The sequence below is a fragment of the Mytilus galloprovincialis genome, chromosome 5 (genome assembly GCF_965363235.1).
Source record: "Mytilus galloprovincialis chromosome 5, xbMytGall1.hap1.1, whole genome shotgun sequence".
In the NCBI taxonomy this organism is placed as follows: Eukaryota; Metazoa; Mollusca; class Bivalvia; order Mytilida; family Mytilidae; genus Mytilus; species Mytilus galloprovincialis.
Genome location: NC_134842.1, coordinates 12,603,120 through 12,747,298, shown reverse-complemented (window position 1 = coordinate 12,747,298; position 144,179 = coordinate 12,603,120). Strand labels below are relative to the sequence as shown.

Below are 144,179 nucleotides of genomic sequence, written 5' to 3'. Positions count from 1 at the left end.
AATTAAATTCATACAAAGTATCTGATCATTCAGTGAAATAGTTAAAGTCATACCTCTCTTATTGACCACAAGAAATGTGCTCAGGTAAAACAGCTTCAGATTCTGATTTTATTAAATATGGGGTTTCTCAAGGATCTTTTTTAGGTCCCCTACTGTTCGTTTTATTCATAAATGATTTGACTTTATAGGCATCAAATTCAGTAATTGACATGTATGCTGATGATACAACACTGCATATTCATGGTATAAACAAGGAAAAGATAGAGAGAAAACTAAACCATGATGCCAACACTATAACGAAATGGTGTTTAAACATTTAAATGGTATTAAATCCTTTGAAAACAACGTATATGCTGGTTGGAACGGATAAAAAACGAGCTTTGATAGGTCATAAAATAAATATAGCTATACAAGATAGCCCAATAACATATGTTGAAACACAAAAGCTTGTAGGTATATATATTGACAAAAGTTTAGACTGGAAATTCAAATGGATCATGTATGTTAAAGCATAAGTTGTCGTATTACACTGTTATCCAGAATTAAGAAATATCTAGATATTAGTAGTAGAAAATGCTTATATTCTGCCCATATTATATTGTTTTTGCTCAATATGGGGAAATTGTAAAGCAGATGGAATTCAAAGAATTGTTAAGATGCAGAAAAGAGCTGCAAGATTTATACTGGATGCACCAATACTAACACCTACTGTTAATTTATTTAAAGAGATACAATGGTTAAATTTCAAATCTAGGATCTCTCATCATAAATTGATTCTTGTTCATAAAATTCGCAATAATAAAATAATAATTACCTTAAAGAACTATGTTGTCCAATTATAAACCTACACAGCAGAAATTTAAGATCTTCTGTAAATAATAATCTAGCTGTAATGAGGCCTAATAAAATTCGCTGAAAAAACATTCACATTTAGCTCCTAAATACTTTGGAATAAACTACCAAATGAAATAAAACTATGTGACAATGTTGGTATTTCAAAAGAAATGTGTAGATTTTTTTTTAAATATAGATGATATTTAACAACTCTCTAACCCTATCATGTATTTTTAATGTTTGTGTATAAACATTCAAACTCATAAATCGAAAATAAATTGACAACGCCTTGGCTAAAAAAAGAAAAAGACAAACAGACAAACAAAGGTACACAAAACACAACATAGAAAAATAAAGACTAAGCAACACGAACCCCACCAAAAACTTGGTGTGATCTCAGGTGCTCCGGAAGGGTAAGCAGATCCTGCTCTACATGTGGCACCCGTCGTGTTGCTCATGTTAGTACAAACCCGGTAATAATAGTTATCAAAGGTACCAGGATTATAATTTAGTACGCCAGACGCGCGTTTCGTCTACACAAGACTCATCAGTGACGCTCATATCAAAATATTTATAAATCCACACAAGTACAAAGTTGAAGAGCATTAGAATCCAAAATTCCAAAAAGTTGTGCCAAATAATGCTACGGTAATCTATGCCTGGGATAAGAAAATCCTTAGTTTTTCCAAAAATTCAAAGTTTTGTAAACAGGAAATTTATAAAAATGACCACATTATTGATATTCATGTCAACACCGAAGTGTTGACTACTGGGCTGGTGATTAATAAGTCTAATTCGGTAGGTCAAATTCGTGAAATGGGAACGGGATTGTAGTTACGGCACAAGGAACATATCCGCTATCATCTGTGAAACGGATATTCCATAACGGTCAACCAACTCGTGCTGGAGTCCATAAAATTTACGAAGGGATGATTTCAGCTTCACCATTTGGAACTCTTGGTTTAATAGCCTACTTGTGAGCTGCAACCCTCTATCAAGGAAATCATGATAGGAAATACAAGCCCGGGAATATCGTATCCATTGGGAGATACATACTCCGTATTCAGGTGCTGCTGGAATGTTGCTACATAGAAATGGAAAGTTCACAATTGGGAAGCCGAAATCATCTCTTTTGTCTTAAAGTTTTGTTTTCAACCGACCCTCATTGTCAATTTCTAGATGTAAGTCGAGATATGAGGCAGACTTAACTGTATCTTTGTATCCTTTATCTCTAGTTCGATGGGATAGATGCGTTCAACACAGTCATCAAATTTTAAATTATTTAGTGAGAGAACATCATCTATATCAAGGATGGGGTCGATTACTTTAAAATGTAATCGATTAAATTACAATTACTTTGCTAATAAAATGTAATCGATTACATTGCAATTACACCCTTTTTCTAATGTAATCGATTACATTCGATTACTTTTCTTTAAAGTAATCATGATTACTTTAGATTACTTATGATTACATTGTATATTGCAATATCAAAGTTTTTTTTATAACTTTTTATCCTCACAAAAAAGCCAATTTTGGTGATTTTTTAAAAGCCTTAATTTATTCAAAAATTATTTTTTAAAAAGAATTAATAGACAAGTACAGTGTAACAAGTGTAATTTGATAAAAATAGCCATAGACAAGTGTACATGTCCTTTCTCTATGTAAAAGATATAACTTTATTTTTTCTACAAATTTTTAACCAACTATCTAATTAACAAAAAAGCTGAACAAATAAGGAAAAAATAATTAAGTATGGTTTTATTGTCTGTTGGGACCTAATTGACACATCCATTAATGTTTTTACAGATGTTAATCACTACTTCCATTTTTTTTACAAACAATAGGTGAGCTCGGGTATTAAAATTTTATTGTCTTAATAACAATATCAATAAAGTTAGAAATGGTTGATTGTCATTATTTGTTTAAAAATTTTTAATACTTGATCTGATTAATAATTAATAGAATTATTGTCAGGTGAAAACACAAAACAGCTTTGTGACTTAGGAAAGTATATACATTTCTCAACAGTTTTATGTAATAAAAGATATTTTGTATTGATGAAACATCTGACGTCACCTATTGTTTACTATGCATATTGTTTGTAATATTATACCATATGTTTACACTGTACATGTACTTGTTTATACTGATGATTGTCAATAAATGAAATCTGGTTTTAACTTCCATTTTGAATTAAGTGGGCTCATATATTTATGTCGACAATCAAAGTCAAATTGGAACTAAATGTTTTCTGCATTTTAATTTCAATGTAGTTATGTTAAAGTATTGGGTAAACTTATATGAAATTGGAGTTTATATCAGATTTTTCAAGCAAGGAAAAAAAATGCTTTCAAGGCATAGTCTTGTATCATAAGAGCTCAATCTCACAATGAAATATTGGAGAGTCAATTTCCTTTAGTAAACTCTTAACAAAATAAAACGCTTGGTTATATAATTTTTTTTATATAGATGATACAATTTATCACATGAAACAAGGTCCCATCATTGTGAATACTAGTTTCATGATTTTTCATTCAAGCTTTACATTTTCTTATTTTCATCTTGTCTATCAAAAACTTTTTCATATATATACAAGATTTGTAATTAGCAAGTAATCATATGAATGTAATCTTAAAGTAATCTAAAATTAATCATGATTACACCTGTTTTTTTGCAATGTTATCGATTACATTACGATTACTTGTAATCAGAAATGGCATGATTACTGATTACATATGATTACACTGAAAAATGTAATCGATTACAGCTGATTACGATTACTTATTACGATTACCCCATGCCATACTGCTAACTTATTTTCTTTTTTATGCCCCACCTACGATAGTAGAGGGGCATTATGTTTTCTGGTCTGTGCCTCTCTTCGTTCGTCCGTTCGTCCGTTCGTCCGTCCGTTCGTCCGTCTGTTCGTCCGTTCGTCCGTCCGTTCGTCCGTTCGTCCGTTCGTCCGTCTGTGCGTCCGTTCGCTTCAGGTTAAAGTTTTTGGTCAAGGTAATTTTTGAAGAAGTTGAAGTTCAATCAACTTGAAACTTAGTACACATGTTCCCCATGATATGATCTTTCTAATTTCAATGCCAAAATATATTTTTGACCCCAATTTCATGGTCCACTGAACATAGAAAATGATAGTGCGAAGTTCAGGTTAAAGTTTTTGGTCAAGGTAGTTTTTGATGAAGTTAAAGTTATATCAACATGAAACTTAGTACACATGTTCCCTATGATATGATCTTTCTAATTTTAATTCCAAATTAAAGTTTTGACCCCAATTGCACGATCCACTGAACATAGAAAATGATTGTGCGAGTGGGGCATCCGTGTACTATGGACACATTCTTGTTCTTAAGAAGTTTCTGTATGAAGCGAGCCTCATAAGAATTAAGGAACAAGTCGACAAGAAGAGGGGCACAATTTGTTCCCATGGGAAGGCCGATAGGTTGTTGAAAAACACGTCCTCCAAACGTAACAAATATGCTGTCTATCAAGAAATCAAGCATCTTGATAATGTCAGTTTCAGAGAATTTTTGTTTAAATCAGAGTTATTTTTTACAAAGTAGGATTTATCTCTCCCTAAGACAAGACACTTGTATCTACGTTGGCCATTCTTTTTTTTTTATGAAACAAAGCAATACCAACACTTTCAATTTGTCATTTAGTTTGGAATGGGGAATTGTAGGGACACTTATGTAGTTTAGGTATCCAATACAAAGATGGAAGATTCAGTTCTTTGGTTGAAATTCCAAAGGAACATAGAACAGACCTATCATTTTACAGGATTTCCTCTTTAGTAAGTGTTGTGGGGGTATATGTTGAGTTTCCGAATGAATTGTCCATACCTAATTCATTTACCAAGCAGTTTATGTAATTTGATTTATACAAAAAAACGATGTTGTTTGGTGCTTTATCTGCGGATACAACAACATATTTGGCATAGAGGAAGGACAAGTGTTTTGCAATACTAGTATTTGGGTCCCTAAATGAAGTCTTTATCTTATCTTTAAGACAACGAGCTGAAGTTTGTTCTATACTTAGACGTCATAAATAATGACAAAAACGATTTGAAGCATAGACAAAATGAGTATCATCAGAATACTTCAATGTACTTTTATTATTAAAAATTCTTGAGAGACAAGTTTTATGTGATAAAAATATTAATCAGGCACCATGTATTTAAAATCGGCGAAAGTTGACTTAGTTGTAAAGTCGTTTAATACATTTTGCACTAAACATTCAATTGCTTTTAATTGACAACACTGAATGAGCTCTAAACAAGAGAGTATATGTTCAAAAGGTTATCAAACTATTTTATTATAATATGATACCAATAACGGAAGAAAATGAACTTTAAAATATTTTTAGATCCATATTCTCCAATATTAGCAGACAATTTTTTCTATTATCGACGTGACTGTTATGTTGTTCTGTAGATATGATATATCATGTAATGATCCATTAAAGTCTAAACGAGTATCTTGTAATTTTGATGTTATCGGAATTATTGAACCAATGCATGCATATATACTAAACTTAGTTATGTATGCACTTTTTTTTTATATCTATCGGTCGTCCCACTGTCTGTATCACTCTGCTCAGCTTTTAATAAAATTGCATATCACGGCTTTGTGGCGTCAAATACATTGACCTGGCCTTAATAACTTTGACCCAAAAATATCATCGACGTCATAATGAATGAACCAAATTTGATAAGTTCGACCCGAACTTAGCACGTCATCATCTGGTTTACTGGTATAACAAAGAAAACACTTTTTGAACTCGTTCGCTGAACTCACTCGACAAAAAACTTCATATTGTGACTTGCAGCTGATATTTTACAATTATCAATATGCAGACAACCTGCATGATAATCGGTTCATATGACGAATCTATAACATATTATCGACAAATAATATTTAATTAAGTGATTGTTGATCGCAAGCTAATTAACTTTTTTGCCGAAGTTTACCGGATCGTGACATTGATGAACAATCTACACTGAGCACGTAGAGCACGTGATAATGAAGTGAATTGATAGAACCATAATTTGTTTTCCATATTTTCCTTGCATTCTTATTTCTTAATTTAAACTTTTCCTTAACAGTTGTTAAATAATTTTTTGTATTAAATATGTTCTTCAAGAATCTGTTATTACTATTTACCCTCCAGTGCACGTTTGTTTACATTCTTTCGTCACGATTTCCCTTTCACACATGCGCTGTGCGGTGGCCGAAGTTCTAACGAGAGGTCTCGTAGTTAAGATCACAGCATACGGGAAAATATCGGCGAATTAGTGTACGGGAAGACAATAATTCAATAGCGGTATATTTATGAAGATTTTGATAATATAAGGGACTTTTTTTTAAATGAAAGTTCACGTACACTTGTTTTATAGTAAAACAGCCATTCACGTATATAAAATATATTCATTTCTTTTTTAATTTAAAGTTTCATATGACTTAAATATTAGAAGATAAAACTAAAAGTTAACGACAACTGTCTATGATATATGAGAATGTTGCAAACTTATTGTTACAGCAATTACATAATCATGTGACCAGAAAAAAATATACTGAACTCAGCCCGATATCAAAACAAACATTCATTTGGACAAATGGTGACTTTTAGAATAATGGGCCAATAGACCCGCCTTACGTACCAACACTGTGGTAGTAACAAAAAAAAACATATGATGTAGATTCCGTGCGAATAACACCGGTTGCTTGATTTATTTTCAATTTTGCTGTCTCAAAGGTTTGGTTTGAAGAAACTTGGTTCTGGGAATAACTCTTTCATCACTGTGAAATACATTTTGTTTACTATAAGGTATTAAATGATTAGACATTTGACGATACCAGTTGACTGCCATTGTCCGAAGCGACAATACTTGCTGTCGTATGATGTCGATCTCAGTCCCTATATTTGGTATTTAATACACGGTAGCACTCCACAGTTAGAAAATAAAATTAAAAATGAGCCACAAAATGTTTTATCATCTCCTATTCCTGGATTTCTTATACATTAACCTAACTGTTTGTGTTGTACATGTGCATATGTATGTAATCAGTATATTCCATAGATTTGATTTTCAAAAGTTAAAAGAGTGAAAATAAATTCCTTTTATGTGTATCCATGGCAACATTCTGCATTTATTTACCAAAAAATATTGCAAAAAGGGGGGTGGACATATGGGTGAAAGGAAAGTGGCAGTGGTAAATTATTTTATTTCTTATTACTTCCTTAACTAATATGTTAATTGACCGGTCGTGTATGTTTATATGGGACCAATGCTTATCGAGAAAAATACCATTATTGCGTAGTATCTGCGAATCTATTGATGTGTCAAATACACTTGTTAATGTCAAAAACTGTCACAGTCAAAATAAGTTTACATATGTTCTGTATATTAATTTTTTTTCTTTCCTCATATGAAAGATAGACCGTTAGGATAAACTGCCACTGAACGTTAAGCAAACACTCAATCAATATTTAGTGCAAACGATACAGAGAAGATCTTTTCACATTATTTTTCCATTGTAACTGTGACAAATTTGTATACAAATGTACATGTGATATGCAATCTCGAAATAGTCAAAGGAAAATAGACCTTCTTCCTTTCCATTTTGTGCGATTTGATATACCATGTTTTAATCAGTACTATAACGTGACCAAGGGGAGGAACGACAACGACACAGACGGACGGACATAGCCATACTATGACTCAACAATATATCCTGTGGTAAATCCCATGAACATTATAAACTAAATAATACGATATATATTTACAAGTTTATTCACCAATGTACATTACTTCAGACTTATTGACAAATTAACTACAAAGTTTAAACATATAAACTTTGAATACAGGTCCTCCATAATCTTAACTGATTCAAGTTTTCAAGTAAATCACATCTTACAGTATCACAGATGACACACAATCTGCTAGTATCTTTATTAACTGACCTTTATCAGAAAGTTTAATTACTTTCACTCAAAACTTAAACAATATGCATAACTAATTTTATTTCATATCGGTTGAGAATAAGATTCTCTTATTGGATAAAAAGGGGTCACATGGCATTCATTATTCTTCAGTAATAAATTCCATCGGTCATTAACAGAAAAAACGGACCAGAATACCGGTCGTTAACGAACTTTTACATGATAATGACCGGTGGGGCGTGGTTTCCGTCTGATATTGACCGTTGGGGCGTGGTTTCCGTCTGATAATGACCGCTAGGGCGTGATTTCTCTGTTAATGACCGGTGGAGCGTGGTTTCTCTGTTTAGAGAGATTTACCTTTTATGAAACATGTTCCTGATTTTAATATTATATTTAAGTTGTTGAATTGTTTATTTATATGTTTTCGTTAAATATAAAATTAAAGATAACTTGATTAATATTCATATACTGAAAAATTGCACTAAAATGAATGGCAGTATTACTACGACTGGTCTTCACTCTTTGTCCTACAACTACTCGAGTTTGCTTTAGGCATTTTGAATTTAGGAGAATTTTCCAAAACATGGTTTCTCAATGAAATATACATAATAGTTCTTGAAAAACTGGTCATTATCGTGATATATGGACTGCCCGTAGGACAGTGGTATTGACTGCGACAGCGATAATGACCTCGCCTTTGGCTCAGTCATTATCACTATCTTAGTCAATACCACTGTCCTGTGGGCAGTCCATATATCACGATAATGACCAGTTTTTCAGGAACTATTATATAATTATTACCCTACACCCCTTGACATCGTTACTTGTCTTAATTACATCTGACAGCTTAATTTTAACTGCAGATAATAAAACTAGCCATTTGTCAAATAAACCTTGCGTCATTAATTTTCTCTGTACACAAATAAACAGTTATGAAGCCAAATTCTCAGAGCAAATTCTCAGAGGTCAATATTTACAAAACATGAAAATATTACAGTACGCCAACCATTGCTTGCAAAAAAAAAAAAAAAAATAGGGGTCACAGGCTTATTTTTTTTATGCATGTGCACATAAAGTAACTTATCTATAAATTCTACCAATGCTTATAAAAATATTAAGATGTGATATGATTTCTTATGCAAATTTTCCGCTCCACCAGAGACCAAATAACGTAAATTAACTATAGGTCACCGTACAAACTTGAACAATAGACTATATATACCTAGTCTATTATGGTTCAGTTTTAGGGAACGTATCTTCAGAAGATTCCGATAGTTTTGCAAAAATCCTGATAATAGCAGTATATACTTGAAAATTAAAAGGACACTTCACAAAGTTCGTGCGTCACACGCGCTTTTCTTGATTTACATTAATCAGGGACGATCAAACTCGAAAATTTCGCTTTCAGTTGGACGCATGACATGTATAACATGTTGTTTTCATTTTTAACATCGCCGTTGATAAAATTTAAAAAGAATTGAGAAACATGATTCAAACCTCCTCAGGCGAAGTTGACCTTTGGTGAATTTGGCTATTTCTTAAAGCCCCGTTTGCTCATGTGGCTCTTGACGGGTTTAGGTATTCAAACAGTCTTGTTTTTTTTTTATTTGAGCGTTCCAGATAAAGGTAAATCCAGAATAACCTAATGAATAAACGTTACTTATGTCAATATCCAAATGCAATTGATTTTGAATATTTCTATTCTCCACTCAGTTCCGTAGAAACTATTTAGATTTTATTAAAGATGCTATCAAATATTATATTTTCATGAATTGAAAAAAATACATAAAAGTAACTTCATACTGTTTATTGACTTAAATCTAATTCATGTACATGCATATTTATATAGTTTGTTTGTTTAACATGATAATAATCGGGTTTATATCTTGAATCACGTGAATAGAATAGATAGAAAACTAGTGTCGTGTAAATAGGTTAGTAAGACTATACATTGTATTGCGTTAGGATAAATAAACTAGAGGCTCTAAAGAGCCTGTGTCGCTCACCTTGGTGTATGTGAATATAAAACAAAGAACACATGACAAAATTGTGTTTTGGTAATGGTGACGTGTTTGTAGATCTTACTTTACTAAACATTCTTGCTGCTTACAATTATATCTATCTATAACGAACTTGGCCAAGTAGTTTCAGTGGAAAATGTTAGTGAAAATTTACAAATTTTATGAAAATTGTTAGAAATTGACTATAAAGGGCAATAACTCCTAAAGGGGTCAGCTGACCATTTTGGTCATGTTGACTTATTTGTAAATCCTACTTTGCTCAACATTATTTCTGTTTACAGTTTATCTCTATCTATAATAATATTCAAGATAATAACCAAAAACAGCAAAATTTCCTTAAAATTACCAATTCAGGGGCAGGGGATTCATCTGAAAATCTCAGGGCAGATACATCTTGACCTGATAAACAATTTTACATCGTGTCAAATTTGCTCGAAATGCTTTGGTTTTTGAGTTATAAGCCAAAAACTGCATTTTACCCCTATATTCTATTTTTAGCCATGGCGGCCATCTTGGTCGGTTGGCCGGGTCACGTCACACATTTTTTAAAACTTGATACCCCAGTGATGATTGTGGCCATGTTTGGTTAAATTTGGCCCAGTAGTTTCAGAGGAAAAGATTTTTCTAAAAGATTACTAAGATTTACGAAAAATGGTAAAAAAATTGACAATAAAGGGCAATAACTCCTAAAGGGGTCAGCTGACCATTTTGGTCATGTTGACTTATTTGTAAATCTTACTTTGCTGAACATTATTGCTGTAAACAGTTTATTTCTATCTAATTAACAATTTTACCCATGTCAGATTTGCTCTAAATGCTTTGGTTTTTGAGTTATAAGCCAAAACTGCATTTTACCCATATGTTCTATTTTTAGCCATGGCGGCCATCTTGGTTGGTTGGCTGGGTCACGCCACACATTTTTTGAACTAGATACCCCAATGATGATTGTGGCCAAGTTTGGTTAAATTTGGCCCAGTAGTTTCAGAGGAGAAGATTTTTGTAAAATTTAACAACGACGACGGACGACGCCGAACGCCGGACGCAAAGTGATGGGAAAAGATCACTTGGCCCTTCGGGCCAGGTGAGCTAAAAAGGGGGCGAGGAGAACACAATTTTTAAGTTAACCAGTTTTTTAACATTAGACATATACAATATAAGAATATTGATTTTGTATTTACATTTTGTCACAGATCAAATTAATACGTTCAGTGTATGTTCACTTGTGTTAATATGTCCTTTGATTGAGTTAAGCCATTTTAATTGATATTTTATAATGTGTCTTTCTATGTTGTGATGTCGCACTATTGTTTCAGATAAGGGTGAAGGTTGATACCTATTAAAATCGTTTAAACCCGCTGCATTTGTTTGCACCTGTCCTAAGTCAGGAATCTAATGTTCAATAGTTGTCGTTTGTTGATGTGGTTCATAAGTGGTTTTTTTATATAGATTAGACCGTTGGTTTTCCCGTTCGAATGGTTTGACACTAGTCACTTTTGGGCCCTTTATAGCTTGCTGTTCGGTGTGAGCCAAGGCTTCGTGTTGAAGACCGTACTTTGACCTATAATGGTTTACTTTTAAAAATTGAGACTTGGATGGACAATTGTCTCATTGGCACTCATACCACATCACTTTATATCTACCTCTTGCCTTTAAAGATAAGGTGCACAGGTTTCCCTCTCCTTTAAAGATAAGGTGAATATATTTTTCCTCTCCTTTAAAGATAAGGTGTATATGTTTTTCTTAGTTTTTTTACCTCTTCTTAAAAGATAAGGTGTATATGTTCTCCCTCTCATTGAAAGATAAGGTGTATATGCTTTCCATCTCCTTTGAATATGAGGTGTATATGTTTTCCCTCTTCCCTAAAGATAAAGTGTATAATATGATTACCCTCTCCTTTATAATTAAGGTAAATATAAGGTGTAAATGTTTTTCTTTTGTTTTTCCCTCTACTTTTAAGATGAAGTGTATATGTTTTCCCTCTCTCGTAAAGATAAGAAAGATAAGGTGTATATGTTTTCCCTATCCTTTAAAGATAAGGTGTATATGTTTGCCCTCTTCTTTAAAGATAATGTGTATTTGATTTCCCTATCCTTTAAAGATAATGTGTATATGATTTCCCTCTCCTTTAAAGATAATGTGTATATGATTTCCCTCTCCTTTATAGATAATGTGTATATGATTTCCCTCTCCTTTAAAGATAATGTGTATATGATTTCCCTATCCTTTAAAGATAATGTGTATATGATTTCCCTCTCCTTTATAGATAATGTGTATATGATTTCCCTCTCCTTTAAAGATAATGTGTATATGATTTCCCTATCCTTTAAAGATAATGTGTATATGATTTCCCTCTCCTTTATAGATAATGTGTATATGATTTCCCTCTCCTTTATAGATAATGTGTATATGATTTCCCTCTTCTTTATAGATAATGTGTATATGATTTCCCTCTCCTTTAAAGATAATGTGTATATGATTTCCCTATCCTTTATAGATAATGTGTATATGTTATCCCTCTCCTTTAAAGATAATGTGTATATGATTTCCCTCTCCTTTAAAGATAATGTGTATATGATTTCCCTCTCCTTTAAAGATAATGTGTATATGATTTCCCTATCCTTTATAGATAATGTGTATATGATTTCCCTATCCTTTATAGATAATGTGTATATGATTTCCCTATCCTTTAAAGATAATGTGTATATGTTTTCCCTATCCTTTATAGATAATGTGTATATGATTTCCCTATCCTTTATAGATAAGGTGTATATGATTTCCCTCTCCTTTAAAGATAATGTGTATATGATTTTCCTATCCTTTAAAGAGAATGTGTATATGTTTTCCCTCTCCTTTAAAGATAATGTGTATATGATTTCCCTCTCCTTCATAGATAATGTGTATATGATTTCCCTTTCCTTTATAGATAATGTGTATATGATTTCCCTATCCTTTAAAGATAATGTGTATATGTTTGCCCTCTCCTTTATAGATAATGTGTATATGATTTCCCTATCCTTTAAAGATAATGTGTATATGATTTCCCTCTTCTTTAAAGATAATGTGTATATGTTTTCCCTATCCTTTAAAGATAATGTGTATATGATTTCCCTATCCTTTAAAGATAATGTGTATATGATTTCCCTATCCTTTATAGATAAGGCTTTATAGATAATGTGTATTATATGTTTTTCTTTTGGTTCTTTCCCTCACCTTTAAAGATAAGGTTTATATGTATTACTTTCACCCCGTATAACCCCGATACAAATGAATCCGGACGTTGACGCGTTCGAAGCGATAATCATGACAACATTTGGGATGACAACAATTTCGAATGCCTCCCTAAACTTATACGAGTATATATAAATATGTCAATGTGCATGATAGTTTATTTATTCAATTATACAGTTATTGTAAGTTTTAGATGTTGCATAGAACGTTTGATAAAACTGCTCGATGCAAAACGCACAGACATGGTGTAATTTCATACGTTTAATGAGATAAACAATGCTGAATATCTTTTCGTACATACACATTTGCGTATTAATACCTTAGGCAATAATAAATAACTATACGTTGCATTACTGCGTGCCTTCAAATGTTCCGTAGAACTAAGAATAGACGCAATATCATACTAAATAAGTTTTCTCTTACTGTATTGTTCCACCAAATGTGTCGCGTTCGTTGTGCGTTTTTAAATAATCACTGTACAGTTCGTTGACAAAAGCTGCCACAAATCACTTTCTTGTCAAGGTATTCGAGATGGTGTCGGCGACTCTATTTCTATATTTTATTGTAAATTTTTATATCTGTTAACTTAGTCAAATTAATTGAACTTAAAATTACAGTCATACAAAGCCAAAAATTCAATGTTTAACCAACCTACACCAGATAGGAATGTTTTTATTGAAAATTGGGACTTCAATGTTATTCCAGATGAAATGAACAGTTAATAAATATATTCCAGAGAAAGTATAGTTCAGTCAATAAAACTTTAATGGCTTACTTTTTCCAATTTAACTTAAAGGCTCTTCCAAATACCGCTGTTTGTCCACATTCGCCTAGACGAAAGCAGACATAGGATCTCGTTGAACTTACTGTGCCGAATGACTTACATGGCATTCCATTGCTTTATTTTAGTTTTTTGTTTTACATCTTAAGCTATGTAGATGTGGTGTGATAGCTAGTGAGGCAGCTTTCCACCTAAGTTTAAATGAAGTGGGTGTATTTATAAAACAATTATTATAGTCCCGGGCAATGCACACCATTTCACAATGAGGAAAACCTATACCATATAGTCTGCTAAAAAAGGACCCGATATAAAAAAAAAAAAACATGTAGAATAATAAAACGAGGAAACTAACATATATATTGATAACTTAAAAACTATGTTACGTATTAAAGAATAAGAATATGACAGATCTATATAACCAATGTACTGCAGGCTCCTGACGTTGAACCGTCACATACAAAAAATGCGGCGGGATTAAACAAGTGAGCCCCAACCCTCTCCTTAACACGGGACACTCGCGTAACAGCACAACATGATAAAAAAAAACTGTACAGTTGCAATTAGCTCAACTCAAAATGTCGGTACAAGGCACAAAAACCATATACATTAAACATCGACAAAGGAGTAATTAAATAACTGATAGGTATTTCAAAGCGAATAACAACTATAGGAGGTAAATCATGTACCTAAAGTTTAAGAAGATGAAGTATATATCCAACGGTTTTAGGTAAAGACGTAATAAAACGCATGAACTTGTGCAATGCCAAATAATTATAAGTAAACAGTATCAAGAGAAAGTACGATCTTATGAGTTCTCACAAGTATGCTTATATTGTAAAAATGTTAAGTGATGTTTTAATTTAACAGGTACAGCAAAACGTTCTACATTGTAGCCAAATTTTATTTTTTTAAATTTTATCTTATGAAAGAATTTGGTAAAGGGTGACTGGGATATATACTATTAGATATGGTCACTTTGGTCTTTTTTTCCGACCGGCAGTAAAACATGACCGAAGTTGGCCACCCGTTTAGTTGTGTGGGATGTAAAAGTACTCAGTCACGTCCAGTCCGAATGGGAATATTAGATGCAATGTCTCGTGTAGAGAGAACACTGTGCGAACCCTTGCAAAAACTTTATGAGAGGTCCATAAATGGCCTGTTGACAGGCAACATTTGTGTCCTTATTCAATATACCTCATTTAATCCAGTGGCAATCCAAACTTCTCTGGCTTAATTTCGGAGGGCCTCCATCCAGGACCTACATGTAATAAGTGTTGCTAATTTGTGATTATCCTGAACACGCATGACATATTTGCAAGTGAACGTTAAGCAATCAACAATCAGCCATTACGTACGCGTGTCATTAACAAATAATGGGGTGCAAAAATTGGTCAGTACCAACTGTGAATCGTTTCGTTTTTTATTGATAACTTTTAAGACATGAAAGAAGAAACAAAGCATATGACTAAGGTCAGGTTGATGATTGATGCTTTGCTCAACCGCATAATTTATGACGCCAAGGGTAACTGGGGAATATAAATATTGTCCCTTAGACTGTCTTCTCCAGAATAGGTCAAAATTGAATGAAATGCATATGGGTTGGTTGACATCAAGGAGCTAATAGTAACCATAATTACGAATCGTTTAGTTTTTGCCATCACAGTAGAAACACAGAAGAAAACAAACCAGTTGAATATCAAAAATTATCTCTTAATCTTTACATCTTCACATTAAAGAAACTGTATTACTATTGGTGGCTATAAGTTGCGTTGTCATTGTATACACATATTCTGTAGCCTTAATGTAACTCTATTGTAATCTATGACCCACTAGGACTCGCCTCTGATATTCAGACCAAAAGTCTATAATCCATTGACTGTTTTTTATTGCTGTATATATTATAAGAAGATATGGTATTGAAACAACTCTTCGCAAAAGACCAAACGACACAAAATGAACAACTATAGGTCAGCATACGGCCTCCAACAATGATCAAAGCCCATACCATATAGCCAGCTATAAAACACACCGAACTGACAAGTGAAAAACAATTCATACGAGAAAACTAACGGCCTAATTTATGCACAAAATAGTGAATAAGAAATATATGTAACTACTGAATTACACGCTCCTGGTTTTAGACAGGCACATACAGAATATGACGGGATTAAACATGTTAGCGGGCACCCAACCCACCCCCTAACCGTATATTGACTGTCACGTAAACACTTTCAAAAATTGTATCCAATTAGAAATCGGACGTGTGTATCTGTCTGCTTAGCCATATATGCATCTGTCGAGTTATTGTATTTTCAATTTTGAATGTGTTTTTATTGATAGATGCTTTTGTGTTCTCTTAAATTGTTTCTTTTAAAATTGTAACACGATGATGACTGTTGTACCCATATTTAGACTATTTTATTTACTATGTATGTTAAGTTCACGCATCATTGTAAATATAACAGAAATTGATGGGACTGCCGTACAAAGTGAGAGGTTTAGCGCTATAAAACCAGGTTTAATCCACCATTTTTTACATTTGAAAATGCCTGTATCAAGTCAGAAATATGAGAGTTGTTGTCCATTCGTTTTTTATGTGTTTTGTCATTTGATTTTCCCATGTGTTTAGGGACTTTTAGATTTGATTTTCCGCTCTGAGTTCAGTAATTTTGTGATTTTACTTATTGCTACCAGTTTACACTTTCGTATACATAAGGATTTTTTTAACATGCGCAAAATACCTCTAAGAGTGTTCCAACAATACAACGGTTATAATGGGTTGCTGTCTGCATGAAATGTTGGTAGATTATTTTTTTCTAACATTCATATTGATTATAATCATACCAAAGTATGATATAATAGATGCAAAATTCATTGACAAACGCAATATTGTGTCAACGAAGCGTACAGTACAAAAAGGTGTAATGACAACGAAGCGTACACAACATGAAAACAAAGACACTTTAAAACGTGTATTATTCTTTTTCTAGACACAACATAAAGATACGATATTTTTTTAAAGGTTTCTTCTCTTTCCTTTAAAGATAAGGTGTATATGTTTATTTTGGTTTTTCCCTCTCCTTTAAAGAGAACATGTATACGTTTTCTCTCTCCTTTTAAGATGGGATGTATATGTTTCCTGAAATAATGAAGGATTTGAATTGATTAAGAATGAAATAAATATTGCGCCATAATTGATCTGAAATTAAAGATCAGTCATTTTGAACGATTAAGTTACAAATACAACTTAAATCTCAGACGCATTATATTATTATGACGTGACAACTGTACACTCTATATATATCCTGCTTGGACACGTTGAGCTAGGTTTTGAAAATCATTTCTAACGAGATAGTGCATTCCATAGTTATTATACCTGGAGACATTACTTTGACTGTTGGCCGACCAGTATATGTCCTTATTTATAAATGCGACATGCTTGGTTGATATGAAGCAAGTGTTAACTTAATTGTTTTGGGGTTTCCCAACCCAATCAAGGCTCGACCCTACGATCTTCCGTACTCGAGGAAGCACACTACTGGGAATCCTAATTGAAACTTTAAAGAGGGTTTTCTGATATCAAAAGTCATAGTTTTCATTAATCATCATCCTCATCTGTCATTGATATGTAAACACTGTACTAGTGTTTGTGTACAATTTAAAAAAATGTGTATAAAGGACAACAAATGTTTTCCGTTACTGGAAAATCGAAATGATCGACATTACTAATCAAATGCAGTTTGTAAAAAATAAAAATTAAGATGTGTTATGATTGCAAGTGGGACACTTTTCCACCAGAGACCACATGACGTGAACAAAGTACTGTTTATGACTAAAAATTAACAAGTGGGCCATTAAGTAAATTAGGTAAATTCAATTAATGAAATCAATTCAACAGGATAGCCATTTCAAAACCCTTTCTTTATAGGTTAGATAATACTTGGTCATGTTTTATGAATTTTTAAAGCCGGAGGCGTAGCCGAGGGTTTTAAATGTTCATAAAACATGACCAAGTATTGTCTGACCAATTTAGAACATATTCACACCTTCGAGTGACATAACAAAATTAGTCTCTCATTGTAATAATCCAATTTTGATATTAGCTCACTTTAAATATTAACATGGTTAGTAAAATGGGTGTTTCATTTCTAATGGATATTTCTATTAATGGAATGAAAGAGCAATGACATAGTTTTGTGGTAACACAAAAGATAAATTATTCAAAAATGGAGATGTTTTCTTCTTCAGGTACAATTTAATCTTATATATCTAGAATCCCTTCATTTTAAAAAAGCACACAATGTTATCAATGTATATAAATCATCTTTTCTTAAATTGTATAATTTTTAATAATGAAAAAACTTCATCAATGAATTTTAATTTACAATTATTTCAACATCAGATGCTTGTTTTATTTATTGATGAGTATATTGTTTTTTTTTTCAAAAACTTTCTTTTATTTCTTATAAACAGTCATTGATTCTTAAAACATTGATTTTAAGGTCTCGTATACAAATTAGATTAAATACTACATGCATTTTACCCACTCCTTTTCCCCCTTTTCAACTTTTTTGTTTATGGGGGGACTATATATGTACCATTAAATATTATTTACAATGTTAAAATCTCTACTTAAAATGCTTTTATAGTTTTATAGTTATATTTGATTTCATTTATTGTGCAATGTATATTATATAATCTGTATATAACTTTGTAGACAAGTATGTGACACTTTAATACAATAAATTATTATTATTATAATAATTAGACAAACAAAACGATTTTGTTTTGCTCTTTTCCTCTGGAAATTGCCTTGGGGAATTGTACTTCGTTAGAGCAGTTTTAAGAGTTCACTTGGGCGTATGACATTTGCTCCGATTTTTAAAATTTTCATTCTTTCATTTGCGCCGATTTCATTTTTTCATTTGCGCCGATTTTTTATTTGCTCCTAATTGGATTTACAGGTAAGTTAATACTTGTACATGTACTATACCGTGCAGGTGTATTGGTAAAATCTGTTTATAAACATAGGTTTTAGTTAATTTTGATTCATATTGTTCTGAACTTTGCTGTAATTGATGGACATATTGCACACTGCAACGAGCCGAGGAGTCAATTTTTTTAACCATCGGCGGCCACACACATAAGTACGTTAGCAAGACAAAGAAAAGATGGATTACGTTATTGACAATTACAACAAATATAGAAGAGACGAAATCACATGAAAGGAACATATTAGATATGTTGCCTATAAATACTCAGCAAGAACAGATTTATGATTTTAATGTCTTCCGTTTTTATGGATTTGAATGCTGTAAATAGATTTTAAAAAGTCATTTTAGTATACACCAGAGTGTTTTTATCTAAGGGTTTTACTTCTTGATTTTAAGGTAGCAATCCACAGTTAGAAAATAAAATTAAAAATGAGCCACAAAATGTTTTATCATCTCCTATTCCTGGATTTCTAATACATTAACCTAACTGTTTGTGTTGTACATGTGCATATGTATGTAATCAGTATAGTCTATAGATTTGATTTTCAAAAGTTAAAAGAGTGAAAATTATTTCCTTTTATGTGTATCCATGGCAACATTCTGCATTTATTTACCATAAAATATTGCAAAAAGGGGGGTGGACATGTCACATATCCCCCCAAAATTTGGATAAAACTAGAATTTCAATGCCTTTGAGTGATACCTTTTTAGAAACTGTTTTCATAAATCTTCCTAATGATCAAATAAAAAATGGGGGTCTTTCGCCTCAATTTTCGTAAATTCCAATCACAAAGTTCGTGCGATAAAAAGTTGGAAAAAAACATTACAATAATTGCCGAACCAATGTATGGTAGGGACATGCAAATACGGACTGTCATACAGAAAACAGCCTATATTACATACATTACATAATCTTGATGTTCATATAAACCCAATACAAAGGCTATTTTAATACTCAGCTATCCAAAAATGAATTTTATTGCACACTAGCTTTCATATTTAAGGTGAAATTTTCCCCCTCCTGCCTCAATTTTTATTATATTTTCTATGTTCTACTAGCTGTTACGATGAAAATGGTACCTTAGTTTTTAAAATTGGTTCAGTAATAAAGATTTTATGAAGGTTAGCAGTTGATGTTGAAACGCGACAAAAAGTGATTTAAAAAATAAATGCTGGATCATAGTGAAAAACTTTAAGTCTGTCTCATTTTTGGGTAAATTTCTAAAACTTTTCCCATTATCTTATTTAAAATCATAAAATTACCTTAAAAGAGGACAAATTGTACAATTTTTAGGTATTTGAAAGCACTTATAGGTCAATTTTGCTGTAAATAGCATACCTAACCTTGGTTTAGAAGCTCTCAAGCAGGGTATAAATTCCTAGCAGTACTGGCATCATTAAATTCAATAAATGCCAAATTATAATATAAAATCCTGCTAAAAATGTTTATTTGACTTATTCGCATTCAAAAATATAAAGCGATACATTCTGAGGATATCATATAAAGCGCAATCTTTGGTTACATTGGCGAAGCTAATGGTGTACAAATTTAAGACCGCAACATGTCTAAGTGTCAAAATGTGTATATTTGGTTGCTAAGGACAGTAAACAATAAAATAAACATAAATTGCATTCCTAGCAGATTTTTTACCTTCAGAACTAAATAAAGGCAACAGTAGTATACCGCTGTTCAAAACTCATAAATCCATGGACAAAAAACAAAATCGGGATAACAAACTAAAACCGAGGGAAACGCATTAAATATAAGAGGAGAACAACGACATAACACTAAAATGTAACACATATAGACAAAATCCCACGAGAATAACAAATATAACATATATATATAACATCAAAACCAAATACATGAATTTGGGATAGACAAGTACCGTGACACGTCTTATCGCAATGTGAATTTACACTCAAAAATAAGAGAAAACAAACGACACAACGTTATAATGTAATACACACAGAAACGAACTATAATATAACAATGACCATATTCCTGACTTGGTACAGGGCATTTTTAAAGGAAAAAATGGTGGGTTGAACCTGGTTTTGTGGCATGCCAAACCTCGCACTTTTATGGCCATATGAAATATAACATCAAAATGACAACACAGGACTACAATATAAATAAATTGGAGAACACAATTGACAAAGAATCACACGAACAACAGCCAAAAAAAGGCAACAAGTTCAAAATTTTAATACGCCAGAAGTGTATTTTGTCCACACAAGACCTATGTGTGACGCACAGATACAAAAGTTTGAAAGCCGAAACGAGTACAAAGTTGAACAGCATCGAGGACCAAAAGATCAAAAAGGTTGTGCCAAAAACGGCAAGGGTTTTCTGTTAAGTTACCAGAAAATCCCTATAATTTAGAGTAATTTATACTTTTGCAAACAGTAAATTTAATAAAATGAATATTCAAAAGATGTACATGATAAAGCTGAAGTATTAACTAATTACAGGAAACAACTGAAATACATTTACATAACCAGACATTTGAAACACAAAAGTAGACACATCCGAATACGTTTAAACCTCTACGCCAAGTGACGTCCTATTTGAAACTGAAAAATGACGAAAAAATGACGTCATTTGAATTAGTAAAACAGAGCATCAAAAAATGAAAAATGACGTCACATAAGAATGAATAAGATAGAATTAGGATTAATTTAAGATTATATATTTGAACTAAATACTGATATTGCATTTAATAACAAAGCACATTTTAATTCTTATTAATATAAAACTGAGGTAGCAATTAACTATATTATAAAACTATGTCAGGTTTGTTATGAATCTAACTTCAAACGTAAAATATCGTACTGATTACTTTGAACGAAATCAAATCTGATAAATGAAGGCGGTGATTAATTTTCTTTACCATAACACATAAATATAATAGAAAAGACGTCAACACATTTGACAAAATCCGATGAGAATTACAAATATAACATTAAACATTTAAACTAAATACATGAATTTGGGATGGATAAGTACCGTACCACGTCTTATAGTAATGCGAGTTCACACTCGGCAAAACAGTCACAATCGGGAATAAATCACGTTTGGTAATTAAAAGATTAGACGACATTATGACAAAACACAATCTACCATGTGGTAAAAATGTCCTTAGCTAGTTTGGTCAACGAAACATCGTATGGATCCACCAAATCGTGATGGTGTCCATAAAATTTACGGAGTGTCAATTTTAATCTGTCCTCCTCATAACTTTGTTGGAGCAGTTTCTGCGTAAGGAGCACACTCCTGTATATGAAGTCCGTATAGTGTGAACAAGCACGTGAATAACGTATCAATTGTGATATGTAAACACCATACGAAGGGGCAGAGGGTATGTTACTGCTGAGAAATGGGAAATTGATAATTGGGAAGTTGAAATCGTCCCGTTTATCATAGATTTTCGTGTGAAGTCGTCCATCTACGTCAATATTGAGGAAAAGATCAAGGTATGAAGCAGTCCTTCTAGTATCAGTGGTATCCTTAATTTCAAGTTCACTTGGATATATGAGATGCAAGTATTGGCTAAAATATGGGTTATTCAATGATAGAACATCATCAATATATCGGAAAGTAAAATTAAAGAATTTCGCAAGGTGCTTTTTCTTTTTGTCTTTTAGAAGGTTCTGAATGAATTCTGCTTCATACGAGTACAAAAACAAATCAGCCAGCAGGGGTGCACAATTAGTACCCATTGGAATACCGACTGTCTGTTGAAATATAAATCCTCCAAACTCAACAAATATATTGTCGATCAAAAAGTCCAGCATTTTGATATTATCATCTTCTGTATATTTTCTGGGAGATTCAGTGTGATTTTTCACAAAATATGAATTATTGTAACCCAAAACAAGAAATTTGTATCTACGATTTCCATTTTTATAGAAAAAGCTCTGTTTTATGAGATGGTGTAGTCGATCTTTCAACTGAGCATGGGGAATAGTAGTATATAGCGTAGAAAAATCAAAAGTTTTTATGTTGCTGCAAAATTGCAAAGATTGTGATTGAAGGTTAAGCAGTAGATCTTTCGAATTTTTGAGAATCCACATCTGGTTAACACCACTGGTAGAATATATCTCCTCACAATATTTTTGAAGCCCATCTTTAACTGTCGAAAGAATAGTAGTCAGTACTTTAGAAAGATGTTTGGTTGAACATTTTGAAGACCCAGCTATGTATCGTTCTTTATATGGAGTTTTGTGTAATTTGGGTATCCAGTATAATGAAGGCAAGTTTTCTTCGTTTTCTTTGATGTTGATACCAAAAGAAAGAAGGACAGATTTATGATTTTGTAAAATTTCGTCCTTGGTAAATGATGTTAAAGAATATGTAGGATTACCAGTAGTTTTATCAATTCCAAGCTCTGTAGTGAGACATTGCAAATAATGTTTTTTACATATGAAGACAATATTATTGGAGGCTTTATCTGCTGGAACAACGACATATTTGTCATGCAAAGAGGATAAAGCATCCACAACCTCCGGATTCTTGAAAGGGTTAGAAACTTTAGTACTCATATTACATCGTAGTTTTTGTATGCGCCTCTGAATGCATGATCGAATAGCTTTGATCCATTCAGACAAAGTGTCCAGTTCTGGTTCGTCTGGTTCGCGCTTTACCCATTTTCTTGCATAGTCCTCAACTGCATCCATCAGTAACTTGAAATTCTTTTTCCAGTTGATGGGCTGGGGGATTCTATATTTTGGTCCCTTGGCTAACAACTCTCTTAGTTGTTCATTGGTAACGATGCCAAGGTCTCCAGTAATAATATGACCAGCTGGACTGTAATTGTATTGTGACGATGCACATGAGCAATCCGGAGGCTTGGATTTTGTATCTTTGAGGTTAAAAGCCTCTAAAACTCTCTTGTGGTTGAAAATCTTGGATGCAATAGACTTGGTGTAAGTATAAGAAATAACAGGTGTAGCTTTATTTTTGAAGTAATCAGGTATAGTTTTTTGTACAGATTTTTGATGGAAAATATTGCTAATATTTATAGCATCTAAACCTTTATTGGCGAATTCTACCTTAAAAAAATTACGTTTTTCCTCACTATTGGATGTAGTCGATACGGGTTTGAATAGTCTATGGTTAGCAATGTCCATGATAATTGCAACTAATCTATACAAAACAGAACGAGAATCAGTAACGGAAGTATTTTGGGCATCTTGAAATAGTAAAGAAAGTTTTGACAATGGAATGGAGTATAATTTAGTTCTAATATGATGAATTCCTAAAGGTTTTTGAACAGACGTTAATAGACTATCAATTGTCACGGTGTGTACAGCAGGTGGTATATATTTTCTGTGACCATGACTTCTATTTCGTCGAGCAGAAGTATTAAACAATTGTAATGTATTAAATAAACTAAAACAAGAACATAAAAGACTAAAGATTTATGGTAAATTTTATGTTTCAAATGTCTGGTTATGTAAATGTATTTCAGTTGTTTCCTGTAGTTAGTTAATACTTCAGCTTTATCATGTTCATCTTTTGAATATTCATTTTATTAAATTTACTGTTTGCAAAAGTATAAATTACTCTAAATTATAGGGATTTTCTGGTAACTTAACAGAAAACCCTTGCCGTTTTTGGCACAACCTTTTTGATCTTTTGGTCCTCGATGCTGTTCAACTTTGTACTCGTTTCGGCTTTCATACTTTTGTATCTGTGCGTCACACATAGGTCTTGTGTGGACAAAATACACTTCTGGCGTATTAAAAAATTTTGAACTTGTTGCCTTTTGTTGGCTGTTTTTTCGTGTGATTCTTTGTCAATTGTGTTCTCCAATTTATTTATATTGTAGTCCTGTGTTGTCATTTTGATGTTATATTTCACATGGCCATAAAAGTGCGAGGTTTGGCATGCCACAAAACCAGGTTCAACCCACCATTTTTTCCTTTAAAAATGCCCTGTACCAAGTCAGGAATATGGTCATTGTTATATTATAGTTCGTTTCTGTGTGTGTTACATTATAACGTTGTGTCGTTTGTTTTCTCTTATTTTTGAGTGTAAATTCACATTGCGATAAGACGTGTCACGGTACTTGTCTATCCCAAATTCATGTATTTGGTTTTGATGTTATATATATATGTTATATTTGTTATTCTCGTGGGATTTTGTCTATATGTGTTACATTTTAGTGTTATGTCGTTGTTCTCCTCTTGTATTTAATGCGTTTCCCTCGGTTTTGGTTTGTTATCCCGATTTTGTTTTTTGTCCATGGATTTATGAGTTTTGAACAGCGGTATACTACTGTTGCCTTTATTTATCTTAAAAAGTGCATTTCTGTGCTTTCTGATGTGCCATAAGGTAGCACTCCACAGTTAGAAAATAAAATTAAAAATGAGCCACAAAATGTTTTATCATCTCCTATTCCTGGATTTCTAATACATTAACCTAACTGTTTGTGTTGTACATGTGCATATGTATGTAATCAGTATAGTCCATAGATTTGATTTTCAAAAGTTAAAAGAGTGAAAATTAATTCCTTTTATGTGTATCCATGGCAACATTCTGCATTTATTTACCATAAAATATTGCAAAAAGGGGGGTGGACATGTCACATATCCCCCCCAAATTTGGATCAAACTAGAATTTCAATGCCTTTGAGTGATACCTTTTTAGAAACTGTTTTCATAAATCTTCCTAATGATCAAATAAAAAATGGGGGTCTTTCGCCTCATTTTTTTCGTAAATTCCAATCACAAAGTTCGTGCGATAAAAAGTAAGAAAAAAACATTACAATAATTGCCGGACCAATGTATGGTAGGGACATGCAAATACGGACTGTCATACAGAAAACAGCCTATATTACATACATTACATAATCTTGATGTTCATATAAACCCAATACAAAGGCTATTTTAATACTCAGCTATCCAAAAATGAATTTTATTGCACACTAGCTTTCATATTTAAGGTGAAATTTTCCCCCTCCTGCCTCAATTTTTATTATATTTTCTATGTTCTACTAGCTGTTACGATGAAAATGGTACCTTAGTTTTTAAAATTGGTTCAGTAATAAAGATTTTATGAAGGTTAGCAGTTGATGTTGAAACGCGACAAAAAGTGATTTAAAAAATAAATGCTGGATCATAGTGAAAAACTTTAAGTCTGTCTCATTTTTGGGTAAATTTCTAAAAATTTTCCCATTATCTTATTTAAAATCATAAAATTACCTTAAAAGAGGACAAATTGTACAATTTTTAGGTATTTGAAAGCACTTATAGGTCAATTTTGCTGTAAATAGCATACCTAACCTTGGTTTAGAAGCTCTCAAGCAGGGTATAAATTTCTAGCAGTACTGGCATCATTAAATTCAATAAATGCCAAATTATAATATAAAATCCTGCTAAAAATGTTTATTTGACTTATTCGCATTCAAAAATATAAAGCGATACATTCTGAGGATATCATATAAAGCGCAATCTTTGGTTACATTGGCGAAGCTAATGGTGTACAAATTTAAGACCGCAACATGTCTAAGTGTCAAAATGTGTATATTTGGTTGCTAAGGACAGTAAACAATAAAATAAACATAAATTGCATTCCTAGCAGATTTTTTACCTTCAGAACTAAAACAAGAACATAAAAGACTAAAGATTTATGGTAAATTTTATCTTAAAAAGTGCATTTCTGTGCTTTCTGATGTGCCATAAGGTAGCACTCCACAGTTAGAAAATAAAATTAAAAATGAGCCACAAAATGTTTTATCATCTCCTATTCCTGGATTTCTAATACATTAACCTAACTGTTTGTGTTGTACATGTGCATATGTATGTAATCAGTATAGTCCATAGATTTGATTTTCAAAAGTTAAAAGAGTGAAAATTAATTCCTTTTATGTGTATCCATGGCAACATTCTGCATTTATTTACCATAAAATATTGCAAAAAGGGGGGTGGACATGTCACATATCCCCCCAAAATTTGGATCAAACTAGAATTTCAATGCCTTTGAGTGATACCTTTTTAGAAACTGTTTTCATAAATCTTCCTAATGATCAAATAAAAAATGGGGGTCTTTCGCCTCATTTTTTTCGTAAATTCCAATCACAAAGTTCGTGCGATAAAAAGTAAGAAAAAAACATTACAATAATTGCCGGACCAATGTATGGTAGGGACATGCAAATACGGACTGTCATACAGAAAACAGCCTATATTACATACATTACATAATCTTGATGTTCATATAAACCCAATACAAAGGCTATTTTAATACTCAGCTATCCAAAAATGAATTTTATTGCACACTAGCTTTCATATTTAAGGTGAAATTTTCCCCCTCCTGCCTCAATTTTTATTATATTTTCTATGTTCTACTAGCTGTTACGATGAAAATGGTACCTTAGTTTTTAAAATTGGTTCAGTAATAAAGATTTTATGAAGGTTAGCAGTTGATGTTGAAACGCGACAAAAAGTGATTTAAAAAATAAATGCTGGATCATAGTGAAAAACTTTAAGTCTGTCTCCTTTTTGGGTAAATTTCTAAAAATTTTCCCATTATCTTATTTAAAATCATAAAATTACCTTAAAAGAGGACAAATTGTACAATTTTTAGGTATTTGAAAGCACTTATAGGTCAATTTTGCTGTAAATAGCATACCTAACCTTGGTTTAGAAGCTCTCAAGCAGGGTATAAATTTCTAGCAGTACTGGCATCATTAAATTCAATAAATGCCAAATTATAATATAAAATCCTGCTAAAAATGTTTATTTGACTTATTCGCATTCAAAAATATAAAGCGATACATTCTGAGGATATCATATAAAGCGCAATCTTTGGTTACATTGGCGAAGCTAATGGTGTACAAATTTAAGACCGCAACATGTCTAAGTGTTAAAATGTGTATATTTGGTTGCTAAGGACAGTAAACAATAAAATAAACATAAATTGCATTCCTAGCAGATTTTTTACCTTCAGAACTAAAACAAGAACATAAAAGACTAAAGATTTATGGTAAATTGTATCTTAAAAAGTGCATTTCTGTGCTTTCTGATGTGCCATAAGGTAGCACTCCACAGTTAGAAAATAAAATAAAAAATGAGCCACAAAATGTTTTATCATCTCCTATTCCTGGATTTCTAATACATTAACCTAACTGTTTGTGTTGTACATGTGCATATGTATGTAATCAGTATAGTCCATAGATTTGATTTTCAAAAGTTAAAAGAGTGAAAATTAATTCCTTTTATGTGTATCCATGGCAACATTCTGCATTTATTTACCATAAAATATTGCAAAAAGGGGGGTGGACATGTCACATATCCCCCCAAAATTTGGATCAAACTAGAATTTCAATGCCTTTGAGTGATACCTTTTTAGAAACTGTTTTCATAAATCTTCCTAATGATCAAATAAAAAATGGGGGTCTTTCGCCTCATTTTTTTCGTAAATTCCAATCACAAAGTTCGTGCGATAAAAAGTAAGAAAAAAACATTACAATAATTGCCGGACCAATGTATGGTAGGGACATGCAAATACGGACTGTCATACAGAAAACAGCCTATATTACATACATTACATAATCTTGATGTTCATATGAACCCAATACAAAGGCTATTTTAATACTCAGCTATCCAAAAATGAATTTTATTGCACACTAGCTTTCATATTTGAAAAATCCACAGGGGCCAAAATGCGAAACTACACACCTAACTGTGGAGTGCTACCTAAAGTATGTAAATATAGTGTACAACTTGATGACGGAAGAGGTCTATAATGATAAATATAACAAAAAAACATGACTTGGATGGAGAGTTGTCTCATTTGCACTCATACCACATCTTCTTATATCTATTCACCTGTAATTAACCTGTAATTTACCTGTAAAAAAATCGGCGCAAATGAAAACAAAAATCGGCGCAAATGAAAGAAAAAATCGGCGCAAATGAAATGCAGATCGCCGCAAATGCAAAACGCCGGTTCACTTTTATGATTAGTCTACAATGAAAAATCAGTCATGTATAGCCTTTTATAGTGCACGGAAAGCCATGTATTATGAGAAATAGAAGGTTACCATTGGACGAGAATGGGTGCGTATGTTCTTAAATATGTAATGAAGACATGTTTTTTTTATTTTTAGATTATTATATATTTTTACAGGTAACTGGGTCAAATAAAGGAATTGGATTTGGTATTGTTCGGGCACTATGCCAGAAATTTAACGGAGACGTGTTCCTAACTTCTAGAGATGAAAGAAGGGGACGAGATGCTGTTCATGAGTTGGAGAAAGAAGGGTTATCACCAAAGTTGCACCAATTAGATGTAACAGACAAAAAAAGCATTAACATAATTAAAAACTTTCTTGAGAAAACTTACGGTGGCTTAGATATACTCGTAAACAATGCAGGAATAATGATACCATTTCATACAAAGGAGGAAGGCAACCAAGTCATCGAAACGAACTATGTAAGCGTTGTCAACATTTCGGAAGCCCTTTTTCCTCTCCTTAGACCAAATGCTAGAGTCGTCAATGTTTCAAGTAGATTGGGGAACTTTACAGCTTTTAATATGAAAGAAGAGACAAAAATGAAGTTTGCCAGTCAAAATCTTACAGTGAAAGAACTTACTAGTCTTGTATGGGAATACTACAATCTTTTTGATTGTCCTAACTTTAATCCCAAATTATATATTGGACAGTTTGCGTATGGCGTATCCAAATTGGGACTCAACCGGTTGACGAGTATATTACAGCGTAATGTGTCCGCCGACCAGAGACAAATTTTGGTCAATTCATGTTGTCCTGGGTATGTAGACACAGACATGTCCGATCATAAAGGCCCCCTGACGGTAGATCAAGGAGTTGACACTCCAGTCTATCTTGCACTTCTGCCAGCAGACGAGAAATCCATAGCAGGTGAAATGGTTTGTGAAAGGGTGGTAGTAAAGTGGGATGAACGGAACTTACAGCCTAATCCACTGATAAAGTCTATGGTGCCTTCAATGAAAAGTTTATCATGACTGCATCCTATGCCAAATGTCAATACAGTACCGCAGGCAATAATAAACCAGCATTACTACTGAATATAATTCAACAGCATGAAACTTTAGCTACAAAACGATTAAATGATTATAACGAATAAAAAAATGAACTTATTATAAAAAAAATAAATTAAAAAAAAATTTGTCTTTAAATAAATGATTAAAAGAAAATATTGTTTAATCTATACAACAAATGCTTTTACAAAAAAGTTTTTGCTTTCTGTCGAGTAATGTGTGAATGTCTCGAAAAAGAAAATATGATTAAAAATTAAAAACCAATTGTTCAGAGAACAATTGAAGGTCTTTCCTTCAAAACAATGTATTTTGATATGAAAAGTTGTGAAACTAAGTTTAAAATGTCATTTCAATCGTCAAATGATAGCTCCTAGTAAGCTGATTCCAAAAATATATTGTTTCCATACATTTTTTTTAAATAAGGGAGATAATTTGTTATTTCCGGTTTGAAAAATGTTACTTCCGATTATATTTGAATATTTACTTGACACTGATTCCAAAAAATATCTGGTTCTATATACTTTTATATTAAAAAGTACAAAAAATAGCTATTTCCGGTTTACAAAAGGTCACTTCCGGTTGTTTTTTACAAGGTTAAATGGTTCAGGAACATATATATTAGATATACTGTTCCCAGAATGGTTTGATATCTTTTTCTAAAAGTTGTATATCTTTATCATGTATACATATAGAATAAAAGCAAAGGTCAAAATCTAGAACGTCAAATTAAGCTATGACCTTGAGATCAGTTTCAAGGTCATAAACCAAGGACCTCAAATCAAAAGACCATAGGTCTTTATAATATTTAGTTAGTGAGTTATATCACCAAACGCGTATTTTTAAATACAAGAGGGGAGAAAACTCCCTTTTACATTCAACGTACGCTTGCAATCAAAATTTACATCTTACGACATGTCGCAACTAACAATTTAGTAAAAATAATTTGTTGATATCTTATACAGTCTTTGGATATAAGTGAAAATAAGCCAAATTCAAATATTAGAATATGACCTTGACCTTTGACCTTGACCTAATTTTCATTTTTTGGGACCAAGGACCTCAAATCAAAAGATCCTAGGTCTCTATCACTTATAATTTATAAGATAGAAATTCATATCACTTATATCAGATGCATAAGGGGAAATAACTCTCATATGGAGCGGTCATATCGCTTCGGTCAAAATAGGACAAATCATGCGAAGGATATAACGAGCAATTTTGTAAAATAAATTTGTCATAATCTTTTACGGTTGCGAAGGAGATGCGCTAACAAGGAAAACAGTGTTTGGGGAGATAACTCCTACAAAGAAAAGTATTCGTTTACGCAGGGTAAATTTCAAAAGTGCATAAACTGTTCGATATCATATACCAAATATCTAAGCGACATATTGCGAAACAAATGTTTATCGCAAGAACAAAATTAGGCGGAAGAAAAAAAAAAATAAATAATCAGAAGAAAAACAATAGGTCTTTCCACAGAAAAGTGGAAAGACCTAAATATAGTTAAAAGAACACGTCATACATTTCATGCGTTCAAAGCGCTTATCTGGATTCACCTTCATCAGGAACGCTCAAAGCCGAATATTTGAAAGGCATGGATATAAGAACCGAAACATCGAAGAGCTATCTCACCAAATTGACACGATTGATTACAAAACCATATAAAAAATATCACGGTTAGTATTTATATTGTTTTTATCTATCTACTGAATCCAGCTGATCGTTATATTAACATAGTTGAAACAGTTGTCCCCAAAATAGCCCTTAATGATAACTATTCAGTATGTATGACGAGGAAAATTAACCAAAAAGATATGCATTGGACTTACGACATAAACAAACAAGATATCGATGTTTTAAAAACTTTGATGAAAACAAGTTTTTGGAAGATTTAAATAAAACAAATTTTACACAAATAGAACGCATTATTGATGTTCAATCTGCCATGGATATGTGGTATCAATTATGTTTGTCAGTAATTAACAAACATGCGCCCATTAAAGTGAACAGAATAAAACATGCAAGGCAACCAGATTGGCTTACAGATGAGGTGAAAGAAGCTCAGAAAAAAAAAATTGTTTACCAAAGCAAAGGAGACTGGGATAACTTCCGGTATTGGCGCAATAAATGTACAAATTTGATAGAAAAAACTAAACAGTTCTATTTCAAGCAGGCAATAGAAAATAAAAAAAAAAACTTAAAGAAATCTGGGCTTTACTGAAAGATTTAAAATCTAAAGTTTAAAATGAAATTCCATCTACCGTGACTTTCAGCAATAAGAATAGTTATCAAAAATACCAGGATTACAATTTAATACGCCAGACCCGCGTTTCATCTACATAAGACTCATCAGTGACGCCCATATCAAAATATTTAAAAAGCCAAACAATTACAAAGTTGAAGAGCATTGAGGACCAAAAATTCCAAAAAGTTGTGCCTAAAACGGGTAAGGTAATCTATGACTGGTATAAGAAAATCCAAATTTTATGGAAAACCCAAAGTTTTGTAAACAGAAAATTTATAAAAATGACCACATTTTTGATATTCATGTCAAGTGTTGACTACTGGGCTTGTAATACCCTTGGGGACGACACGTTCACCATCAGTGCCATCGACCCAGTGGTGTAAATAGTTATCAAAGGTACCAGGATTATAATTTAGTACGCCAGACGCGCGTTTTGTCTACTTAAGACTCATCAAATATGATAATATACAAGATAAAGTATACAAATTTAACTCATACTTTATAACAATAGTTGTTTTACAACTAATAAAGCCTTTCAAGCAAATACATTAAAGATAAAATGCCCCGTATGTTAAATTCAAGATTCCATTCATCAAAACGAATTACTTTCTAAACTAGAAACGTCCAAAGCAACTGGCCTAGATGATGTTGGCTTATTTTTCCCTAAGATATCAGCAGACGCTTTAGCAAACATACCAGAAAACTACAGGCCTTAATAATATCAATAGCTCTTACTATATCTAAAGTATTTGAAATACATGTTGATCTTTATCTGTCAAAATATAAAGTTTCTACTAGTATTAAAAAGTGTTAAGATGTAGTATAATTGATCAAAGTAATGAAGTACTGAACATCGGATGACCGCACGTGCAGGTGGGCCCAAGCACTTGTTTAAAAAAAATAAGAATCACAACTCTATTCCTGAAAGTTAGGTTTAGGTACATAGATATATTATTTTGAGACAAGTTTGTGTGTGAATGATGAATAAACGACAGGGAATTCAACCTCATCGTAATGAGTATTATATTGTAGTGATATAATCATTTGTTATCAGTATACCCTGTGTTTTTTGTTATATATATTATATCAATATTTGTATAACAGTTATATATTTTTCATCAATTTGTATATCATTTTATTCATTTTATGCGTTTGAGCTTTTGATTTTGCAATTTGATTAGGGATTTTCCTTTTTGAATATTCCTCGGAGTTCAGTATTTTTGTGATTTTACCGTTTTCCATAAAACAAAACAAAAGGAAAGTGATGTACAAACAATGTCTAAAAAAAATTTAAATATATAATTTTGACAGTTTATATTCGGACAACAATAATTTTCAACAGCTTTTATTTATTTAATTTTTTGAGTGAAACAGATAAAGATATCAACCTTCGACATTGAATATTTAAAAAAGGTTTCTTTGTATAGCTCTTCAATATCAAGGATGGAATCTAATTTCTCAAGTCATTTTTTACTAACTGTCTACTTGATTCAAGGACTTAACATTATCGTCCTAAATAACAGGAAAATTATACTATTTTTATAAACCAGGACGAGTTTTAGAAAGTTAGGGGGAAAGACCCCAAACATCAATACAAAAAAAAACTCTCAGTAACGTTATATTGCCTGTTTAAAGTTACAGCAACACCAACCTCTCATAATACGATTTCCGTAAAATATCGTAATATGACTTTTATGACATCCTTTGCACATAACTATTTGCAAGTACTAGAATATATTATTTGCAAGTACTAGAATATATCTTTTATATAATAGTAGGGTGGTCTCTAGATATGCTAATAATGTAAATAAAAATTTCAGCTATTAAGAAATGTTTTGTTGGCAAACTAAGACCGAGAGAAACACAATAATTATAAGAGAAAAACAGTGGAACTACAGAAACAATGAACTACAACCAAAGCAAACGCCATCATACATGTATAGAAATCGACTGCAGGTAATAACCTACTTCCATATTCCTGACTTGATACAGGACATTTTAAGGAAAAAAATGGTAGATTGCACCTGGTTCATTGCTTTAGCCTTACCTCAATCCGCTAATATGACAATGTTACAGTGACATCACTACTGAGCAGGAATTAATACAGAACAAACAAACGCAAAGCCACTCAGCACAGAATAATACATACATAAATGATATAACTGTACATTACAACAGTTTACGCAGTTAATGTTCAGGTCTTTATGTTTTTGAAGTACACTAATATTACTATATGAAAATACCATCAATAACAAAATATTCTTAGCTTGAAAATGCGTTTCCTTGAGAAAAAAATCATCTGAAAAGTTACACCAAAGGCTATTTGAAATTTCCTGATGCTTTGTCAAAGAGGGACACATATTCGCATTTACACATCTATTTAAAACCAAATAACTGCAGCTTTAAATAATATTTATCAAATCAATTTCATTATAGATAAATAGCAGACATTGCAAAGGTGTACAGAACTGATATTTAGGGCAATCAGTCATAGAATTACTAAGAAATTCTTCTTTGAAATTATTTTTTCATTCAGGAAATTGGCTGAAAATCGTTGTCTGTTTTTCAGTCCTTTACGGTAGGTTCTTACATGTAATTTTGTCTTCGTCATTAAAATTGTGTATAAAAAAATCCTGTGCAGATAGACTAGTAAATACGGAATTGAATTAGCGCCACACAACTTTTTTCTTCCTATGTTTGCGTTTTAACGCAAACCTTGGTGAAATAACGCAAGCCTTTCCGTTGTAACGCAAACCTTTGCGGAATAACGCAAACCTTTGCGGAAAACGCAAACCTTTGCGTTTTATCACAACCATTTGTGTTTATCTTATTTCTTATTCAAGATTCAAAAGAAACTGCAGTTATTAATGGAGGAGGCTGGTTTTTTTTTTTTTTTAATTTATTACCTTTTTAGTCATTGTAAAGTAAAATGCTTGAATATTTAGAACATATATTGGACTAATAATGAGCAGAACAATAGATATAAGAAGATGTGGTATGAGTGTCTTCAACATGGAGCATTGGCTCACACCGAACAGCAAACTATAAAGGCCTCCAAATTGATTACCTTGATACTACTAGTATACATATTACAAAGAGTAAATTGAAGTTATACCAAAGAAAATACAAAATCTACCCTGCTAAATATATACAGCTATAACCGAATATAAATATACTTCCAATGTAAGCTCTCGTTTGCGGACTGTGTAAAATTGGTTAGATTCAAACAAGCTACCCTTTGGCAATAAATATATAGAATGGAGATGTTTTATTAATAAAAAAAAATATTATTCGAAAACCACAATCGAATAAAACAAATAAACAACAACTCAGCACATTATAATCATTGTTTACCAGACCAACACGTATATGCAAGTAACAAACCAATGCCCGAAAGTGGAATATCTAAATACCGAAATAAGTCGTCTTCAATAGCGAACATGCCAAATATTCAACCGAACTTACAAAATATTGAATACCGATACACGTCGTATAGCAATGCAAATTAACACTTGGCAAAACAGTAATACTAGTCTTCAGAAATAGGTCACGTTCCGTACTAATCAGACCATACGATGTAGATGGTAAACATAATCTAAGACGGGATAATAGTGTCGTTAATATAAACACGATGTGGTATGAGTGTCAAAGAGACAACTCCCTATCCAAGTCGAAAATATCTAAAAAGTTCACAATATATATACGTTAAAAGTACGGTCGTCAACACGCAGCCTTGTTTCACATCAAACACCGAACAACAGTCTACTGACTGCGGACAGTAGCATAAAAATACAGAGAGTTTAAACATTGTAACAGGCGCCAACCTTCACCCTTACTTTTTTAAAATGTCAACAATTAATTCCTAATATAAAAAAGAAGATGTGGTATGATTGCCAATTAGACAACTATCCACAAAAAACCAAAACGACGCAGACATTAATAACTATAGGTCACCGTACGGCCTTCAACAATGAGCAAAGCCCATACTGCATAGTCAGCTATAAAAGGCCCCGATAAGACAATGTAAAACAATTCAAAAGAGAAAACTAACGGCCTTATTTATGTAAAAAAATGAACGAAAAACAAATATGTAACACATAAACAAACGACAACCACTGAATTACAGGCTCCTGACTTGGGACAGGCACATACATAAATAATGTGGTGGGGTTAAACATGTTAGCGGGATCCCAACCCTCCCCTAACCTGGCACAGTGATATAACAGTACAACATAAGAACGAACTATAAAAATCAGTTGAAAATGGCTAAACTCATCAGATGGACAAAAATACAAGTGGACGTGGCCGGGTAATTATAAATCCCGACACAAAAAGACACAATGAACAGATCTGAGAGTATTCGCAGTTATCTGACTGCTACTTCAAAGCCACTAACAACTAATAAAAAAATCATGCATCTAAGACTAAACTATCAATCCGTACACATCCAACATCCAATAGATTTAGTATAAAGACGTCATAAACAGCCAGAGAAAAATATGACCTTCTGCAATGCCAAGTAACAGGTATCGACAGATTGTAGATCCATGAATATGTATATGTGTATGTCTATAACATACTAGTAATATTTAGTTTAGCTTTGAACTATTTGTTAGTAACTTCTAGTTCTCTCTGATCACTGTCTTTTTTTGTTGAGAGGCATGCGATTCCCTGCCAAGTCCGGTCTGTGTATTTTGTATCAAGCTGAACACTTTTCAATGGATTTCTATAATGCGTTCTTATGATGTACTGGTAGACCATAGTTCCATGTGCGGGGATGCTTGTAAAAATGATTTATGCATTGCAAGTGCATGGTGGACACTGTTTTTAATAACGTTTTCTAATAGATCGGATTTAAGAAGGTATTCATATTTTCCTGCGTTTGTTTTAAAACATCCATTTTTGCATATCGTAAGAATGGTTGAAAAGTATCTACGCATGAAAGAGGTAAAATAACTAATCTCAAAGGAAAATTCAAAACGAAAAGTATTTTATCAAATGGCAAAACCACTAACATACATGACATATTCTTGAATAGAGTAAACTCATAAGCATTATCTTAATTGAAAAATCGTTGATCAAACCAGATTTGATAGCTTGATAAATCTCTCACTTGTATGAAAGTAAAATAACTTGATTTATACGGGATCATAACGTTCCAACAGTTCGTGTCTTCAAAGTGATCCTGAAGCCTGCAAAAAGTATCTCTCCATAAAAGACAAAACGAATGTGTTGTACAAAAAATGTATGAAACTATTTCTAAATATATAAATTTGACAGTTTATATTCGAACAAATATGATTTTCACCAGCTTTAGTAAAGTTTACAATATTTTGAGTGAAACAGATAAAGATATCAGCCCGTCGACTTTGAATATGTAAGTCAAGGTTTTTATGTATAGCTCTCAATATCAAGTATGATATCGTCTGTCTGAAGTACTTTTTTTTATGGGTAACAGGAAAATTGTACTATTTTTATAAAACCAGGACGAGTTTTAAAAAGTTAGTGGGAAAACCCCAAAACATCAATACAAAAAAAAAAACCTCAGTAACGTTATATTGCCTGTTTAAAGTTACAGTAACACCAACCTCTCATAATACGATTTCTGAAATATATCGTAATATGACTTTTAGAACATCCTTTGCAAATAACTATTTGCAAGTACTAGAATATATTTTACAAAATTGTCAATAATCCTACATGTCTCAATTTGAAATTGATAAGAAAGCGACTACAATATATTTAGTGGGGTTGTCGTTTTATATGTTTTTAACGTTAATAAACGGCTACTGGGAAATATTTTGTTGGCAAACAATGCCTACGTATTTAAAGAACATTTTACTATTAATAATAACCACAATAAACCTATTTCTCGTATCAAACATAAACTAAAAGAACTAGAGAAGGAATTTGTTTTTGTCCCGGCCGATAAAGCTGCTAATAATATTATTATTGTTTGACGTAAATTTTACATTGAGGTTCTGAAAAAAGAAATCACCAATTCACCAACATTCCAACTGACTCCATTTTCAGAAATCGACATCTGTAACAAACATAAACTTTTAGCTACCGCTTTACAAGCAGAACCAAATACAATGAAAGTCCCAACTATGTATTGGCTTCCGAAGCTACACAAAACACCTTACAAATATAGATTTATTTCGTCTTCAAGCCATTGTTCCACTACTAAATTGTCTATTGTTCTTACCAGCACACTTGGTACAATCAAACACCTGATAATAAATTGTTCAAATAAGGCCTTCGAAAATAGTGGAATTAATTACTTTTGGAGTGTCAAGAACTCGTTGGAAGTACTTAATAAATTGCATGCTTATATTGGTGATTTTGAATCTGTTCAAAGCTTTGATTTGTGTACCCTGTATACCACATTGCCTTACATTCTCAATAAGAAAAAAATCACAAACCTAATTAAATGGACATTTAAAAAGTCAGAATTTGAATATATATGTTCAAACTCTTTTAGGTCATTTTTTAGTAGCAATAAACAAAACAAAAAAACTATGAAAATTGGACATGCTATGATACTATATATGCCCTTGAACTTTTGCTAGATAACATTTTTGTTCGCTTTGGGGATTCCGTATATCGTCAGGTTATCGGAATTCCAATGGGGACTAACTGTGCACCACTTATTGCGGACCTGTTTTTGTATTGCTATGAGTTACAATTTATGACAAAAATAAGCAAAGACCCATCGAAACAACATCTGATAAACAAATTTAATAATACTTTTAGATATTTGGATGATATTTTGGCTCTCAATAATGACGACTTCAGTATGTATACTAAAGAAATTTATCCCGTTGAACTTACTTTAAATAAAGCTAATACTAACAATGACCACTGCCATTTCCTCGATCTTGATATCTATATCACTAACGGAAAACTGAATACTAAAATTTATGATAAAAGAGATGATTTTTCATTTCCTATCGCTAATTATCCATTTTTAGATGGTGACGGTCCCTTGTCACCATCTTATGGTGTTTATATATCTCAACTTGTACGATTCGCTCGTGTATGTAACAATGTTTTAGATTTTAACGTGAAAAATGTATGTATTACTGAAAAATTATTACAACAGGGTCTTCGATATCACAAACTAGTCAAAACATGTATTAAAGTTTATCATCGGTATAAGGACATCACTCGTAAATATAGATCAACATTCACACTTCTTATACGTTCAGGTATTTAACTTCCAATTTTTTATGAAAATATTCTTTATAAAGCACAAAGGTGTCAGTATTCACCTCAGAAACTAACAAAACCTTTGAATAGACTTATTAAGAAGGGATATAGTTACGATACTGTTGTCAGGTCATTAACGATTGCATATTTTGGCGTTAATATTGATTCACTTATAGGGTCTTTGCATCGGAACTAAACACATTTATTCAAAAACCAGTTGTTGGCATGACACGGGTTATGTTCTTCTCATGTATGTTATGATGGTATGATACTAAACCCCTAACGGGAAGGATTGTGCCTGATGTTCATATGATGAAATCATAATCTTTCAGTCAGTTTAATTGAAGTTTGGAGCTGGCATGTCAGTAAACTGCTAGTAGTCTGTTGTTATTTATCTATTATTGTCATTTTGTTTATTTTCTTTGGTTACATTTTCTGACATCAGACTCGGACTGAATTTTAATGTTCGTTTTGATATGCGTTTACTTCTCTACATTGACTAGAGGTATAGGGGGTTGAGATCTCACAAGCATGTTTAACCCCGCCGCATTTTTTCGCCTGTCCCAAGTCAGGAGCCTCTGGCCTTTGTTAGTCTTGTATTATTTTAATTTTAGTTTCTTGTGTACAATTTGGAAATTAGTATGGCGTTCATTATCACTAAACTAGTATATATTTGTTTAGGGGCCAGCTGAAGGACGCCTCCGGGTGCGGGAATTTCTCGTTACATTGAAGACCTGTTGGTGACCTTCTGCTGTTGTTTTTTCTATGGTCGGGTTGTTGTCTCTTTGACACATTCCCTATTTCCATTCTCAATTTTATTACTGTTTATTTAATTTCAAACAAATTTTCAGAATTGTTTTGATTTTTAAGGACGTATGTCATGAGGCAGCCTCGATATATATATATATTCAGAGTACTCTTTTTTATTTGCTATCAACTATTGCTACGGGTATGGACCGCCATATTCAAATAAATGGTTGAAATGTGATGTAAAAAGGGTAATAGGCTTTATTTGATTAAGCAAAATAAATTCCTGCCAAAAACTAAGACCGAGGGAAACACGTCAATTATGAGAAGAAAACAACGAAACAACACAAACACTGAACTACAACCAAATCAAACGCCAACATACATAGAGATTGACTGTAGATAACAACCACCATATTCCTGACTTGATACAGGTCATTTTAAGAAAAAAATGGTGGGTTGCACATTGTTTATAGCTAGCCAAACTTCCGGCTTATATGGCAATGTTATAAATACGGCTAAAATGACAACACTACGGAGCAGGAATACAGTATAAAAAAATGCAAGACAACTCATCACAGAGAAATACATATCTATATGATATATAGTATAAAACAAAATTGAGAATGGAAATGGGGTATGTGTCAAAGCGACAACAACCCGACCATAGAGCAGACAACAGCCGAAAGCAACCAATGGGTCTTCAATGTAGCGAGAAAAGCGTCCTTCAGCTGGCCCCTAAACAAATATGCAAACTAGTTCAGTGATAATGGACGTTATGCTAAACTCCGGATTGTACACAAGAAACTAAAATTAAAGTAGTACATCATAACATGTAAAACGTAGAATAACAACAGACACATCCCTTGCATGTAATACAGCACATCAGGATACCCAAAACAAAATATAAAATGCGCGTAAATGAATGGATCAGTGCAAAATTATGATGTATTTGTTTTTGACGTTTATATTACTACCGGTAATTAATTAATAATAAAAATATAGATCTGTTTGATTTACACGTACAAGAAATCAAATTGGGATTGAGTTTGTAAACGTGTTATTTGATGTTTTTTCTAACCATAAAAATAATATACAGACGAATCACGAGTAACTCAACTATACTTACAAATAAAAAAGACATGACATAAGTGAAATGTGCGGAAAATAAAAAATGCAAACCACAAAAAAACAACCCAATCAGACAGCACAATCTGACAGCAATTCAGCACATAATGATCTATCAGACCAACACGTATATGAAAGTAATAAAGAAATGCCCGAAAAGTGGATATATAAAAACCAAATCAAATCGGCTCAAATAGGGAACATAAAAAAATATCCAACCGGACTTTAGAAAAAACAAGAAACATAACAAATAAATACATAAATGTTGAAAAAATAAATACCGAGACACGTCGTTTAGCTACGCAATTTCACAATTGGCAAAACAGTTATATTCAGGAATAGGTCACGTTCGGTACTAATCAAACCAGTAGATGGAAAACCACAAGCTAAGACGTGATAACAATATCGTTGTATGAGTGTCAATGAGACAATCTCAATTCAATTCACAATATATAAAAAGTTCACAATTATAGGTGGAAGTACGGACGTCAACACGGAGCCTTGGTTCACACCAAACAGAAAACTATACAGGAGCCTGTAATTCAGTGGTTGTCGTTTGTTTATCTGTTACATATTTGTTTTTCGTTCAATATTTGTAATTACATTAGGCCGTTAGTTTTCTCGTTTGAATTGTTTTTCATTTTCATTTCGGGGCCTTTTATAGCTAACTATGCGGTATGGGCTTTGCTCATTGTTGAAGGCCGTACGGTGACCTATATTTGTTAATTTCTGTGTTATTTAGATATCTTGGGGTGTTGTCTCCTTGACAATCATACCCCATCTTCTTCTTTTCTTTTTTACAGATATACAGACCAACATAATTAATATAAAACAATTAAAGCACGAAAACCAACGGTCTAATTTATGTATAAAAAATAGAAACACACTTACAACCGAAAGCCACTGGACAACAATAAAGTCATTAGTTGTATTTAGCTTTGAACTAGCTGTTGAAATATGATTTAACCATTCAGATTCTTTATGTACCAGTCATAGGTCAGAAACATGTCAGTTTAGTGGTTCCTGTCTGTCGAAAATTGTTTCATTCTTTATTAGGCTGTTGATTTTTTCCATTAAATTTCTTCATATATTTCGAGTCGGTGCATTTTAGAGTCCACTGTACAGTATATGTTTTTTCATTGTTGAAAGCCGAACGGTTGCTTATGATTCCGTAAATGTAATCCAATTGAACTTTTGTCGATAGCTGACTCAATGGGAATCACCTCGTGGCATTGTGGGTTTTTGTGCTATTTAGAATACGGTGCGTCATCACAGTTTCAATTGAAGAAGCATGCAATATATGAATTCATATATGACGTACGAAAACATATGATCGGACTATACTACATCTACTTTTTTATGACACTATTATCCACACCTTAACATCCAAAGATAAGTAAACGACTATAAACATTGAGAGAATTTGCCAAAGTTTAGAATATTCGAATCATTTGCATCAAGCTAATGATTGATGGTTGATTGTTAAACTTTCAAATGCATAATTATCATTTGCAAAGTAATTTAACATATATCAAGTTTATATATAGTAGTACTACGATTAATTCTAAGTTATATCTATAACTGGTAATGTGAACGTAACACTAGTTTACCCAACAACAACAAATCATGCTTGTTCAACGTCAGTTTATCGGAATATTTTAATTATGGATCTAATCCAGTTATCTTGTCCGTACGTTGAGTATCTTTTGTTCGATAGCACACCTTGACTGTGCAGTATAAAGGAAGATCAATATTAAGCACGATTGTGCAGATTTTTCTTGTATACAAAAAAGGCTTTGCGAAAGAATATCTTAACAAATTTTTTATAGCTCCCAAATGTTATCAATGTAAAATCAAAATCGGTGTTCTGTTTTAAAAATATTGGCCCCTGTGATGCTATATATTTGGATGCTTAAATAAGTGAAATAATCAAGAATATTTGTTTTTATACAAAAACGATGATGAACAAATGTTATGCACATGATCATATGTCATAACATTTATTTAACAGTATTCAATAAATTGTAAACTGCAAATCAAATGAATACTTTATGATTAATAATTACTGAAGGAAAAATCTTCATTCATTCAATCACAGCTATGTGTACATTTGAGTGAATACAAGCCGTTCGTTATATATAACTGAATCATATTATATCAAATTATAACATGACATTTTTCATATCAGCTAAAGCAAGGTTTAATATTCACCGAGGAATGATATGCGTTACGGTCGTGGAGTATCTACCATCTCTATATTTGATTTAGCATTATGTTTATTATAAACAAAGGATGATTCGTTTCAGTAAGGGAAGATGATAATGTCATATACACGATGAGCCAAGCCTCGGTTTGAGGAGTAGCAAAAAAAGATTAACTTGGTAAGCAAAAATTAGCCAAGTACTTTCTCTACGTTGAATTTGTTTTTGAATTATTACGTTACTTATATATTGAAAAATAAGTACCTTACACATCTATGCATACTAGGAAACAGCTAGCGTGAAATGCACATCAACGTTACATGAATGCTAAATGAAACATAGACATCTTGTGTGTTGCCCAGTTGTCAACATTTCGGTATTGACATGAATATCAAAAATGTGGTCATTTACAAAACTTTGAATTTTTCGAAAAACTAAGGATTTTCTTACCCTAGGCATAGATTACCATAGCCGTATTTGGCACAACTTTTTGGAATTTCGGATCCTCATTGCTCTTCAACTTTGTACTTGTTTGGCTTTATAAATATTTTGATATGAACGTCACTGGTGAGTCTTATGTAGACGAAACGCGCGTCTTGCGTACTTAATTATAATCCTGGTACCTTTGATAACTATTGATTACTATTTCTGTTCCTCAATAGTATTGATCTCCTAACTATTTACAAAGATATACTCTATTTATATATACATGTATTTTTTTCATATTGCATTCTTTCATGATATTTATCTAAATGATCCTAATGTATATACATGGAAGTTGCAAAATGTATTTCACAGTTTTATCTCCAAATGTTAATAACACTGAATTCCTACGTCTTCATGATGTCCACAATTATGCGTTCCCCATCCACTATGTGTACAGCTTCGTAATGAAGATTCATATCCCTTGCATGCCAAATCATCTAAAAATATAGTGCCACTTCCTGATCCAGCAGTATAAGATGTCCCTGCTCGACTAGAAACGAAACATATTAAATAATCATAACATAAACGTCATTGATAATACACGGAATAAGTAATGACAAGGCAAAACAAATGCAGCTTTAAAACATATCACTGATAGCATGAGTTAGTAATTAATGATAATTTTTTATTCGGAGTTATGGGATGTCAAATGGTATTTAATTTGAAAAACAAAAATATTGAAATATTGAACAGGAACATTCTCATGTTCAATTTTCAATTTTATCATGACTGCATGAGATTATAATTAAGCCGTTATCTTCGTTTTCTTCGTTTGTTTAATCAAATAATTCACGTAAAATCCTTATTTGAAATGGAATTTAACTCAAATAAGTAGTTACGTATTTATTGTCTTGAAGTAGCATCACAAGATCATATACAAAGCTGAAATTATGTAGTATTGCTCAAAGTCAGATAAAATGAAAAGAGAGTATGCAATAGATCGTTGAAAAATATGGAGATAAATTTGCCATAAACACTAAATATGAATGTGGTATAATTTTCACTCAAACAACTATTTTCAAACTAAGTGATAAACGCGTTAACAATAACAAGATACTGTTCAACCGACAACAAAAGCCAAAATCATCCCATGAAGTAAGCCATAGATATATTTATGCATAAAGGCATTTGCCGCAAACCGGTTGAAAGTTTTTAAGGAAGGATGTAATAAAAATAATTCGTCACATTCTTAATTACAAATCATTGAATAAATGTCATAGACAGGAAATCATTGAGAAAAAAGTCCGAATAAATGATAAGAATACTTGTTCTGATTTATAGATTGCAATGAATTACCGTGATTTCGTAATGAAATTTAAAAACCCATACTTTTATATTTGAAAGAAACTTAATATTATCCTTTGACGTCATATACCAATAGGAACTGTCATGACGTTGTCCATGACTGCATCAGAGTAAAAGGAAGAAACAGATATAGTTTTTTGTATTTTCTGCCTTTCATGCATTAAAAAAAACATTGTCAATGTATAAAACAGGTTGACTGATAATACAAAAAAGTGTCTTGTTATTAAATCTAATGCCCCTTTGGATTTAGCAAGACTTGAATGGTGACATCAGCAGGTTGTGTGATGACTGTCTAGCAATATATATTTTATTTCTAAAAATAGCACTGGCATACCTGAAACCGAGATTAAAACATGCAACTTTTGCATCGTTTGCATCAAAGGCATCGTCACAAACTGTGCCCCATCGGCTGTTATAGTACACTTCTAATCTACCACGTTTTTTGGATCCCACAATACGTACTGTAAATGAAAAACACGATTCACAGTCCCAATGCACATGAAAGCTTTTCAAGATTTATGATGCCTTTTCTAAAGATGGTTTCAACCAGCAATTAATTCTTGCATTAACAATAAATTGAATATGTCAGTTTTCTGAAGTGGTAGAAATAAATAAAGTAAAAGAAATATTCTAGATCGTCCAAGAACGGTTACTTTTCATCAGGCCATTTGAAGAATTGTGATTAAATTAATTCGGAAAATCTGTAAATTTTAACCTCTTGGCGGCACAAAAAAACTGAATGCATAATTGTAAGCGCATTTTCTATCTTCGGAAATATCTATACCAAGTCAAGAATATGGCAGTTGTTTTTCATTCTTTTGATGTATTTGAGCTTGTGACTTTGCCATTTGATAAGGATTTTCCGTTTTGAGTTTTTATTGAAGTTTAATATTTTTGTATTATCCATTTGCTAATAGTTATTGTTTGAATCAAAGGGAAAACGTTGTAACAGATAACAATGTGTTCCGGAATCCGATACATTTTGTTTAAGTTCTTTAATCAACTATACTAAAAATGTGTACTATTATTAAAAGGCAAATAACACATTACTTTTGCATATATCTAAATTATATCCACCGGGGCACAGGCACCACGCAGTCAAACCATTGTGAACACAAGGACCATATGAGCACGACTTATAATAGCACGGTGTCCCTGAAAATCAATATATATAATACACTTAAATCATATCAAAGGACTATAGATAGATCATTTTATTGTATTTTCCTGCAAAGCAGTTTTGCTAGGTCAAAAGGGTAAACAGTTATTTGAAAAGAAACTAAACAGAAACTGTCGAAAAACCAGTTTTATTTACTTTCTTGTACAAATCGAAATATCCGAGTCAAATTCTATTTTTTCAATGTTCGAGTCGTCCAAAATTGCCAAAATTTGCTTAGATTATTCATGAAAAACACATTTTTGTGCATTAAAAGAAATCTATGAGACAGAATTTTGAAATAAAATATTGGAAGATAGTTTTTATTATATGTTTTTCGAAAATAAAACGAAAAAATGGTGTAACCGAACTTGTTTTCTTCCTACAAGTAAAAAATGAAAACAATTCCTATATGTTCAGTATATATTTTATACTAAAAGAGTTATCTCCCCTTAAATAGCTTATTTGAAAAATTAATTCTAAAAGCACAAGTATTTTTTAAAACATTTTCGATAATGCAATCAATAAAAAAGTGTTCTTTATATAAATAAACAGTGTCATCAATAAATTGCAAATCAGTCTCCAAATTTGCAGATTTGGTCAAAGAACTAGACCGATTTTTCAAATGGCGGTATACCCCTGAACCACCTTAAGCGGTTTTCCAACTAATTACTAAAATGTTTTCCTATATTGTGATATAACATTGTTATACTATCCCAGGTTAAGTGGAACATTGAGCACTTTCAAACATGTTTAACCCCGTCAAACGACGTATGTGACTGTAGTTCAATAGTTCTTGCTGGTTCATGTCTGTCCTATTTGTTTTTCGTAAATTGTTTATTGATAAATTATTCCGTTTGAGTTATATCAGTGAAGTTGTCTCATATTTGTTATATCACGGCATTTTATAGCTGATTATGCGGATGAGGTTTTCTTCGAATTGTTGCTTACAATTACTTACATGCACTCATGCGAATTATGTTTGAAAATTATCATATTTGTGATCACAATACATCTCCTTTTATTTTATAACGACACAGTTGCTGTTCATTTACTTTAGATAAACTGTCAAACAGTGGGTTTGAAATTTGTATCATGCATTTATAAAACATACACTACCGTGCCAAAAGTGAAGATAATTTAATGACGTCATGTTGAATGCGGGTTGGAAGTAACAACTTCTAAAGCCGTTTTCTCTGTAAATAAGTGGAACTTTATGCACAATATGAAAGTTTTGACGAAGGTCATTGACCTGGTACGTCACCTGAAGTTTGAAATCGTCTGCTTTATTTACATTTCGTATAGTTTTGAGAATGGCCCCAAAACTCAAGGAACTGTCATTGTCTGAGAAAAATGCCACTGCAGCATTACATAAGGCTGGTATGAAAGGACCTGACATTGCACGACAAACAAGACATCCACCTCCAACAATTTATAGGGTTTCGAACCGTTTCAAAGGTCCGGGGAGTTTAGAAAACGAGGAGAGAAGGAGGGCCAAATCTGCTAACACCGCGGGATATTCGCAAACTTTTCACCGCTGTCAAATCGGACAGAAAACGTCCACTGCTGTTTTTAATGAATCTAGGGAAGAACCAGTATCTAAGCGTACTGTTCACAGAAAATTGTATGAGGAAGGGTTAAAAAAACGTGTTGTAAAAAAATCCATCAGAATTCGTGCTGCAAATGTCAAAAAGGCTGGCATGGTGTAAATTGGTCAGGCACAAAAATGTGGAAGATTATTTGAAAAGGGTCATATATAGTGATGAATGAAAGGTGGAAATTGGAATGGATAATCCTGTTTTAGTCTGGAGACGGCCTGGTGAGGAGTGGCCTCCTCCTTGCTTAAATCCTGGCCGTGGGTCACGACTGAGTCTGATGATCTGGGGTTGCATTACCTATAAATGTATTGGTACTATTACTGTTGCAACTGGTAATACAAATGCTTTAAAGTATATTGAGATTGTTGACAATTTTGTTTGGCCTGTTATTGCTTGTCATTTCCCTGCTGACAATTACATATATCAAGATGACAATGCCCCGGTTCATAGGGCCAAAATTGTGAAGGATTACTTGGAACAAAATTAACTTCATGGTATGGAATGGCCAGCACAAAGTCAAAACCTTAATATTATTGAAATTATGTGGCGTAAAATTAAAATTGCACTGCAAAAACAGGCACATAACATCGATACAAAGACTCAAATGGAGACATCAATTCGTGACATATGGACAAATATATCCTTAGAATTCATAAGAAAACTTTATAATTCAATTCCAAGACGTTTGAGGGTACTAATAACATGAATAAGGGCAAAAGGAAACATCACAAAGTATTAGGTGAGTTCAGATCATTTTATTAATATAATTACAAAGGTTGAACTGTGACAGATACTTGACAACTGTATGTGGCGGCCATCTTGGAATTAGCTTCACTTTTGGCACAAGTCTTTAATTTGTCTAAAATACAAATTTACTTACTTTCACAGCGTGTTCCGCCCGTTCCTGGAGGACATCTACACGAGAACCTACCATTGCTTGTTGCTGTACATGTTCCACCATTGACGCAAGGGCTCGACATACATGGTGTCACTTAATTGACAATATAATGATTATAATCTTATTGACATATGCAACTATATCAAAAAGAAGATATGAAATGATTACAAATGTTACAATTATTCTTAAGATGTTAAAGTAATCAACAATGGATGACAGTACGACCTTGAGTAATGAGCAGAGCTCATATCACGTAGCAAGTTATAAAAGTCACCGAGATAACAAATATAACTTAATTCGAATAACAGACGAGTTACGCTTTTACGAAAATAAAAACGTCAAACAATTATTATATCTCTTAAATCCCGACGAAAAAGATTAAAAAAAAAGTAGAATTGTTTTTAAAAGAGAACTATATATTTCGGGAATATTAAACACAAACCTTTTGTGTCTACACTATTGTCAACAACAAACTTTTAAAGTTCAAATGCTATTGTTTATCAATATATTAAATGTGGTTCCTATAAGAGAGGCAAACAATACCAAGTACATATTCATAGGTCGAAAATCGAAGATATTGTCAAACCAATAAGAAAACAAAATATATATAAAGACGGATAACAGTTTTCATAACACAACTTTAAAAACTAAAGAATTTTGGATGAATTCGGATAATCCAGAAGGGCTAGGAGTAAACATTCTTTCAATAAGCTACATTGAGCTTTGCCGGACACTAAGTCTAAACGTCACAATCGGTATTTATACTTATCATATGTTTAGTTCAAAATACAGCAATTTTGTATATCTAATAAAGGTTTTTTTTCCAGTCTGAAACACCTATCCTGTATCGCATAACCCGTATCGCATAGCAAAACCCGTCTCGCATACCTGGCATGACGTCACAATTCGAATGATGTCAACGTTTGACCTATAGCGTTCAGTTGCTGTATTTCCTGGCATAGGAAAAAAATGAGTTTTCACTAAAAAATGTCCTATCATTTCTACTTAAATCGGTATTTTTTCCAAAAAATAATACCCATGGTCTTTAACATATATTGAGAATGTAATAAGATTATAGGGGGCATTACGATGTGGATATTAAGTAAATAAGTATGTCTTTAAAAAAACCTAAGTCAGCTGGAAAAATACAGGAACATCATAATAGAATTGAGAATGGTAATGGGAAATGTGTCAAAGAGACAACAACCCAACCATAGAGCAGACAATAGCTGATGTCCACCAATGCTAGCTTATAATTTTAGACGATTTAAAAAAATGGATATCCCATGAATCTGATTCTATTAAAATATTTGATAAACAGAATAATACATGGCAAAATCCGTATCGCATGCTGTATCACCACTCGACCAATATCTGCATTCGGGACCTTCACCCTCGGGACTGATATTGGTTTCTCGTTGTGATACAGTATGCGATACGGATTTTGCCATGTATTATTCTATATATATATCAGACTACTATACTGCTATCCAACGATAAAAGAACGTGAAAACTTTCGTTAATGAGTTGAGAAGAATGCCACATCAAATTGGTTAATCATATAAGGCTAAAATACAGTTTTAAAACATAATTCAGTGACAAATTTAATGAATCTACCGTATCAATCATGCTAATTCTGGAGCACTGATTACTTGTTCCATTATTTACTCGAAGAAGTGTAAATCAGAAAAACGGTATCGATCCTGTGGTAGACATTTATTGTAGCAGTTCAATTTGATAGATTCATCGACATAAAAAAGTGGGTTACGATGTTTGTAGCAACGTCGAAATTGATTAAATTATACTTCAAAGAGTGGGATCTTATTTGACAATTTTTCGGACTATACAGGGTTTGTTTTCATGAACATATTAAAAACGTATATTTTTATATCATTTGAAGTGAAAAGAAGTAGATAACCTTCACAATATGAACCGGAGTATCCACTTCCACATCGACATCGACATGTTGATCCAGTTTTACTTTTTGTTCCTCCATTTCTACATGTTAATCTGCTGCATACATCAACTATCAATTACAATATATTATAAAGAATTATTTGTAAATCAGAACTTTTGTATATAACTAATTTAAACTGAAGTTAATTTATAAATACTATGATGTAAATATCATTTTTACGGTTGAAGAAAGAAATTTCATCAAACGTCGAGATATAAAAAGCCACAAATAAAGGCAACAGTAGTATACCGCTGTTCAAAACTCATAAATCCATAGACAAAAAACAAAATCGGGGTAACAAACTAAAACTGCGGGAAACGCATTAAATGTAAGAGGAGAACAACGACACAACTTAAAATGTAACACACACACACACACAGAAATATTCCTTTCTTTTGGAAATGTACTGATGCTGATCATGAGTCTCTAAAATACATTCGACATTTATTTGGAATACGTTTGTTGTGTTGTCTTTTTTATGATATAAATTAGAAATGCCTTAAAAGTAATTTTGGACGGTAGATCATTTTATTAAGTTATCATCATGTGTTCTTCTTAAACTGATAAAACACGTCAACATTTCAGTGAGTTGAAAAACAAATGCTAATGAAAAAAGCTTCACTACATGATAGTTATAATACCTTCGCATTGTTTGCCTGAATATCCCGACTGACATACACATGCAAAAGTCTCATCAGCGCTAAAGCATTGTCCTGCATTTCTACACGGACTACTAGCACATGGTGTAACTGAAACAGACAAGATAAAAGAAAACAGTACAATGCATTAAGGTCCTATTTCTGTTTATTCCATCGAAGATAAATTATTATATATTTTAAGACGAAGATCACCAAAATCGTTACTTGTCTTAAAGTTTAGATTATTGGAGCCGAAAAAGGCAACAGTATTATATTGCTGTTCAATAGTCATAATTCAATAGAGAAACACCAATCCGCATATCAAACTAAAACAGAGGGGAATATATCAACAGTTAAATTTCTCAAACATAAAATAGTTTATTTAGTTTTAGGCATGTACAAGCATATACACAATGATATAGTAGACTTTGTTAATAGGCGTAAAGGCAAAATCGAACATAGACCCTTACCTTGACGTAATACCACACCGATTAGATGTAGCTATTGATTCATTTATTAACCGTCTTATACCATGCATTAGCATGCATTTTCTTACCTTTCCGGAACACCTGAGATCACCCCTAGTTTTTGGTGGGGTTCGTGTGGTTTATTCTTTAGTTTTCTATGTTGTGTCATGTGTACTATTGTTTGTCTGTTTGTCCTTTTCATTTTTAGCCATGGGTTGTCAGTTTAAATTCGATTTATGAGTTTGAATGTCCCGCTGTCATCTTTCGTCCCTCTTTCAATTGATGACATACCTCTGGCATCGGTTATTTTTGCCATAAAATTTTTGTATATAAACAATATTTTATAATGAATTACCATCACATGTTTTCCCAGAATATCCAGTACGGCAACTGCAAGCGAAGTTACTATTTGCCACAGAGCAGCTACCGTTGTGTAAACAAGGATTGCTCGAACATGGTGTTACTAAAATATAAAAGCTCACTTTGAGGATTTCTAATGCCAAAATCAATGTAAGGTCAATTTTGTCTGAGGAATCCTCAATTTTTAAATACCTTCTAAATAAATAACCTGAAACTTTGGTTATCAAATATTATTTTCTAAACAAAATAAAGACAGAATAAATTTACCGGAAATATTTTATTCAGATTTCTCATATAGTTTGTAAAAGAATATATGTTAAGAATGTTTATTTTTCTATACATTCAAAATCCCGTGACGTCCTTAAAGTATGTTCCACTTTGTAATCAATAGTTGTTAGAAATTGTTCAAACAGAACACACATACAAACAAAAACATACAAAAAAAACCCAACATCACTAACTAACAAAACAAAATCACAGAGAGCTGAATAAACTTAAATTTAAAAGCAGCCACTAAATCCTGCGTTTAGTCCATTACCTTCACAAAACGATCCAGAAAATCCATCTCGACATGTACACTGGCATGTTGTACCCGAAACAATTTTCGTTCCTCCGTTTTTACAAGTCAAACCATCACAAGGATCAACTGGGAAAGATATTAAGAAAACCATGAAGGTATCAGTAAACTAACGATGCACTAGTATAACAAATCGATTAAGAATAGAAAATAAAAGTTAAATTGAAATTTTATGCAACTGTCATTAAAGTGTGAGGTTTAGCTAGCTATACAACTAGGTTTATACCATCATTTACACATGCGAAAATGTCTGTACTAGTTAGGAATATAACAGTTGTTATCCATTTGTTTGATGTATATGAGCTTTTGATTTTGTCATTTGATTAGGGACTTTTTATTTTGAATATTCCGGTACATTTTTTTTAGTTATTTTACTTTTAATTCAATAATTGAAATAATTGCACGATCTTCTGAAGGAGTGATAACAGATACATACACAGGTTTAGCGGCTAGTTTATGTATGCATCCACAACAATATATCGATGTCACAACAAAACATAATAAATAGTGAGATGCGACAACATATTTCGTATCGGTCAGACAATTGTTGATATGATGGTTAAGATTATGTGGTGTCTCAAATCTTAACTTTGTTTCAAATGTAATATTCAAATGCTATGAGACTGGACAGAGGAAATACAACTGCTGATAAATTCAAAGTTGACGAATAGAAAGTTTAAACTATCCCATTCGTCATATATTATAGTTTTCAGTCGTCAATTTATGTCAATTTCAAAGAAAGATCAAGATTAGGAACATAACTTTGCAAGTAATAGTATTTGAATGTACGGTGAATTAGTTTTCTTTTTGATGATTTTGTATTATTTTACATATCGTTGCCATTTATATTATAAAGGCACAAAAGATTAAACGAACGAACAGTAAGATTCAACGCAGATACGCTAAATGCTTATGACCTTCTTGTTGGATATGTGAGGTGTGCTTCCACATCAAATACAGGCAATTTAACACATAGAGAACGATTCCTTACTAAACCAATCAACTTATCATTCTAAATTCGGAATTCAGTCAGAAAAAAACTGTAGGTTTCTTTCTTTGGTGACATGAATGGTATATTTGTTAAAATATAACTTTGCAAATTGTATGAAACATAATCATTATATCAATTCAATTCAAAAGTATTTCTTTGTTTAACGAGTTTCAATTGCCGAATATATTGGTCAATTATATATGATTGGAAGAACGATTTTTAAATATTCAGGCCTTGAACATCTCTAACGTGACATTAATCGCAAAATATGCATCTATTGTAGTACATGCTGAACCGTTAATGTTAATCAGTTATAATTTAAAATTAGTTACAAATTCAGATATAATTACGAATCTTTCCGTCGTAACTTATAATTCAGGACAGAATACACCAATTTATAAATCTTTTTATATATCATTATGATTATACCAATATTTACTAATAAAACGTCGTTCAAAAATAATTCAACGAACTTGAACTACTTCGTGTAAAGTGTAGCAAATATCCCCCCTTTTTTTTACCTTTCTCATGGGTTGGCTCATATACACTGTCACTGATTACTTTAATGATTATTTAAAATAATTTTCATTATTGTACCTTCACATCGTATCCCAGAATATCCTGTTGGACAAACACATGCATAGGTTCCATTTGCATTTACACAATTTCCAGAATTTTCACAAGGACTACTGCTACATGATGTCACTGAAGCCAAGTCGAAAAACAGATAAGTAATACGATTTCTACATTTAATTCAGATGCATGTTTTGGCTGATACATATTTCTTGTGATATTTATTCTGTTATCAAATTTGCATTAATGCTATCCCTCAAATCATCAAATTATTTTATAGGTTTTAGTTATAAACGTTTAAATGAACAATAACGGTATTCAAATTACGTTAATTTGTTCCGAAATTGAACTTACTGGATAATGCTTATGTAATGGGCAATTGCCTACTCTCATTTGCCATCATAACATTTGCATTTATATCACGAAAAGCAAAAAGCTGAATTTATATGTTAATTCCTTGAAACCGTTATCATGAGACTCTTTGACTTTTAATCTTAAATTTAATTATGTCTACTGTCTGCTTTCAGAATTTTTATATTTTTGTTTAACTTACCTTCACACAATATGCCAGAAAATCCATCTGAACAATTACAACTAAATCGGTCTCCTGATACAGAACAAATGCCCCCATGTAAACAAGGCTGGCTACTACAAGGCGTTTCTGTAAAGAAACATGAATAAAAAAAAAAAAAAATCTTTTTTAAGCTAAAAAGATACAGTTAATTGGAATTTGCATATGACGTTTATATAGTATCAATTTTATAAGTCATCAATGTTAATATTGATATTATATTTTTTGTATGGTGATGCAGCAAAAAGTAAAATCTCAAAAATACTGAACTCAGAGGAAAATCGAATCAGAAAGTCCCTGATTTGTTGTAACGAAATCCGCTATTAATGATTTACGAGAAGTACATAGAATACGTTCATAGAAATAAATGTCACCACGTGTATAGCGAACGAGTTGTTAGAACTAAACACCATAAGATAGTCCAGACTTGGTATAAAATCATATTTTTGGTTTCAAAAATGTCTCTGTCGTAACTGATCTAAAAGTCAATACAACAATTTAGTCAATATACTGTGGATTGTATTCTGGAAATATAATTGTAATTGAGTAAAGTTCAAATTTTGTTTATTTCCTGCCATGATCGAAGAAAATGCATATAATTTATATAGTGATTGTGTGTTACTCAGAATAAGAAAAAATCTCTAGGAAAAAATAAAAAACGTCTCAGTGAATTAAATTGTAATTTGAACTTAATTTCTTAATCATTTAATGCCTCTCTGTTTGAAAGATAAAACAAACTATGTTCTTATGGTTCCAAATTGCTATAGTTCTTGTCATCTATCATTTTGAGCGTTGCTATCTATCTATCATTATCACCAAGTGGCCAATACTTTTTACTGCTTCACCAAGATGAATATCATCATTGAGATTAAGAGATAATCAATTGGGAAAGATAATAACACTTGAAATCCACTGTTTGTTCCATCTTTAGTTGTATGTAGTGTTTTGCGACCTGTAATGTCTTAGCCTTAAGACTTGGTATGAAAGGAAATATTGTTATATTCGATATAAAAACAAATAAAACTATAAAAAGTTAACATAGCAGTAAGTCATTGTTGGTACCATTTACTTGTTATTTGGACGTTACATTGAAAAAAAGCAACGCGACGTTGTTCATAATTTAAGCCTTATGTGGTTTTGTTATCGAGCATCGTAATGAATTGTTGCATAACTGAACATCTGCCGCAGTAAAGAAAATTTGTTTCGTTTATGCTTTTCCCTTTGTTTGTCCATATTCCATATTCTGCTATTCAAATATGTTGTACTCTACCATATCTTAAGAGACTGTTGTTGTTAAGATTCATTTGTGGTATAGTAATATATGTACTAGCAATGCTATGGATTTGTAAAATTATTTTTACTGTCGACATGTTTAACAAACTAATAAAAATATGTCTAAAAGAGGGACGAAAGATACCAAAGGGACAGAAATTAAACTGACAACGCCAAGGCTAAAAATGAAAAAGACAAACAGGCAAACAATAGTGCATATGTCAAAACATAAAAAACTAAAGAATAAACAAAACGAACCCCAATTGCAAATGTCATACACACCTTTAACCATATATATATTTTGATATTGTTTTTTCTGTTAAAGTACCTTCACAATGTTTGCCAGAATATCCTTTGGAACAAAGACATGTATAGCTTTCGTTAGTTTTTAAACATAACCCCGAATTTACACATGGATTACTGCTGCATGGTGTCACTAAAAAGACATAAAAAAGAAAATTGTAAATCAAATGGATAAAGTTTTAACGTCAGATTTTTTTTTCAAATCAGAGCACGCAAACAATATATCGAGGACGATAGATATAATTCATAATGTTTCAACTAATCATCCGGGTTTGCAGACAATACTCATTATCTATGACAACTGTCACGTTTAGAGAGAGAGATCTTGCTCCCCTTGATTACATTAGGTCATGAATTATAAGGAAAATCTTATTGACGTAAAGTCTAATGTTATGATGTATGTCTTTGTGTAGCAGAGTGATTTTTATGATCATTTTATATATTGTAAAAATCAGCTTTTTAATTATTATATTTATTATAAAGCTTAAGTACATATTTTGAATACTGTATATTTAGTTTAAATTATTACTTGCAGAACCTTACTTTTATGTATTAATATTCACGCTATTTTCTATGAATATTCATTAGGGATTTACTTGAATCATTGTATTTGATTGGCTGTTTATATTTCGCGGTCAAGTTTAATTTCCGTTGTTTTGTACCTGTACATTTCCACGGGACGATAGCCATGACAGTCCATTGAATTTGTATTTGTTTATATTGACCACATAGTTTACCTGTAAACCTTATATATTTTGGACAACATTATTATAGAATACTGTAAGTTACTTCTTTATCATTATTTATATTTTTCACGTAAATGATATTCTAGTAAAGTTTCTATTCTGTTTTGTAACGTTCATATCGCATGTATGTAACACAAGTACACGAGATGTACAAGAGAGTATTTTATCACGCTATAAGTATATGATTTTATAATCTACGGTTTATTTGCCATTTGTATTGTTAATTTGCGTACATTACTATTTGATTATTGTCATGAATAGTCTATATTTTATAAATGACGGCTTATTAAGTGAAAGACGGAACAGTGTTTCCATTTATATAAAGTTATAGTTTTGTAGTAAATAGTTTTTATCAAGTACAAATATGAACGAGTAAAGAATATTTGTTACGTTGTATATTTTTATAATTAGAGTCCGAGTATTTATGTTCGTATGTCAGTTTCAGGACTCCATGTAATGTAATTATATAGAACACATAATTGTGTGATGTGTATATGATGTGCCGTTGACCTTATCAGTACAACTCACTCCACAAGTGGTAAGAGTATATTTATTTATAGTTTAGCATTGTTTATATTGTATTGTAAACATGAGTTACCTCCCGTCAGTTTGGAGCTTTTAATAAATCAATAATATTAACATCATAGGTCTTTATGATTATCATATTTGCAACTTTATGATTGTTGTATGATATTATGTAGTTAATTATTATACGTATGATATATTTTAATGAAGTCATTATTGATAAATGTAGATGTAACATTTATTATATACCGTTTGTAAGGCAAACTAGTATTGCATACAAATACACAGATACACGTAAACTACATACCACATTCCGATTTAGTGTATAGTCAAAGGTCAATCTTGTTGTAAAAGTACACGTGACACCCGATGTCAATTTCATAGAATGTAAACATTGATCATTTTCTACTTGCATTACATTTTACTTGCTATAGTTACATAGTTAATAGTTAACTATACTATTTATTACAATTCTGTATTATATAATCTGTGATATTTTGTAAAAATATACATTTATGTTGTATGAAATAGCTTGTTATTTATATATGTTGTATTGCTATTTCAGACTTGTTATTTATATACTGGTACAATAAATCATCAGAACCTTAAGCTCTCGTTGGTGTTATTCCTTGACATTGAAAACCACCAACTACGTTTGTAACGTAGCACATTTTGGTCTTACAGAAAGCAGAATATATTTGAATTTACTCAACCACTATCATTCCTAATATGAAATTAGACGTACAGATTATTCATCCATGTTTTCGAATTATTTTGCGTTGATATTGATTTGTTTTGTATGAACATTGAAACAGCATAACAAACTTTACAAATGTTCAATTGCCATTATAGGGTTAAACATTTCTTTTTGGTGTGTAGGTAACGCATGCACTTGCAGGAAGATACAGGTGAAATGATTCAGGTAAACGTCATGAACTGTATGCAACAAAACATTTTTCAAATAGTTTTCTCTTCAAAGGTCTAATCATTTGTAGTTTTGGTGTTAAGATTGATGTTAAATCAATCTAATTGGAAGGTTAGTTATGATAGTTTATAACCAATCCAAACAAATTACTAAAACAAACATTATGTACCTGAATCATAGACTAAAATACCATTCAGAATATATCCAACATAGTGGAAAGATGTTAATAACAGTCAAAGAAAAGTTTGAACTTGTGCAATGGCAACCTATTTGTCTCGACATATTATTATAGTACCATGGATGTGCATATATATATATACCAATAAGATTTAATATGGTTTTAATTTACTGATAACAAAGTTAAAGTAGTTTTACCCGTTCAAAGAAAAATTCAAAGATATAAGTTCTAAATTGGTTACACCATTTTAAAATAAGAAAATCACCGTAAAAACTAGGATGTGCTATTCAGTTTGGAATATTTTTTTTTTACAGCCAAAGGAGTAAGGGCCGATTTTGGCCTCAAATTTCAGATTCATCTGATGAAATATATGGACACTTTTTAAACACTTAGGTGCCTATTTCATTTGATTCAATAAGTTTATTTGAAAGATTTGAGTGATTTAGTCATTAAAAACGCTCCAATTCAAGCTCAAATATGTAACCTGTGTCAAATATGCCAAAAAATGTCACTTTTCAGATGGTTTTGGTCAAAAATGAAAAAGTGGCCGCATCTGTGTTCATCCTCAATCTTTTTATATTTTATGAATCATCATCAAATAAAACTTAAATTTCAATATCAAGACTAAACACAAATGCGGCCACTTTCATTTTAGAAGGAAACCGTCTAAAATGTAACTAAAATGCTGAAATTGTGAAGATTTCAGTAATTTATCATGACTTAATGATGCTAGTACCCGATATACATGATAAAGATGCATTGTATTGTCAAAAATAGCCCATAGCTATGCAGCAGAAGCATGCTACTTTCCAATAAATAACTAAAAGTTTACATTTTAACAGTTTTGTAAAACTGCTATATTTTGGGGCCAAAAAGGGGTCTCATTGGACCTTATCCTTTGCAAACCATAAGTGTATTCAGATATTTGTTTTTTTTTTAGATTTTCATGACTTTTACTGTATTCACATATGGATCATAAGTATACATATACATTTAAAAATACTACTTTACTTACAAACATATACATAGCTCCCATAAACATAATACATATGTTTTAATAATTTGATCGTAAAATTGTTGAAACAGCGTGTATACCTTCACAATGTCTTCCAGAATATCCCATCGGACAAAAACATCCATAGCCACTATGTACATTGACACATGATCCGGAATTAGCACAAGGATTACTACTACATGGTGTCACTGGATAAGAAACAAATAAGAGTAAACCATTCAAATGAAAAGATAATGATTGTAGTTATTATTTGGTTATTCAGTGACAAATTCACAAGGATGTTTTGCCAACTCTTGTATATCGAGTAATCTGTCATTACAGCAAATAAAAGTGCAATAAAGATATACTTTAGAAATTGTTATTTTTGTTCTTTTTAGCATTTCGATATGAATTTACTTGATTTGTCATAACAAAATTATGACATATTATCGATGGTTTTTTAATTGAGAAGATGCTTCTTAGCTACAATATCATTGATAGTGCAGAGAAACACTCTAGAGTTTGATAGACCATTGATTATCTATTGATCACTAGGTTTTTGGAATCTTAGTTTTAAAGAGGAGAATGATATGAAAAATTATCACAAAACAGCGATAATGTTAGATATGCATAGTTTTATTTGCTTGCAAGAACAGTCTTTACTTTACTTTAATTTATAATCTATGAAAACGAAATATCAACGTAAGCTAACAAATCGCTTCTTACAATAAATGAATTGTAAAATAGGAAGATATGTTTGTTTGATAATTGATAAATACTGAACGTATTCTCAATGGACGTCTTTTCCTCTTCCGTATATTTTGGTTACTTACCTTCACATATTTTGCCGGAATATCCATTTGAACAATTGCAAGTGAAGTTGTTTCCTGATAAAGAGCAAATACCCTCATGCAAACAAGGATGGACACTGCAAGGGGTTACTACAAGTAAGATTAAAACCAAATTGCAGGCTTATATCTTGTTTATATATTTAGAAAAATGCAGGTCCGGTGAATGTCTCGTTGCATCCTATTTTGCTTTTTATCCTTAATATGACATTATATTAACTGGTTCAAATTCCGTAATTAAATGAACTGATATACAACTAATTCTCACAAGTTCGAGCTTTCTAAAAAGATGAGGACTGCTTCCGTCTATCCGAATTTAAGGTAATATGTGTGCTCGTGGTTGTTGGTTTAGTATTGGAAATGAGATAGTTTTATAGATATTGATTGATATACATTGGATTTATTTTAAGAGTGTGCGTTATACAATCATGCTTTTGAACTAATTGTTCACTTTTCTTGTTGAAAAGTAAAACATTTACAACAAGACACGACTTTGAATGTGTGCTTCTCTGGAGGTGTGCCTAGAATAGCAGAAGTTATAAATCTCATTGTTTAGAAACAGAAATGATTCATATTGCAGATTAACAAAGCAACTAAACACGTATTAATACTTGATATTTCAATATTGAATTTAAGTGTGCTATTTATGTACAGTAAAACGAACATGTATTATGAGAGTTGATCGGAACTGTTATACACACAGTTAATTTTTTGGCATTTGATGTCTTATCCGTAGACGAGATCTGTGTAATTCTTTATCTCTTTTAAGCCAATAGCTGTTGCTGTATCCCAGTTGCATTTTAAGCAACCAATCAGAATCTATTTGTGATAAGTAATTTATGTCAAGGTTGGTGTACATGTCGACTGAAACTAATGCGACGCAATATGTTTGCAAGGATTATCGATGCATGTATTGGTTATAGTTTTTATTTAATATTTCAGAAGTGCACGCTCCTTTTAGAAGTTTATGTGACTCATTTAGTTTTTACATTTTTTCCAATTCCAATTTAACATACGTAGCCTACTGTAATGGTATCAGAGCTTTCAGCATTTAACTTTCCAATTATATGAAATTAAAATAAAATGGTAGCAGCTATATGAGCACACAAATGAACAATACCTTCACAAAATGATCCAGAGAAACCTTTTACACATGTACATAGACAGGCTGATCCGGATACATGTTTTGTTCCTTGATTTTGACAACTAAAACTGTCACATGGATCAACTGTGATATTAATTCAAATATAAACAATAATAAGGATGATAAATCTTATATGCGATAGTAATTCCGTATTAAAGTTGTTCAGAATTTAAGGAAAGCAATTGCAATTAACTGTTTTTTTAAACGTTGACACACATAACAAATCTTATAACTGCGGTCGTTTTAGTTTCATTGAAAAAGAGTCCCTTTTTTTCAGTGGATGAAATACTATATTTAATTACAAATCGACCCAATGAAAAGCTATGCTATTGTAAATTGCTCGTTATGTGGTAAGCCGGATTTGTTTTTGTCTCAATCGATTTATGACTTTAGAACAACGATATACTACTGTTGCCTTAATTTATGTACTTTATACGCTATAAATTATGGGTCAACGACTGAAACGGTCGTTATTTGTATATTGTCTGCAAGTAAATGTATCAGAACTAGTTAAATAAAAATAAAACTGTTATCTACAAAACTATATAGAAGACGAGGAACAGCAAGAAAAGAGCCGTTCCTTTATTTTTTGTGTGTTTAATGATTTGCTGTGCATCAACTGATTTTGTGCAATGAATAATGCATAAAACCATTGTATTTCTATAAAAACTATTGTTATGATTTTAATATTTCAACATTCTATCAAATAACATGCACTTACAAAATGTTTACAAAATGTTCTACATTACAGATATTTAACAGATATTCGGCATTAATGTCTAAATGGTAAACTCCTACATCGAAATGATAATGAGCTGAGACACGATATCATCAAGATAATTTATATTTAACAAACTTATATAGATATTCATATTGTTACTTTGATAAGTTAATGAAGTGACAATATAATCTTGCATTTGTACCTTCACATAATCTACCGGAATATCCGTTAGGACATAGACACACATAGCTGCCATTCGTATATAAACATGATCCTGAATTTACACAAGGCCTACCGCTGCATGGTGTCACTACAATATGTAAAAAACAATTTAAATAAATTGCATGTAATTCTAATATTCAAATATAGTAATTATTTTTGATTCGAGTGTGACTCATGAGTCTTTTGTAGACAAAACGCGTGTCTGGCATCAATACAAAATTTAAAACACTGGGTCGATGCCACTGCTTTTGGAGTTTGTATTCCCAAGGGTTCCACCAGCATAGTAGTCAGGACTTCTGTGTTGCGAGAATTATCATTGATATGGTCATACTCAGAAACAAACTGCTTACAAAACTTAAGAATTTTTTGAAATACTAAGGCTATTCTTCCTCAAGAATAGATTACCTTGGCTGTATTTGGCAAAATTTTAACAAATTATCGAGAACGCCACAATTTTAAGAAAATGTTTAGACAATAATTCAGTATTTGATTTGTTAATCATGTGATTATTAATTGGAATCTCAACAATTTCGTCGTAAGTATGGTTACTGAATGAGGTAGTCGTAAACTGTACAGAGCACCTAAAGTCTCGTAGAGGAAAACTAATGACGTTATCCGTCAATAACACGTTTTTCATCTTCAAAAATCATGCGATTAACAAATCAAATACTGGATTAATGTCATCGAGACTGATCTCATAAAAATAAAATTCATGTTCAGATTATTGAACAGTTTGGTTTGAGTCAAGTCTAAATCATTAGAACAGTAACATTCGTGATTTTCAATTACGCCTTTTTTCCTGAACTATATTATCATATGGTAAGCGTACCTTCACAGGATTTACCAGAAAACCCCTTTGAACAATCGCAATTGAAGCTGTTTCCTGATATAGAACATTTACCCTCATGAAAACAAGGACGGCTACTGCATGGCGTTACTGCAAGTATCATAATAAAATCAAGTTGTAACATCCTTTTTTGTTTATTTATTTCTTTAACATTCTAAGCGATAAGCATTGTATTGTATATATACTTTAAATCACACCATAGACTTTGATGTAGCATTCTTTATATAAATTCATAAGAACCCCTCCTGCGTAAATTATATCACTTAAAAAAAAACAAAAAAAAACTGTATTTTTTATGACCATAATTATGTTTTTTCGCTTATTGTGAATTGGTTGTCTTGATTTAAGGAGTTAAACAAGTTTTTGACTCATAAACAATTATCAGATTGAGTATGAGTTGTTTGCCAACTAAAATTATGATTGATCGCTTTTTTTTTAAATTTCACCAACTGGTACCCAAGCTAATATTGATTGTTAAGTCTTATACTTTGGAATGAATAGATCTCGTTGCAATGTGTTATTTGCAGTGTCCATCGTATAAATATCTTCTATGTTATCTGATATACTGATTTAAGACATGGAAACATAATTGTATACATCGGAAATGGTAGCAACTATGTGCAACAGCAATGTCCACAAAACAAACAGATTTACCTTCACATGATGATCCAGAGAACCCACTTCCACAAGTACACTGGCAAGTTCGGCCTGATATAGTTTTTGTTCCCCCATTTATACAAGGAAATCCGTGACAAGGATCAACTGTAAAATTATTTCACATTTGAAAGAGTACAGAATTTCATCGCGCGTGGGACTTATCCTGTAGTATTTCGAACAATGAACAATGAAATGCAACAAAAATTTATAGATGACGTCACCATCAGCATTAGACATGACGATATGAACCCCATATGGTATGAACGAACCCTCTACGGATCTATAAGGAGTCACTACGTAACGGCGTTTCATCAATCGCAACGTCATAATTTACCTGAAGTGCATTATAAAAAAAACTATATAAACCTTTATAATTTTGTTTCATCTTTCCTTGTATAACACTTCGGTTTTTAAGTTAACTCTGACCTGATCATTATCTACATTGGAATTTCAATAATCTTTGTTTCATCAATATGAATTAAATCGAACCAAACCTTGATAACACGGTTTATACCCGGCTTAGTATATTTCTAGGATTTTGATTGGTTAATGCACGTCGTTACTAAACCCATAGCCCCTGAGTGTTGCTAACCCATATCCGCGGACGTTGCTACCCATTACATCGGGGGAAATTCATGCCCATTTTCCTTAGGTCCATGATTGTTCCTTATGAAATATCGAATTCTGTAGATTATCCATGATGTCTGTATAATTAGTTACTTAATTTCTGACATTTATTCTTACATACTTTTGATCTTTTAACCCTATATGAAAACATTGCCTATGTAAATTTAAAAATTGTTTGCATGCACATTGAACGACAAATTTATGTGACGTATAAAAAAAAATTCTGACGTCAGACACTAAAATCAATGAATGTGTTTGTAGATAGATGATTTTGTGTTCTGTGAAATTGTTCCTTTTAAAATTGTTATACCATGATGACTGATGTACCCATATTTTGACTATTTTATTTATTGTGTATGTTTAGTTTACGCATCAATGTAAATATAACGGAATTTGATGAGACTGTCATCAAAGTGAGAGTGTTAGCGCTATAAAACAAGGTTTAATCCACCATTTTCTACATTTGTAAATGCCTGTACCAAGTCAGGAATATGACAGTTCTTGTCCATTTGTTTTTGATGCGTTTTGTTATTTGATTTTGCCATGTGATTATGGACTTTCCGAATTGATTTTCCTCTAAGTTCAGTATTTTTGTGATCTTACTCTTCACAACTTTGAGGGCCATATTCGACCCATTTCACTTTCTCTGCTTTTAGAATAAAAACTTCTTATTTTAGTCAACCTGAATGGTTCTACCAAAGGAAGTACCCTACACCCGATAAAAATATGTCAAAATTCCAAAGTTCAATAAAAGATATTTAAAAAATGAAGAAAAAAAAAACGTTACTTTCACGTTAAACTTTATGGTCGAATTTCTCTAAAAATCGCCAGATTTAGATTAAGACCGGGGATAAATTCCTTATCTACGTTCATATCCGTATATATGGATATTGTAACACCCTTTAATACCCTGTACACCCTTCGGCTGCACATCAGTGATACTTCAGGGTGTTAAAATATCCATATCTACGGAAATGAACGTAGAAAACTTATTATGTTCGGTAAGAGCCATATTTGGCCCCGATTAAAAAATTCAATGTCACAAGAATTTTATTCAATTTGATTTAAAGACATGTGAGATAGTTATATACAACTATTTCTGTCATAGTCTTATTCTAAAGCGTAGATTTTTACACTCAAGTTATGTCAAATTTAGCAAATTTTGGCGAAATTGGACAAAAACGTCAGGATTTCAGCCAAATTTAGTACCAGGAAACATAGAGCGCAGCCGTCGACAACCTCAATATTGCAGTTAGACATGAACAATGTCATTACAAACATAATTGCTAAGGATCTTTTTTGTCGACGTATGCGCTCTATATTTCCTGTCTAAACATTCAATGGAAATTTCCCGTTTTCATTTGTTTTTGTGGGAAATCAAAATTAATACTATTTGTGACGTCATCGAACCTACTCCTTTGGTCTTTTATATTTTTTTTTAGAAAATTAAGTTATATTCGTACCTTCACATAGTTTGCCAGAGTATCCCAATGAACAAACACAAGCATAGCTGCCGTTAATATTCAAGCATGATCCAGAATTAACACAAGGACTACTGCTGCATTGTGTCACTAGAACAAAATTTGTTTAGCTATTTTTTTTATCGATCAACTTTATGCAATATTCATATTAAATAGTACATTTATGTAGGACGATGTGGTATGAATGCCAATGAAACAACTCTCCATCCAAATAAATAAGAACTTAGAAAAGTAAACCATTGTAGGTCAAGGTACGGCCTTGGCTCACACCAAAAACAAGCTATCAGGGGCCCCACAATTATTAGTGTAAAACCTTTCAAACGAGAAAACCAACGGTCTAATCTTTGTAAATAAACGAGAAACGAGAAACACGTATAAATTACATAAACAAACGACAACTACTGTACATCAGATTACCGACTAAGAACAGGTGCAAACATTTGCAGCGGAACTAAACGTTGTAACGGTTCGAAACCTTTTCCGTTTTTACAAACAATAGTGTAACATCACAACATAGAAAAACACACGATAAAATATCAGTTAGAAGCCTCAACTCAATCAAAAAACGTAAATTGCATGGATAGGAATGTAATGTGCAAAGGTATAATGTATTGTTGCGATATTGACACTGTATCGAAATTTCATACGATCCTACATGCATACAGAAAAAAAGTATGTTCTTTGAATTGCATATTTATTATTGATTGTTTCTTCTCAACTAAGTTAAATATAAATCCGACGTAAGCTGCCTTTGAATAAAGCTCTACCATGATTGAATAAATACAAATCTGACTGAATATTGTTTATGTAAAATAACAAACTTATCCTTGATACGAATACTAATTTCATATCCAGTTAATCATATCGCTTCTGAAGAAAGTCTACAGCAGTTTTAAAGATGAAAACATAAGGACATGTCTATACCAAGTCAGATATATGACAGTTGTTGTCCATTCTTTTGATGTCTTTAAGATTTTGATTTTGCCATTTGATAAAGGACTCACCAATTTTAATTTTCCTTGGAGGTCGGAAGTTTTCTTATTTTACTAATTCCAGCCATGAGTTGTAAATTCATATATATTTCGTTTAACTTACCTTCACATGAGTTGCCAGAAAATCCATTTGAGCAATTGCAGCTATAGCTGTTTCCTGATATATGACAACTACCACCATATAGACAAGGCTGGCTGGTGCATGGTGTTACTGCAAACAACTTTAATAATGAATGGCTACCTCCACTATTGCTTAAAAAATCCTTTAGCAAGAACTTATTTAGAAGTAGTGTAGATTTAAAGTCTGTTATATTTTTTTTCAAAATAGCATTTATATTTCATTGTACACTTTGCTTTAATTCGTTCTGCTTCTTTGTACTAAGAAAAAAAACAACATCTTCTATAAATTAAGGCGAATTTTGTATGCTCTTTAATGTTGTTTTGTATTTGTTCTTTTAGTGTTTCTTTTCCTTTGGTGGTTACCGATGGATATTTTGAAGATGACACTCGCGTCTGGCGTCACAAACTGTTATCCCTAATGAAATGGATTACTACGTTATGTTCGATGTGCATAATAAAGATTGGTTGTTTAATTTTCGACTATGAAGTCTAACAGCTATAAAAGGATTTTCGTGATGCTGAGTTGAATACATAAATCGCCGATCGTTGTAGATATGCGTTATGATATGCCATTATGCCATACTGGTTTCTTCTTAACAATAATATATCACGAAACTAAAATGGTTGCATTAAACATGTCCCCACCATGAAAAACATACTTTCGCACGATGATCCAGAGAAGCCACTTCTACATGTACACTGACAAGTTGTTCTTGATACCGATTTTGTACCACCATTTTCACAGGAAAAACCTTCACATGGATCAACTATAAAGATAATTAAGATAAAGAACAACTTTATGTAGCTAATATGACTATCACTATATTGTTTTAATTGTTACTCAAAATTTTATACCAGATCAAAGGTACATATAGAGTTTGAAATTATAAATAACTGCTTTTGCAATACGAATAGGTTAAGTTTGTGTCCGCCTTCTTGTGTGATCAGCAACTATTTTATCGATGATTTCTGGTAGACCTATACCGGTTTTAGTAAATTTCTTTTACAATGGAATAACAAAATAATACTTTGTTATGAACTGGCCTTTTCTGCATTATATAAATAAAAAGATGTGGTATGAGTGCCAATGAGACACCTAATCATCCAAGTAACAATGTGTAAAAAGTTAAAAAAAAAATGTACGGCTTCAATACGTTGTCTTGAATCAAACTGAACAGGGCTCTAAGATAACTAATAAAGCTACGTATATTTTCTGAATTTTTTTTATATGCGATAATCTAAAATAATGCAATATTGTATTAAGTGACAATGATGACCAGTAATTTAAACTTTCATATATTCAGTAACATTCTTACCACTTACTTCTGTTTTTGATGTAAGGAGTTTAGATTTAAAATAAATAAGATAAAAATAAAATTATGAATGGAAATGGGGAATATGCCAAAGAGACAACAACCCGACCATAGAAAAAAACAACAGCAGAAGGTCACCAACAGGTCTTCAATGTATCTAGAAATTACCGCACCCGGAGGCGTGAGTTTGTTTTAATGCTAGCTGTGATCAGAACTGAATTTCTGGAGATCGTTAGATTATCCATGATGACATAATCAAACTAATTGTGCTATTTCCATTAATAAAAACACGACACAATAATAAGTTTTTTGTACCTTCACATAATTTGCCAGAGTATCCCTTAGGACAAGCACAGACATAACTGCTATTAACATTTAAGCAGGATCCATAATTCACACACGGACTACTGCTGCATGGCGTCACTGAAGTAAAACGGAAAATAGCCTAAATGTATTATGTAGTTATTTCTTATAATTTGGGTATCATAACCAATATTCATAATCATTGATACTGTCTTCTTATTGGCAATTAAACCAACTCAATTCCATTCGCTTGATGTGTTTAAGTCTTGATTTTTGCAATTAGCTGATGTACTTTCCTTTTAGAACTTTCTTGCATTTTTTTTTTTTTTTTACTTTACTTTTTCGGGAAAAATACCATAAAATCGTTACATTCTTCAAATTAATTTCAAACAGCTGTTTAAAATTCTTCATATGGTTTCATTTTTGTTTCAAACTTTTAAAATAAATTTATGCACCATTTGATATTTTGTATTTGATATAAACTGTTTCTTTGTTGTTTATAACACATATTCTATCAATTATATTGATGTAAACCTGTTCTCAAATTATTTCATATATTCTTCAGATATATTATGATTAACGTACCTTCACATAGTTTGCCTGAATACCCCTTTGAACAATTACAACTGAAACTCTGTCCTGAGATAGAGCAACTGCCATCATTTAAACAATGCTGGTTACTACAAGGTGTAACTGCAGATAGAATAAAAAAATCAAATCAACATCACCTGTTACTACTTGAATTATTCTTTGAGTATCGTTTTTTCAGATGTTATATCAATTTTAGACCAGCATTTAAATTTTGATGCGGCACATGCTATTGGACCTCATTCCTAACCAACTGTTTACATTTGTGAATTCTAGACATTTTATGTGTGCGGGATCAATATACTGTCACGTACACATTTTACCGTATTGGTTACCAGAAATTTAGATAAACAAAACCAGGAACTACATATCTAAGAAACAGGCAATACATGTTTGTATTATCTAAAATAATCAGTGAATATGTGTCCTACAAGGTTAACCATTACTTCACCTTTCATTTGATATCGTAAGTACTATAACATTTTGATTTTTAACCGTATCCGTACAAACAATTTTGTTTAAAATTTGTACTGCTTTCTAGTATGTTCTTTTTGACCAAGGTCAATTTGATGGTGCTACTAGTTATCAAAGGTGCCAGGCTTATAATTTAATATGTCAGACGTGCGTTTCGTCTACATAAGACTCATCAGTTAGATCTAAATAGTTATAAAGCCAACAAAATACGAAGTTGAAGAGTATTGAAGACCCAAGAATCCTTAACGTTATGCCAAATACCTCTTACAAAGTCTGTTGGTATTATTTTGAAACGAATTCAACTCACATCGGTGCTATATGTAGTCTTAATATTGCAGTGACGCTTGTTCAGTGTTTTAGACCTAGCTGTAACTTTCAGATAAAGAAAAACAACAAAACGCCATTCCTTTGCTTTTTGTGTGTTTTGTATTGTACATGAACAATTTTTTCGTCATTGATGAATACCTCGTATTCTTTGTTTTTCCACTATAAATCATAAAACTAAACGTTGTTGTATGTATCATCAACTTCACATCATATAAACTAGAATTAAAGTAATGCAATTGTAGTTAATCTATGTTTTAGTCTCGTCAAGTGAGTAACCGGTAAAACATATACACTTTCATGAACTTTGAAAATCGCATGAATTTCAAAAGGAGTCTTTTATTGTGTTATCTTTGTCATCAATGTTTGAATATTCCTTTTTTCACAACATTTACAACTATTTTTTCTCTCCTTGCTTTGCTTTATCTTTTTTTAAGGATATCTGACTAAAGAACAATACTACAGTTTTAATGTCTTATTACTTCTAGATTATCGTTGATCATCTCAACGAGATTGATTTTCTCACTTGAGCAAGCACGGCGAAAGCGAGAAAAGCAACCGAGTTGAGATGACCAATGATAATCTGTTTATCGTTATTTTACCTATGACGACGTCAATTTCATTAGTAACGCCACGTGCCTCCTTAGTTTCTAGCGATAATTTTTCATCACAAGCGAGTAGCATAATATGAAAAATCATCACAAAAAAAGATCAAAGGAAAAATGCACAAAAAAGCGATAAATTAGATTATGTCCAATTTAAATGATTAAAATAAATCAATTATAAATAATAGTTTGATTCTGATTTAAGTTATTTTAAAAAAACAATTGCTTACGACGAAAATGAAACCTTAAGAGCGAAAGAACAGATCAGAACAGTTTCATAAAAAAAATTTGTACCTTCACATGATAATCCAGAGAAGCCACTTCTACATGTACACTGACAGGTTGTTCCTGATACAGTTTTTGTTCCTCCATTTTCACATGTAAAGTCGTTACATGGATCAACTGTAAAATTATTTCAGATCTCAAACAGTGCATAATTTAATTTGAATTATTCAAATAGTTATATTTTAATTTGAATTATTCAAATATTTATATTTTAATTTTTGAATTCTTAATGAAAACTTAAATACAAGGGATGCATAAGTTTGTTAAAAATACTATCAGGACAATGAACAACCTTGAAATTGTAAATTGAACTTTTTGTGTATTGCACTCATTGATGAAGTGCAAAGATTTGAAGGCTACGAGCCGACAATAAATTTCAGATACTACAGGTGTTCAGTTGTATTGTTATCACACTGAAGACAATCGTCACTTGTCTGTCATATACAAACCTAAACATTTGGTTATTTTGTTTCATATTCAAAATATCTCCTTGCATAAAACTTCCGGTGTTTGAATTTACTCTGACCAGAACATTATTTACATAGAAATTGCAATAATCTTTTAACAATTGTTTTATAAATATGATTTAAATCAAACCAGACCTTGATAAAAAATGTTTTATTATTATTAATTTTGTACATATAGTGATGATAATAAGCATTAACTTTTACCTTCACACAATTTGCCAGAGTATCCGATTGAACAAACACATAAATAGCTGTCATTAGCATTCAGGCATGATCCAGAATTTACACAAGGGCTACTGCTGCATGGTGTAACTAGAGGAAAGTTGAAAAATATAACAATTTATTTAGATTTTTAAGTAGTTATTTGCATATATTTATATATATTTATAATAGTTGTGTGTTGGGAAAATACTGCATTATTCATATTGACTAAGACAATATTGGACAATTCTTTGAACTTAAATTTATTGCTAGAGTCAATTTTCTTGTCACTACGTAGGATATAATTTGACGTATGCTTTATTTAAATAAAGTTCAGCACAAGGAAATCTAACGTACGCGAGTTTCATGTGATTCTGATGTACCTTGTTACATAACAAGGCTCGTGCGCCATTAGTTTCTAGGGATCAATTTGTAACTCACACGTGATCATGGCATAAAATATAATCACACAAAGAGATCGAAGGGAAAATTACAAATAATAGCGATTATATTAAACATTTAATCTCCAGTTTCTTACATCTCATATTTAGGACGTGTAGGCCTTGACAAAGAAGAAATTTTGTTTACAATTAAGAGTTGTCATGAGAATAAATATTTTCTTGAACATACCTTCACATGACTTTCCCGAATATCCCTTCGAGCAATTGCAGCTATAGCTGTTCCCTGATATAGAACAACTACCATCATGAAAACAAGGCAGACTTGTGCAAGGTGTTACTGCAAATAATGTAAATAGTAAATGTCAGCCTCCAAAGTTAGTTAGATAATTCCTTTATTGGGAACCTTTTGAAATATTACTTATATGATAACATGTATTGGGGAAAATTTTAAATTTGTGCATACCATTCTGATACTTTATTTTTCAAAAAAAGAAAAATTAACCTGGGGGTTAATGTAGGGCGACTCCAGCTATGCTCTTAAATTTCGTCCTGTATTTTGCCTGTTATGTTTTTTAAAAAGCGTCGCTGATACGCCTATTATGGAAGAAACGCGCACCTTGCTTCAAATGTAATTAATTCAGTATCGTTAATGAGTATTTGTCTTTTTACCGTTGATCAACATGTTCAAATCTCGTAAACTGATAATTATCTTACCTCCTATACATTTTATAGAATTATCATTGGTTAAAAGCTAAGTTGGCGTGTTTATATTAAGGTAGCACAATACAAAGATTTTTTAACTCCCAATCAGACAACTTTAAACTGATGTAATTCATTTAATCCTTCTTTATATTTTATAAATGAGGTACCAAAAGAAAGAAGAAAGATTAATCTTTGAAATTGTGATAATTTCATTATGACATAATTATTACATAATTAATCATTATGTAATTAGTTGCTATATTGTAATGTCCACACTTGAATAAATTTAGCGTCTTTGTTCTTCACAGTATCCCAAAATATTTTATAGATTCTTGTATAACACAGCTTGACCTCCAAAACTGTGTCTCAGATTTCCAAAAACATCAATAGAATAAATTTTATACCCAATTGAATTTAGTGGTCTCTTATGAATTGATGTTTCAAACTTTACTGAAGATTTATGTGAGAATGAAATACAATAGGAAAAATCTGAGACACAGTTTTTGAGGTCAAACTTTGTTGAGCAAGAATCTATATAAAAAATTTGGGATGCTATGAATAACAAAGAAGCTAAATTCATTCAAGTATGGACATCACAATATGGCAACTAATTACATAACAATTAATTATGTAATAATTATGTCATAATGAAATTATCACAATTTGAAAGATTAATCCTTCTGCTTTCTTTTGGTGCCTCATTTATAAAATTTAAAGAAAGATGAGTGGAATTACATCAGTTTAAAGATGTCTGATTGGTGATGAAACATTTTTGTATTGTGCTACCTTAAGACACGATTAGTAGTAGTGTAACGTCCCTAAAGAAAACACAACACGAGTTAAAAAAAACTTGAAACTTTTAGTATGATTACTAGCACTTCTTCAACAAATACAATTAGTTTCAATCAACAATAGTTGGTAACCCGCTTTACGGAACGATATCTATAGCTTAGTATATCATAGTATACTGCATTATGCTAAGATAAGCTCAATACTCATTTCTATAAACTTCATAACGTACTAATATGGTTAATATAATAACTTTCAAATAATTGCTTGTCATCCCGATGTTTTTACAATTTATTTATCGGTCATCGTTATAGATATTGTTTGATAAGTCATACTGGTTGAGACATTTTTCATACAAAACAGAATTCAAATGGTTGCATTGATTAACAATAAAATGTTAACAGAAAAAAACCCAGCATACCTTCACATGCTGATCCAGAGAAACCACTTCTACATGTACACTGACAGGTTGTTCCTGATACAGATTTTGTTCCTCCATTTCCACAGGAAAAACCATCACATGGATTAACTGTGAAATTTATTAAAATATATATCAGGGTGTTTAACCCGGTATAGAATACAATTCTTACCTCTAAATTTCATTTTTGTTTTCATTGTTAAAAGCTTAAAATTTAAATGGATAAGATTTCTAGCTATGATCAGAGCTGTATTAAATTTTTTTTTATTCATTACCGAAAATAATATAGCTCATAATTGTTTTTGGGGATACTTATTGTTTTCTATGCTATTTACATTCATTGATCAGTTATTTGTACCTTCACATGATTTGCCAGAGTATCCTTTAGGACAAACACATAGATAGCTGGCATTAAAATTTAAGCAGGATCCATAATTCGCACACGGACTACTGCTGCATGGTGTCACTGAAGCAAAATAGAAAAAGAAAAGCACAATTTAATTGTAGCTCGTAATTAGTTTGATGTTTCTATAGAACTTTCTTATTTATGAGAACAATTCTGCAGCTAAATAAAATCAAAGTTTATAATTTGGGAATCTAAATAAAGATAATATTTTTTTTATATGGATTTTGACACAGTCTTTCTTTTGACATACAGCTCCCTCAAGGAAAAACATAATATAGTCTTTGAAATATTTGTATATTGTTTAAAGTACTTTCAAACATTTATTCAAAAATCCTCTTATACTTTATATGCGTTTCAATCTTACTTGAATAACGTATAATGCAACTGTATTTTTTTTCTTTTGCTATTGATTTGTTTTTTTCGTTTTTTTTTTATATAAATTAGAACGTTAGTTGTCTCGTATGGATTGTTTTACATTTGTCGTTTCGGGTTCTTTATAACTGACTTTCAATTTAAGCTTTGCTCATTGTTAAAAGCCGTACGGTGACCTATAATTGGTTATTTGTGTACCATTTAATCTATTGCTGTCTCGTTTGCATTCATACCAATTCCCTTTTTAATATGTCTTTTATATTTCATTCATCAGGGAATTAAATCACCATTAGATTGCTTTTCAAAAATGAAATCGTGTTTTCAATTAATACCATGTCTTCTGCAAAATGTTATAACTCACCTTCACATAATGTGCCCGAGTATCCCTTTGGACAATTGCAACTGAAACTGTGTCCCGATATAGAGCAACTACCATCATTTAAACAAGGCTGGTTACTACATGGCGTTACTTCAGAAACCATTAAAATTAAATCATTTCATAAAAGTTGCCAATCAAGTAAGAGGTACATATAAACTGAGAGAATTGCATGAAATCCAACAGGAGTTTTTATCATGTTTCATGTTTGAAACTTATAAGAAAAAGTTGAGCAATCATCTTGTGTAAATCATGCTTTCTACATATTAAAATTAAATTACACTTATTTAAATTTGTTTTCTCTTATAGGGATTTCTTTTAGTTCAATTGCTTGTAAAATGAGTATCGGACTAGATGCAGATGTATCCTATAAACACAATGTCGTATTCAAATTATGTCAATTTACATGTCGATTAACTAGTTGATATGCTGATATTAAATTAAGGTAGCACAATACAAAGATGTTTTCACTCCCAATCAGACAACTTTAAACTGATGTAATTCATTACATCCTTCTTTATATTTTATAAATGAGATACCAAAAGAAAGAAGAAAGTTTAATCTTTCAAATTGTGATAATTTCATTATGAAATAATTATTACATAATTAATTATTATGTAATTAATTGCTATATTGTGATGTCCACACTTGAATGCATTAAAAAGTAAAAACACAAAAATACTGAACTCCGAGGAAAATTCAAAAAGGAAAGTCCAAAATCAAATGGCAAAATCAAAAGTCCAAACACATCAAACGAATGGATAACAACTGTCATATTCCTGACTTGGCACAGGCATTTTCTTATGTAGAAAATGGTTGATTGAACCTGGTTTTATAGCTAGCTAAACCTCTCACTTGTATGACAGTCGCATCAAATTCCATTACATTGTCAACGATGCGTGAACAAAACAAACAGACTCAATAAGTAAAAATAGTATAACAATACAACATGATACAATCAAGCACTACTGTAAACATTATCTTGAAAGTCTTGATAGTTCAAATGACCATGCAAGTAATAAATGCACCAATTCTAGTGATTTCAAAAGTGTACAACATATTGACAATGAGTCCATTTCAGTAATCCCAGCCAATATTTTCCCTGTGTGTAACGTTCAATGTGAATTCTCTTCAAAAGCAATAGGGTGTGATACATACGATAAATGGCTTCATTACTCGTGCGAACATCTATCACCTAAAGACATAAGATACTATGAATCTGACCACTCAGCACAATATGTTTGTTGTAGCTGCATGAGTTTACAAGCCTCTGTTGCGAATGAATCTGATGGCTCTATCGTTCTCAACCATCTTGTTACTAATCTAGAAAATCCTATACTCAACATCTCTAATAAACCTAGCGCATGTGAAAATTTAGAAAGGTCAAGTTTGAGGTTATGGAACAAACTATACCTAAAATGCCTATATCTAATACTGCTGATGCGAATCAAACACGTATTAATGTAGTAAAACAACGGGTAGAAATCCAACCAAAAAAACCTAGCGTCTCTAAACAAAGGTCAATTATATCAACTAACTTGGGTGATATTCATGACATAAGAATAGTACCAAATGAACTGAATATTCCTCATGATCCAGATGCGCATTCTGAAATTGGAAAAAGCACAAACAACCCTGGTGACACGGGTAAAAGATATTTTTACGAACAAGAAATTGCACATCTTAAAGATTGCCTGTGTAAGAAAGAAAAGTTATTAAGAGCTAAAGACTCCATAATTTATAAGTTACAAACTGATATTTCTAGCCTACAAAAAGAATTCACTACTAGGACGTCATATATTATAACTCTGGAAAGTGATAAATTAGACTTAGAGCATTCTCTCCGTATACATAAGCAGAAGCTTGCCAATGAATTATCCTAAAATGATGATTATCCATCAGTTGAAAATTCACAAAAACACAATGTACAATCTCATTGCCATCAGAGTGCCGAGCAAGATTTCATAAAAGTCTGGGTTTAGGAACAAAGAATTAAGACTAGAACTTGATATAATTAAGCAAGATAATAAAATGGAAAACGTACAAGATAAAGTTAATGAAATGCATATTCATCATATATACAACAAACATAACCCTGAGAAACAAAGGGGCAGACGAAAGCGCAAGGTAACAACAATAACAATCGCCATAGAAGACATAAACAGGCTGATAATATGCAATCTGATATAACTGAAAATGTGAAAAACAGTTCTCTACATAATTTTTGCAATGATCATTATAATGATTTCTGTACGCCAGTCAGACGGGATGAATCTGTTGTAATAATAAATTATCCCCTTGAAAATGAAATGGATGATTATTTAATGCAAAACCCCCTGCAAAGGCAACTTCAGGTAGTATTGAAAGTACTTTTTTAGACATGCGTAATATAACATTATCTCCAAAATGGCCAATCTGTGCAAATACACAACTGAACAGGGAAATGATAAACCAACAGCGAAAGGTGTGTCAATCTTATCCGAGTTTCCCGTGCATGCACCCTCCGACTAGGAAGAGATAAGTCTAGGTCAGGTCAGGACTTGTTAGATGAGGCTAATGGTATAGATAGTTTACGTATTTTATCTTTTAACATTGAAGGACTTTTAAGCAACAATGTAAATCTGCAAAATCTAAGTGAACATTTTGACATTATTATGCTTCAAGAGCATTGGCTGTATTCTAGAGATAAATATAGAATTCATGATGATTTTAACCTTTTTAATTCATATACTAAATACTTTGATGATGATAAATTCGATACTCCGATTCAAAGACGTCGGGGTCATGCTGGTGTTTCAATTATGTATAGAAAAACATTGCAACCAACTATAATTATTGGGGTTTTTATTAAAACTAGCAAAACCAATACTTCTGTTATGTGTATACCTTCCAACAAGAGAAAATGGATATTCCCGTGATGACTACCAAGCGATATTGGGTGAACTTTCAGAAATTATTCAAAAATATAATGACTCATATGCAATTATTCTCGGAGGAGATATGAACGCCTCGTTTCATCGTAACAGTAGTAATACTAGAGATATTGACTTTAAACTATTTGCCAATGAACATACTCTCTCTTTACCTAAACTTTGTAAAGAACAAGATAATTTTTTTCATTTAAATGGGAAAGACTCTTCACAAATTGATTACTTTATTCTTAATACTGATATTGTGACATCCTATAACGTACTGACAAGAGAGCTGTGTAACACATATACACATGATCCAATCACTATAATTGTCCCAATGGAAAAGTCTATTGATGAGTCGACTAATTCAGAAAACAAGTGTGTGCGGAAAATTGACTGGAATAAAATTGACACAAATGAATATGAAAGAAAAGTGAGCCATAAACTTGACTCTGAACTCCAGAATTTAGATTTGGAATCGCTTGATAGTTTTATAGATAATCTGTGTGAAATTGTTGCTGAAACAGCTAGGGAGCTTGTCCCATCTAAACAAAATTCTGGAACACGTACTCGTAGGAAAGGCAGAGTTTGGCCTCCACATATTGTGGATATCATTAGGAAAGAGAAACATTGTTTTTGGAAATTGAAACAAGCTGGTCAACCAAAAAAAGGTAACAAACATTTTAAGGAATTAAACAAACGAAAAAAGATCTCAGGTCTGCTCAGCGACAGCTTTAAGCATCTAAACGTCAAGACAACCTTATCAATATAATGGAACTTCGTGAAACTGATCAAAAACAATTTTATAAACTTATCATACGCCAATGGGACCACAACTATATATCAACCTCTGTTCTTAGATATAATGACAAGATTGTTAGTGACTCTATAGCCATTTGTGAAACATGGGCTGACTATTTTCAAGAACTGTCTACCCCTTTTGATAATGATTTTTTTTATAACAGTTATAAACAATTGGTCGAAGATGATGTTAAAATACTACAGGATCTTTTTAACACTAATAAAGAACCCCTAGAATTTCTATCTGAGGATGTTGTGGGAAAGTGTATAATGTCTTTCAAAAACGGAAAAGCAGCTGATGAACAAGTTATTACCATTGAACATTTAAAATATGGTGGTCAACCTGTTATTAAAATTATTGTGAAATAAGTAAATTTTATATTTCAACATATTAACCTCCCATCTAATCTAAAAAGTGGTATATGTTATCCAGTATTCAAAAACGGGGGCAAACCTAGAGAAATGTCTAATCTTATCGTAAAATTACCGTAACTAGTACTATTGGAAAAGTAGTGGAAAAACTTCATCTATCAAACATGTGAACATTATTAAAGATAAACAAAGTCGGTTGCAAAAAGGCTTCACATTTGGAGAATGTCCTTCTGTAGCAGCATTAATCTTAACTGAACTCAAGACTGAAGCTAAGAAATTAAAGGAAAACAATTAATCATAACTTTAGTGATGCTCAAAAAGCTTTTGATATTGTGTGGCACTCTGGGCTAATGAGAGAGATGTATAAAGGTGGAATGACCGGTGACAATTTGTTACTATTCAATGAGTGGTATAAGAACTTGAAGTCCTCTGTAATGTGGCAAAGTATCAAATCAAAACCACTTCACAAATTCCAGGGTGTTCGCCAGGGTGGAGTTTGGTCCCCGACTGCCTATAAGGTCTTCATAAACACACTACTGAAAACGTTTGAAAGGAATGGTCTTGGTGCTCACTTGGGTTCTATTTACTGTGGAATACCCCGTATGACATGCAAACAATGTTAAATGTCTTGTCTGATTATGCAAATAAACATCGCTACATAATTAGCAGTCAGAAGTCATGTACTCTACAATATGGAAGTAAAACTGAACATTTATTTACACTGAATGGTCAACCTCTTTAAAATTCTGTAAAAGCGACTCATCTTGGTATAGATCATAATGTCAATTCTAAACATGGTGTGTACGATTGTGTACCTAATCGAATTCAGACAGCTAGGAAAACAGTGTATGCCCTCATGGGAGCTGGGCTCCATGGATTGAATGGACGTAACCATAAAATTTCTATGCACCTGGTGAAAATTTATGTGCTACCCAGACTTTTGTACGGAGTAGACTCCATAATACTTTCAGATATGAAATTACTCTCCGTATATTACACCAAGCTTCTAAAGAAGATCCAGCATTTGCCAGAGCGCACTACCACTAGTGCTGGCTACTTACTCCTCGGTCAAATTCCAGTTGAGGCTGAATTGCATGGTTCTGTCGAGCGTGATGTTGCTATAAGACAACTGGATGTAATGCCAAGGGATTCAAATAGTTGGTTTGGCAAAATTGTTGACTTAACACAACAGTATGGCCACCATCACCACATGATCTTATTAATGTGCCACCGGGAAAAATTGAGTGGAAAAATATTGTAAGAATATCTATCTATTCATATTGGATTGATCTTCTTAATTCTGGTGTAAAATCAAAGTCATCTCTAAAGTTTTTGAATGTCAATAATATCACTCAAGGAAAAACCCACAATGTCTGGGATAGCTGTGAAACAGAGCCGTTTCCTTCAACTATGGCCAGTATAAAAGCAAAAATCATGTGTGGAACTTATACCTTACAACATGACAGAGCTAAGTTCGACAGATCTGGTGGAACTAATTCAGCATGTAAATTATGTGGCAAAAGGAAGTGAGGACATTAAATATTTCCTTTTATATTGTGAAAAATTGAGAGACATAAAGGAGCATTTCCTAAATATTACACTAGTAAAGTTATATGACTGTGTTGATATGGAAGTGTATAATGAAATATTATCATCAGATGACTTACAACTCTAAGTTACTCTTGACTGTTCATCCTTTGGATTCCTAGACGAATCCATCATCTCTAATATTGAATGTGTATCTAGAGGTTATTGTTATACACTACATCAAAGAAGATTTTCGCTACTTCAAATAACCTAGTTATCGTCATTATACAATTGACAATAAAATATATATTAACTTCCCATTAAAGTATATTTTAACTTCCCTTTAATGTTCATTATTTGTATATACCTGGTTAACATAAAGTTCATGATGAAACCCATAATAAATCATGTAGTTAAGGTGTGATTGAGCCCCTGAATATAGCAACAACCAAGTTACACCGTATGGTGTGCGCCTGACAGAGGCGGAATTTACAGATTAGTATACAGTATAAATACAGAGTCACGTAAAGTAGATATAACAAAACACAGACTTAACAGTGAAAGTAATAATAATTAATAAATTAATTAGTTGGTTCAAAGTATGACGGGATACATAAGTACAGAGTCACGTCAAATGTATATCATAAAAACAGACTTAACAGAAAAAGTGGTATTAATAAATAAAATAGTTTTGTCATTCAGAGTATGACAAGATACTTTAGTAAAAGTAGTATTTGTAAATAAAATAATTTTGTCGTTCATAGTATGATGGTTTACATCAGCACAGAGTCACGTCAAATGAATATATAAAAAAAACTGACTTAACAGTAAAAGTAATATTAATAAAGACAAATAAACGAATACTATAACACCTTATTAAGATGATAACCAACGTCAGTACGCAAAATCTATACTTCAAGACCATCTTGTATTATTTGTGAAGTTGATACGGAATATTTATTAACAAGTTCTTGGTACCTTCCGATGAAGCGTCTTTGTTCTTCATAGCATCCCAAAAATATGTTGTAGATTCTTGTACAACACAGCTTGACCTCCAAAACTGTGTCTCAGATTTCCAAAAACATCAATAGAACAAATTTTATACTCAATTAAATTAAGTGGTCTCTTATGAATTGATGTTGCAAACTTCATTGACGATTTATGATAGAATGAAATACAATAGGAAAAATCTGAGACATGATTTTGGAGGTCAAACTGTCTTGTGCAAGAGTCTATAAAATATTTTGTGATGCTATGAATAACAAAGAAGCTAAATTCATTCAAGTATGGACATCACAATATGGCAACTTATACAAAACAATTAATTATGTATCAATTAAGTCATAATGAAATTATCTCAATTTGAAAGATTAATCCTTCTTCTTTCTTTTTGTACCTCATTTATTAAATTTAAAGACAGATGAGTGGAATTACATCAGTTTAAAGATGTCTGATTGGGGATGAAAAATCTTTGTATTGTGCTACCTTAAGGCTATGAATCGATTATTTGTCACTGGAATTATACATTATCAACTGGGTCGATGCCACTGCTGGTGGACGTTTCGTCCCCGAGGGTATCACCAGCCCAGTAGTCCACACTTATTATTAATAAATTTCCGGTTGCAAAACTTTGAATTTTTCGAAAAACTAAGGATTTTCTTATCCCAGGCATAGATTACCTTAGCCGTATTTGGCACAACTTTTTGGAATTGTGGATCCTCAATGCTCTTCAACTTTGTACTTGTTTGGCTTTATAAATACTTTGATATGAGCGTCACTGATGAGTCTTATGTAGACGAAACGCGCGTCTGGCGTACTAAATTATAATCCTGGTACCTTTGATAACTATTTATAAATTTTTTTTACAATTTACAAATTGTAGTTAGGTCTATCATATGGATCGAAGGCCTTAGTTAATAATTTTATTATGAAAATGAAAGCAACTTGAATTAACATAAACGCCCACATTAAAAAAGCCACAAATACCTTCACATGATGATCCAGAGAAGCCACGTCTACAAGAACACTGACAAGTTCTTCCTGATATAGTTTTTGTTCCTCCATTATCACAAGGAACACCATCACAAGGATCAACTGAAAAATTGATTGAGATATATATCAGGGTGTTCAACCCCAAATGCAATAACATTCTTACCACCCATTTCTGTTTTTTTATTGTAAAGAGTTTAAAATTCAAATAAATAAGATTTCGTACTAACTGAGATGAAAACTGTTGTTATTGCTATCTTTCGATTATCTTCTATAATATAACTTATATCAAAATGAGTTTTGATATATTTTGTTGTCTATGCTATTTCTATATGTAAATAAATCACAACAGTACTGAACTCCGAGGAAAAATCCCTATTCAAATGGTAAAACCAAAAACATCAAACACTTCAAACGAATGGATAACAACTGTCATTTCCTTGACTTGGTACAGGTATTTTCTTATGTTGACAATGGTGAATTGTACCTGATTGTATAGCTAGCTAAACCTCTCACTAGTATAATAATCGCATCAAACTGAATATAATGACACTAATATGATCAGTAATTTTTACCTTGACACACATTGCCAGAGTATCCTTTAGGACAAACACATAGATAGCTGCCATTTACATTTAAGCATGATCCGGAATTCACACACGGACTACTGCTGCATGGTGTCACTGAAGCAAGAGATAAAAAGAAAACCACAATATAATTGTATCGCGTAGTTTATTTTACGTTCATATATATCCATCTTATTTATAATAACAATTTTACCTAAAAAAAAAGAAAACAACATAAATTATGATCTATTCAAAGATTTAGGAATCCAAAATAATATCATATGTATTATGTTTAGATCGATATTGTTACAGTTATCCTGTTGACAATAAAACCCGCTCATGAAAAAGACCATACATTCTTTAAAATATGTTTGCACTTTCCAAACTGCTTGAAAACAGCTATTTAAAAGTCCTTATGTACTTCGTTTACGGTTAATACTTACCTGAAAAACGTATAACGCGCCTGTAGTGGGTGATTTGATATTTTATTTTTAACAAGAAGAAATAAACCAATCTCTTTTCCTTCATCAGGAAATAAAATTGCTATCAAGTACAAAAATAACTTCAAAAAAATTAAACAGTGTTTTCAAATGGTGTTATATAAAAAGAAGACGTTGATTTCCAATGAGACAACTCTCTACAAGTGCACACATGACACAGCAATTAACAACTATATGTGATCGTAAGGCATTCAACAATGAGAAAGCCCATACCACGTAGTCAGCCATGTGTTCTTGAAATATATTATAACTCACCTTCACATGATTTGCCCGAATATCCCTTTGAACAATTACAACTGAAACTGTGTCCTGAGATAGAGCAACTACCATCATTTAAACAAGGCTGGTTACTACATGGCGTTACTGCGGAAAACAATCAAATTAAATCATGTAAAAAGTTGCAAACCAATTAAGAGGAACATACAAACTAAGAGAAATGTGTATACTAAATTTAGTCCTGGTATCTATGATGAGTTTATTTACAAACTACGAGAAATGTATGAACTCCAACAGTATCTTGTATCATGTTTAATTTGTGACACTTTAGGAAAAAGATAATCAATCATCTTGTGTAAACCATGCTTTTTACATTTTAAATTTTAGATTTCACTTATTCAAATTTGTTTTCTCTTGTAGGGATTTTTCTCAGTTGCATTGCTTGCACAAGTACAATGGGTATTTGACTAGATGCAGATGTATCATAAAAACATAATGCCATATTCAAATTATATCAATTTACATGTCGATTTACTAGTTAATTTGCTAGTATAAAAGTAAGGCTGTGAATTGATTATTTGTCACTGTAATTGTACTTTAACTATGTTTATATACATCATCAATTTATAAATGGTAGTTTGGTCTATAATAGGGATTGACAGGGTTTGTAGATAATTGTATTTAACGAAAATGAAATGAAAGCAACTTTGAGTAACAGAAACGCCCACATAAAATAATCAGAAATACCTTCACATGATAATCCAGAGAAGCCACTTCTACATGTACACTGACAGGCTGTTCCCGAAACAGATTTTGTTCCTCCATTATCGCAAGGAAAACCAGCACATGGATCAACTGTAAAATTAAGTTTCTTAGGACTGATTACACGCAAACAAAACAAATTTTGCATACCGTGCATGTTCATATATTAGTTTTCAGTAATATATATTCTTTCGTGTGCTCTTTTCGTGTCAATCAAGTGCTCTAACATTTTAATATTAGTGTTTTAATTTTATCTTGACCATAACAAGATTTCAGTGATGTAGGTTTTACATGAACGCCTTACACGATCAATTTGACGTGCTGATAATAGGAACTCTCTTATTAATAGCTAAAGTATCTACTATTTTGACATCTTTAATGCAGTAAAAGACTGAATGGCGCAAATACTAAATTTCAATCCTGGTATCTATGATGAGTTTATAGAACTGTCATTTGAAAACCAGGGCTAACAATTCAAAACCAAATATCGTTAAGATAAGTTCTTTGTAGATGCTGTGTGGTGCCCGGTGTACGTAAATTCGTAAAATAAATCTTAGATCAGACCAGATAAAGCTAAATTGGCAAAAATCAAAAGCTCAAACATATTAAATCAATGGAAAACAACTGAAAGTGTTTGAAATTTTAAATCTCTGTTTCTGTGATTTAAATTTTGAACTTTTTTAACAGGATAAAGAGCAAACACTTGTAGGCTAGAAGTCGATTATATTACCTTCACATGTTTTTCCTGTATATCCCATTGAACAAACACATGCGTAGCTGCTATTATCAATATAACATGAACCTGAATTTAAACAAGGGTTACTGCTGCATGGTGTCACTGGAACGAAGTTATATCATAAAATATTACACGATACAGGTACAATGTTCACATTTTATATTAATTATGATGTTATTACCAGAACAACCGATGCAGTTCATTTTGAAAAATATGAAGCACATAAAGTTGGCACGAATATCGTTTGACTAAGGGGAAAATTATATGATCGAGATTGTGCGACAAACTCTTTTCTCAATTTTTCACATTTTTTCACATTCCTTCAGCGTTGAGGGAAAACTATTTCTCCTCAGTAGTGAAATATCTGTTCTCGGTAAAAGATTGGTCGAAATTTAATTATGACGTTAAATTTTTGTTATTGTCTTCTGAATTTTCTAGTGTGAGTTCCTGAGAAAAGGCGACCATGCATGATGACGTTACATTTAAAGAACACAACTTTTTGCAAGTCTTTGAAAAGGAAGGATATAAATCATTAGAGAATCAGATTCAACAACTATAACTCGTGTATTACGATATTTCTCCACTCTCAATAGTTAAATTGAAATAATGAGAAAAAAAAACTCGGCAAGCCTCCCGCTTTAAATATTAAAATTTAATGTCTCGAGGCAGGGAAATATCGTAACACACATGTTGTAATGATGGAATCTATATATAGACCAATTCAAATTTTTTTTCTCACCTTTGACATTTTTTCCTCAAAAAAAAACTTTCGACTAAAAACACTCGTAGGTCATGGTGTCTGAACAACACAATAACTATCTATGCAAAACAATTGACTCAATGCTTATATGATAGCAACAAACTAGAACTACCAAGTTACAGACTCCTCACTTAGGACACGCCCACATAGACTGTGGCTGTAACATCTGTTCTCCCTCTTGCGACAGTTAAGTATCAGCACGGAATGATAACAAGCTAAAACAAAACAAACTATGTCTTCAATTAAAATGAAATTCAATACTTACCCAAACATGATTTGCCAGAATATCCCGCTTGACAGTCACAAGCATAGCTTTTTCCAGATATAGAACAGTTACCACCATGCAAACAAGGCTGATTGCTGCAAGGTGTTACTGCAAATAGGAAAAATATCGGCTGTTGTTTGCTTTGTGATCGGGTTGTTGTCTCTTTGACACATTCTTTATATGCATTCTCAATTTTATTGTTTGATTCCCTTGTTGCTTACATATAACAGCCGATTTCAATGAGTATGTTGGCAAAGATAGTATCTTTGTCTATCTTGCTTGCTAGCTGAACCGTGAAGTAATTGTTAGGTTAGAAAAACTATCCTCCTTGAAGAGTAGACTAGTCCGACAGATAACCAATCTATCAGTCTGTAGGACTAGGCTACTTCGAAAGGAGGGTAGTATACCTTACCTTGCAATGATTTCACGGTTTAGCTAGCAAGTAAGGTAACCGAAGTTATTACCTTTAGCTATATACTCATTGAAATCGGCTGAAATGCAAAATTAAATATTCAAGCCATGTTGATACAATTCAGTATTATTAGCAATCAAACATTTTTACATCATTATTCTTTGATATTAAATGTATCATTTAGTTAACGATCTTCTATTGAACAGGTTACAAACAAAAAATTATATATATATATATTCTGATAACAGTTATGCTCATACAAAGGTATATAGCGAACAATCACTCAATTAAACAGTCGTGAACTCTCACTATATGTTTAAAAATTACAGCAAAACAACTAAATTGATATACAATGTGTGGCATTTAAGATATTTTACCCTTTTCTTACGATTTATTCATCAAATTAAATTTCTTTTCAGTAAAAAATCTTTATTTAGCTTTTTTTCATGGAACTAATGCTATGTTTTCCCTGCGATTTAGAACTTCTTTACAGAATTATTTACAACAACAATTGAATAACAATAGATCATGAACCCATGAAAAATAATAGTTACCTTGACATGTTGATCCATAGAAGCCACCTCTACACGTGCACTGACAGGTTGTTCCCGATACAGACTTTGTTCCTCCATTTTTACAAGAAAAACCTTTACATGGGTCATCTGTGAAATTGATTTTAATTCAAAATACAAAAGTAGATCATAATAATGATGATGGTTAGGTATGGTGTGTCACCGTGATGTCTAAATTGATTGACGAGATTTGAACGTTAGAAAGCTAATGTTGCCATTAATGAACGTGCCTGTTTACAAGAAACGAATCTACTGAAAGATATGTCATGATACTCGAATACATTATTCTTATTTCGAGGCAATATATCTATACAATATCTGCTTAGCGGAAAGGAGACAATACACATGGTTTGACCAGGTTGATATAGATTAAAAACACGAAAAAAGTTTGTGTAGGCTATAACATAACATTAATGGTACCAATTGGTCTGCAACATATGCCTTAATCGACAATTAATATCTCTTTCTTGATGCTCGACCTTAACGTATCTTAAAATCATAGCTTATCAAAAGAAACAAGATACGATGAACCATAAGAGATTCAAACTTTTTAAACGAGCAATGAACCAGTACTTTGCATGAGGTAGATATATTCATGAATTTGAAATATTTTTCAAATTTTGTAACATAAAATTTCAAAAGAACACAGGTACAACATCCTTATTTTTATGCTTTTTTTTTCCTTTTTGACGTATCGATAAGTTGGTTGACCGTTATGGAATAACTGTTTCACAATTGATATCCGATATGTTCCTTACGTCGTAACTACAATCCCCTTCCCCTTCATGAATGTGACCTACCAAATTAGACTATTTACCGGATTTGTTATCACCTAAGCAACACGACGGGTGCCACATGTGGAGCAGGATCTGCTTACCCTTCCGGAGCACCTGAGAGCACCCCTAGTTTTTGGTGGGGTTCGTGTTGTTTATTCTTTAGTTTTTTTATACTGTGTCATGTGTACTATTGTTTGTCTGTTTGTCTTTTTCATTTTTAGCCGTGGCTTTGTCAGTTTATTTTCGATTTATGAGTTTGACTGTTCCTCTGGTATCTTTCGTCCCTCTTTTACGATTTTAATTTTAAATGAAAAGATATGCAGAAGATACCAAAGGAATATTCAAACTAATTCGTCGAAAACAAACTGATAAAATATTGAAAACTAAAGACTGAGCTACACAACTCAACCAAAAAGAGGGGTGATCTCTGGTACAACGGAAGGGTTCTGCAGATTTGTCTAAAATTGTGACCTCTAGTGTGGTCATTAATAAATATATATTGATAAGTTATAAACGAGCCATCACGCAATACCCGACTGATAATAAGATCTTACTATCAATAAGACATCCCGAAATTAAGTAGCCATTTGTCAGGTGAATTATCTTAACCTGAAACTTGATCGAATTTGAAAATGTAAACGTTTTTGAATGTTGTGTTAGTTGTACTGAACGCTTAAGAAATACTATTCTGTACATGATACCTTCACATAGCTTGCCAGAATATCCTTTGGGACAAACACAAATGTAGCTTCCATCAGCAGTTAAACATGTTCCAGAATTTACACAAGGAGTACTGCTGCATGGTGTAACTGAAACATAAATGAAGCGGTTAATTCGCATGGTGATACATGATAGCAGTAGACATTGACTCTGTTAGACAATATAATACGGTATGCATGGGTTCTGCTAGAGTTCATATGGGATTCAATCATGTTTTGTTTGTTGTCCTGACTTTTCATCTCAATCCATTTATCAGATTAGAAGATAGTAAATACAACGCAATATATTTAAGTTTTTACATTTCATTTATTTTTCTATTTTTCTTTTCAATGTATTTATGGTTAATTTGTTCTTGTGTGAACATGCATTAAATAATTTTCACTGGATATTCAGCAATAAACATTCAATCAATTAGGCATTGTGTACACTTATATTGAATATATCCTATAGATATAGTAAGATGTGTTATGAGTTCCAATAAGACAACTCTCAATCCAAGTCACAATTTATAAAAGTAGACCATTATAGGTCAAGGTACGGTCTTCAACACGGAGCATTGGCTCACACCGAACAACAAGCTATGCAGGGCCCTAAAATTACTAGGGTAAACCATTCAAACGGGAAAACCAACGTTATAATCTATATAAAAAAGAAAAACTGTTAGTTTGCTTGATATGACCATTATAACGTACACAGTTCAGTTTTTTTTTACAATCAATATTATTTTGAAAAATATCAATAAAAATGCAACCATGTCTTCTGACAGTTAACTTTATTAAGGGCATTTATCCATCTTATAAAATATTCACAAAATTTGCAAGATTATCCACAAATTGTATGCCATAGTCACTGTCTTGTTTTATCTTTTAAATTGTTGTTTCCAATTGCAGATACCTTCACATAGTTTGCCTGAGTATCCATCTGAACAATTACAATTGAAGCTGTTTTGTGAAGTTGAACAACTGCCACCATGAAGACAAGGTTGACTGGTACAAGGTGTTACTGAAAACAAATAACACAAAACAAGTCAGACAATTTTGCAAATCTGTTAGTTTTTTTTTTAATATGACTGTTTTAAATTTTAGAATTTTCTTATATTTTCTTGTCCGACTGGACGATAGTCACATTTTTCTATGTTGATAAATTAAAAAATTGTTTACAAAAACCAATGTTCCAAGGCCTATATGCAAATTTTACCCTACATGTAACTGACTATCATTAATAGGCCCAGTTTGTCCATAAAGAACTTCGACTATTGTTGTTTTGTTACAGCAATGGCTTTTGGATTTTTATTCAAATGCATTCCTGCTGAAGGTTAATACAAAAAAAACCCAACATTTTGGACAATTTGAAAACCAAGCTACAAAACGTTTTATGAAGTTATAATTTATCTGTCACTTTTCGATACGAATTTGGCTATTTTGTATCAAGTCAATTATGGTTGTCAGTAAGAAATTACTACGAATGCAAATCTGTGCAGGTGTTTTTAGTGATTTTCCAGAAAAAATATGCACACATTTGGAATTTTCCTCATATATTTGAAATACGAAAGTGCCATGAAATACCAAGTTTCTTCCATCATTTGGTTATGCAAAGTCCTTCACATTGGTTTACAATTAAGATATTAATATAAAACCAATCTTTTTTCTGAACATGTTGTCTAGTATATTTGTGGCTTAATTATTCTCTAGATATAAATTCAATAGATGCATCAATGTAATCCCCAGTTTTTTTTGTGGGTTTCGTGTTGCTAAGTCTTTGGTTTTCTATGTTGTTTCTTCTGTTCTATTATTTGTCTGTTTGTCTTTTTAGTTGCCTTGTCAGTTTATTTTCGATGTATGAGTTTGACTGTCCCTCTGATATATTTGTCCCTCTTTTAAGTAAAATATCAAGAAAAACATATTAATAACAAAAAGGAGAATAAACATCAACATATAATATTTTAGCACTTAGTCAAATGCACTTATTCCAAAATGTTTAGTAAGTATTTTTTTTTTGGAAAATGCTATTTTTAGAAAAAGAAAAGGAAAGAGATATATTAAGGGCATATCCAACAGTTTATTTTTGACGGTGAGATTTTTTCCCTTGAAGATATTTCATTCTTTAATTGACAGAGAATCAAATTTTGCCAAAAAAAATATTAGTTGTCGATTTCGGTTTTTCAAAAAATACTGCTGAAAATTGAACATTTTTGCAATTTTGGAGTGAAAAACGTTTTTTATTTAACAAAATTAAATATGATTTTTTAATCAACATATACTTATATAATCGGGCTCAAATTAAAGCAAAATAATTCAAGATGGTTAGAAAAATCTAACTTTACCATTTAAAGCATTAATTCTTACTCAAATAAAGCCAAAAACATTATGATGGACACAAACAACGGCAAGAAATGAACATTTGAAATGCACATTTTTAATTTTATTAAAATATTTCTAACGGTGTCGATTTTGCCAAAGTAAGATATGTTATTCTTTGAAAAAAATGGAACGTCATAATGTTTTGAAAAATATTTGTCACTGTATTCGTTTTTGAGAAAAATCGAGAAATATGATATTGTTTATTAAATCCCTTCCGTAAGCCTCACAAATTGCGCCAAAAATTAAGACGTTTCGGCAGTGCGACGGCAGACAAATATATTTATACACTGTGACTTTGTTGGATAGTTGTCTCGATAGTACTCATATCTCATATCGAACTTCTTATCTATAATGAACTACTATATGGACGAGATGACAATTCAGTTAGTTTTACAATGTGTTTTTCTTACACTGATTTATATTACACCGTCTATAATTTCACATATCGAAAATAATAAAGAGGTTGTGAAATTTTGCAACCAAACACTTGTCTAAAAACTCACTGATTCTGTTTTATTTATTCATGTTGCAGTTTTGGGGCTTTTTATTCTTTATAGGCTTCCCCATTTCCATTCTCAATTTTATTCTAGCTTTAACAAAAATATGTATGTTGACTCTTAGTGTTTTGAATTATATGTGTCGTTCGGTTGCTGTCGTATTAATGTATATACATTTAAAATCGTTTTCAAAACAAAAGGATTGATTGGACAGGATATAGAAATAATTAGATCTCTAGACTTCTCACGTCCGACAGTATATCTTTGCTGTAATTTGGTGCAGCCGTTTAGCTGCTCGGATGTATAAATTTAAAGCCTCGTTTAGTCGAAATAAAAATGTCGTATATCCTTTGCATAGTGTAGTAAGAGTTTCGCGCATCTATACGTTTAAAAGCCATCTAAATAAATGGTTCAAGGGATATCCGAACTTTGAATAAGATCCCTTAACAACAACAAATGTCACATGAATCTTCAAATAAGTCACATGGCTGATTTTGATACATCTGTAGCGCCATTTGCAGTTGAAGATGTCATGAAAAAAACCTTTAATTTACAAAACACATAACTTGAGAATAAACTCCACCTAGTTTGGCTGCATACAATGTTACCACTGATGTAGACTACTATATAACTATATTATTATTGATTTTTCAAACAAATAAATTCAGAGAAGGATGCGGAAAGAAATTCTAAACTTTTCGTTTAAAAATATTTTTTTTTTACCAAAAACTGTAAAACTGTTTAAGACAATTATCAGTTGAGAATTAATGATTATGCATCATTATATGCAACTAATAAATGGATTTCTCCCGTGTTCCAGTGGCAAATATATCACGCATATTTACGACGAGGCGAAAGTGGATCTGAATAAATGATTGAAACATGATAAAGATAAAGGGTTTGCTAGCGGTATTTAAAACGTATGCCGTACTAGAATAAAGTTGAAATCTTGAGTTAAGCTATTACACCCCCCCCCCCCCCCCCAATTTTGGATTATGATATTTCGATAGCTGTTTTCTTTCCTATCTTATTATGGAACCGCTGGTTTTAAGAGGGGGTTGGTAATAAGTCAAGACTTACATCAAGACTTACACCCTTGTTTTTTGTTTGTTAAATTATATTTATTTCATCATACATAAGTAAACACTAAAATCGTCAGATATTTTTTACTTGTATGTCAGTGTATATATTACAATGTTTTCCTTTTTCCTTTTTATTATTACAGTGTCGATTTTCATTTAAAGAGCTTCTGTATATTAGCACTTCAACGCAAAGCTAGATGCTAGATGCAATGATACATGTTAGTTTATGTCGTATTTTATTTTTCTCAAGAGACCAATTTTTTAACACCTTTTAAGATTTGACTTCTATTTCTGTAAATATTCTGTATGAGTTTTCTCCCGATTCCCGCCGTGCTCTTTCCTTTGAGGAAAGAAACCGCCCTTGCCAGACGGCCATAGCCAATGGTGATTCCGTTATGACGTCGTTGAAACAACATTAAATTACGGGAAACAATAGACGACGGTTACGTTTGTTATTACCTCCCCTGAAACTGTTGGATATTCCCTTAATTGATTTATATTCTCTCAGTTTCATATGTATAGAAATAAATTTCTATTGAAAAAGAGAAACGAAACATACCAACGGAACATTTATTAGTGTTAGCATGACTAGTGTGAAGGGGTGTCTCCCCCCAAACAAACCAACCAAAAATTCTTTCCTAAGTCCCAATATAGGTTCAGCCAAAATTCACGCAATAAAAAAATCCTTCCCTCCTTCATTAGCAAATTAGCATTCTCATGACTTCTGTTATCCAATTTTTGAACTATTTACCTTCGCATAACTTGCCGGAAAACCCTTTTGGACAGCTGCAATTGAATACGTCCCCCGTTATAGAACAGTTACCACCATTAAAACAAGGTTTACTGCTGCAAGGTGTTACTACAATTGAAAAAAAAAGAGAATCAGATTTTATATATCCGAAAAGATGAACAAATATTGTTTAAAATTAAAAATTATTCAATAATTCTAATAATGACAAATTGTGACTGAATATATGGATTTGATCATTACAATGCATAGAATAGCGATGTTATATGACGTATGTCTATTTCGACATGCATACGCAATTATTGAATAATCTCAAATGTCGTTTCTATAGTGTAGTGTCGAGATTTAATCATTGTCAACATTGTCAATAACTAATGTTTGATTTTGAAAATCATCAGACTTTCAATGTTTTTGTTACTTCAGAAGTCTGCTTTGCATATTAATAATTGTCTTGATTATTTAATATAAAATGAAGGTTACAATAGTTATCAAAGTTACCAGGATTATAATTTAATACGCCAGACGCGCGTTTCGTCTACATAAGACTCATCAGTGACGCTCAGATCAAATACGGCTAAGGTAAACTATTTCTGGGATAAGAATTTTCTTAGTTTTTCGAAAAATTTAAAATTTTGTAATCATGAAATTTATAAAAATGACCAAGTAATTGATATTCATGTCAACACCGAATGCTGCCAACTGGGCTGGTGATATCCTCGGGGACGAAACGTTCACCAGCAGTGGCATCGACCCAGTGGTGTAAATAGTTATCAAAGGTACCAGGATTATAATTTAATACGCCAGACGCGCGTTTCGTCTACATGAGACTCATCAGTGACGCTCGGATCAAAATAGTTATAAAGCCACACAATTAAAACGTTGAAGAGCATTGATGACCCAAAATTCCAAAAAATTGTGCCAAATACGGCTAATATAAAAAAGAAGAGGTGGTATGATTGCCAAAGAGACAACTATCCACAAAAGACCAAAATGACACAGACATTAACAACTATAGGTCACCGTACGGCCTTCAACAATGGGCAAAGCATATACCGCATAGTCAGCTATAATAGGCCCCGATAAGACAATGTAAAACAATTCAAACGAGAAAACTTACGGCCTCATTTATGTAAAAAAATGAACGAAAAACAAATATGTAACACATAAACAAACGACAACCACTGAATTACAGGCTCCTGACTTGGGACAGGCACATACATAAATAATGTGGCGGGGTTACACATGCTAGCGGGATCCCAACCCTCCCCCTAACCTGGGACAGTGGTATAACAGTACAACATAAGAACGAACTATAAAAATCAGTTGAAAAAGGCTTAACTCATCAGATGGACAAAAATACAAGTAGACGTGGTCGAGTACTTATACATCCCGACACAAAAAGACGCAATGAACATATCTGAGAGTACTCGCAGTTATCTGACAGCTAGTTCAAAGCCACTAACAACTAACAACTAATAAAAAATCATGCATCTTAGACTAAACAATCAATCCGTACACATCCAAAATCCAATGGATTTAGTGTAAAGACGTCATAAACAGCCACAGAAAAACATACAGGTATCGATGTAATCTTTTCCTGGAAGAAGAAAATCCTTAGTTTTTGCCTTTACAGAAAGTTAGTCACAGAGCCATCTTAGTTCTAGTTTCTGCAAGGACCTCATCGCAATGTTGCATATACTCAATATGTCTATGTGTCATATTGATTTTGCCGAACAGCAAGTACAATTAATGTTACAAAATGTCTATATTGTACCTTCACATGTCTTGCCATAATATCCTTCAGGACAATAACATACATAACTTCCATTCGCATTAAAACATGTTCCTTGATGTTCACAGGGATGACTGCTGCAAGGTGTGACTGTAAAAAACTCATGAAATTACACATTTCATTGTATAATGAAAACTACAATTACTGCATATTAGAAATATTCAATTAATCATAGCAGTTAAAATTGATTTTTTGCATGAAAAACAAAAACAATCATATATTGTGGATACATATATTATTTGTGGGATACAAATTTCCGTACGGTTTTTTTTTTTCGAAAAAGAACAAATGTTTTTATGTTTGTTAGAAAAAAAACACACTTTTGTAAGTCAAATATCGAAGACAATGGAACTGTTACTTAATCGACAAAAGTTTGTACTAACATACATTCATTCACAGTAGTTTGAAGTTGACATTTTGAAGATATTATAACACGAATTTTGTTTCCTTGGAATCAGTATTTAATCTAAAATCTGACAAAAAGCAATATAGAGAATGATGCTGGCAATGGCACATATGTAGATGCTCTGTAGATGATTACTTAACCTACTGTACCGGCCTGTATGATCATCTCTCTCTCTCTCTCTCTCTCTCTCTCTCTCTCTCTCTCTCTCTCTCTCTCTCTCTCTCTGAGAGTGTATTGGCATCATGTGCATGTATTCTACTTTGTTGCTTGTTTTTACATAGCCTTACAATAATGCATCATACTTCATAATTGAGATTGAGTATTCGAATACAATTAAATGCTTTTATATCCATTGCATTCAAAAGATTGATTTGAATTTCAAGCTAAACAATTACTTGTATGAAAAAAACACATTCATACCAATTGTGAATTCGACGGTCAATTAAAGTTGATACATAAATAGTAATTTAGAATATATATATATTAATTACTCGTCAATACCTTCACAGAATTTTCCTGAATATCCTGTTGAACATTTACAACTGTAGCTGCCTCCAGATATGGAGCACCTGCCACTATGTAAACAAGGATGGCTGCTGCAAGGTGTTACTGGAAGTAAATAAAAACCAAATATATTTGCTAAAATGTGTCAGTCAGTTGACATTCTGTGTCGTATTTATAGACATACTGGCAGCCTTGAAAAAAACGTCGAATTATAATTGACACACAAAGAGTGCTTAAGAACATTGTGTTACATTGTAATGTTGTGTTTCTGTTGTGTCGTAGTTCTCTTATATTTGATGCGTTTCCCTCGTTTTAGTTTGTAACCCAGATTTGTTTTTTCTCTATCAATTTATGAATTTCGAACAGCGGTATACTACTGTTACCTTTATTAATCACTTGTCAATTCATTTACAGAATTTCACTTAATATCCCGTAAAAGATATTGTTAATCAGAGATTACTTCATTTAAACATGTCTACGTCTATAAATGTCTCGCTACATTGAAGACCTGTTAGTGACCTTCTGCTGTTGTTTTTTCTATGGTCGGGTTGTTGTCTCTTTGACACATTCCCCATTTCCATTCTCAATTTTATATATCATTTTTTATGTATATATTTATATTAATCTCAAGTAAGTATTCAAACTGATCAAATAATGTTTTAATTGGTTTCACTATTTTTTTCTATCTTATTAGTTATTCCTTTCTCAATCGCTTAGATAACGTCGTGTATGTTGTTATATTGAATAATAATGTAAACCGTTTCGAAACGATTTAATACTATGTAATGCAATAACTATAACAATAACTTGTCGACAATATTCAAACATTTAAATGAAAAGATACCTTCACATGATGATCCAGAGAAGCCCCTCCTACATGCACACTGACAGGTTGTTCCTGTTATAGTTTTCGTTCCTCCATTATCACAAGGAACACCATCACATGGGTCAACTGCCAACAAAATATTTATAGACAAGTAAATAACATTCACATAAAAATTTCAAAATAAACCCCAACCCGAAATACTTATACCGAACAAGTCGACGTTTATATATACAATAACATGTTGGGTTATTTTCATCTCCAATTCTTCCAATAATCAATTTCCAAGCACCTGCTGAAATTAACTTTGCTATTAAGGAGATCTCCTGACATGGTCAATGAATATTAGGAAAACTTTCTAAATGAGAGCAAACAAAAATGACGTATTCAATGTGACCAAGGTTATAAATAACAGTACATTTTGCAAATGAAGATTCGTAAACTGTCATTCAATATACGAAAGAAATCCTATATTATTTAAAACTAATAGTTGGATTCAAATATACTTATCAATATTATTTCATGCGAATTGTACCTTCACATAGTTTCCCATAATAGCCTTTTGGACAATCACAAACATAACTTCCATTTACATTTACACAATTTCCAGAATTTGTACATGGACTACTGCTGCATGGTGTCACTGAAAAAAAGCATTAAAAAATATATGTCCATAAATGATCTGAATTACTTTTTACAGAAACTAACCTATCAACTATTATATCAAATACATGTTTGCAGTTATCAAGATAAAATGAATTTCACAAACTTACTATCGTCTTGTGTTATTTATTTTATAATTGATATGAAATAAACTGCTGCTTATATGATACTAGAATAGAATACAAACAAATGTAATACTTTTAACAGATGTAAATTATTATTGTTTGACATTTATCTCGAATCTAAAGATTCCGAAACGTTTCAATCATTGAAAACACGTAAGTCTCTCTACCTAGGACGTATCTATTACTACATCTTCCTATATGTATGGTTTGTCATTTCACAAGATCATTCTTTCCCAACTGTTTCGGCGCCATACTCCTTATGTGTATGTCAGAAGCTCAAAGTTCCGGATATGCGTGTGTTATTTGTTCTGCACGTTTTGAATTTGTAAACTACCATCCTTTCAAAGTAGCATAGTCCAACAGACAGATAGGTTGGTTATCTGTTGGACTAGTCTACTTGTAAAGGAGGGTAGTTAACCTGACCTAAAAATGACTTCACGGTTCAGCTAACAAACAAGTTGACCAAACATATCACCTTTGGCTAAGTATACACACTCAATAAAATCGACTGTAAGAACTTATCAAGATTGGGCATTACTCCTTTAAAGTTTAATAAGAGATTTGACATTCTAATTGTTTTGAATTGAGAACACTGATGAGGAGTCAGATGCAAATGAGACGAATATTTGTCACACGAAATTATCAGCTTGGTATCTGATTTGGCTTTATAAAATTTTTGATTTGAGCGTCACTGATGAGTCTTATGTAGACGAAACGCGCGTCTGGCGTACTAAATTATAATCATGGTACCTTTGATAACTATATATATCTTTCCAAATTGAAAAAATGAATCATCTGTTTACATAAATGCGATTTTTTACTTTATTAATCACGTCTAAAAATTCTATATCAAATCATTTAAACTATCTTTTCTATTCAATATTTTTTTACGTCAGGGTTACCTTCGCATAACATTCCAGAGTATCCCTTTAAGCAATCACAATTAAAAGAGTATCCAGACATAGAACAGCTGCCACCATGAGCACAAGGATGGCTTATACAAGGCGTTACTGGAAACAATGGTGAACATAACATATATTATTGTTATCAAATATAGCTCGGTCTATAATTGTGTAGTTCAATGTCAGTAAATCTCTAATTTTGGAGTTGTATCGTTGACAATCATACCACATCTTTTTATTTATATCTATTTCTGCCAATGAAATTGTTTACAAACATTTTGTATTGACGTATATTAAAAATTGTTTACAATAATCTTTTTATAGTTATATAAGCATTAATATTATTTTACAATTCATTTTTGTATACTTGAGTTGATGGTATAATTTTAGAACTGAATAAAAACTATTGTAAATTATTTCTTCCTTTTTCCCCAAAAAGATGGTTATTCATATTTTTTTGATGATTTATCGGTTTTGTTTTGTTTTGTTTTGTTTTGTTACATTTATTTTATCCGACTTTTATGAAATTTAGAATCAAATTGGTTTTGGCTAAAAATCCAAACTATGAGTAGGCACAAAGCTCGTCTTTTAAATTAATATCAATGACTGATATCTATGTTGAGCTTTTGTATTTATACTGGCAAAATATTATGATTACAGTATATAAATCGGCAGTCTTACAGTGTCAAATTGAAACAAATATAACGTCTATAATTTTAGATAAAGCTTAACATTCTTTTATGTTTTGGGTGCATCCTTTAAAAGCTATTAACCATTTCATAACTGTAGTCATTATGTCTATACAAAATGGAAAATGCCAAATGCTGAAAAAAATACCTTCACATGATGAACCATAGAAGCCATCTATACATGAACATCGACAGCTACCTCCTGATACAATTTTTGTTCCTCCATTATTACACGTAAACCCATCACATGGATCAACTGTGAAAAAAATCTATATCGTAGAAGGTGATATATGCTGTTTAATTTAGAAATAATCTAAGACATCTATGACACAAAACGTTCAAATGCGTTGATGTGTTTTAATATCCAAAAAAGATATACTTTAGTATTTGTCTGATCTATTAAACTTGGATTCATTTGTATCAACAGTTAAAACTGACCGAAGACAAGTTTGAACTTGGTTTTGTATTGGATGCTGTTAGACTTTGTATATGATTGTGTCGTACTACAGTTTTAATAGTCTAATGTCTGTCGTTTTACACTAGTTTTTAGGGGGATGTTTTGTTTCCGACATGCTATTTTTTATCACTTTCCAAACGATTGATCAAAAGCGTACACAATATGTTGTTTGAGATACATGAGTCATACACACGTAAATATGTCTACATCTGAAATTTTTCTATGATTATCGAAAGCATCAATGAAACTTAATTATTTTGTTCCTTGAACAGCTTTTCATCCTGCAAAATAGCTTGCATTATATGATGAAATCAATTTTGGAACTATACCTTCACACTGTTTTCCAGAATATCCTGTTGGACAAGCACATACGTAACTTCCATCTACGTTGTGACACGACGCAGAGTTTACACATGGATTACTGTTACATGGTGTCACTGATAAATTAAGTGATAGTTAGCAAATAAATATCACATTTTAATTGACACAGAAATAAAAAATGTATGTGGTTTCAGTAAATCATAAATTTGTGTTAATTTTTTTATTACCTTTTTTTCCCAATTGCATATTAAATACTTTGGTACTTTCTGACTAAAAAGAATTTCAATTTTCCATCTTATGAATATCTCATTTGAAAAAAACAATAAAAAATTCACTTTATCATGATTTTTTTTCTCCTTTATTCTTTTGTATCAATAAGAAATACCTTCACACAAACGACCTGAATATCCATGTGAACATTTGAATTGAAGCTACTTCCTTTAATATTACAACTGCCGTTATAAAGACAAGGTTGACTGGTGCAAGGATTTACTAGAAAAATATTTGACAATTAGTTTTACAATCTATCTGTTGATTTTGTTTAGCAAATGGAAAATATATCAACATACTGCTTATTCCATTGCACTGAGAAACAGTTGAACGATATTCTTTGGAAAAATTGAATTTTTATAATTTTGGATATCTTAGGAAAAAATTCTTTCAAGATGATCCAAATTTTGTATATATCGATCTGACTTTAGAAATCAAAGAACTTTATTTAAATACATTGGTATATAATGCTATTAAACTATCAACAGACACAAAAACAAATTACACAGCCTTCATATTGAATCACCTCTCCACATAGACAACAAAAGTACAAAAAAATAGTTGAACAAAACAGTTATTGTTAAAACACTTGAACATATAAGAAAATCGTTAAAGATGGTCATTGTATGAAACTTTATTTGAAAAATAAAACAAGATGTCAAACAGGTAAAACATAAAAATCAAAGTAAATAGTGCATTGCAAGAATATATCTGTTTGGAAGTATATTGTAATGCAATACAAATTTCTTGAAAGTTTTTATTTTTAAATTTCCGTTAACAAAACAAAAGACAAAAATACCTACAAGAATATTCTAGCAGTCATAACAATTGATGATGTAAAGCACACATAAAAAATGACCTTAATAGTTATAGCAACAACCTATACTTCCTGAAATTTTGAGTCCAAGTTATACATTCAAATGCTCAAATAAAGTTTATGTAGAAGAGTGCTCTGAAGAATATTCATTATTGTGCAGTAACTGTTGTCAACAACCGATAGGAAAATAGAGAATATCCTACTTTTGTATAGCTAGGAATATTTTTTTTTTAAGTAAAATCCCCAAAAGGCTGAGCTCCGAGGAAAATTCAAAACGGAAAGTCCCTAATCAAATTGAAAAATCAAATGACAAAACATATTAAACTAATGGACAACAACTGTCATATTCCTGACTTGGTACTCATATAAATTCTTTTAAATACAGTGAATACATAAACAAAATAGAAGTCCATTGTATAAATCACATGTTTACGGAACACCAATCTGCTCTCCGAAATTGAATAAATTTCCCCATATTTATATTCATTGACACAATTAATTTGTACTTGACCTTTTGAGCCGGATTTATTAACCTGTTTACTAATTCATTATCGTCCGAAACATCTAGGAAGGAAAGTACTTATGCAATATTGTCTTACTTTTCCTTCTGTAACTTTATTTTTATTTTCCCTTTTTTTATGGAAAGTATTATTAGTGTCTCAATTGTCTCTATATTTCCAAGGACGGTAGATGTGTATATTAAAAGCTGGATAAACATGGTTCAAAATATGTCATCAATTTTATGACTAAATGAAACAAAGCCTTGTAACAAAATCAAACAATGATCATATCTTTTTATGCCTTGGCATTTAAAAAAGATTGCTTTTGTCTCATAATATAACAAATTAACCACGTTTGTCCAAAAGAATGTTAATTTATAAAAACTTGAAAAAGAAGAAAAAGATACTAAATGTGCCAAGGTATCAAAACTATATGTCAAAGAAAAGAATGACGTTGTAAAAAATAAATTTGATGAAAAAAACAAAACAAATCAAAGCAACAATGAAAATAAAAGATTACTTTCGTTTTAAGTAGTCGCAATACTTGTCTGTTAAAAGAATCTTGACTTATTATCAGATTACCACAAGAAATTTATGAAAAAGGTAACAGCATCTATTTACCCTTTCCGGAGCACCTGAGATCATCCCCTTTTTTGGTGGGGTTCGATTTGCTTAGTTTTTGGTTTCATATGTTTTGTTGTGTGTACTATTATTTTTCTGTTTGTCTTTTTCTTTTTTAGCAATGGCGTTGTCAGTATATTTTCTACAATAAGTTTGAATGTCCCTCTGGTATTTTTTGCCCCTCCAGTTTATCTAGTAAATCGATTAATTGAAAACATATCAGAGTAACAAGCTAAGACCTACGGAAACTCATCAACTACAATAGGGCGAGAAGGAGAAATTATACAAAACAATATTTTTAGTAGTTGTCATTCATCCTTTTCTAGAAGGTCTAATCACAGGATTTTTTTTTGGTACTTTTTATATAAAAAATTACCTTCGCACAATTTTCCTGAATATCCTTCTTGACATCTGCAATTGAAACCTTTGTCCGTTATAAAGCAATGACCTCCATGGAAACAAGGTGTACTGCTGCAAAGTGTTTCTGGAATATAAAAATGTGTTTTGACAAACACAATCGCATGATTCCTTGTTTTTGTTCATAATTGTAATAATTGATTGATATTTGACATATTCTTACATGTATCATTGATATAAAAATGCTTCTAGATTTTTGAATAAAACAAACGACATTTTAATTTTAGAAGTATGCTACATTTTTGGCATCCTGGTATATATTTGCTCTTTTTCAATATTGCATCTCGCAATTCTGTAACAAAATATATAAACCTATCCAGAAACATTTTTCCAACTTTGAACCTCGCATTCGCTTAAATAATTGATGATACAATGATGATTTGAATAATCGAAAATGACCCGATAGAGTATAGCCATAATGAATTGTAATCTACCTGTACATTCTTTGCCAAGGTATCCTGGTGGACATAAGCAGGTAAACGCACCATCAGCATGAAAACACGATCCAGAGTTTTTACACGGACTGCTGCTGCATGGTGTATCTACAAAAAAGGTTTTTTTCTGATTTCCAAAACAAATGAGCACAACCACGAATATTCAACTATGTTTGAAAACCTGCAGCATGATAACAGTTGATCTGTTAACACTATTTCAGGCCATTTTGTGTTTTCCAGTTTCTTAAATACTCGTCATTTAGACTCTGTTTCATATTTTTCTCTAGGAAAATCATACCACATCTGCATATTTTCATATGATTGTTCAACATTTCATTCATTTTGTTTTTGTGCATTTATATTTGCATTATTATAGAAAATGTTCAAGATTTACTTTCATTTGCGTTTATTCAGTTCTGATTATATCCATAACGTTTTACATTGTAGTACAAACTTGAATCAATCATAATGTTTATTTTTCATTAACGAAGTTTTATCTACAAGTTGTCACATTTTTCGTATTAGAGCTCTAACAACTGTTAAAGGAAGTTTTAATCAATTTGGGATATACAATCAAACAGTTAAACGCATAGTTTTAAAAGTGTCCAGTCAGATTTAAGAATGGATTGCCGCAGACACTAAATAAATTGACAATGATCAACATTTATTACCAATGGACTACTATCAGTTACTTAGATGTCAGCTCAAGACCTTGATTTAAGTAATAGAACAGCCAAAAAAATTTTGGTACCTTGATATCATACATTGTATTCGAAGAATATAACCCGTATCATGCCGACAACTGGTTTTACAATAAACTTAATTATTTCCAATGCAAATACTCTATCAGTGAACCAAAAGTCATTAACTAAAATGGTTAGAGGTTTGGTTAGCTTTAGAGGCAAATAACGAAAATTATATGCTTTGTTCATAATACTACCATTAAACGATGGAACGTGAAATTCCCGAACGTATAAAATGCCTGCACGTTTGTTTATATTTACGAATAATTTCGTTGTAGTGAGCATATTCTATTTACTAAAACATGACGTATTACTTACGATCCTGTTGTTCGCTTCGATTCCCTTGGGTATACAACGCAAATTGGTTTTGATCTGTGACAAAAATGAAAGTAAATACTTAAAAACTCAATGTAAACCTTTATAAGATGCATGTTGACCTAAGATATAAGTAATCTATATTCTGGGAGAAAGAAAGTGAGTTAGATGATATAATAAAGTCGATTTGAGTATTTACAATTTACTACATATGAATAGGATGAAAGTGTCATATTTGGTCAATTGGTAATTATGTTGAGATCGCATAAACATGTTTAACACCGCCGCATTTTTGTGCCTGTCCCAAGTGAGGAGCCTCTGGTCTTTTGTTGGTTTTGTATTATTTTTAATCTTAGTTTCTTGTGTATAATTTTAAGTTTAGTATGGCGTTCACTATCGCTGAACTTGTATATATATTTGATTAGGGGCCAGCTGAAGTATGCCTCATGGTGCGGGAATTTCTCGCAGCATTGCAGACCTATTGGTGACCTTCTACTGTTGTCTATTCTATGGTCGGATTGTTGTCTCTTTGACACATTCCCCATTTCCATGCTCGGTTTTATGTGTCGTTCATGAATGTTTTTTCTATTTGTACATGTATTTCTAACGTTTTACGTCTTTACACATTCATTTCTGTCAAACATGAAATCTATCAATTGTAAATTTCATTGAATAATATTGTATTGCAAGTTATCCCTTTACTATGAAAAATTAGTTTAAAACAAAATCACTTTACCTGTTTCACGAAGCATAAAAACTGCCATAATAAGAGACACTACTAAAAAGCTTATTGTGGTCAGAAGAAACACATATGTGCAACATCTAAATTTTCTATTTTCTTGCGCCAACGCCCTGATAATGTGTGCTTGATTCGTAGGTCTATGTACTATGACCATATCTCCAATACTATTGTTGTCATTGCTCTCTTTACCGTAAATAGGATTTTCAAAGAACTGGCTGACACCACGTATTCCCTCTTCCTTTTCGATCTTCACTTCATTTTTCGTAAACGAGGATAATTTATCTTCTTTTAGTCTTGTTTCGGAACCAATATCTCTGTGACTGTCAGAGATGCTGTCGTCTTCGGAATCAATCTGAGTAACATCCATTTTTATTGCGACTGCACTCTACCCTGCACAAATGTAATGTTAGTTTGAACTAAGTGTTTATCATTTTGCACGTTGCGAACTATTTCAAGTTATTGCCAGTTCAACACAGGAGTATATTTATATCAATTCATACGATATAAAGGTCAAGTTTAAAAGATACGGTAATTTCATTCTAGATCTACCAATTATAGAATAAGTTGATACTTGATTAAAAATAAAATGAAATATTATACGTTGTTAAGATTAAGGATGTTCACTACGCACGTATGCAACATCTTCATAATTTTTCGAAACCGACAGATGATAATATATTACATTTCAAAAATGCTTAAGGATGTTGACTATTAACATATGCTACATCTCTTTTTTTTTATTTCGAAACCGATAGATGATAAATAAATGTTTTTTATTACAAAAATTTTAAAAACGTAGAATTTGATGCGAATGTCATACAAGTAAGAGGTTTAGCTATTTAGCTATGCCTGTTCCAAGTCAAGAATATGACAGTTGTTAATCATTCGTTCGAAGTGTTGAAGCTTTTGACTTGCCATTTGATAAGTTCAGTATTTTTGTGATTTTGCTTTTTGCTCTGAAATCCCTGCCTCTTTTTTATTTTACCTAAAACATACATGATGGTGGATATTTTGAAATGAAAAAAGAAAAGGAGTATTATGTACAAAATAATATAAAATAACATATCCTTCCATATATTTGACAAAACCAAACACTCGTACCGATGTCAAAATAATAAATTTACGCCGATATGCCAATTTTATATAAGCTGGGTAGAGTATTTTGAGTGTTTTGGATGATTTAAAATTGCATGAACAATATTTAATCTAAGGTGTGCCAACTGACAATCGGTAAAGAAAATATCCTCCTCTATCACAGACTGTTGCGTTGCTTATTGCAGGAAAAAATCCGGAGAAACGATATTTCTGATCTTTGATTAACAAGTTTTTAAGATGTTAATTAAACATTGTTTTACCTTTAAACTATGTGTTTAAAAGTGTTCAAAAGGTGTCAGGAGATTTTGTTTAGAGAATGTTCTGCTTACAATTTCTGATACAATTGATGAGACAGCTGAACCCAACTTTATCTATAATTGATTTATACTTATCTAGTTTTAAATAGATATCTTTTAAAAGAGTGACGAAAGATACCAGAGGGACATTCAAACGCATAGATCGAAAACAAACTGACAACGCCATTGCCAAACAAGGATAAGACAATAAGACAAAGAAAAGTACAAACGACACAACATAGAACACTTAAGACTAAGCAATAGGAACATCACCAAAACCCGGGGTGATCTGAGTGCTCCGGAAGGGTAAACAGATCCCACTCACATGTGGCATCCGTCGTGTTTTTCATGACATTACAAACCCAGTTAATAGTCTAAACTAGTAGGTAACAAGTCTTATACATAACAACCCCGATAAAAAATAATTTGAATGGCAAAAACATAATAATAAACGAAACAATTGTTCTGTTGTATAGATAATAAAAATTTCAATATTTCAATAGTTTAGGAAAAAAATCACATTTTGTTTTGTTTTTAAGACATACAAAATGAAAAATATAAATGTTGGATCAAAATCTTGTTTTTCAGTTTTGTTGTGAGACATCAAAACAAAACTGAAAATATTTTGTTTTAAAGATACCTAAAACGAAAGCTTTTTTGTGGTTTTTTGAAAATCAAATTAAAAAAAAATGAAATGACTACGTTTTTCGATTTTCCTGAAATCAAAAGCTTAAATTGAAATCACTTTCTTTTGACAAGAAAACACGATTGAACGATTGGACGCAAATATACACGGATCAAACACAACTGAAAGCTTAATAGCTTTATCAGCATTGATAAAACGATAAGAACACAATTTAGAGTATAAAATGCTTTGTTGACCAGATTTCTATTATTTCTCTTTGACTTCTATATGCCAAAGATCGACACAAGAAAGGATGTTTTTTTGAGATCTGAAAAGTGACCCTCTGCTGTTGTCTTTTCTATGGTCGAGTTGTTGTCTCTTTGACACTTTCTCCATTTCCATTCTCAATTTTATTAATTTTAGAACTGGAACTTTTTCCAATTCAATTTCAATTTCACAAGAACTTTCTTCATTTTTACCTATAAATAACATGGAAAACATAAGAATAAGGACGGGTAATATGATCAACATTCAGATTACTAGCCATAAAAAAAGATTAATGAACAGATAGGCATGTAATTGTCTTTAAAACATGTTTGATATACCACTGAGACGGTTTATATTCGAACTATTATAATTTAAGTAAGCTTTTAATTTGAATGAAAATTGCTAAAAAGCATAATAGCCGGAGTATGACCAGTTACTTCAAGATTTTTCTACCACTTAATACATGGCCCTTCAGTTACAAGTGTAAAATCCTCTGTTTCAAGTACAAGTATGTGTTCTTAGGAACCTTCCACTTCAAATAAGGACATGAAGTATCTTCCTGATTAACAAGAAAAGACAACTATTTTTATAAATTAGGATGAGTTTCAATTCGAAATTTTTCTTCTGAGGGAGAAGATGACAACATCAGTATAAAACAATTAAATATAATACATAATTGAGAAACCCTATGGTTCCTGATAATCTTTCATATGACTGAAATTTCATTATTTGCTCAAACATTGACACATGAATTTAAACATCATGTTATGTTTTTAGAAAAACCGTCAATAATTTTACATTCAAACTTGAAAAAAGGCCAGGGAAAGTAAGACGAGAGGATCGACTATACTAAAAATTTTGGTCGGAGTCTATGCTTTATACGTCAAGACTCTTTGCAGTTGCCTCAACTACAAAGATGTGCATTGCTTGATGAAAATGCGACAAGTCGCTCTCTTGAAGGCATATACTAATATATATATAGAGTACTGATTTCGTTGTGTGCTCACATATAGCTACATGTATGCCCAGTCTTGATTCGATTTAACAATAGGATGAAATGTAAGGCATATGTTAATAAAAAGCAGCTTTGGCAAAAATAATTAACTCCGAGGCAAACAAAAAAGGGGAAGTCCATCGGAACAGGTAAAAACGACTTCCATACTCATGACTCATTTCAATACGAGGTATCCTTGCGTTAACTTCTAAAGATCATGATACGGCTATGAACATTCAGTTAATTTTCCAATATTGATCATGTTTTAATCATCTGGATCATACTATCAACTGATTGTCGTTTGTTAAACGTTCAGTGGCGAATATATCATGCATATCTTAGACGAGATCAAGTAATCAATCATTTTTAGCCTAATGAACACTAATCCTAAATACATGGAATTATTGAAAGGAGATTGTGTTAATATAATGTGTAACATGTAATTGAAGAGTTTGACATTTTAATCCGAGAATTTAACGTCGCTAAGCAGTAAAATGTGTAATCAGAAACGCAGTGGACACGTAATCAAAGGTTATCTGTCCGCTTATTTAGAAAAAATAGTTGTTTTTTAAAAAAACAAATCTTTTTAAAAATTAAATTATCGAAATCAAAAATTAATGTTCCAATTAAAAACCATATGACAGTACTGATACATATTCAAATTTAACTTTTGATATTATTAACCGAGGTACGTCGAATCATCAACCTAGTTTATTATTAAGTTATGTTAATCTATCTACCATAAAAAAAAAAGAAATTATACTTAGTCAAGTATAAATGTACATATTTGGTATCAGTTTTTTAACTATCCTTGAGAAGGTTTCAACATTATCTGAAAATTAAACATATCAAGTGCACAAAAAGTATACATTATATATAAGATATCGACGGAATATCAAAGATTTAATGTTTTGTTTTGTACACGAAAAACGTTTATCTGATAACTTTAAGATTAATCCTGTAAAAAAAATGAACTTAAAGGTCATCAACCTTACAGCTTAGAGACAATATAGTCACTTGGAGTATTATTTCTCATTAACATTGAGATCGATGATAAATGTATTAAGAAGTTTCCAGACGAGTAATGTAGATTAAGTTTTATTAAACTTAGAAGTTAAAGATAACATTTATAGATTGTGAATGTTTATGCACAAAACATTTAAAAATATAAATATATTTTATAAAAAAAAAGTTGAAGACATGGTAATTAAAAATAGTTTAGAGATTTGTCTGAGGTAAAATGAATGCCAATATCGTGGTATATAAAAACGTCAGCAAATACATTAAAAAAAGAAAAAAAATGTTTAATCTGAAATATTTTTATAAAAATACAAAACAGTAAGTATTCTATAAAAAAAATCGAAGTAGCAATAAAGTAAATTCATATTGAGACAAATAAACCATGTATTTATATGTTAGACTCAGATCGACGTCCGTTCCTCAAATTGACGGCCGTTTATCAAATCGACGTCCAAATCTGACGTCACATTCTTAAATCGACGTTCAATATTTTGATACTCAAATCAACGTCCAATGTGACGGCATGTATTGTCAAAACTACGCCCGATTGATTGTAGTCGTCTTTAATCGATGTCCAATATCAATAAATGAAAAATTGCTGGACTTAATTTTTACACTTATGAATCTACATGTTTTGTAGGATTCAAACATTTATACACACTTTCCATATAGATTTTTTCAACCCAAAAAGGTATCATGCATATTAAAATTTATCTTGATAAACAGTTAATCAAATTGATCTACATAGTATTGTGTCATTAATATTCATGTTAATAATAATATGTAAGTGGATGTCAAGGAGAAAGCAACCTTACGACAAAAAAAACCAAAAAAAAAAAACAACCCAACACAACCAAAACGACATCTAGAGGGCATTATTCAATCTTCATTAATAGACAAAATAAAGAAGTACAGCCAATTATTTAAGAGTAGTATACTTTGGACTATGTAAGATATTTTGCAACGAATTTCTGAGTTTTACACCTAGAGTGAAACATATACGCCACAGTTTTGCACAACTGTTCTAGGTTGAGTTCTCACACACATGTTTAACACCGTCATATTCTCTATGGGCCTGTAGTACAGTGGTTTTCGATGGTTTATCTGTGTCATATTTGTTTTTTCGGATATTTTTTTTTATGAATAAGACCGTTCATTTTCTAATTTGAATTGTTTACATTATTCATGTCAAACCACATCTCCTTATTTTCATGTAATCTCTAAAATTAAAAAAAAAATTATATCACAACCTGTGTACATATTTAGTCTAGTATGTTATAAATCTTTTAAAAAAGAAAAAAAAACATTGTTTTAAAATAGATTTAATTTGTCACACATAGTTTGGTCAAAGGTCTAAAGATTTCGGCTACTGTCGGGACTAGTCAATTTTGTATTATGTTTCCAAAACGGACGTTGATAAGAGAAGCTAGGAATTGGACGTCGATAAGGGAAGCCAAAACAATGGACGTCAATTAGATAGACATAAAATTTGACATCGATTTGGAAGGATATTTTATTGTGACGTCAGATTTAGACGTCGAATTGAGGAACGGACTTCGATAAGAGACCGGACGTCGATCTGAGTCTTACATATATAACATGAGGAACGGGTATTAGAAAGAAGAAAATATGACATTATTCTTAAGATTAAATAAGTCCAGGTAAATAAAAAACAAAAACAGAATGTATGTTTTGAATACATAAGACAAATTCATCATTGATTCCAGGAATAAATTGTTTTATGGTTCATCGAATTCATTACATCCATATTAACGGTCTAGTGATTACCTTAATATAAGCAACTTTGAAAATTCGTCACCGAGGCCTCGAAAATCGTTTAATTATTATAACTATACAGTGCACCTGAGATCATCCCCATTTTTTATGGAGTTACTGTCGCTCAGTCTTTAGTTTTCTATGTTGTGTTTTATATCTGTTGTTTGTCTGGTTTTTTTTTTATCCATTTCGTCGCAATTCATATTCGACCTATTGAGTTTAAATGTTCCTTTGATATTTTTCGCTTTACTTTTGTCGAAGTTTATTTGTTACCTTTTAATCCTTTTATAATATTAATATTAATAAAGAAAACATGAAATAAAGGTAGAGAACATATGCTAATTAACGTCTGTTTCTGTAATTTACTCTATTTTGTTGTAGATAATTCACCAAATTTATTAAATAAGGTTAAGTCCGCCTTAATGTTGATTTATTGTAAGTTTTATACCAAAAACAATTAACGCTATAATTGATACGAATATTATACATGAATGATGTGATTAAAATCAAATTAGGAAAATTTTATTTGTTTTTCTTTACAAATAAGATTCCTGATAAAATAAATGCCATTCAAATGTTTCAAATTATGAGATTTCTTTCAAAGCATAAATCAGTTATTATCCATTCGTTTGATGTGTTGGAGCTTTTTATAAGGGACTTTCCGTTTGAATTTTCCTCGGAGTTTTTGTGATTTTAATTTTCAATATTGATATTTTCTTTATAGAACGGGGTTAAGCTGAGCGTTGTTGTAACAGTGTTCTTTTTTTCTGTTTTGTTTTGGTAATAATGGTGCAGTTTCAAATCATCCGGTCGCATCGGGTTTCTTTCGCACTATGTTCAAACTTAGTGTTTTTATTCTTTTTTATCTTTAAAATGGCATAGCATTGTTATATTTAATACATTTCATAGTGCCCGAAAAGAAAGAAAAATCATCTAAGAACAACATTGACATGTTTCCTGTCTATAAAAAGACATTTGATTGTGATTTGAAAGTGAATAAAACTAATATGACATCTGAAACCTAATTCCTTAATGTTTCCCAACATTTCCTTATAGTAAACCTGTTGGTCACAGGTAAATGCAATCAGTTGAGGTCAGTAAAATTGTGCGTAAGGTCATAACTGTTGTAACCTTCGTGTACTGGAAGTCCCCCACGAGCGTTATCGTTGTTATGAAAAAAGAAAAAAGTTCTAAGCCATTTTTTGGATTAACCTTCAACGGGTACGATCAAAGCTGAATACTTGAAAGCCAAGTACGCGTAAAAAGCGAAATAGATATAGATCTATATGACAAAAAATGACCTATACATAAAAGCCAAAACCATCTAAAATTAACTTTGCCTGAGGGAAATAAAACGCTTATTTCTGAATAACAATCACAATTTACACTTATAAATCATCCAATCACAGAAGTATTGACTACCGAGCTGATGATACCGTCGTTGACTGATAATTTACAAGCAGCAGTATCAATACAGTGCAATAAAATAACCAACAACACTTTATCAATTTCAATGTCCAACGTTTTTAAATTAACTTTCACCAGGAACGCTCTAAGCCGAATATTTGAAAACTACAGACGGGAAACAGTCGAAGAGCTATACGACAAAAAAACACACAAGATAATAGTCATTACACTGACATAAGATTCATGATTGACACAGTAAATTTCAGTTTTTATATTCATGGTTAGACCATTGTAAGAATAATTCAGAGATAACTGTATTGTATTTGAAGCTTTGCGGACGCCCATCGGTAGTTTTACTGTCGCAAATTTAGTTTACCTGGCGACGCGTAGCGAAGACAGGTAAACGGGTATTTGCGACATTAATTGGCGTGCTGAAGATGGGATCATATGCAAAATCTCGTTTAATATTTCATAAATAAATAAAATTAATTACAGTCCAGATTTACACCATTTGTTGGTCGAGATTGCAGTGCAGTGCTTTGTTTTGTTTTGATTTGTTTTGAATATTTCTTTTTGTTTGAGGCGCTATATGTCGCCCTTCGTCAGTCGATGCTTTTCGTCCCTCCTTGTTATTTTTTGTTACATTGTACTTGGATTTATTGATAAATATACATACAGTATCGTTTTGAATGATTTCTATTTATTTATCGTCAAATGCACCAAATACATTTTGTATCCATCAGATGTATAACAAGACTTTGAACACTCGTAGATTTATTTTGTTTTTAGATTGACATGTCCAAGCTATACAAATGTAATGCGTAAATATTTGAAAGACAAAATTCGGGGTAGATTGTTGTAACACACTTCATATCCATACATGTAGATTATGTAATAATTATTCAATTTGAAATTACAAAGACGTAGTATTAGTTCTTGTTTTCCATTCTTGTTCCTGCTTCTTGTGCAACCATCCTGAGTAATTGTTCTGTAAAAAACAATACAAAACAAATTAGATAAAACGATATCAACAACAATATTAAATTCTAAATATTCATTATCTGCGATACAATATTTACAAAATGTACATCTAGATCTTCTGGTATAAGCATTATAAGCGATAAGCGTCTCCCCTGTGCATGCATGATTAGGGAAACGAATCACGTTTTTTACGATCGGGAATTGTACACAGACCATAAATTTATAGACAAAGTAAGGGAATCGATCAAATTCATTTATCATAGATTCAATGATTGGAATTTTGTATTTGCGTCATACGCGCGTTACGTCTATGAAAGACTTATGAAGGAATCAAGAAAGGTAAACAGATTAAAAGGTAAAATAAAGTACGATGTTGAAGAGCATTGAGGGCAAAAAAAAAATACACATTCGAGGCACGTATCTTTTTTTTCATAACATCATAGCAACATTTGTATGAGTGTTGCTGTGTATTATTGTATGTACGTATTAACAAATTTCCATAACTAATACATGTAGTAAGATAGGTTGTGTGGGTCGTAAAAACCCTTACATAAAAAAGAAGCCATTTGTAAATTCAGTGTTTTTAAAGATTTTACTTTCATGCATTAGAGCATATAGATCATGGAATGAATTTTGTTAAATAACTTTACTCATAAAACCATTAATAAAAGAAGACAAACTAACAACGTGTGCCCTACACGATTAATGCAATGATTAATCGAAATAAGGGCAACCAACGTATAATAAGTGTATAAAATCAGGAGTTATCTGCCGTTTTCTACATAAGTAAATGTCTGTATCACGTCAGGAATATGAAAGTTGTTATCCATTTGTTAGATGTGTTTCAGCTTTCGATTTTGCAATTTTGTTAGAATTTTCCTCGGTGTTTGGTGTTTTTGTTATTTGACTTTGAACTTTCAGTTGACTCCGGATGAAATAATTCTGAATAATAATCTGTATAATAAACAAGTTTGGAAATATCTAAAAGGTTTTATCTGCAGTTTTTTTTTTTGACATTTCTGACAATTACTTTTCTCTTGAAAATGTCTTGACATGTTTTTTTATATTTGACTGTTTGACTGTCCTTCTGGTATTTGTCGACCCTCTTAAAATAAATCATCTCTTAAAATGAAAGGAATCAATAACATAATAAATAGAGATTAGTCGGAATGATTTGATAACATCGTCTGGCCTTCTGAAGCTAAAGCTAGTTTATTTTCTTATTTCAACATAATATTTGATAAATATTTCGGACCAAATCCATTGTTTTATTTGTATATAAGTAATGGTGACTTTTTTCAGTTGGTCACCAAACAAAACAACTGATTTAAAAGACATTAACATGAGGAAAAATACAATTATTATACCATTTTATGATGATTTAGTTTTTGTGAGAAGAAAACCAAGTTTGTCTTTATAACTTTTTCAAGGTTCATTTTCGTAGCTTGTATTCGAATATCTTATAAAAAAACAATTTAAGAAAATACATTAAAGCCTATTGCTTGCTTTATGACAATGTTTTATTAAAATGGTTTACTGTAACAACGATTATGTGGAAGTTATAAACATGAATTGTTTCCAGTCTGTACCTGCATAAATTTTCATCTCAAGGATGATCGCAACTCTTAGGAATAACAAGCTTTCAAATAAACTCATCATAGATATAAGGATTGAAATATTATATTTGCACCCAACGCGCGTTTTGTCTACAAAAGACTCATTAGTGTCGCTCGAATAACAAAATGTTAAAAGGGCCAAAAAAAGAACGAAGTTGACGAGATTGTTACTACTTGATCGATTAAAAATAATAGAACTTAAAAGAGAAAGCAAATGTCTTCCTGTTTTTGCCATATATACATTTTGAAAATTTGGTAGCAAAGGATTTCTCTAAATTGTCGTACATTTAACATCGAAAAATTATTATTCAAGAAATATGTACAATAGTAAATGATTTATTAGATTTTCAGAATGTTTCTTAAACGACCAGAAAGAAAATAATAAAAAAGTATGGGAATGCAAAAATAGCAACTTCGAGATAAAACTAAATGATTTAAGAAATCTGACAAAAGGTTTAAAAAAGCAAATATAACACCCTTAACGTTTATAATTTCCACCTACAGTAACATTAATGGTACCAATTTTTTCTGCACCAGATACGCATTTCGACAATACATGTCTCTTCAGTGATGCCCGTGGCCAAAATATGTAAAATCCAAAGCTTATATAAAAGATGAAGAGCTATAATCCAAAATTCCAAAAAGTATAGCCAAATCCGTGAAAGGAATCAGAGCTTTGCATGAGGGAGATACATTCCTTAATTTATAATAATTTTTAATATTTTGTAACAGCAAATTTAATAACACAAAAAAATCCGTATTTTCATGCCAGTACCGGAGTACTGGCTACTGGGCTGGTGATACCCTCGGGGACTAACAGTCCACCAGCAGAGGCATTGACCCAGTGGTAGTAATAACATTAACGGTACCAATTTTTCTGCACCAGATACAACACATTTGCGGCAGTTATATATAAATGAATATCCAACAAAATAAGGAGATGGTGAACATTTCGAATTTATTCCATGTTAATTCGTTTTGTAACATAAAATTGGCATTTGTCTCATTTACTTAGCTTTCTTATTATACGCTAGGCAATATATTGAAATACATTGTACACTGCAAATTTTGTAATTCCCATGCTTTCGGGGTAATTTGTAAAATTAGTATAGGTAAAGAGAGTTAGAGGAGTATGCGACAATGAGGCTAAGCTAGAAGATGGAAATATGACTTATAATTAAGAATCTATTTCTCACAGTTTATCAAATAAACCCAAATGTAATAGTTGATATAAGAAAATGATGTTCATAAGTTTGTCATGTATGCAAAAAAAAAAAAAAAAAGAAAAATGTGAAGGTATTGAATTTATTCAAGTAATGTTCAGTTTTTGTAATGTACGTATCTTATAGAAGGAAATGATGTTCATAAGATTGTAATGAATGCAAACATAGAAAAAAAAACTGCGAGGTAGTTGATTTTGCCATTTGATTAGGGACTTTCCTTTTTTTTTTAGTTCAATATTTTCACCTTTTTCTCAATAACATCTTATTGCATATTTTAGAAATCCATCACTTATACGAACTTAATCTAAATTTTCTGTTTCTAGTAATGCTGTAAAATATGTGAAAAAAATGTAAGTTTTAGTAACAGTGACTGTTGACCGAATTTCAGTTAATGGCTTAAGCAGGAACAAATTCAGCAAGTAGAATATAAGAATTGGTAATAGTAAAAAGAAGACTTCATGGATAATTCCAGTACAAAATGTTTTTAAAACTGTTATAATTGTATGATATGTTCTTAGTTATGATATAAGTATTTTGGGAACCAGGGTCTATTTCTGCATAATTTCGGTACAAATATTTCATTGCATTTTGTTAATATGGTTATATTTATAAATTTACTATTTACAAATTTTTGAATTTTTTGAAAAACTAAGACTTTTCTACCTCAGGCAAAGATTTCCTTAGCTGTATTTGGCAAAACTTGTAGGAATTTTGGTCCTAAATGCTCTTCAACTTCGTACTTTATTTGGCCTTTTTAACTTTTTTGGATTCGAGCGTCACTGATGAGTCTTTTGTAGAAGAAACGCGCGTCTGGAGTATATACAAAATTTAGTCCTAGTATCTATGATGAGTTTAATAATTATACACAACACTGGAAGGTAGGAAAAGAAATTCTTGAGGGGCCATGTTTGAAATGTAATTCTAATATAGAAGATAAACTTAATTTCGTTTAAACACCCATTATTTATTGATTCATATGAAAAAAACTGATTATACTTGAAGCTGTACATTTTAAGTATCGTTTTAGCTAACTGCTAGATAGTTATAGATTGTCGTTGGTTATCTCAACGAGATTGATTTTCTCGTTTGAGCCGGTACGGCGAAAGTGGTAAAAGCAATCGATTTGAGATGACCAATGTTAATCTGATTATCAATCACTGTTTATTTGTACGTTATGGCATTCTGAGATAGCAAAAAAAAAATGAATTTAAGACCACTTATAACACAAATACGTTTTGATTTTAGATCAGTATTAAAGAGTGAAACTATAACCTGCAAAAAATTGAGGGGCGCCATCACCAGTTGATTGGCCCTTATGGAATATCAGTTTCCAATTGTTATAACCATAATCGGTCTTTTTTTCACGAATGCGACATACCAAATAAAACTTATTACTTGGTTTTACTTTCATGAGCAGTACGACGGTTACCAATTGGAAACTGATATTCCATAAGGGCCAATCAACTGGTGATGGCGCCTTTCAAATTTTTGCAGGTATTTTTTCAACTTTATTACTAGGCACTCGTTATTTAAAACATTCCCTGCAAGAAGTAAGTATTATAAGTGGCAATTCTTGTAAGCAAACTTTTGAACTTGTTTTAAAAATAAAGGCGTGTTATTCTGCGGTTTCCATGTTGTGTCGTGCCATTTTTACTGAAAATTATTTAAAAAAAAAAACGTGCAAAAATCAAATGGCAATTCGTTTTTCAGTCTTAATTCTTTTTCTATACCAAAATATTAAACAAATGCATGGCTTTGAATAAATAAATTCTAACAATGTACTGAATTCTTAGAATAGGACAACCAGAAAAATACACGAAACGTGTGGCACCACTCTCGAAATAACAGTAATGGTAAACATAAAAACAAAACAAAGAATTCAAAATCACATATCAAATCTAAATTAAAGAAACAATTCATAGTAACATATGTCTTACCAACATGACTTCTATCTGATTCACTTGTAAGTCCTTGTCTTTCTAATACTTGATAATATCTGTACCATGAGCGTAACAAATTCTGTAATTCTGTTCTGGACATGCTTCGTAAATAGTCAATCTGTGCACTGACACCCGGGCTACAGGAAACATAAAAAAATAATGTAAAGGCTATTACCAATGTTGACAATGAACATCTTTTTTGTATCATCATATATCACCAGTAATTTCACTTTCTCTGATAGTGTAGACATCTTTCCATCTATTTATACTAGTGTAATAATCTGTTTTCTAAACTGTCAAATAAGGATTTAATGTCTAGTATTAAGAAGGCGTTGATTATAAGAAACATTATATGCGAATTTTAACTATTGTATCAGCCTATACAAAATTGCAATACTGGAATAGTCAGCAAAACAGTATGGAAATTAACTAGAGGACAGTTGGGTACACGTTCATTGGACCGCAAACCTACGTCATAATTAACCAACAGACATAACATAGTAATGTAAAAAAAAAAGGTTATCATTTGATTGAGATTTATATATATTTATATAGATTAATTATAAAATTTCAGAAATCATTTGAATTAAAGAATATACTTCACTGATGATTTGCAAAGCTGTGGCTCGTTTTATGGAGTCAATTATACATAAGATCATTTTGATTTTTGTCATCTCCTCAACGTATATATAAGCTTTATAATTTTAAAAATGTAATGGTCTCCAAGTGCATAAATGATACCAGAGGGACATTTGAATTCATAGATCTAAAATGAACTGACAACGCCATGGCTAAAAAAAAAGGGCAGACAAATAATAGAACACAAGACACAACAAAACAAACTAAAGACTAAGTAAAACGAACCCCACCAAAACCTTGGGGTGATATCAGGTGCACCGAAAAGGGTTAGCAGATCCTGGCTACATGTGGCACCCGTTGTGGAGTTCATATTATAACAAACCCGGTAAATAGTCTAATTCGATAGGTCCCATTAAAGAAATATTGATTGTCAACGTGCACATCAAGCTCTGTAAAATTGCCACTGAAATCTTGTCACGTAACAATTATATATATATATGTATACATGCGGATGAACTTAAATGAGACATAGACAAAACAACACAAATAAACAATGTTGAACGTAGTTAGTTAGAGAATTGGACTGCAAAAGCAGATATTTGAATCTGTTGATTCAATTTATTTGCATCTGTTAAAGGCTTGGTAATGCTTAAATGTGCCATATTGAGCTTAATTATTTTTTTATTCGAGCGGCACTAATGAGTTTCTTGTAGACGACGTACATGTTACGCATGTGATGGTATATATTCATTCTATTGTTAAAACTATATGTACATGTACTTATGTCGGTCTTCGTGTTACTAATGCATTGACGCACAAGTATTAGCCTGAATCATATTTCAACACACAAAATATTACTATTTGACATGTGAATTTGTGAATACATTAAAAAGATACGAGCTAAAATCTTAACGATGATGATGGGAGTAGTCAAATACCTTGAATGGATATACAGTCCTTGCACAGTTGTTAAAATCTTTACAACTGAACACACATCAGTATGTATATATATATTCCGTTATAATCAGATTTTCTCTTTTCCATTTCTGTCTTCCAAATTATTTAAGACCAAGTTTTCTTAATACTTTAAAAGTTTTTTGGTTAGAATTGCAGAAACTGGCCAAGTATATTTATCCTTGGTGCTATTATCGATTAGGTTCCATTTTCATAATATACGTCCCATATTTGTTAAGTAAGTAACAAGGTACGCATAGTAACTTCTAAGTCCCGTTCAGCAAAGTATATCACTTAAATGTAGTAAACAACTAGTAGTAGTATGTGTCAAGGCGCCTATCTCCATCCCTTTACTCAGGACAGCGCGTAACAGTAAAAGTGGATTATCTGAATCAACCACATCCTGTATTAATAACAGTACAATAAAAATGGTTAGCAAAATAAAGTCAACAGTAGTATACCGCTGTTCAAAACTCGTAAGTCTATAGCAAGATCGAAGAAATAACTGGCAAGTGAAATTCAGGTAATAACAACATAAAAAATCATGAAACAATGGAGGAAAGAGCACGAGATTGATGTTATTGGGCTATGGGAAACTTGAAGAGTACAACATTTTGGCTCCTTTTGTGTATAGCTCGTAGAAGAAGTGTGATTTTTATGCCCCACCTACGATAGTAGAGGGGCATTATGTTTTCTGGTCTGTGCCTCCGTTCGTCCGTTCGTTCGTTCGTTCGTTCGTCCCGCTTCAGGTTAAAGTTTTTGGTCAAGGTAGTTTTTGATGAAGTTGAAGTCCAAACAATTTGAAACTTAGTACACATGTTCCCTATGATATGATCTTTCTAATTTTAATGTCAAATTAAAGTATTGACCCCAATTTCATGGTCCACTGAACAAAGAAAAAGATAGTGTGAAGCTCAGGTTAAAGTTTTTGGTCAAGGTAGTTTTTGATGAAGTTGAAGTCCAATCAACTTGAAACTTAGTACACATATTAACTATGATATGATCTTTCTAATTTTAATGCCAAATTAAAGTATTGACCCCAATTTCACGGTCCAGCGAACATGTTAAATGATAGTGCGAGGGGGGCATCCGTGTACTATGGACACATTCTTGTTTAATTGTTATTATAATGGAGCTTCTTGTAAATAGAGAATATCATATGGCTTTTTCAATATCGCATCCGTATTAACCCGAGACACCAATATAATCCCAAGAGCTCTGCTCAAAGAGATTATATCGGTTAAGGGTTGATATGGTGTGTGATATTGAAAAAGCCATATCATATACACTTTATTATATACATGTACATATAGCTCAAGTAGATTTTTTTTATGTAACATGACGTCATACAGATACAGAGGTTTGAAATGATGTCATACAGATTATAGGTTTGACATGACGTCATACAGATTAGGGATTTGATAAAGCCTCAACGGATGTTACATAATGGCTTGATAATAAAAGGCATTCATTTAGACCTCTGTATTTTGTTTTGTTTATCTGAGTTCCTGCTGGCCTAACGAGTAGAGAAATGAAGATCATATTAGATTTAGACTACGCGTACATCATTACATATATTTTAACACTGTGTGTAAAGTTTTGAGATAGACATTGTAAGAAAGTTGATTACCCTTATGAATGACGTCAAGATAACAATTTATTCACATCCAAACAGTTCTGTATGCCTTCGTTACATTTTTGTCTTGAGCATAATACATCGACTGAATTGTGATCAATTGAGTGCACGGCGATTAATAAGTATTTTTCAATTAGTTAATAAAATTTCAATAATGTTTAAGGGTTAAATTCAGTAAATAATAATACACCATGAGCGAATAAGGAAGGTGGACCTTTTGTTCGAGATAAAGAACTGCAATTATGTTCTGTTGCTTGTTGTGTTTTAAATCAGATTTATGCCTTCAAGTAACATTTTGTCTTTTGGGAATATTCTTTTAAACATGTCTCGATGGTTACAAACACTACTTTTAATACGGCCTGACATTAAAACTAACAATCTTGAAAAATCAATGAATCATGGAGACGAAAGATGATAAAAGGAATACTTATTGTGATATAAGTTTTATACGTTATTTTAAAATCCCAGAGAGGCTTTGTATTATTTGATTTGTCTAGACCTTAACGCGTTATAACAATTAAAGACTACCAAAGTTTATTATATTTTCATTTTAAAATGTGTTGATTCTATTTATGATAGAATTCTGCAATGAATGACACTTTCTACTAGAGATTAATCAACACAATTTTCAACAATTTCGCTTAATAGCGCAGAACTCGAGTATAAAAAAGTGCCAGACGAAACGAACAGAAAAATAAAAGCTCATAATTTGAAGACAAACATGAAAAAGAATAAAACTAAGTATTGAATTTCGGTCTTTACATGACTCTTTTTCTCGTTAAAGAGAATAAATTATGTGGAAATACTTTCAAAAGTTAAAGAAAATGTCAAATTAAAAGACCATGTAGATAAATATCCATAAATGCGGAAGAGTAAATAGATCGGTAAGAAAGTGCCCTTTCAAAAATACTAGGGAACTAGTTAAAACACAATGATTTTCGAGGTCTTTGCTATAAGAAGTTTAATAAATTGAACATTTATCTATAAATTTTGATAGAAAAAAACCCAAGAGAAACAGAAACAGTGTTTTTCTAGAGTACTGAAAAAAACCTCACCACAGCATGCACTTCAGCTCACCTGATAAACCTACAGAAGTGTACTTTTTACAACACAATACATACATAATCTCTTGTATCAGGCTTTTTCACATCCATTTTTGTTATGGAAATACTCTTTATAAAGCACAAACATGTCATTATTCACCTCAGAAGCTAACAAAACCTTTAAATAGACTTATTAAGAAGGGATATAGTTACGATACTGTTGTCAGGTCATTAAAGATTGCCTATTTTGGCGTTAATATTGATTCACTTATAGGGTCTTTGCATCGGAACTAAACAGTTGTTGGCATGACACGGGTTATGGTTTTTTCTCACATATACTATGATTGTATGATGCTAAACCCCTATTCCGGGAAGGATTATGTCTGATATTCATATGATGAAGACGTAATCTTTCAATCAGTTGAATTGAAGTCTGGAGCTGGCATATCAGTTAACTACTAGTAATAACTTGTTATTTATGTACTATTGTCATTTCGTTTATTTTCTTTGGTTACATTTTCTGACATCAGACTCTCTTGAACTGAATTTTAATGTGCGTATTGTTATGCGTTTACTTTTCTACATTGGCTATAGGTATAGGGGGAGGGTTAAGACCTCATAAACATGTTTAACCCCGCCGCATTTTTGTGCCTGTCCCAAGTCAGGAGCCTCTGGCCTTTGTTAGTCTTGCATTATTTTTAATTTTAGTTTCATGTGTACAATTTGGAGTTTAGTATGGCGTTCATTATCACCGAACTAGTATATATATTTGTTCAAGGGGCCAGCTGAGGGTCGCCTCCGGTTGCGGAAATTTCTCGCTGCATTGAAGACCTGTTGGTGACCTTCTGCTGTTGTCTGTTCTATGTTCAGGTTGTTGTTTCTTTGACACATTCCCCATTTCCATTCTCAATTTTATTTTATATATGAAGACAATGTTAAGTAATAGATATCCCATGAGGACGCTGTGTGTCAGTGTAAGATAACTCTGATGGCCAGAGGCCAGAAGGTGATCTTAATCTTACACTCCGAGTTCGAATGGGATAACTAATTTACATCCCGGCTGTTTTAGATTAGACAAAAAACATTTACAATAAATAAATTCTAGTTTAGAACGCCACACAACCATTATAAAATACTTTATGAATTACTATATTATAATGTATACCCTTTATGACCCCCGTTTTCAGTTTATTTTCTATCTATCAGTTTGTCTATCTTATTAATATCTTTCGCCCCTATTTTAGATCGACTAAGCGGTATTTTGAACATTGCCATATAAGCTTGAGGTTTAGCTGCCCATAAATCCAGGTTCAATTCACAAGTTGTTTTAAATTTCCCATACCAAGTCAGTTATCAAATTCTTTTTTTTTTCCATTATATAGTTACATTGACGTTTGTTTTTGTTAATGTTGTTGCGTTTTTTCCTCTTATTGTTGATGTGTTTCCCTCGGTTAAGTTTGTAACCAAAATTTGTTTTCTATTAATCGATTTATGAACTTTAATAGCGGTATTCTATTGTTGTCTGTTTGATATAATTTAATATAAATCTAATTATAACACTGTTAGGCTCAAATTTTAGACTTATAAAAATATTTGAGTTATACTGTATTGCAAACACACTGAGATATAGTGGGTTATAATGTATATTGTATGATTGTCGCTTGCTTAGATTTGTTTGTATAACATACTTATTTCTAGTTACTGTATAATGAATTGAATTCCTTTTCTACACGGTGATTATCAATTGTTGAATTAGATTGCTTACAAATAAAAATACATAGGGTATAAACAAAATATAACATCTTCACACGCTTCAAACAATTGTCTATCTCCTCGATTTTCATTACGTGACGCTACGACTATTTTCTAATACAGCTGATGATATATATATATTTTAACAAAATATACAACTCGTTTAAACATCAACCCAACAATGTTAGATCTGTAAATTTACTTTCTCCATTTTTTTGTTCTTCCCTCGCCGGGGTTCGTACCCATGCTACTGAGATATCGTGACACCAAATCGCCTGCACTGTAACCGGTGCGCTAGACCAAACGATCACCCGAGGCTTCATAAAATGAAGCTTTCGTTGGCCAGGTGTTACCTTTCCACGCCAGTTTTAATCTGGCGTCGTACTACAGTACATCATATATAAGGCATGAAGATGTTATTTTTACAGATCAGCTAAATTATCTATAGTAAAGGATCCTACAAATTAATGTGAGATACAGTCACAGTAATATTTATATTTGTAAGTACGTCTGAATTAGTGACAACTCTGCTTTCGCAATTTATTTGGTTCTTCCCTCGCTGGGGTTCGAACCCATGATACTGAGATATCGTGACACCAAATCGCCTGCATTTAAACCGGCGCGCTAGACCATACGACCACCTGAGCTTGATAAATATATACAAGTCTAAATTGAAAACAACGTTCGAACCTATGTTTACGTTGGATAAGAATCGAAATTTTTATACGTATGCATGTCACAAACTTCGTTGTAAGAGGGTTTAAATACAACACAAACAGCATTTCAAAAAGACCAAAAGAGTGAAACAACTGATGTTCTCAAACTCTGCTGACTGTCATTGGCGATTGTCAAATAAGTTGATCACAAGGTGTTACAAAATAGATCTCTATATTAATTTAATAACAAGTACGAAACAATATAATTTGTGTTCTGCAAGTATAAGTCCGGGGTAAAAAAAAAACAACATAAGAATTGAAAAAAGAATCTAAGAACTTTTCTTTTTTATTCATTTCAAATAGTAGCATGAACTGAGTTGTGAATGACGTAAAAAGTACCCTTGTTCATGAGATTAGCAAGGTGTCTCATTTTCGAGAACAATATCCATATTTTTATCTCTTTTGCTTTATTTCTTAGTCTGAAATCATTTTACTAATAGCTGATCAGGTTACACTCTGTCACTAAATGTTAAGTAGCAATACACAGTTAGAAGTTTAGTTTCACAATATGGCCGTAGTGATATTTTTAAATATGAAAGTTTTTTTAAAATAAAATTGATTTTTATATAATTAAAGAATATTATAGTCTTCTTAGTTTGTTTGTATAAACATTTGGATTGTTTTAGCATGTTTTCTGTTTGACAGTCCATATTTTCCTATCCTAACCACCCATAGGTCCATCAGTTGTTGTACTGTTTATCAACAGAGATTTGACGCTTGATCTTTTCAATTCAATTTTATGGAAAAACGAGCAGAAATGCACATCAATTTTTTTTGTTATTTTACTTTGGACCAAATTTATGAGACTTTTGTGACATTTTCACACTTTTTTGCCCTACCTACGATAGTAGAGGGCATGACGTTTTCTGGTCTGTGCCTCCGTTCGTTCGTCCGTTCGTCCGTGCGTCCGTTCATCCCTCTACAGGTTAAAGTTTTTGGTCAAGGTACTTTTTGATGAAGTTAAAGTTCAAACAACTTGAAACTTAGTATACATGTTCCCCATGATATGATCTTTCCAATTTGATTGCAAAGTTAAAATTTTGACCACAATTTCACAGTCCACTGAACAAAGAATAAGATAGTGTGAAGCTCAGGATAAACTTTGGTTAAAGTTTTTGGTCAAAGTACTTTTTGATGAAGTTGAAGTGTACCTTAGTACACATGTTTGCTATAATATGATCTTTCTAATTGTAATGCCAAATTAAAGTATTGACCACAATTTAACGACCCACTGAACATGTAAAATGATAGTGCGAGTAGAGCATCCGTGTACTATGGACACATTCGTGTTTTGCAATATTTTGTATCAAATGAATGCATGAATGAATGGAAAAGATGGCTGCCAAGGATACACCAGAAATAGATAATATTTGACCATTATAACCATTAGAAATCAAATTTAAGGAATATTCTCTTTCTTTAAATATACACATGCATAACACGAATGTTAAGCCTTATTTGTTAGAAAGGAAAGATAAGAGGGTGTTTAAAAATTATGATTGTGAATTTTAAGTGTTTTTTTTTACTGTGTATTGCTTCCTTAATCCTTAATTTTCTTATTTGCTTTCGTTTAAAAACCAGGGACTTGCATAAGTTACCAATTGATTTGAGATTTTATAAACATTTATTTTTCATTATGAAATATAAACAACAAGGCTTTGTGGAACGCAGGCACATGTCATGAATAATAATTATCTCAATTTATCGTCATATATATTAATAATGATTAAGGCCACTACATGTATTCACTCATTTTTGAAATACTTAGTACAGGAGAAAACTATAGTTCATAGAACATTATTTATTTGATATTGTACTTGTAATTATCTTTAAAATAGCTTTTTGTCTTTGTGTCTTTTGTCTTAATGCTAGTGCTTCATTTGGTGCACAATTCAAACAAATATAACAGACAGCAACCAAAAACAACCACTGAAGTACAGTCTCCTTAGTGGGGCATTGGACCGGGGTATCATGCGTATAGTGATAAATCACTTCCCAAGTAAAGGTGGGGCAAAAAATTCCGGTAGGACATTCATACTTACAAATCGAAAATAAACTGACAACGCTAATCCAAGAAAAAAAAAAAAAAAAAAAAAAAAACGACAAACAGACAAATATTGTACACAAGACACAAAAAAGAAAACTAAAGACTAAGCAACAAATAACCCAACAAAAAAAAACTGGTGGTGATCAAAGATGCTCCAGAAGAGTAAACAGATCTTGCTGGGACCCGTCAGGTTGTTCATGTTATTTAAAATAGTCTTTTCAGACAGGTCACATATGTGAAAGGAATTGGGATTGTAGCTACAACACAAGGAACCAACCCGATATAATCTGTGAAACGGATATTCAAAACAGTCAACATACTTGTGATGACGTCTGTAAAATTATCGAAGGGGTGATTTCAACTGCATCATTTGGAACTCTTTGTTTAAAAGCTGCCTTGCAGCAACCCCTATTAAGAAATTCATGATAGCAATTACAAGCCTGTAAATATCGTATCAATTGGGAGATATATGTTGGCGCTGCTGAAATGTTGCTACATAGAAATGGAAAGTTCACAATTATGAAGCTGAACTCATCTCTTTTGTCGCCAAATTTTGAATTAGTTAGTTAGCTAACATCATCAATATAGCGGAAAGTAAAGTAAAAGGATATTTCTAACTTACTTAGTATGTTGTTTCGTTGTAAGAAGTTTCTGTATGAAGTCAGCCTCATACGAATAAACAAACAAGTCGACAAGAGGAAATGCACACTTGGTTACCATTGGAATGCCGATAGTGTGTTATAAAAGACGTCATCGAAACGTAACAAATACGTTGTCAATCAAGAAATCAAGCATTTTGATAATGTCAGTTTCAGAGATTGTTTTGTTTGAATCAGAGTGAATTTTACAAAGTGGGATTAATCCCTCCATAAGACATGAAAGTTTTAACTACATTGGCCATTCTTTTTTTCACGAAACAGTGCAATACCAACTCTTTCAATTTATCTGTTAGTTTATAATGGAAAATACTTGTGTAAAGTGCAGGAAAATCAAATATTTTAATACTATTGCAAAATGAAAGAGTCTCAGATAGTATTTACTCTCAAGATCTTAGGACTTTTTTTAGGATCCAAATGTGATTCACACCACCTCAAGAATAGACAGTTTCACACTAACTTCAAAACCCGGCTGTGATTGCTGATAAAATTGATGTTTAAAAGTTAAAAGGAAAACCTATGATTATCAATGAATTCTACCTTTGTAAACGTCGTTGGGGTATATCAGTGAGGATTCTTCTTTGTTAAAATTATCTCCTCATTACACCAGTTCACTTTTACAGTTGTAGAAATTGAAGCCATTATAGGGATGACGCACTGCCAATTTAACTCTTGAAAACCGATAAGTTTTATCCACATAGCACCATTACGATCCTTATATGTCAGTTGTATCTTAAAAGGCAAATGAGCTAATAAGCATCAGTTAATGTTCTTGTATGCATTAAGTCAACTAAAAATTAATTATTGTCTGATCGGTTTTCAGGTGGTATTTTGGAAAATTCATAACCAATAACAAAAATTTCTAATTAAATACTTCGTGGAAGGGCAGAATAAAAAATTCAGTGGTTGAAGGCTATAAACTCTTATTATCGCACACAAACAATGAACAATTTTCGAAGAAATGTATTTTATCATCCAATTTGAAAGTCTTTAGTAAAAATTACATATTCAAACACACCTTCTCTGTTTTTGGGATTCATTAGAAAGGTACTACACTTGACCCATATATTTCATCTTTTAGTACTGTTAATTTTTGATGTTATAAAGTCAACCTATAGCCTTGATATATAAAAATGATAGAATCTGAAGCGAGATAATGTTTCGAATACTTTTGCTTTATATGTTTTCAACAAAAAAAATATTCAACTCAAACACGCCCTGACATAAAAAGGTGCACTCCATTTTCTCTTTTCGATACAATTAATATATTGTTACCCATTTTTCAGAATTTTTTGTTGAGTCAAATAATGGAAGGCAAACACGAAAATTACTGAACTAACAAATTGATATGTTCTCCGTCCGTGGTATTTTTTTTTTAAATCGGAAGTTATGCATTTTCTACATCCAACTTGATAGATACCCATGTCGTCGACTTGATATCTAATCGTTCTACTTAACTATGTAATAGATAAATTGAAAACTTATGCACATGGTGTTTTTTAAATTAAATACTTTGTAATTCAGCAGGAAACCGCATTTGATATGGATCTATTAATTTTAAACGTTTGTTACTATAGTAAACATTACAGTAAGCCGTTACCGCCTTCTCTAACAAAGAGTTTTGATTCTTTTGTTTTATTTCAATCGGGTTTCCACCTGCTATGTTGAGTTTCCAAGTGAATTTTAATTTCTAATTCATTTATGAAGCAGTTTATGTAATGATATTTACAGACAAAAACGATGTTGTTTGGGACTTTATCTGCGGGGACAACAGCATGATTATCTCAGAGGTTTTGACAAGTGTTTTGCAACATTATGGGTCCTTAAAGACTGACGTTGCATGGGTATTGATAGTCCCATTAAATGTTTTAATTCTGATGTGTATGAACGACCTTACAGCTTGAATCCATTCGGAAGTAGTCCTTTTGTCTCCTTTTTCGCGATTAACCATTGCCTAGAATAATCCTCGACTTAATCAACTAGTATTTGTAAGTTGTGTTTTCAATTGATGTATTTAAGCTAACGATATTTCGGACTTTTGGATAAACAATAACGTAGCCAGCCGGACCATAAGTGAATGGGGAACTAGCACAGCTGCAATCAAGAGGTTTTTGATTTGAGGTCGTCAATAGTGAGATCATTTAAAACGTGTTTGTAATTGAACATTGTAGTTCCAATTGGTTTGATATTTGTATAAATATTGGTACAGCCTGATCCTTTCAATAAAGAGGTATTTTCGATTGAACTGACTTATGATGAAAGATATTGCTCAAGTTGAGGCATCGAGACACAGAAAAGTTTAAGGAAATATATTCTCTCTTTTTCATCTGATACAATGCGTGCTGGTTTGAAAAGTCTGTGATAATTGCAATATCCGAAACGATAGTTTATTGTTTTAACTGAGAGTTTGTAACAGTGGTTTTCAAATATCAATTGAACAGAGAATGAAGTTTTCAAAGGGACAATAATTAAAGTTTCGTGCGAATGGGATGTATACCTAACAGCTGTTGACTACTAAAGTAAAGGACAGAAAGTCATTAATAGAGACATCATGGGGAGTTGGTTATGCATAATGACAATGACCATGACTGTGTAAAACGTCAAGGAGTAAAGTTAGGACAGCGTCATAACAGCTAAACAAAACATTATACATATGTATATCAAACATCAGTACATAAATAACGTACGAAAAATAATAAGACACGAAATATTTTCTAATGTAGGTAATCTGTTACAACAGTACGGTATATAATCTTTAATTGTCCATTAAACCCTTTCATTGTTAGCGCCCGTGTAAACTCTACAACATTTTCTTACGGATGACCGTTTTGGATTTTTACCTATTAGTAAGGCCATTATAGTATTTTTTTAATCTATTTTTTTTCTGTCAAAAAATCACATATATAAAAAATCAGGTTTGATTTATTTGTATGGAAAATATAGAACATAATGTCAATATCAGAAAAATATAAACTGTTTTGTATGAGGCCGAGAAACTTGGAAAAGGCAAGGTTTTACAGAGCCCTTCCCTAGTTTTGCGCTGAGTACAAAACAGTTTATATTTTTCTGACATTGACCTAAAATTGTTTTTATACTGCAACTTAGATTAATAAATTGATAGATTTTTAAATCGTAACACAAATGTGAAAGTTTTTTCAGCCCTTAATGGACCCCCGATTGTGGAGAAAGTGTTCCGTGATGAAATTGACATTATACAAAATATACTTTGTTACTTTATTTAGGAAATAAACACAACTAGTTGCAATATAAAATAAAAAACAAAAACAATAAAAGTCGTCTGTCTTGAGAGAAAAGTAAATTCAAAAATTATTCCGAAAAATAGCTAGAGTTTTAAACGCAATAGCTAAAACTTGCATTTTGAAATTTCTTATAAGAATTCAACAATCCATATCGGAAAAGTTAAAATAGCATGTTAGTCTAGAATGAAAAATATAATAATAATAAATGCACGCAATAGTTTCTGAATTTACAGTTATTTTAATCTATTTTATAATTTCTTATTTGTATATATTTTGATTATTTATTCATGATATATTGATCAGTATGATATATGAAACTAATTTTAATCAAAATTTGAAATTCAACTTTATTATTTCCAAAACTAAAAAAAAAGTAAAACTAAGCTTATTGGTGGTTTTGATTGAACAGATGATATTTGAAATATCAACTATAGAACTTGCCGATTCATTGACGTCTCGTAAGTGAGACTTACTTATCATATTTAATTAGTCTGGTATAGTACAGTGTTAATATAGAAATGTTATATATACTAAAGATGTGGCAAAAGAGACAAATCACCACCAGAAACTAAATAACATATAAGTTAACAGGTATAGGTCGCGATTTACCCTTCATAATTGAGTAAATATAAAAAAGAAGATGTGGTATAATTGCCAATGAGACAACTGTCCACAAGAGACCAAAATGACACAGACATTAACAACTACAGGTCACCGCACGGCCTTCGACAATGAACAAAGCCCATACCGCATAGTCAGCTATAAAATGCCCCGAATAAAACCCATATAACATTAAGTAGGTTATTAAAAGACGAGTTATACTATATTTCTAAGTAATAATAGTGAGAATGTTCCTATTTTCTTAATCCGTGTTACTTAGCTATTAACTAAAGAATACAGAGTGCTATATTCTATACTTCATTAATTCTAGCGATTTTGAATGTAGCTACTAAAAAAGTATATCTAACGAAAATTCTAATTAAACCTATTGAAACTATTTTTATAGGACCTGTACGAAAATGTGAAATTTATTAGAATGAGCTTTAGAAAAGGAGTTTTTTTCTATTTAGTAGCTGCTTCACATACATTTTTGTAGTTTCCTGTAATGTACAAATACTGTTTTTATCCATCGATTTAACATGTACATCTAAACGTATAGGATTTTTGTTTTAATCATACCAGTTGGATTTGTTGTTAAATGAAATCAACAAGACTTTGACGAGAACAGAAGCGGAGTACAATGGTATATGGGACACTATAGTAATGTGAACCTTTGTTTATATATGCACATACTTTTCAATATATGCACAGACCTTTTCTATACATGCACTACCTTTTTGATATGTGCACATTGTATACTTTATATCCACATACATAATAACTCTTAACGAAAAACACAAATTCGTCATTCCCCTTTAACCTAACAAAACATTTAAATAGACTTATTAAGAAAGGATATATTTAAGGTGGTACCTAACACTTTCACTAAAATTAATTTGGCTCGTTTAATTTTAATTAAATTTTGACGAAGTATTTACTTTGACCCTTTAAAAAAAATATAAAAATTTCAAAAATTTTGAACCAATGACAAACACCAATTTTGATCATTAAGAAGCTTAATATTCCCTATACAACACAACGTAATTAAAACTTTAAGCTGACTTTACAGAGTTATCTCCCTGTAGTGTTAGGTACCACCTTAATTGTAAGATAATGTTGATAATTCATTAAAGATTGCATATTTTGATGCACTTATCGGGTCATTACATTAAACAATGAGCACATTTATTCTATAACCAGTTGTTGGCATGATATTGGGGGAGTTCTTCTCAAATGATACCGTACATTTTATGTTGGTATGATTTTAAATCATTTGTGTTTGATTGACATAATTTTTCAATCAGTTTAGTTTAGGTCTGCAACTGGCATGCCAATAACTACTAGTAGTCCTTTGTTAATTTATGTTTCATTGTCATTTTGCTTAGTTTCGTCTGTTTTCTTTTCGGATTTGGACTTCTTTCAAAGAGTTTGAGTGCGCGTATTTCGGAATGTTAGTTTGTTCTACATTGGCTAGAGGTACAGGGAATTGAGATCCAACAAAACTTTTTTAACCACGCCGCATTTTTTGTCTGTCCCAAGAGAGTCATTTCAGACTTTTTTCTAACTTTTTATGTTTTGGGGTAAGGTAAAGAGCAGACGAATTTGAACGAATTTTAATGAAATACAGTTGCTTCTACCAACAAACATAATGAATCTCACGTACGGAGCCATACAAAAATATAGTTATCATACTGATAAACTAGTATGTGTATACAATATATGCATTGAATGGATATACACAATGATTATATTGATATCATATTTCAATGGTAGAAGTTGCAATACTTAATGTATCAACAAGCTAAGTTTTTAAAAAAGACTTGTGTAGTTACAAAGTACGAAATAATTTTATAACATGCATCTTGCATAGAAAATGAATACAATACGTGATAAATTTAATTGGCACTTTTCTAGATTCACATTTTATAAGAAAAATCGTGCCAATGTACCAAATCTAAACATAACCTACTAATATCATTGCCTATAGGATATTTTATAACTTGTCGGTATCGAGTTCCTATAATGATTTTCCATGTATCACTGTGTAAACATAATATACAATTTTATATGAAAGCTTTTGCCCGATTTTTTTAACTTTTTTCTAAGTCTCATCTAAGAGTCACACTAGCTATTACCCGATTTTTGTACTTTTTACATATCATTTAAGAGTAAAATTCATGCAGCTATTACCCGATTTTCATGAAAAACAAACAAGCAAATGTCATCCTCCTACCTTTAAGTTATAATACTCTAATTAACGTCTGACGTAATTAAAAACGAGAAATTTCTCACATTTCATAAGATTTACACGAACTTAAGAGGAGATGTATGATATTATATTCCCACGATAACACTGTTTTATCTGGTAAAATGCTCTCTTTTATTAATCAAAGCTGTCTTTAAAACTTCAAGCATATTTAAAAAAAAAGACGCATTTAATGTCTGAAAATAAAGATAAAATAGTTACACTTACGTCCAATACTGTGGTTACAGTTATCAAGGTTATGCACTGTTACACGGGAATGTGCAAGGAAGCATTTTTAATGTAAAAGCATTAACATTTGAATGATTTTCTTGAAGTACGAGAATGTACATTAAAAGACATTTTTTTTATTGATACCTATGCTAAAGTAATAATAAAGTGATTACATGTCACAGCTGTTTCAATGTTTAAACATATCTTTGAAAAGAACAATGTTTTCAATTAAATTTGAGATTAAAAGTAGGGATGAAGCGACCCTTGGAATCGCGAAAATCAAATGAGAAACGGCATAAAAATATACGCCCTAATGACAATTAAATGGTGTGTGCCGTAGTTATTCCATTATGATGTTAATGGTATATTATGACCTAAAAATATCCTCAGTTTATGCTTGATGTAAAACATGTTTTGATCCATTCTTTAAAACCAATAAATAGATTCCAAATCACCTAATAAAAGTCATTGGAGTCTTGAAGAAACATTTTTTGATACATGTATATGGACTACGTACCTGATTATGTATTTTCGGACAATTGACCGCCATTCAACAGTCTCAACGTATGTTTTGAAGAAGAGAAACAACGCTATTACAATCAGTGTCAATATTGAAGTCGAACATTTAAACAGATGTTATAGGAAACATGAGAATTCAACATTATAAACAGTGTAACATTTACAACCCTATTACTAAGGGATAAGAGTAAACTATCGGAAGGAGATGAAGTCATAATAAAAGCGTTCAAAATGGAAAAGAATGGACGAAGGAACATGCTGATGAAAATGTAATATTAGTTCGTACAGTATGACTACCGAAGACCAGAGATATCGTATACCTTTTGTATTAACAAAAGATCTAATAATTAAACAGTCAGAAATAAATCTACCAATTAAACAGTCAACGCACGGACAATCATGCACAGCTGATCGCTATCGTTCATCATTGAGAGGACAACGTGATTGAACACCAAGAAACGAAACCAACTGAACGTATCCATAGTAGACCGAAACATCTGCAGGACTCTGTGTGTGTAGTGCGTTAAATTGACTTTGTAAATATGTGCCTGTTTATTTTTTCTATTTTTTTAGTTTGAAATATTTGGTTTTCCATATTTTACTTTAGAACGTTTATCTCCCTTATGTAATTGTTTTATGACGTTACGTACTTAACTACCGTCTCATAGTTACAATTATTCACCTTTCACCTGAAGATTGTTGTAAAACATGAATTTCAAAGTACTTGTGAATATGAAATAGTATATTCACTATTCGAAAATATTGGACTTTTTATTTAGATATGTTTATCTATACTCAAGACTTTTAATAATTCGATATATATATGAAGCACCCCTAGATTAGCACTGATGACGTGCACAATTTTGTAAGTTTATACATATTTATTTATAGTTCATTGGGAAACAATTTATTGCAACTTATATTAATTCTTCTCCACTTTGCACTTTTGTTGATGTCACTGTTAACAGTTATACGTATGTGCCTGAACTAGTCGTAACGCCCTCATATCGCGGGAATAACGATAAATATTGTTTTGTATACTAACATATGTTTAATAATGGAGAACAATGTTGTACTATTAGTTTTTTAAAGAGATAAACTGAATCAGACGACAGAACATGCAAAAAACATTGCCAATTTGAAGTGAACAATAAATACACACCTACAATTACCCTTACACACAGCTTTTATTTAGATATGTGAAGCTAGATACAGAATAAATGTTAAACCGTCTCTGTCAATGGTTTAAAATGAAATAATAGATCAAGGTTCTAATCCAGAATTTGAGCTGATAACTGTATCTGCTAGATAAAAACATAGGGTAGGCTCCACTTCCTAATTCACACTTCAGCTTTTTTAGATTAACGATCAACTAATCAACGAACTTATTGTTTTCATTTCCATAATTTTAATATTTGGAAGTTTTTTCAACCGTTTCTGTCTATGATTTTTCAACAAAATCAAACACATTAACACTCATGAATAAAGACAACAGTAGCATGCCCGTATACAAAAGTCATTAATCGATTGAGAGAAAACATATCCGGACCAATAATTATAATTGAAACCGGGATAAAACTCAACTATTAAATAAGAACAGAAGAACAACAGATACACTGAAGTGAAAGAAATGCAAATATACATGGAAACGACCTGTTTGATAACAACTTCCATATTCATGACTTAGTACAGGACAATATTAGAAAAAAAAGACGGGTTTAATCTGGTTTAATGGCTATCCATACCTCCTACTTTATGACAATTTAAAAAAAAAAACATCGTTATAATGACAATGCTACTTGACAGAAATACAAAACAAACACACAAAAGACTATTTATAACAGAGTAAAACAAGAAACAATCCAATTATCGTCCATATTCCATACAGACATTGCTGTATATAAAGTTGAGAATGGAAATTAGGAATGTGTTTAAGAGACAACAACCCGACCATAGAGCAGACAACAGCAGCAGACGGTCACCAATAGGTCTGCAATGCAGCAAGAAATTTCCGCATCCAGGGGCGTCCTTCAGCTGGCCCCTAAACAAATATATATACTAGTTCAGTGATAATGAACGCCATATTAAACTCCAAATTGTACACAAGAACTAAAATAATACAAGACTAACAAAGGCCAGAGGCTTCTGACTTGGGACAGTCGCAAAAATGCGGCGGGGTTAAACATGTTTATGAGATCTCAACCCTCCCCTTATACCTCTAGTCAATGCAGAAAAGTAAACGCATAACAATACGCACATTAAAATTCAGTTCAAGAGAAGTCCGAGTCTGATGTCAGAAGACGTAACCAATGAAAATAAACAAAATGACGATAAGACAAAAAAAACATCAGACTACTAGCAGTTAACTGACATGCCAGCTCATGACTTCAATTAAACTGATTGAAGGATTATGTCTTCATCATATGGATATCAGGTACTATCCTACCCGTGAGGGGTTTAGTGTCATACCATCATAACACATATGAGAAGAACATAACCCGTGTCATGTCAACAACTGGTTTTGGAATAAATGTGTTTAGTTCCGATCAAAGACCCTATAAGTGAATCAATATTAACGCGAAAAATATGCAATCTTCAATACCTGACAACAGTAACTATATCCCTTCTTAATAAGTCTATTTGAAGGCTTTGTGTGCTTCTGAGGTGAATACTTACATTTTTGTGCTTTATAAAGAATATTTCCATAGAATATTGGACATAAAATACCTGAACTTATAGGAAGTTTGCATGTTGAGTTATATTTACGAATGATGTTCCTTATACCGATGATAAAACTTAGAACATGATTTGACTAGTTTGTGATATCAAAAACCCTGGTGTAATAATTTTTCAGTAATACATAAATTTCTCTTTTTTTTAAATCTAAAACATTGTTACATACAAGAGCTAATCGTACAAGTTGAGATATATAAACACCGTAAGATGGTGACAAGGGAACGTCATCATCTAAAATTGAATAATTAACGATAGGAAATGAGTAATCATCTCTTTTATCATAAATTTTAGTATTAAGCTTTCCGTTAATTATATAGATATCAAGAGGAAAGAACAGTGGTCATTGTTAGTATTAGCTTTATTTAAAGTAATTTCAACAGGATAAATTTCTTTAGTATACACACTGAAGTCGTTATTATTGAGACCCAAAATATCATCCAACTATCTAAAAATATTATTAAATTCGTGTATCAGATGTTGTTTCGATTGGTTTTTGCTGATTTTTGTCATCAATTGTAACTCATAGCAATACAAAAACAGGTCCACAATAAGTGGTGCACAGTTAGTCCCCATTGGAATTCCGATAACATGACGATATACGGAACTCAAAAGCGAACAAATAAGCTCATCATAAATACCAGGACTATTTTTTATATATACGCCAGACGTGCATTTTGTCTACAAAAGACTCATCAGTGACCCTCGAATCCAAAAAAGTTAAAAAGGTCAAATAAAGTACGGAGTTGAAAAGCATTAAGGATTACAGTTCCTAAAAAGTTTTGCCAAATACAGCTTAGTAATCTATGCCTGAGGTAGAAAATCCTTAGTATTTCAAAAATTCAAAATTTGGTAAACAGGTAATTTATAAATATAACCATATCAATGATAATTCACAAAAAAGTGCTGACTACTGGGCTGTTAATTCCCTCGGGGATATAAATCTCCACCAGCAGTGGCATTGACCCAGTGGTTGTAGATAAACTCATCATAGATACCAGGACTAAATTTTGTATATACTCTAGACTTGCGTTTCGTCTACAAAAGACTCATCAGTGACGCTCTAATCAAAAAAAGTTAAAAAGGTCAAATAAAGTACGAAGTCGAAAAACATTGGGAACTTATGTTCCTAAAAAAATTGCCAAATTCAGCTAAGGTAATCTAAAAAGGTTATATAGTAAAAATTCAAGGGCAGATATAGTTTCAAACATATCTAATTGACATAGATATTTTTTTACTGCTACTATAAAATGACCTACAAAAGTTTGAACATATATATATTCACATTCTGACGTTTTAAATGCCCATTTAATTAGGTGTGTATTTTTTTTTAAATGAGAATTTGAGGCAATGTAGTATATAGGGTAGAAAAATCAAAACTTTAAACAGATTAAAAATCACCAATATAAGCATGCAATTTATCAAGTACTTCCAACGAGTTATTGACACTCCAAAAGTAATTAATTCCTTCCCATTTGAAGGCCTTGTTTGAACAATTTATTATCAGGTTTTTGATTGTACCAAGTGTACTGGTAAGAAGAACAGGTAATTGAGTAGTGGAACAATGGCTTTAAGACGAAATAAATCTATATTTGTAAGGTATCTTTTGTAGCTTCGGAAGCCAATACATAGTTGGAACTTTCATTGTTTTTGGTTCTGCTTTGTAAAGCGGTAGATAAAAATTAATGTGTGTAATGCCCGCGTCACACTGTCCCGATTTTTATATACGATGGACACCCGAATGCGAAAATTGTAAGTTCGTACGAAGTTGGTCCCGATCTCGTTAAAATACCAAAAAGTGACCGAAGCAAGTACGATGAATAACGAAGTCTATACGATGGTACCGAAATTAAATACGATAGCAAAAGATGGACATACGAAGGTTAACCGAAGACGGGTATTTAAGCTTCATATCTCAGCCGAAGCCTACACGATGGATAACATATTCAATTTGCCATTTTCTGCATGTGTCATATACAAATATAGTGTCCATATTTGTCCCCAATATGTTACATACGAGGGGATGCCACGCTCGGCATTGCCTTGTTTGAACTGTAAAATGTGTGCACTAGTCTGAATAATCACCCATAATTATGCCCATGTTTACTGATCTATCTTAAAGGTAAGGTAATGGGTTCGTTGATCCCTTTTATTCAAAAAGAGCTCTTTCCATGAGAATATCATAATAATATAGACAAAAGGAAGGATGTGGAGAAAGCAACAAATGCGGCAAAATATGACATATAGAAAACAAAATGGTTATGGAGTAAGCATTCGTGTGACAACAACTCAGACAATACATAAAAAATCAGAATAATGAAGAAAAAGTTGGTTTCCCTATATACGTGTACCTGCAGTGTTGGTGTACGAGGCGCGTTTATGATTTTCATTATGTTACTTGATATTGCCGTCGTAGTTCCATCTTGTCGCCTTCGTACTTTTATTCGATGGCAACACGACGGGATTACGAGGTCTTCACGGAGTCGTGTTGCCATCATAGGACCTTCGGGTAGCTTCGTGATTCATTCGTGTAGACATCATAATGTCAAAACTGCTCGATGGAAACGATGGAAACACGAATGCAATACGATGTTCAAAGATGCATTCCCGGTGACATTACGATGGTGAGGATGGTGATACGAACTCAATAGGAACCCTCAACATCGGACGCACCTTCGGGGATTTTTTAACATGTTAAAAAATTTAGAACCCTTCCCGAAGTTGTCCCCGAAGGCTAGAAAAAGTGGCCGATGATTCTACGATGGTTAAAGATGGCACTACGAATAGCCCGATATGGATACGATCAGTCCCGATTTTAAAATTTCCATAATCATGTTGCCATCGGCGTAAACATCGGGACAGTGTGACGCGGGCATTACATATGTCGTTTTCTGAAAGAGTCAGTTAGAATGTTGGATAACTGGTGATTTCTTTTTGTAGAACCTCAATTTAAAATTTACGTTAAACAATAATAAGATTATTAGCAGCTTTATCAGCCGGGACAAAAACGAATTCCTTGGCTAGTTCTTTATGTTTGACACGAGAATTAAAACACCATTACTTTTGAATAACAGGTATATTGTTTTTTGTTAATAGACGTTAAAATCAACAGTCTTAAGATATAATTATTTTGATACATAGAAATAATGAATTACATTCCAACGCTCCAGTCTAGTCAAATCTAGTAAAAACCAAAATAAAGTGTTATAAAGAAAATGAGAAAATCAACTTTTAAAATATTCTATTATAAGTTAAATGTAGAAATTAAATAATATTTTATACTCTTCGTAGCTTGAAGACTCATCAAAATGTTTTGAATGATCAAATATGAATGACTTGTCCTTTATCAATTAACAAAATTCTTTAAGGTTCCTTGTTTTGCGATTTGTAAACTCGTCATTTTTTATCTTATTATTGACCTCAGTAAGTATTTTCTTATGAAATAACTTTATGTCAATATAACACTTAATCAGATGTATTTCATTTAATGTAAGCTTTAAGAAAATGTTGCCAATGGTTGAATGAACCTTCCAATTAGCCAATGGTAAAATTATCACGGGATTTATTGCAAACACAGGTGGAGAAAGATAGTTGTTCTTATGAAAAATAACTTTTACTATTCGGAAAATAGTTTCATCACATTTGTAAACACGTAATTTATGATATTATTCGACCTCGGTATTTATTTTCTCATACAAAAATATGAACGAAGAAAGTTACAATTATAACTAAATTGTCTGGCAAACTCTACTTACTAGATATGAGCTGCTTACTATAAACAAACATTTTCCTGTAAAAACAACTATTAACCGGTAATTAGTTTCAAATGCAAAAACTGGTCAGTAGTCTTTTTACGGGAAATACTCAACGAACTTCCGGTATCGTTTGAATAACTCATCTCTGGGGACGTCGTAATGCTCAGGTTGTTAATTATATTGCAACTGTGCTTTTTGCGCAGTCAACTTGCATTGTCCGTATAGTTATTTATCATATACAGTTGCTGACTTTTAATCGATTTGTTTTCAAGGTAATTAATGTATTTATGACAAAAATAAGCAAAGACCCATCGAAACAACATCTGATAAACAAATTTAATAATACTTTTAGATATTTGGATGACATTTTGGCTCTCAATAATGACGACTTCAGTATGTATATTAATGAAATTTATCCTGTTGAACTTACTTTAAATAAAGCTAATACTAACAATTACCACTGCCCTTTTCTCGATCTTGATATCTATATCACTAATGGAAAGCTGAATACTAAAATTTATGATAAAAGGGATGATTTTTCATTTCCTATCGTTAATTATCCGTTTTTAGATGGTGACGTTCCCTTGTCACCATCTTATGGTGTTTATATATCTCAACTTGTACGATTCGCTCGTGTATGTAACAATGTTTTAGATTTTAACGAGAGAAATTTATGTATTACTGAAAAATTATTACACCAGGGTTTTCGATATCACAAACTAGTCAAAACATTTACTAAATTTTATCATCGGTATAAAGACATCATTCGTAAATATTGCTCAACATGCAGACTTCTAATACGTTCAGGTATTTCACATCCAATTTTTTATGGTCATATTCTTTATAAAGCACAAAGGTGTCAATATTCACCTCAGAAACTTACAAAACCTTTGAATAGACTTATTAAGAAGGGATATAATTACGATACTGTTGTCAAGTCATTAAAGATTGCATATTTTGGCGTTAATATTGAGTCACTGATAAGGTCTTTGCATCGGAACTAAACACATTTATTCTAAAAACAGTTGTTGGCATGACACGGGTTATGTTCTTCTCATATATGTTATGATGGTATGATACTAAACCCCTAACGGGACGGATTGTGTCTGATGTTCATATGATGAAATCATAATCTTTCAGTCAGTTTAATTGAAGTCTGGAGCTGGCATGTCAGTTAACTGCTAGTAGTCTGTTGTTATTTATGTATTATTGTCATTTTGTTTATTTTCTTTGGTTACATCTTCTGACATCAGACTCGGATTTCTCTTGAACTGAATTTTAATGTGCGTATTGTTATGCGTTTACTTTACTACATTGGTTAGAGGTATAGGGGGAGGGTTGAGATCTCACAAACATGTTTAACCCCGCCGCATTTTTGCGCCTGTCCCAAGTCAGGAGCCTCTGGCCTTTGTTAGTCTTGTATTATTTTAATTTTAGTTTCTTGTGTACAATTTGGAAATTAGTATGGCGTTCATTATCACTGGACTAGTATATATTTGTTTAGGGGCCAGCTGAAGGACGCCTTCGGGTGCGGGAATTTCTCGCTACATTGAAGACCTATTGGTGACCCTCTGCTGTTGTTTTTTATTTGGTCGGGTTGTTGTCTCTTTGACACATTCCCCATTTCCATTCTCAATTTTATTTCCCTATTTTAGAAGTCAATAAAAAATATAGCTTTGTATAAAGACGAATTTGTAAAGTAAAAAAAAACACTATATTTATGATTCCTATCATGAATATTTCCGACCTTGATGGTTTTAGATGGGATGCAGCTCAGTCTCTTCTTTATTAAAGTAGTATAGATATATCCCAATACAAATTGTCAAAATATCAACAACAAAGAAAAAAACCCGTTGGAGCTTAAAATACAATTTTGTTATCTTCATTCTAATGAAACTGATGGAAAACAACATTAAAACATTTATTAATTTTTTTTTGGCAGACGAAACGCGCGTCTGCCGAAGATACTAAATCTAATCCTGGTATCTACGATGAGATAATTTACAACCACTGAATCGATGCCACTTCCCCGAGGGTATCACCAGCCCAGTAGTCAACACTTCTGTGTTGACAGGAATTATCATTGATGTGGTCATATTTATAAATAAACTGTTTACAAAACTTTTTATTTTTAAATTTTTGAAATACTACGGCTTTTCTACCTCAGGAATAAATAACTATAGCTATATTTTGTAGAACTTTGAGGAATTTTGGTCCTCAATGCTTTTCAACGTCGTACTTTATTTGGTCTTTTTAACATTTTTTTATTCGAGCAGGACTGATGAGTTTTTATAGACAAAACGCGCGTATGGCGTAAATATGAAATTTCTATAATGAGTTTATTTGTCCATTATAGATTATCTCTCTTTCGTCTAACCATTTGACTATTCCTCAATGTAAAATACAACAATATATGTTGTATGTAAATGAGTTATACTCTTATAAAATAAATGATATATAGGATCTAATGTTGAACAGTTTGGAATTAAGGTTATAATATTTTGTACATTATCAAAGCTGAA

General features: G+C 31.9%; 1 protein-coding gene and 1 long non-coding RNA gene across 7 annotated transcripts; one reads left to right on the top strand and one right to left on the bottom strand.

Moving 5' to 3' along the window:
• Positions 1-43,102: 43,102 nt before the first annotated feature.
• Positions 43,103-106,146, bottom strand: LOC143075172 (uncharacterized). 6 transcript variants are annotated; one of them, XM_076250503.1, is made up of 49 exons: positions 105,686-106,146; positions 104,953-105,006; positions 103,892-103,999; positions 103,417-103,524; positions 100,841-100,948; positions 100,203-100,310; positions 99,366-99,473; positions 98,211-98,318; positions 97,697-97,804; positions 96,850-96,957; positions 95,925-96,032; positions 94,154-94,261; positions 90,358-90,465; positions 89,445-89,552; positions 87,950-88,057; positions 86,984-87,091; positions 85,953-86,060; positions 85,208-85,315; positions 84,500-84,607; positions 83,754-83,861; positions 83,176-83,283; positions 75,563-75,670; positions 74,782-74,889; positions 74,427-74,534; positions 72,744-72,851; positions 72,117-72,224; positions 71,455-71,562; positions 69,755-69,862; positions 69,182-69,289; positions 68,213-68,320; positions 67,537-67,644; positions 66,424-66,531; positions 64,331-64,438; positions 63,659-63,766; positions 62,810-62,917; positions 61,863-61,970; positions 60,728-60,835; positions 59,996-60,103; positions 56,552-56,659; positions 54,934-55,041; positions 54,405-54,512; positions 52,778-52,885; positions 52,235-52,342; positions 51,416-51,523; positions 50,736-50,843; positions 48,800-48,910; positions 46,216-46,320; positions 45,500-45,626; positions 43,103-44,350 (listed from the first exon to the last, which is right to left on the bottom strand). In XM_076250503.1, exons 1-49 carry the CDS (start codon positions 106,056-106,058, stop codon positions 44,188-44,190), a joined length of 5,577 nt encoding a protein of 1,858 aa, XP_076106618.1. In that variant the 5' UTR covers positions 106,059-106,146; the 3' UTR covers positions 43,103-44,187. The 6 variants fall into 6 exon arrangements, with proteins under 6 accessions (XP_076106618.1, XP_076106619.1, XP_076106620.1 ...); XM_076250504.1 differs by lacking the exon at positions 61,863-61,970; XM_076250505.1 differs by lacking the exon at positions 99,366-99,473.
• On the top strand, positions 57,154-58,427 carry LOC143074333 (uncharacterized). The gene is made up of 3 exons (XR_012977803.1): positions 57,154-57,306; positions 57,718-57,810; positions 58,363-58,427. It is a non-coding gene; the product is annotated as an uncharacterized LOC143074333 (long non-coding RNA).
• Positions 106,147-144,179: the final 38,033 nt, after the last annotated feature.

Excerpts from the sequence above, each read along its gene's own strand:
- LOC143075172 (XM_076250503.1), bottom strand. The coding sequence starts at position 106,058 with ATGGATGTTACTCAGATTGATTCCGAAGACGACAGCATCTCTGACAGT. Across the intron at positions 62,918-63,658 it reads TTCTGGTAAATCCTGTGAAG|TGACACCATGCAGCGGTAGG; the intron begins GTACGCTTACCA and ends TACATATTGTAG. Across the intron at positions 54,513-54,933 it reads TTCTGGCATATTGTGTGAAG|TGACATCATGTAGCAGTAGT; the intron begins GTAAGTTAAACA and ends ACTTGGCTTCAG.